The following is a 122,114-nucleotide window of genomic DNA, read 5'->3' on the forward strand; positions in this document are numbered from 1 at the left end:
CACGTAGTGGTTAAGCATGTCTCGAAGAACGTCATTCACCAATGCCTGGAAGACAGCTGGCGCATTGGTAAGGCCAAATGGCATGACAAGGTATTCATAATGCCCTGATGAAGTATTGAAGGCTGTCTTCCACTTATCCCCCTCCCGGATGCGGACAAGGTGGTAGGCGTTGCGGAGGTCCAGTTTGGTGAAGATGACCGAGCCCTGGAGAGAGTCGAACGCAGAAAACATCAAGGGCAATGGGTACCGGTTCTTGACGGTTATGGCATTCAGGCCCCGATAGTCAATGCAGGGATGGAGGTTTTTGTCCTTCTTTTCCACAAAGAAGAACCCAGCACCTGCCGGAGAGGAGGACGGGCGGATAATGCCAGCAGCCAGCGAGTCCTGAATGTATTGGGTCATGGCCGCCTGCTCGGGTGCCTGAAAGATGGTAAAGCCTGCCAGGGGGTGGCATAGTTCCCGGCAGGAGATCAATGGCGCAATCGTAGGGCCGATGCGGGGGCAAGGAAGAGGCTCGAGTCTTGCTAAACACTGCACTGAGGTTATGATAGACAGATGGAACTGAACTGATGTCGGGGGTAGTCTCCGGAGAGCAGGAGACCGGCCTGGGGGAAGACGGAGTGAGGCAGTGAGATTAGCAATAGGTTCCCCAATCGAGAACCCGACCGCTAGACTAGGCGGGGGTTGTGCTTGCGGAGCCAGGGGAAACCGAGCATGACCGGGGCGTGAGGAGAAGAAATGACCAAGAAGGTGAGCCACTCCCGGTGTTGCTCTCCGACGGTGACCAGAAGGGGCTTAGTACGGTAAGTGGCCTTGTCTAGGGGGTGCCCATCCAGGGCCCGGACCTGAAGAGTCTCCGGTAATGGCTCCGTCTCCAGGCTCAGCTGACGGGCAAGGTCTAGATCCATGAATTCTGCGTCCGCCCCAGAGTCCACAAAGGCCACCAGCGAAAAGTCCTGAGCACCGGAACGGATGCAGATCTTAACTAAGGGCTTGAAAGGGACTGGTAGAATGCGGCTCGCCGTGGCCCTCTCCGTCAACGACGAGCCCGCCCTTTTGCTGAACATGAAGCAGCCATATGCCCGGCTTCACCACAATAGAGACAAAGCCCCTGGGAACGGCGTCTTTCCTTTTCTGATAGAGACAGGTGCCAACGGGCGATTTCCATAGGCTGCGGTGGGGATGAGGCCGCCGAGGCAGGAGTAGTCCGAGGGGGGTATGGTGGCGAGTCGGAGGCGTGTGGTAGTTTACCTGAGCTGAGAGACCCCGAAAAAAGGTGTCATATAGAGCGGTGTGATCCCACCCACTGTCAGTGGCATCCGTGCGGAAATCCACAGCATACTCAGCCACTGAACGCTCACCCTGCGATGAAGAAAGCAGTGAGCGTGCGGCATCCTGGCGGTGGCTGAACCAAAACCTTGCGTAGTTCCTCAGAGAAGGCAGTGAAGGTAGAGCAATGCAAGGACTGATTTTCCCATTTGGCGGTAGCCCACCGCAAAGCTCGTCCGGAGAGCAAGGTGATAACATAAGCCACCTTGGCCTGTTCAGTGGAAAAAGAGGATGGTTGGAGACTAAAAATCAGACTACACTACTACACTGTGCCAGGAAGGACCGACAAAGTTCGGGTTCCTCCGAGAAGCGAGCTGGGGGAACGAGGTGTGGTTCCTTAGGAGCAAAAGCGCCAGGTGTGGGCTTGACCTGCGGAGGCAACGGCAGAGCCGACGGCTGAGGAGTGGCGGCTGCCCCTGGAAGGGTGTCGAGGCGCTGAATAAGCTGCTGAAGACCCGAAGTAATATCCTGGAGCCGTTGCTCATGGGTGGCAGAAACCTGGACCAGAGCATTAAGGGTGGCCTGAAGATCGGTAGCATCCACGGGATCCATAGCTGGCCAGATTGTTCTGTCAGGGACTCGGGTGCGGGGCTAGGTGAGTGGATGATAGGACCCAAATGCAGGATGCTCCAGATGATATGAGTCGAGAGAGAAGGGTTGCACAGGCAGAAAATATTTAATGTCCGACACAATAGCACAAAAACACAGTCGCGACACGCACAGGGTTAAAGTGGAAAAAAAAGATGAGGAGGATAGAACAGGCAGGGAAGCAACATGTCCAAAAACTTAAGAGCAAACAACAGAAGCACACACAGGGTTAATAAAGAAAAAAAAAGAAAACCAATAATGTCCGAATACTTTTGATCATGTAGAGGGAGCACACGCTGGGTTTAAACGGAGAAAAGCAGAAACGTCCGAATACTTATGAACACACCGTAGCGGCAATCACTGGGTTAAAGTGAAAGTCCGTGGTACTGGGAGAACGAAGCAGGGGGCGTGTCTGAAAACAGAAGCGAGTCCGAAAACAGACAGAGGGAGAGAGCCGGAGAACAGAGCAAAGGGGAATCCAAAAATCCGGAAACCGAGGGCAGGCAAAAATCCGAAAAAAAAACCGGGATATCCGAAAACGAAAGTAAACAATCCACGGGAAAAAATAAAGGCAGAAAGGTCACAAAAAAGCGCGGAGCCGAACGAGACAATCTGTCAGTGAGCGCAGGCAGCCGGTGGCTATTTATACAAAAACAAGATGGCGGGCATGCCGGTGTTGCCGGCTGAAAGATGACGCTGAACCGGAAGCGAATGTCGTGACCGCGGAAATGTTCAAGCGGCTGGCTAACAACAACAGCATGACTTCATGGTAGAAGAGTCGGAGTGCTGAACTGAGCTGCCTGCATCTCAACCTTTCACTGTTTAAAAACATTTGGCGCATCATGAAACAAAAAACGCAACAAAGGAAACCCAGAACTGTTGTGCAGCTAGAATTCTGTATCAGACACTCTCCTAAACTTCAGCAGCTGCTCTCCTCAGTTCCCAGATGTATACAAACAGAAGACACAATGCTACACATTGGGAAAAAAGAATTATATTTGAAAAGGACATTTTAAAAGGTTTCTATTCTCAGTTTAAGTGTTGTTTTTATTTACATTTTACCCAGTGTCCTAACGTTTTGTAATTAGGGTTGTATCACAATAAATTGCAAGGTTTTTTATGATCCCATTTGAACACCTACAGTATGAGTGATTTTTGAGTGATATATTAAACACTGTCCAAATCAGGGGTGTTAAACTCAATCACATCAGGGGCCAAAATCTAAAAAAAGTTGAGGTCTATATTATTTATTAAAATAAAAACCTTTTTGATCGCAGTCTGTCTTTTAATTCCTGGACAATTTGATGTTTTTTAAAGGGAATATTTAACATATGTAGCTCCATGTTTGCTGTCAAAATGCTGAAGGACAGTATATTGTTCTCCTTCACCGCAAACACTGGTTCATAACACAAAATACACACAGGTTTGTGTGAAGCATTGTCAGGAATCCACCAGCCACACCCTCACCAAACCCTCCAATCACTCCAAGCAGCTCACCAACTTACTAATCATCCACACCTGGTCCACATCAGTCACCACACTATAAGAACCCTGTTTATCCACAAGCTCATCGCTCGTTCTACAGCTTAGGCTTACGAACATTCAGGACTACCCAAACTACGCGTTTGGTTGCGCTTGGCATACAAGAATCTGTGTGTTATCTGTTCTCACTCTGCCACAGTTATTCTCTTGGTTCAGTTTACCCTAGTTGGGTGCTCTTTTTTTTTCGTGCTTTCTACCTTGCCCTTTTGTTTTCTCATTAAAAGGCCGTCGTTGAATTCACTTGGTTTCCAGTACGTTCTTAGTGCCTGACAAGCATAAACATATCTTCACTTAAAATTGTCTTGTTTCTGCATCAACTTTTCTTTTCTACAACATTTTGCGATCGATTGTTGATATTTCTCATTTCCACTCATTGAAAAACCTGGCTGTAAAACACTGAAGTGGAAACACATGAAATGGCGAGGACCTTGAGTTTAACACCTGTGCTCATTAAAACACCATCCAGTAAAAAACCTCATTTGGATGTATGATGTTTATCATTTTTGTGAAAACAACCGAATTAGATTGTCACTGCCTAACAATGCTTAAGATCTGACATTTTCAGATGTCATTCGTCACTAGAGATTCGTTCTCAAATTTGCTGTCAGTCTTTTCTGGGAATCTACATGACTTTGTGTATGTGTTTGGAAATTCTAGTGGCTTAAAACGACCTATTAACCAGAACATTTGCGCTATATTTTTCATTTTGTCGATTTAATGTCAACAGTTAAACCGAAAAGCACTGACTCAGACCTAGTTCCTGTTTTCTTTCTACTTTAAAAAAAAACAACAAAAAACAACACGACCATATTAGGTTATGTCACTGCCAAACAGTGTTAAAGATCTGACGTCTTTTCAGATGTCATTGTCACTAGAGATTCATACTTCGAACTCGCTGTCAGTCTCGTCTGGGAATCTCCAGGACTCTATGTATGTGGTTCTTGTTTTGTTCTCCACCTCAGTGCTACATGTCCTTCGGTGACTTCACTCAGCAGACGCTCTGGGTCTCACATTTACATTTTCTGACTTATTGTGTTGACAGGGCCGGGAGTGTAAAAGGCAAATAAAAAACATCACTTTGAAGAAAATACATTGGAGCATTTGATGGAAATGTTGTTTTTGGGTTATTTTTGTGTTTTGTTTTTTTGTTCATGACCTTTGTTGGAATAGAAACTGGCTTGATTAGACTAGAGTGCACTTCCATCAGTGAATTTTAATTTGGCTTGTATTGGTCGTGTTTTGTATCCTGATAGTTTTCATCTGAACCTTTATGCTGGTCCACTTTTAGAATCCCTTTTTCAGTTGGAAGCTGGTGAAAGGCTGATGGAAAAGGGCAAGAATATGATTACAGAAAGTGGCTTGCAAATAGTGTATTCAGCTCAATAGCATAAATGTCAAAGCCCCCCTGCACCTGCACCTCCCTGTGAGAGCCAAACGCCTCGGACACATTCAGATCCAGAGTTTCTGGCTTTCTGCAGTCAATTGAAGCAGAAGGGATTTATTTAATCCTAGTATTGTATCTGCTGTATCTAGAATGTGACTAGAAAGTATGATCCATCTCAAATAGGGAAATAATTATCATTATAATTAGGTACCTGTAGCAAAGGAGCCCGGAACAGGTTTAACGAATAGGACAGATTGATCCGACTTTCAATCTACATCTAAAAGCACGGTTGTTAAACAGGTAGAGGTCAATAACCAATCACTGCACCACAAACAGGAAAAACAAACACAAGCTTCAGTGCACGGGTAATCAGAGAAACAGTAATCAAATCATGGATCAGGACCTACGAGTGTGAGCAAATGAAATACAGCGAGTCGTTGAGGCTGAGAATTAATATTCAGGTGAGGTTCCTCTTTAATGGGCTGCAGGAGTCAAACCACAGGTGTGGACGAAGAAGCGATTTCCAAAAAAAATCTATAAAAACTTTCAAATTTGTATTACTCTGGTTTCAGAGCAGACCTGAAGTACCTGATGAACATAATTTCAGGCTTATGAATAGAAGAAGAACCTGTATGGAGCTTATTAACTAAACAGCAGTAGGAGCACATCATAATGCATAACCTGCTGATATGGATTCCTCATGGTTACGAGTACAGACTTTTTCATAATGTTTGTACAGAATGTTTGATGTGTGTGTATATAATGTGATTTTGGATGTGTGAAGGAAGCACACTAGGCCGTTAGAGCAGAAATAGCATATTATATACGACAGGCGTTCAAGTCAAACCGGGACTTTTGAGTTTATAAAATAAAAGAGCAAATTTCAAGTCAAGTGGGGCTGCATTTATTTCTTCACATCCTCCCCTGCTACAATCACCCCAACGTTTAACCAGTGCTTGGAAAGAATCGGCATAGAAACATCTGTCAGTAAGCCTGAACCATCCTAGAACAGCCTGCTTCTCTGCGTTATATTTAAACCACCACGAGCAGGATCGGCCATCTTTGAAACGTTTAAACTGTACAAACGTTTTACTGCGGATGAGCGTCTCATCTCCGTAATGTGCTTGAAATGTTCTGAAGATATCTGCAGGTTTTTGTTCATGAGAAACTTCAGCACCACATGCTGTTCCATGTACGCACTCTTGTGCGCCACCTTGATTAACGGTCTCTGGACATGTGCGCCGCAGTAATGGGAATGCTAGTCACTAACTACTGCTTGTAGTACCCCCATGCTAGCATCCATTTTTATACATGTAATATTCAAAGTCCCAGTTTGACTTGAACACACCTCGTGAACATTTAAGTACAAGTCCAATTTTCAGAAAACAGAAGGAACCAAATGACTGAACAGAAGGAACCTAATGACAGAGCAGTACCTTAAATGCCATCTGATGATGATGTATTGACCTGGAAATCACAGGATAAAATGAAGAAGTACATTCAGATCTCACTGAGAGACAAATCTGGCTGTTGTGTTTGTCCAACTCTTATTGACACTCAGCATAATCGCCTTCTCTGCAAAAGGACATGATGCTCCTCTAAAGTAGTGTCCAAAGTAATGAAGACACATGTCCCAACCGCAAAGACTTAAGCACGCAAATACAAAAACACTCCTACACGCCTAGACAACAACAGTTACTGAGGACAGCTGAGGGCTTTTAGCTTCCTACTTGAAATCTTTTCTGTTGATAACGTGATAAATTTAATATATATTTAGTGAATAATTAAACTATACAGGCAAAAGTTTGAGCACCTGTCCATAAGTTTGGTATTTGAACATCCCATTCCACATTTAATCCCCACTGAGATTTTGTGAAGATTCATTCAGCTACCAGGTTGTTAGTAAAGTCAGGTACTGATGGAGGTGAGGTGAGGAGGCCTGGTCAATATGTTTGAAGGCTTTGAGATCTTCCATCCCATGGAAAGCAAATATCTTCATGGAGCTCCTTTGTGCACAGGGTCAATGTCATGCTGGAACAGGTTTGGTTCTCGTAGTTCAAGTGAAGGGAAAATTTCATCTAAAGACGTCTGATACAATTATATGCCTTAAACTTTAAGGAAAAGAACCACATCTGGATGGAAGAATCAGGTTTCCCAATAGCGTTTTTTTCATTTAGTTTATGTATTGTGGGAGTATTAGCAACTAGCAAACACCTCCTTAGAAAAGTATCTTTGTATCTCCACCTACTCAGAATTGTGTACTTTAGCCGCATAAATACCCTCACCTGGCGAAATAGCTGATCCTTCATTGCTACATCATGTTAGCCATGCAGTTAGGTTTTTAGGCGATCAAGACATTCACAGCACACCAGAGCTTCCACTTGCACTGTGGGTAAATCATATGTCAAATCCTGTCTTTGGCAAGATGCATTGGAGCAGTTTAGACAGGCCAGTTTATTTTCTGAAATAGACAAGCAAAGCACTTAGAACTCGATTTATATCAGAGAGAGAAAAAAACAGAGAACTGCATTTATAAACATGGCAGGTCTCTTCAACTTGCAAGTTACGACTTATGACCTGGTCAGTGCTGCTTCTGTATTTTAATGATTTGTTAACAAGGGCCTCTGAGACATGCTGAACAGACAGGTCATGCGGTAGGTTTAGGTTTCCTATTAATGACAGGTACTGGCCAGTCTGGGAAGCTGGTGGAATATAAATTTCTTATGACCACTAGAGTGTTCCTTTCCAATAAAACAGACTCTTTAGGAGTACTAATGAATAAATCCAAAATACCGCCAGTAACGTTACTTGGTTCAGACATTCAGATCATTCATGACCTTTCAGATCTGTAATGCTGATGTGCTTGTGCAGATCGTTATGTGAATTGATGTGACATGCTCTGTATTTTATTTTATAATTCTTTTCTTCTTTCTTTATTTTGTATGAAACTGTTCTTCCATGGTGAGACAGGATACTTTCACTTTTACTGGACTACATCTGAGAGATTATTGCTGCATAAACGTATTATTATGATTATTGTTATTGAGTTATTTAATTATTATAGTTTAACCCAGCCATTAGTGTTGCACAAGCCAGGTCACTCTTAGTGCCGGTCCCAAGCCTGGAGAAATGTGGAGGGTTGCGTTAGGAAGGACATCCAGCGTAAAACACACCAAATCAAATATCCAGATCACAAATAAGAATTTCATACCGGATTGGTTGAGGCCCAGTTTACCAACGACCACCACGGGTATCGTTAACCAACAGGATACCGGTGGAAATTGGGCCACTGTTGGCCGAAGGAGGAGAAAGAGAGGAGGAAGACGTCTACAGAGACAGCAGGAAAAGGAGAAGTGGAGAAGACCAGGGAGACCAAGGTGCTACCTGGTTTAGATACAACAAAGCTTCAAAATAAAAGAAATTGAAGAGAACAGGAAATATGATTTGTGCCCCCAACCCCACTTTACTCCTCACAGTCTCTTGCTGGGGAACTGCCCCTAAAAAACCCCCAGGATCAATAAATACCATCTTCCCACAGTCTTCAGCCATCTTGGAAACTGTTCAGCAGTATCCACACCAGGTTTACCAGATTATAAACACACCTTCTCCTCAACATACAAGTCTATTCCTTTCTTTTTTCTAAACACCTGCCCTTGCCTACCCCATCACCCATCACCCACTACTGCCCACTTAAGACACCAGGAGGACAATCAGACACACTGCACCCTTCATTCTAAAATTTAGATCCTGCTGCTATTTGTTTCTTTGTGCTTTTCAGTTGAATGTAGTACAACTTGATATTTTAATTGTATATTTAATGCAACTTTTTATAATCATTTGTGTTTAGAATTCTATTATTGAGCTGTTCAGGGATTCAGTTTCTATTAGAGTGCAGTGTGTCTGAACACATGGAATATTCTATAATCTGTGATTATATAGAGATCGTCTAGTCTCTCAATAGAAATATGTGTGTATATATATTGAATAAATTTTGCATCGGATGAAAATTAGCATAATTAAACACCGTTTTTAACATCTTTGCATTGGCAAAACATGATTTACATCTATATAATTATTAGTTGATGTGCTAAGATTTTGTGACTAATATTCTCTAAGTAGATCGAATTCTACTCGTTTCTCGAGCACGTTCTCTCAGCACTGCTGCTGCTGCGTGAACGACGTATCGCAGCACTACGGAGGCCGAGGCGTGTCCTGAGGGTCACATAGAATACAGATTAACATGGCAGAGGTAAAGCTGTAACTTCCTGCACACACAACAGGAAAATAACATCTGGATTTTATTTGATCTTTCTTTTTTAAACTACAAAAGCTTCGGTCTGAGCCAAAGAAATAAAACTTGTGAACTTTCTGTACCATATTGAATTGCAGAGCATCAGATTGTTTCCAGTGTATTGTATCGTATCGCACATATATACTGTGTATATATATCGGTCAATGATCAGTTAAGAAGCCCCCAAAACATACACACACACATATATATATATATATATATATATATATATATATATATATATATATATATATATATATATATATATATATATATATATATATATATATATATATATACATATATATATACATATATATATATATATATATATATATATATATATATATATATATATATATATATGTGTGTGTGTATGTTTTGGGGGCTTCTTAACTGATCATTGACCGATCCAGGCTCCATAATCACTGCACTCTCTTTCCATCTGTGTTTAATAGAGTAATTATCTCTCTCTCTCTCTCTCTCTCTCTCTCTTTCCTGTTCCCTCAGTCATTGTTTGATCTTCATCTCAGTGAACAGAACCATCATCATCATCACCAGTGTGTTAGTGAGGCACACAAAGGGCACGGCTATAAAAGGAAACAGTAGTAAATATGCGTCAGGTGTCACAGCAGGTGTGTGTAATGGATCCAAGTGTTTTTTTTCTCACTCAGGAGCAATTACACACCAGAAAACACCAGACCAGATTTAAAGTTTTGCTAAAGTATTTTTTTGTAATTGGGGGACAGTCAAAACATAAAAAAGCAAAAACACAGATGTTATATTTTTAATTAATTAACATTTATTTTGTAAGTTTTGAGAGACAAAATGAGAAAAAAAAAATCCAGAAAATCACATTGTCTGTCTGATTTTTGAAGAATTTTTTCAAATTATGGTGGAAAATAATTATTTGGTCAATAACAAAAGTTTATCTCAATACTTTGTTATATTCTGTTTGTTGTCAATGACAGAGATCAAACGTTATCTGTAAGTCTCCACAAGGTTTTTACACACTGGTGCTGGTAGTTTGGTCCATTTCTCCATGCAGATCTCCTCTAGAGCAGTGATGTTTTGGGGCTGTTGCTGGGCAACACGGATTTTCAACTCCCTCCAAAGATTTTCTATGGGGTTGAGATCTGGAGACTGGCTAGGCCACTCCAAGACCTTGAAATGCTTCTTATGAAGCCACTCCTTGGTTGCCCGGGCGGTGTGTTTGGGATCACCGTCATGCTGAAAGACCCAGCCACGTTTCATCTTTAATGCCCTTGCCCTTTAAAAACTACTTTAAAAAGTAGTACAAAAAAAAAAAAAATTCTCAACGATAGTAACATGAATAAATGTGTTTCGTTACTATTCACTTCTGATTATTATTAAAATCAAAATCATGCATATATAGAAATATTTTTTTATTCAGATGAAGACTATTTTGTAATAGTAGTTATGATGCAAAAACAAAGTAAAATCATTACCATCTTAAAATACTGACATAAAACATTACTGAATTTATTTACTTCAACATGAGACTAGTTAAGGTGTTTTTGCAGTGTTTGTGATCATATATTTGATTATATAACCGTTATTTTCTCTCACTGACACCAACACCAGTCATATCAGGGTGTGGTTTTTGTATTTCAGGGAGAAAAACCTGCACTGCTCCATCACAGTATGAGGCAGCACTACTGCAGTGTCTCATTTTGCTCTCGTCCACAAAATTATTTCTTTTCAGCTCACAAATGCACCATAGAGGCTCTACATTGCAAAATTGTCATTACTGCTACTAATAATGACTGCCTCTAGCATTCGGCTACAACACTACACTTAATTTTCCAGCACCTGCTTTTTTTTGGTTGTTTTTTTTTATATACTTTACTATGGAAATGTTTAGCAGTTCATTCATTCATTTGGTTATTTGTTGTTTATTCATTCAGCTTCAGTAAACTATTTATCCATTAAAATTAATATCTGACTTAAAAGGAAATAATAATAAGAGGAAGATGAGGATGATGAAGAACAAGAAGTAGAAGATATGGATAATGAACAGCACTGTATACTGTGTTAGCTCTGTTCTCCTCTAGAAACTAGAACATGGCAGGAACTGGGTCGAGGCTTTTCTGCTCCATAGGAACTTTATTATGGCAAACCCTGAATTCTGACCCTTGTGTCTGTACGACCTTGAAGAAAATCATTTAACTGTACACACATTTATGTGTATAAATTATAATAAAGACTAAATACTGTATTTTCTTATATATAGCCATTTAAAACATATGACATATGAGATGTCTTTATTTTATATATGGAGAATCGTAGTTGTTTGTTTTAGTTTATTTCGGATTTTGGATCAATATTTGTTATTAAAATATTAATCTTGCTAACCCAAGGCTTCTGCTATCACTGATCCTTACTTCCAGCCAAACAGCATTTAAAGTCAGAAAGCATGAACTGGTGAAATCTTCCTGCTGGTATTAAGTAGGGAACTGCTGCGAGAGCTCCCCAGGCTTCTGCCGCATTTTCTTACAGGGTCTTTGGTGTGATTTTCATTGTGACCATAGACTTTTTTTTCCCCCCTAATTGCACTGTTCATATTCTCCTGATGTCCAGTGGGTTTTTTTCAGTTTAATTGTTGTGTGTTGAAAATGTCCCAGACTTCTTGATTTGTTTATATATCTCAGTTCTAGATGTTAGTAAGTTAGTTAGTTAGTCTAGATGTTGAAATACATTTAAATTGTAACAAAAAACAGTCCCTCTTAATGTAAAGACTTGAAGATCAGAACTTTTGAGTGATGAGGGTTTATTTAATCTGCACTCTTTGGAGAATGGTCAAAAGATATATATATATATATATATATATATATATATATATATATATATATAAAAAGAAATATAATTTGGTTCCCCCGGACTTATTATGTCAGGTTTCTTGCTGTGTGTGTGTGTGTGTGTGTGTGTGTGTGTGTGTGTGTGTGTGTGTTTCATTATATGCTAGCTCAGCGACTCTCTGTCTGGTTATAGAAGTTACAGAAAGCACAAAAATACAGACATACAGTAACTTGCCATAATAAGACATGAGCATGAGTAATGACAAATCATTAGTCATCACCAGCCAGGTTTCTGCCTCCACATCTGATGCCTGACCATGCCCTCACCTCACAACATGCAGTGCTATTAGTTTCCATTTCCTCCTTTCCACTGTGCTCCACTCAGCAAAGACATGCACCTGAGACTGAGCAAGATTCAACTTATCATACACGCTCCCAAGAGGTTTCTCACACATCCATTCCTCCACTGTATTCACTCACAAATGAGCTCTGCTTCGAGAAGAGTCGGAACTGCAAAGTTCATTCGAAATAAAGCTCAGTAGTTAAAATGTTTGGTTTCTGCTCAGAAGGATGTAAAATCAAATCCCAGCATTGAAAAGTTTTGGCCACTAGAGCGAAACCCTTTACATACTTTTACAAATAAGTATAATGGCTTCTACCAAATGCTATAAATTATAATATATTGCAATAATATAAGGACTTAATTTTACCAGGTACCAAACATAAAAAGCAACCGTAAAGTCTTATAGTTTTAGAGATTATTAAACATAACAGTAGGTGTAGAAAAAGAAAAATGTCACACCATCACAGTGATGCTAACAGCAGGCGTGTGTGCTCTGAAAACCATGTGGGTTTTATTGTTAATCCGAGCAAAACTGGACTGTGAGGGCAAGACAGTATCCATCCCGCCTTGTCCCAATATACGTTTGGAGACGAACGGTGTCACTGGTGCTGCGTGTTCCCACTTCTCCGATGAACAAAGATCATACATGGAATTCTGGACAAATCTGCCACAGAGACGTTTACATGAAACACGTCATTTGTTATTGCATTAAACGAAATATTTAAACAAACCTTTTCTGATGACAAGAGGTCCCCTGGTGGTCTAGTGGTTAGGATGCGGCGCTCTCACCGCTGTGACCCGGGTTCGATCCCCAGTCAGGGAACCAACCCCAGCCACTCTTAGTGCCAGTCCCAAGCCCGGATAGATGGGGAGGGTTGCGTTAGGAAGGGCATCCAGAGTAAAAACATGTGCCAAATCAAACCATCTAATAGGAGAAGCCGAAAGAAAGCTTTCCTGTTCACGAGATTTGCTTGATCATTAGTGTAAAATGACTAGTTATCTATAAAGTTACCTCTGATGAGTAAAAGTCTGACTTCACAATTCTGTACCAGTCACATCGCACAATCGCTGAAATGCTCAATCATCCCTGCTCAGCCTTTAAAATGTACCTCCTGTCCTGAGCGAATGACCTTATTGAGTGACCGGGTCAGGCACAATACATTAGCACTCATTCAGCACATCTGATACATTAGCACTCATTAGCATGGTATTTAGCATTCCACAGGACCTCACTTCGTGTCTTTCAGCATTCAGGGAACAATGGTGACCTTTTGGATTCGAACATGTTGTACTTCAGCCCTTTTAAATACGAGTACAAAGCCAGGTATTGTAGAACATGGAGACAAACTAAAACAATAGATATGAAGGCCCAAGAGTTCACACCAGACAGCTGGACCATGTAAACTATGATTAGATGTCTGTTGTCTTGGCTGAATCTGGAACTAGCCTTGGCCATGCACCTAACCTTCAACTTCTAAACAAGGTCAAATAACTGAAATCACAAGTAGATCAAACATTATTCTACAAGTTTATCTACAAGCTGCTGCTGTCATCATAAAGACTCCTGATACTTCTCCTGTAACACACACAGTACTTTTATCTTTTTACTTTTCTATACCTTTATAACAGACTGATTTTGAATCATCCTTTCCAGACGTACACAGAAAGGGATGTGGTCCCTCTCAGTCTGGTTTCTTTCAGGGTTCCTCTGGGGTTTTTCACACCTCTGTTAAATTCCCGAAATGATCGCCCAAAGTTCTCCGTCTCGGCAGTTGGCTTAACATCTTTGTGTTTTATTTGTTTACGTATCTACGTAAAATAGTGTCCTTGCACAGCAATACAGAGCTCCCAGTGTTCTTCTGGAAAGTTTCTTGGAAGTTTTCATTATGAAGCATGTAAAGCACTTTCAGCGATTCACACAACGGCATCAAAACGGCGAGCTGGATCTTCATCCTCTAGAAGAGGGCGAAGTCCGCAAATCTGGTGAGTAGTGTGGGTGTAGAATTGAGCTTGTGTGGATCGCTCTCTGAGGATCGTCATGCACAGCTCGCTGAATGGTTTGTACATTTTCAGGGGTTGAGCTCACTGAAGGTCTTCCTGATCTCTCGTCGTCTTCCAGTGATGTTCTTCCACCTTAAAACACCTTGAAGGACTCGATGCAGCGTTGCCGTAGGTTAAACGTCTCTGTGGCACATATACCCAGAATTTCACGTTTGCTCGTTGACCATGCTGAAATCAGAGACGTGGGAACGCATGTGGGTCAGAACAGCACCAGGTTCACCATTAGTCTCCAAACGTTTTCATTCCATAAAAAAATGACCTTGAAGGAGTTAAACGCCGGTGCGCTCCAGTAAAAATATCGCGACTTTCTTCTCATAATCTTGGGTTGAAACATTTTATTTTCATTGTACACTAACATTTCATCTGTTACAAGAATATAAGGATACAAGAAATAAGACGATATCAACTATGTTTTGAAAAATTCCCTGAAGCATTGAGTTTTCTGGGTTGAAACATTTGTCTTGATGAAGGAACAGCGAGAGGGTGTAAGGAGAAACTCCACTCTCACCAGCTCAGTGTCTGCACTCGGGTCAGCTTCAGGTGTAAGTTCATCTTCAGCATTTCACCTGGCATGCGACTTTCTTGTGAACTCGTCTTCTTCATCTCAGAGCTGACTGGACTTCCTGCTGAGCGAGAGAGTGAGGAGATGATAACCCGGACATGATGGACTCTGCTGTTCTTTTTCTCTCTCTCTCTCTCCGGTTTCCTCTTTTATCCACTCCTGTTCTAATTACACTCCATTTTCTGCCACAGCAGGTAGAAGCAGAAAGATAATTTGGTCACAGCGATGACTAAATGTCCCAATCCGGGGGTGAAGGAACCGCGGCGCTGAAGGTCACTCAGCATTACGCATGCTGCTCATCTAATTAACGCTGGCGGCCGTCAGAAAGGCCGATGTTAATGCAGCCTCAGAAATACCATTTTTAACAAAACGCCTGGTATTTTCTTCTCTCTTCTCCGTAATGAAGCCCTTTGTGATTTTTTTTTCCCTTTTCTAACTGATGAAAGGTAAAGCACATTAGCTGACTTCAGGCCTTTGCATTTACAATAGATGAACCTTTATTCTCACTGATGCGTGGACTATTTTTTGAACCGGAGCACCTTTGGGAAGTTCTTCATTATTTCCTGTGGGACTCAGAGCTCTGTACTACAAACGCCACCCCCCCCCAATAACTGTCTCAGAAGTTCTTCAGTTGTGGTATATGAACTTTTCTCCATTTTAGTACTTTTCAACACTTCCTTATCAACTGCATGATCAGAAGTTCATAACACCTTCTAAAGAACTCACAAACGATAATTTCAACAGAAACAATTGAGCTCCTTCATCCTCCAGTGTGTCGCTGATGTAATATTGATCTATAAAGGTATCGTTAGCTCTGCCGTTAGCCGCTCGCTACTTGATGCTAATAAGACCAGCAGGTGTCTTTTTGAGATCAGACGGGAGACAGATTTATTGATCAGATGCGATTGATCGGAGCAGAGATGATACAGCAGCATTTCATGATTTATTCCTCACCTAATCCAGAGTGTCAGGACACCGTTTCCTCACGGTCTTTCATCAGCGCTAACCACAGAAATGCTAACTCAGCACTTTTCCTGTGTGTGTGTGTGTGTGTGTGTGTGTGTGTGTGTGTGTGTGGATATGAAATAGGAAGTAACTGCTTCGAACCTGCTTCTAACATCTTATATCAGTTTTATTCTGGAATTGTGTTATTGAAAAAATTATAAGCTCTGAGGAAGGTTGGTTCAAGATAACAATATTGGGGCCCCTGTGCAAGGCCCTTAACCCTCTATAACACCACGTTTCTGAAGTGTTTTATTCTTCTTATAGGCATCAATGTGCCAATTGAATGATTCCTGCTGGATGGAGCTTAGTGGTTAAGGCATTGCACTTACCAGAGAGTAATGAGTTCAAATCCCAGCCACACCAAACTACCACTCCTGGGCCCCTAAGCAAGGCCCTTAACCCCATAACTGCTCAGGTGTATAAAGAAGAGCATTGCTGGGGATAAGGGCGTCTGCCACATGCTGTAAATTCGAGTCTAATCTGCTGCATTAACTCTTGCTGGTACTAAACACTTGCACTGGAGACTCCTTCCTTCCCTACACGTTTCTCCACGTCACAAAATACACGTTAGTAATACATTATACAACTATGCAGTTGAGGGTTAAGGGCCTTGCTCAAGGGCCCAGCAGTGCTGGGATTTGAACTCACAACCTTCTGCTCAGAAGTACAACATCAGAATGATGAACTCCCACCTCCCTAATGGAATAATAGCCTGATTGAAGGATTGATCCTCTCAGAGCTGCTGTTCAAGAAGATGAATACAGCAGCACCTCCTCACCAATCAGAAGCTAGAACTCAAATACTGCTCCACTCCATTAGTCACAATACTGCATGGTTAGTGAGATGTGTTCGACCATGCAGTGTGTGTGTGTGTGTGTGTGTGTGTGTGTGTGTGTGTGTGTGTAAAGCAGGAAGTTCACAGCTGTATAAGTGTGATATAGAGCATTTTACCCATACTACAGCTATTCTACACTCTACACTCGTTCCCCACCGGGGCACGTTAAATATTCAATCATCTACTTCCTGTAACGTTTTATTCCTCTGTTCCGGTTTATAACAGAGACACGTTTAGGAGGAGGATTTCTACATGTGGGGATGATGAGAGGTCGGTTCTTCCTCCTGAAACTACTTCTGAATTATTAAACCTGTGAGCTGGGAGAAGAAGAAGGAAAGGAAGAAGAAAAGAAAAAGAAAAGTACAAGATGAAGGATGGGAAGAAGAAAAAAAAAGTAGAAGAGGAAGAAAAGGGAGAAAAAGAAGAAGGACAAAAGAAGAACTGAAGAAGAAATAAAGAAGAAGAAAGGTAAAAGAAACGTGAACAAGAAGGACAGAAAAACAAAAAGAAAGAAAAAGAAAAAGAATAAAAATGATAATAATAACAATAACAATAATAATAATAATAATAATAATAATAATAATAATAATAATAATAATAAAACGTAAAATACTAAAAGAGGAAAACAAGAAGACAAATTGTGTTGTACAGGTAGTGTGTTAGTGTGTTCTTGTACAGGTAGTGTGTTCTTGTACAGGTAGTGTGTTCTTGTACAGGTAGTGTGATATTGTACAGGTAGTGTGTTAGTGTGTTATTGTACAGGTAGTGTGTTATTGTACAGATAGTGTGATTATTGTACAGGTAGTGTGTTGTTGTACAGGTAGTGTGATATTGTGTTGTTGTACAGGTAGTGTGATATTGTACATTTACATTTACATTTGTGGCATTTAGCAGACGCCCTTATCCAGAGCGACGTACAAACGTGCTTTAAATCTCTAGTAATGAATAAATCTACACTGGTACGCAAAATTACACACTCAATATAAATATAACTCGAATTCTACAAACTTGGAAAGTGCTAATTTAGGTATTTCAGGAAGAGGTAGGTCTTCAGTCGTCGCTTAAAGATAATCAGGGACTCTGCTGTACGGACATCTAGGGGAAGTTCATTCCACCACCTCAGTGCCAGAACAGAGAAGAGCCTTGAATTGTACTTACCTCTCATTCTGAGAGAAGGTGGTACCAGTGGAGCAGTGCTGGAGGATCTCAGACAGCGTGGTGCAGTGTGAGATGTGATGAGGTCACTGAGGTAAGATGGTGCTGGTCCATTTTTGGCCTTGTAGGCAAGCATCAGTGTTTTGAATCTGATACGTGCAGCTACTGGAAGCCAGTGAAGGGAGCGCAGCAGTGGGGTGGTGTGGGAAAACTTGGGCTGATTGAACACAAGTCGTGCAGCTGCGTTTTGGATCATTTGCAGTGGACGAATAGCGTTCAGGAGAAGACCTGCCAGCAGAGAGTTGCAGTAGTCAGTCTTAAAACGAGAAGAGACTAAACAAGCACCTGGGCAGCCTGTGTGGACAGAAATGGTCGAATCCTTCGGATGTTATAGAGAAGAAATCGACAAGAACGAGCAACATTAGCGACATGTGGGTAAAAAGACAGTTCATTGTCCAAGGTAGTGTGTTAATGTGTTATTGTACAGGTAGTGTGATATTGTACAGGTAGTGTGTTATTGTATGGGTAGTGTGTTAGTGTGTTATTGTACAGGTAGTGTGTTGTTGTACAGATAGTGTGATATTGTACAGGTAGTGTGTTAGTGTGTTATTGTACAGGTAGTGTGTTGTACAGGTAGTGTGTTGTTGTACAGGTAGTGTGTTGTTGTACAGGTAGTGTGTTAGTGTGTTATTGTACATGTAGTGTGTTGTTGTATAGGTAGTGTGTTGTTGTACAGGTAGTGTGTTGTTGTACAGTTAGTGTGTTAGTGTGTTAGTGTGTTGTTGTACAGATAGTGATATTGTACAGGTAGTGTGTTAGTGTGTTATTGTACAGGTGGTGTGTTAGTGTGTTATTGTACAGGTAGTGTGTTATTGTACAGGTAGTGTGTTCTTGTACAGGTAGTGTGTTATTGTACAGGTAGTGTGTTAGTGTGTTGTGTACAGGTAGTGTGTTGTTGTACAGGTATTGTGTTGTTGTACAGATAGTGTGATTATTGTACAGTTAGTGTGTTAGTGTTTTATTGTACAGGTAGTGTGTTGTTGTACAGATAGTGTGATATTGTACAGGTAGTGTGTTAGTGTGTTATTGTACATGTAGTGTGTTGTTGTACAGGTATTGTGTTGTTGTACAGATAGTGTGATTATTGTACAGGTAGTGTGTTAGTGTGTTATTGTACAGGTAGTGTGTTGTTGTACAGGTAGTGTGATATTGTACAGGTAGTGTGTACAGGTAGTGTGTTAGTGTGTTATTGTACAGGTGTGTGTTGTACAGGTAGTGTGTTATTGTACAGGTAGTGTGTTGTTGTACAGGTGGTGTGTTATTGTACAGGTAGTGTGTTAGTGTGTTATTGTACATGTAGTGTGTTGTTGTACAGGTATTGTGTTGTTGTACAGATAGTGTGATTATTGTACAGTTAGTGTGTTATTGTATGGGTAGTGTGTTAGTGTGTTATTGTACAGGTAGTGTGTTATTATTACAGGTAGTGTGTTATGTACAGGTAGTGTGATATTGTACAGGTGGTGTGTTATTGTATGGGTAGTGTGTTAGTGTGTTATTGTACAGGTAGTGTGTTATTGTACAGGTAGTGTGTTATTGTACAGGTAGTGTGTTCTTGTACAGGTAGTGTGTTATTGTACAGGTAGTGTGTTAGTGTGTTATTGTACATGTAGTGTGTTGTTGTACAGGTATTGTGTTGTACAGATAGTGTGATTATTGTACAGTTAGTGTGTTAGTGTTTTATTGTAAAGGTAGTGTGTTGTTGTACAGATAGTGTGATATTGTACAGGTAGTGTGTTAGTGTGTTATTGTACAGGTAGTGTGTTGTTGTACAGGTAGTGTGTTATGTACAGGTAGTGTTAGTGTGTTATTGTACAGGTAGTGTGTTGTTGTACAGGTAGTGTGTTGTTGTACAGGTAGTGTGTTATTGTACAGGTAGTGTGTTAGTGTGTTATTGTACAGGTGGTGTGTTAGTGTGTTATTGTACAGGAAGTGTGTTATTGTATGGGTAGTGTGTTAGTGTAATATTGTACAGGTAGTGTGTGTTGTACAGATAGTGTGATATTGCACAGGTAGTGTGTTAGTGTGTTTTTGTACAGGTAGTGTGTTGTACAGGTAGTGTGTGTTATTGTATAGGTAGTGTGTTGTACAGGTAGTGTGTGTTATTGTACAGGTAGTGTGTTGTTGTACAGATAGTGTGTTATTGTACAGGTAGTGTGTTAGTGTGTTGTTGTACAGGTAGTGTTTTCTTGTACAGGTAGTGTGATTATTGTACAGGAAGTGTGTTAGTGTGTTATTGTACAGGTAGTGTGTTAGTGTGTATTGTACAGGTAGTGTGTTGTTGTACAGGTAGTGTGATATTGTACAGGTAGTGTGTTATTGTATGGGTAGTGTGTTAGTGTAAAATTGTACAGGTAGTGTGTTGTACAGATAGTGTGATATTGTACAGGTAGTGTGTTAGTGTGTTATGTACAGGTAGTGTGATATTGTACAGGTAGTGTGATTATTATACAGTTAGTGTGTTAGTGTTTTATTGTAAAGGTAGTGTGTTGTACAGATAGTGTGATATTGTACAGGTAGTGTGTTATTGTATGGGTAGTGTGTTAGTGTGTTATGTACAGGTAGTGTGTTATTGTACAGGTAGTGTGTTATTGTACAGGTAGTGTGTTAGTGTGTTATTGTGTACAGGTAGTGTGTTGTTGTACAGGTATTGTGTTGTTGTACAGATAGTGTGATTATTGTACAGTTAGTGTGTTAGTGTTTTATTGTACAGGTAGTGTGTTATTGTACAGGTAGTGTGTTCTTGTACAGGTAGTGTTATTGTACAGGTAGTGTGTTAGTGTGTTATTGTATGGGTAGTGTGTTGTTGTACAGGTATTGTGTTGTTGTACAGATAGTGTGTTATTGTACAGATAGTGATATTGTACAGGTAGTGTGTTAGTGTTTTATTGTACAGGTAGTGTGTTGTTGTACAGATAGTGTGATATTGTACAGGTAGTGTGTTAGTGTGTTATTGTACAGGTGTGTTGTTGTACAGGTAGTGTGTTAGTGTGTTATTGTACAGGTAGTGTGTTGTTGTACAGGTAGTGTGTTGTTGTACAGGTGGTGTGTTATTGTACAGGTAGTGTGTTAGTGTGTTATTGTACAGGTAGTGTGTTGTTGTACAGGTAGTGTGATATTGTACAGGAAGTGTGTTATTGTATGGGTAGTGTGTTAGTGTAATATTGTACAGGTAGTGTGTTGTTGTACAGATAGTGTGATATTGTACAGGTAGTGTGTTATTACAGGTAGTGTGTTGTGTACAGGTAGTGTGTTATTGTACAGGTAGTGTGTTGTTGTACAGGTAGTGTGTTAGTGTGTGTTATTGTACAGGTGTGTGTTAGTGTGTGTTAGTGTGTGTGTGTGTGTGTGTACAGGTAGTGTGTGTTAGTGTGTACAGGTAGTGTGTGTTGTACAGGTGTGTGTTAGTGTGTTAGTGTGTGTTAGTGTGTGTTAGTGTGTTAGTGTGTGTTAGTGTAATATTGTACAGGTAGTGTGTTGTTGTACAGATAGTGTGATATTGCACAGGTAGTGTGTTAGTGTGTTATTGTACAGGTAGTGTGTGTGTACAGGTAGTGTTATTGTACAGGTAGTGTGTTGTTGTACAGGTGGTGTGTTGTTGTACAGATAGTGTGATTATTATACAGTTAGTGTGTTAGTGTTTTATTGTACAGGTAGTGTGTTATTGTACAGGTAGTGTGTTATTGTACAGGTAGTGTGTTGTTGTACAGGTATTGTGTTGTTGTACAGATAGTGTGATTATTGTACAGTTAGTGTGTTAGTGTTTTATTGTACAGGTAGTGTGTTGTTGTACAGATAGTGTGATATTGTACAGGTAGTGTGTTAGTGTGTTATTGTACAGGTAGTGTGTTGTACAGGTAGTGTGTTATTGTACAGGTAGTGTGTTGTTGTACAGGTAGTGTGTTATTGTACAGGTAGTGTGTTAGTGTGTTATTGTACATGTAGTGTGTTGTTGTACAGGTATTGTGTTGTTGTACAGATAGTGATTATTGTACAGTTAGTGTGTTATTGTATGGGTAGTGTGTTAGTGTGTTATTACAGGTAGTGTGTTATTACAGGTAGTGTGTTATTGTACAGGTAGTGTGATATTGTACAGGTAGTGTGTATTGTACAGGTAGTGTGTTGGTGTGTTATTGTACAGGTAGTGTGTGTTATTGTACAGGTAGTGTGTTATTGTACAGGTAGTGTGTGTTATTGTACAGGTAGTGTGTTATTGTGTACAGGTAGTGTGTTAGTGTGTTATTGTACATGTAGTGTGTTGTTGTACAGGTATTGTGTTGTACAGATAGTGTGATTATTGTACAGTTAGTGTGTTAGTGTTTTATTGTAAAGGTAGTGTGTTGTTGTACAGATAGTGTGATATTGTACAGGTAGTGTGTTAGTGTGTTATTGTACAGGTAGTGTGTTGTTGTACAGGTAGTGTGTTGTGTACAGGTAGTGTGTTAGTGTGTTATTGTACAGGTAGTGTGTTGTTGTACAGGTAGTGTGTTGTTGTACAGGTAGTGTGTTATTGTACAGGTAGTGTGTTAGTGTGTTATTGTACAGGTAGTGTTGTTGTACAGGTAGTGTGATATTGTACAGGAAGTGTGTTATTGTATGGGTAGTGTGTTAGTGTAATATTGTACAGGTAGTGTGTTGTTGTACAGATAGTGTGATATTACAGGTAGTGTGTTAGTGTGTTTTGTACAGGTAGTGTGTTGTACAGGTAGTGTGATATTGTACAGGTAGTGTGTTGTGTACAGGTAGTGTGTTGTACAGGTAGTGTGATATTGCACAGGTAGTGTGTTGTTGTACAGATAGTGTGTTATTGTACAGGTAGTGTGTTAGTGTGTTGTGTACAGGTAGTGTTTTCTTGTACAGGTAGTGTGATTATTGTACAGGAAGTGTGTTAGTGTGTTATTGTACAGGTAGTGTGTTAGTGTGTTATTGTACAGGTAGTGTGTTGTTGTACAGGTAGTGTGATATTGTACAGGTAGTGTGTTATTGTATGGGTAGTGTGTTAGTGTAAAATTGTACAGGTAGTGTGTTGTACAGATAGTGTGATTATTATACAGTTAGTGTGTTAGTGTGTTATTGTACAGATAGTGTGATATTGCACAGGTAGTGTGATTATTGTACAGTTAGTGTGTTAGTGTTTTATTGTACAGGTAGTGTGTTGTACAGATAGTGTGATATTGTACAGGTAGTGTGTTGTGTATGGGTAGTGTGTTAGTGTGTTATTGTACAGGTAGTGTGTTATTGTACAGGTAGTGTGTTATTGTACAGGTAGTGTGTAGTGTGTTATTACAGGTAGTGTGTTGTTGTACAGGTATTGTGTTGTTGTACAGATAGTGTGATTATTGTACAGTTAGTGTGTTAGTGTTTTATTGTACAGGTAGTGTGTTGTTGTACAGATAGTGTGATATTGTACAGGTAGTGTGTTATGTACAGGTAGTGTGTTAGTGTAAAATTGTACAGGTAGTGTGTGTACAGGTAGTGTGATATTGTACAGGTAGTGTGTTAGTGTGTTGTGTACAGGTAGTGATATTGTACAGGTAGTGTGATTATTGTACAGTTAGTGTGTTAGTGTTTTATTGTACAGGTAGTGTGTTGTACAGATAGTGTGATATTGTACAGGTAGTGTGTGTTATTGTATGGGTAGTGTGTTAGTGTGTTATTGTACAGGTAGTGTGTTATTGTACAGGTAGTGTGTTATTGTACAGGTAGTGTGTTAGTGTGTTATTACAGGTAGTGTGTTGTTGTACAGGTATTGTGTTGTTGTACAGATAGTGTGATTATTGTACAGTTAGTGTGTTAGTGTTTTATTGTACAGGTAGTGTGTTGTTGTACAGATAGTGTGATATTGTACAGGTAGTGTGTAGTGTGTTAGTGTGTTATTGTACAGGTAGTGTTATTGTACAGGTAGTGTGTTCTTGTACAGGTAGTGTGTTATTGTACAGGTAGTGTGTTAGTGTGTTGTGTACAGGTAGTGTGTTGTTGTACAGGTATTGTGTTGTTGTACAGATAGTGTGATTATTGTACAGTTAGTGTGTTAGTGTTTTATTGTACAGGTAGTGTGTTGTTGTACAGATAGTGTGTTATTGTACAGGTGTGTTATTGTACAGGTAGTGTGTTGTACAGGTAGTGTGTTAGTGTGTTATTGTACAGGTAGTGTGTTGTTGTACAGGTAGTGTGTTGTTGTACAGGTAGTGTGTTATTGTACAGGTAGTGTGTTAGTGTGTTGTGTACAGGTGGTGTGTTGTTGTACAGGTAGTGTGATATTGTACAGGAAGTGTGTTATTGTATGGGTAGTGTGTTAGTGTAATATTGTACAGGTAGTGTGTTGTTGTACAGATAGTGTGATATTACAGGTAGTGTGTTAGTGTGTTATTGTACAGGTAGTGTGTTGTACAGGTAGTGTGATATTATTACAGGTAGTGTGTTATTGTATAGGTAGTGTGTTGTACAGGTAGTGTGATATTGTACAGGTAGTGTGTGTTGTTGTACAGATAGTGTTATTGTACAGGTAGTGTGTTAGTGTGTTATGTACAGGTAGTGTTTTCTTGTACAGGTAGTGTGATTATTGTACAGGAAGTGTGTTAGTGTGTTATTGTACAGGTGGTGTGTTAGTGTGTTGTGTACAGGTAGTGTGTTGTTGTACAGGTAGTGCGATATTGTACAGGTAGTGTGTTATTGTATGGGTAGTGTGTTAGTGTAATATTGTACAGGTAGTGTGTTGTTGTACAGATAGTGTGATATTGTACAGGTAGTGTGTTATTGTACAGATAGTGTGATATTGTACAGGTAGTGTGTTATTGTACAGATAGTGTGATATTGTACAGGTAGTGTGTTGTACAGATAGTGTGATATTGTACAGGTAGTGTGTTATTGTATGGGTAGTGTGTTAGTGTGTTATTGTACAGGTAGTGTGTTATTGTACAGGTAGTGTTATTGTACAGGTAGTGTGTTAGTGTGTTATTGTACATGTAGTGTGTTGTTGTACAGATAGTGTGATTATTGTACAGTTAGTGTGTTAGTGTTTTATTGTACAGGTAGTGTGTGTTGTTGTACAGATAGTGTGATATTGTACAGGTAGTGTGTTATTGTATGGGTAGTGTGTTAGTGTGTTATTGTACAGGTAGTGTGTTCTTGTACAGGTAGTGTGTTATTGTACAGGTAGTGTGTTAGTGTGTTATTGTACATGTAGTGTGTTGTTGTACAGGTATTGTGTTGTTGTACAGATAGTGTAATTATTGTACAGTTAGTGTGTTAGTGTTTTATTGTACAGGTAGTGTGTTGTTGTACAGATAGTGTGATATTGTACAGGTAGTGTGTTAGTGTGTTATTGTACAGGTAGTGTGTTGTTGTACAGGTAGTGTGTTAGTGTGTTATTGTACAGGTAGTGTGTTGTTGTACAGGTAGTGTGATATTGTACAGGAAGTGTGTTATTGTATGGGTAGTGTGTTAGTGTAATATTGTACAGGTAGTGTGTTGTTGTACAGATAGTGTGATATTGCACAGGTAGTGTGTTATTGTACAGGTAGTGTGTTGTACAGGTAGTGTGATATTGTACAGGTAGTGTGTTATTGTATAGGTAGTGTGTTGTACAGGTAGTGTTATTGTACAGGTAGTGTTGTTGTACAGATAGTGTTATTGTACAGGTAGTGTGTTAGTGTGTTATTGTACAGGTAGTGTTTTCTTGTACAGGTAGTGTGATTATTGTACAGGAAGTGTGTTAGTGTGTTATTGTACAGGTAGTGTGTTAGTGTGTTATTGTACAGGTAGTGTGATATTGTACAGGTAGTGTGTTATTGTATGGGTAGTGTTAGTGTAATATTGTACAGGTAGTGTGTTGTTGTACAGATAGTGTGATATTGTACAGGTAGTGTGTTAGTGTGTTATTGTACAGATAGTGTGATATTGTACAGGTAGTGTGATTATTGTACAGTTAGTGTGTTAGTGTTTTATTGTACAGGTAGTGTGTTGTTGTACAGGTATTGTGTTGTTGTACAGATAGTGTGATTATTGTACAGTTAGTGTGTTAGTGTTTTATTGTACAGGTAGTGTGTTGTTGTACAGATAGTGTGATATTGTACAGGTAGTGTGTTAGTGTGTTATTGTACAGGTAGTGTGTTGTTGTACAGGTAGTGTGTTAGTGTGTTATTGTACAGGTAGTGTGTTGTTGTACAGGTAGTGTGTTGTTGTACAGGTAGTGTGTTATTGTACAGGTAGTGTGTTAGTGTGTTATTGTACAGGTAGTGTGTTGTTGTACAGGTAGTGTGATATTGTACAGGAAGTGTGTTATTGTATGGGTAGTGTGTTAGTGTAATATTGTACAGGTAGTGTGTTGTTGTACAGATAGTGTGATATTGCACAGGTAGTGTGTTAGTGTGTTATTGTACAGGTAGTGTGTTGTACAGGTAGTGTGATATTGTACAGGTAGTGTGTTATTGTATAGGTAGTGTGTTATTGTATAGGTAGTGTGTTGTACAGGTAGTGTGATATTGTACAGGTAGTGTGTTGTTGTACAGATAGTGTGTTATTGTACAGGTAGTGTGTTAGTGTGTTATTGTACAGGTAGTGTTTTCTTGTACAGGTAGTGTGATTATTGTACAGGAAGTGTGTTAGTGTGTTATTGTACAGGTAGTGTGTTGTTGTACAGGTAGTGTGATATTGTACAGGTAGTGTGTTATTGTATGGGTAGTGTGTTAGTGTAATATTGTACAGGTAGTGTGTTGTTGTACAGATAGTGTGATATTGTACAGGTAGTGTGTTAGTGTTATTGTACAGATAGTGTGTTATTGTACAGGTAGTGTGATTATTGTACAGGTAGTGTGTTCTTGTACAGGTAGTGTGATATTGCACAGGTAGTGTGTTATTGTACAGGTAGTGTGTTGTACAGGTAGTGTTGTTGTACAGGTAGTGTGTTGTTGTACAGGTAGTGTGATATTGTACAGGAAGTGTGTTATTGTATGGGTAGTGTGTTAGTGTAATATTGTACAGGTAGTGTGTTGTTGTACAGATAGTGTGATATTGCACAGGTAGTGTGTTAGTGTGTTATTGTACAGGTAGTGTGTTGTACAGGTAGTGTGATATTGTACAGGTAGTGTGTTATTGTATAGGTAGTGTGTTGTACAGGTAGTGTGATATTGTACAGGTAGTGTGTTGTTGTACAGATAGTGTGTTATTGTACAGGTAGTGTGTTAGTGTTATTGTACAGGTAGTGTTTTCTTGTACAGGTAGTGTGATTATTGTACAGGAAGTGTGTTAGTGTGTTATTGTACAGGTAGTGTGTTAGTGTGTTATTGTACAGGTAGTGTGTTGTTGTACAGGTAGTGTGATATTGTACAGGTAGTGTGTTGTACAGGTAGTGTGTTAGTACAGGTAGTGTACTGGTAGTGATATTGTACAGGTAGTCTGTTATTGTACAGGTAGTGTGTTATTGTACAGGTAGTGTGTTAGTGTGAACCAGTTGAATTGCTATTGATTCTTATTTTCTGTGGTTCTGTAAAGGAATCAGACTTTGACCTTTCACTTGTCTGCCAATCGCATATGAAGGCAAAGTCATTTTCTTTTCTTTTTCTGTGTTTTTTTTTTAAGTGAACTAAAAGGAGAAAAAAACAAACTGCAGATGTTTTGAGTTTCTGTTGTCAGTGTGAAAAACAGCACCTTCAGAAAGTAAAAAGGCGTTGGATAAAAGCAGTACTCATATTATTTCCCATTTATTTTTATTAACAAATACAATTTAAGCATTTTTTGAAGGTTTGATTAAATGTTTAGCTCCTGCATCTTCTCAGGCACCACATCCAGCTTCTGAGTCTTTCCATGAGTTTTCTCCAGAATTACACCCATCTGTACACTCAGCACCTAAATCTTCTCCTAGACACTACAGACACTACACCCAGACTGTCTTCTCCAGGGCCACACAAAGCTTCTGAGCACCACACCATGCTCTAGATTCTTCTCCAACACCACACCATGCTCTAGATTGTTCTCCAACACCACAACGTGCCCCATATTCTTCTTCAACACCACACCCTGCCCCAGATTCTTATCCAACACCACAACCCGCCCCATATTCTTCTCCAACACCACACCAGTTTCCAAGTCTTCTCCAACACCACACCCTGTCCCAGATTTTCTTTAATGCTATGCCTACCTCCTAAATCATTAGCATCACACCAGTTTCCAAGTCTTCTCCTGCACAACACTCAGCTCTTAAATCCTCTTCACCACGACTACCAAATCTCATGAGCTGCCATCAGCACCATTGCCAGGATCTGGGTCTTCTCTAAGACCACATTTTGCCCCTGGGGCTTTAACAGAACCACACCCAGCTCAGAAACTTTATTAGCACCTCACCAGTCTCTCTAACAATCCTCCAGAACTACACCCAGCTCCTGAGTCTTTTTCAGCACCACATCCAGCTCCTTTATCTTCTCCAGTATTACACCCAGCTACTAAGCCTTTTCCAGCTAATCACTGGGGCTTTTACAAAACCACACCCAATCCCTGAGGCTTCTCCAGAACCACATCCAATACTCGAGGTTTCAACAGAACCGCATCCAATCTCTGACACTTCTCCAGAACCATGTCAAATCCCTGAGGATTCTCCAGAACCACACCAAATCCTAATAACTTATCCAGAACCACACCCAATAACTGGGGCTTCTCCAGAACCACAACAAATCCTTTAAACTCCTCCAGAAACACATCTAATCTCTGGTGCTTTTTGTTAGCACCACATCATGACTGGAATTCTCCCCCAAAATTTAAGATCCCCTTAGTCTCATAAGCAGCTACTGATCTTTCTAGCTTCTTGCAGCAAGCAGTGGAAACTTTCCCTAATTTCAAACGCAGTATTCAGATGCTTATTAATATTATTTCCTGAATTTCAGAACCAGACCATGACTTTCCTGGAAGCTTGTGCAGTACCTTTCCAGTCTCTTTGACACTTGGATGCAGCCCTTGAACCTTCTAGAGTGTGAAAACCAGATTGTTTTATCCTGAATTTTAACCTTCCCATCCTGAGGCATCCTGAGGTTGCTCCAGCTTCAGTCACGTCCCACCTCTTGACGATTGTGGACCTTTAAAGACGTAGATGCTGACCCCGCAAACATCCTCAACCAGTACCAGTGCCAATTGGATCCCACCACATATGGAATTTGGACATTGGACCTCTTAAAGTGTTTAAAGGCTCTGGCATGGAGAAGCTGGTGTTGAATCTGTGATTATCTCAAATATTGAGCTATTTTATGAGTTGCTCAGTAGCTCCTAGTTTTATAACCATAAAGACTGTAGAAAGAACATCAGTCATAATCACACACTCCAGTGCTCATGTTAGTTCTCACTCTCCAGTGTTCTGTAGTGTTTAAAGACTATAATCACACTCTTGATGTCACCCAAATGAAGATGGTTACCCTTTTGAGTCTCAAGGGCCCAGCAGTGCTGGGATTTGAACTTCTGGTCAGAATTCCAACATCTTATCCTCAGAGCTCCCACTTCCATTACACGATACTGTATGTAACCAAAAATGGGTAATAAGCATTAATAAGCTTCTATTCATTTTAAATAATACGCATTCTTTAAGTAAAAAACCACGGCTGACTTTGTAGTAATGAACAGCTTTTAGGACTCGAGCTTCTATCAGTGTACAGGTACTGCTAACTTCAACAATGATGGAACTGTAATGAATGGACAAGATGGGGATGGGTTTTCTCTGGAGTCAGCATTTTTACACCATATCATCTCATGGACTTAAATATCCTTAGAATTATTCTATAAAGACTTGATTACAAATATTATATTCTATTTATTTCTGTTCATTTACAGCATTTGGCACTTATCCAGAGTGACTTACAGCTGAGCAGGTATGGGTCAAGGGCCTTGTTCGGGGGCCCAGAACTGGCAGCTTGGTGTGACTGGGATTTGAACTCATTATCTTCACAGCAAAAGTCCAATGTCTTAACCACTGAGCTCAAACCTACTGTATGTTCTGTAAAGCTATTTTTAACACAGTGTCCCTATTTAAAAGCACCATACAAGTTACAATAGAATAGAATAGAATAGTATTAAATTGCCTGGCTGTTTGTGAGAATAGAGGAGAATGAGAACATTTCCTTGTGTTTGGGTTTTTGCTCAGTAATAATTGTGTTCTGATGAATGTTGGCCTTCAGAGCCGTTTAATTCACCTGTAAATGCTGCTTTACTCTGAATGTCTTTTTAAACACTGCTCGTACTGAAAGATCTCTGACCTGCAGGAAAATGAGTGTCCAAACAGGAAAATGAGAGAGAATTCAAGAGTAGCTTCAGTGCAGATTCACTTCAGCCTTATTGATGTTGTTATGAGCGTTAAATGGGCTGAGAATGAAGGCGATTCCTGGTAATTACTGACCCAATCTCATGACCTTCACTTCACTACAGTGCATCTGAAACGTGCAGTCAGTCTCTTTAACTCAGATCTATTTCATTTCTTTGTGTAATTGTGTTTGTAAATGTGTAAGATGTGTAAACAATCTGATAGAGTGGATGCATGAACGCTGTATGATGGGGTTAGATTTGATTATAAAACTGGTCCAGGGTCAAAAACGCTGGTGGAAACATTGCCTGAGGGTGAAACGAAATGAGGCAGTGAACTTCATTGTGTTTGACTCCTGTACTTGGGTCTATCAAGCAGAGATGCTCAAACTAGGGCCTGCGGGAAAAAGTTGGCCTGTAGTGACTTTTGATTTGGTCAGGCATGTTATATATAAGAGAAAAAAAAAATTTAAAAAATGCCTTTTGGAAAAACATTTGAGAAATAAGGCCCGGGTTCATGTCTCACGTTAGAGGTGCGTGATAGCAGTGTCGGGCCGTCAGGGTCAGCAAGACCTTCTCTGCTCAGATTTACTGACTTACGTTGTAATATATTATTATAATATTCTCTTCATTTCATAGTGCTTCTCTCAAGTAGTGTCTGCTTACAATAGAGTTTCTATCCAATCAGATTTCATTCATCACATCACATGTTGCCAGGGTTAAAGGAGTCTCTTAGCTGTCAGACCTTCAGAAATCAGCACTGCATAAAATACATGACAATGGAGCTGCCGGTGTAACCGATCAGATTTGTGTTGATGATACCATGAGGGCATTTACAGGTGTACAATAGTGTCAGCATTTTCACGCCTTTTGATTGGACGGTCAGAAAGCATCACTAGTCAAAGCTCCTAAACAGCATCTGTAGCAAACTGCACAATCTACAACATACTCATGTGGATTTAACAGCTGTTTTTTCATTTCATAACGACAAAAGAAAAGAAACTGATTTGGTCACAGAAACACTTACAAGGACATTGAAAAGTCTCCAAAACACTTCAAACTGTTATACTTTTGCATGAACCGTTAATAAGAAAGTCCTGTAGAATTCCCACAAAAACACAATTTGCTAAATTTCAAATCCCAAGGAAAACCGTAATGTACAGAAACGCAGGAACCCCGGGGTGATGTGATGAGATGAATCTCTGTGCTTCTGCTGGAGATGATGTATGTGGAGGTGTGTGTGTGTGTGTGTGTGTGCTTCTGCTGGAGATGATGTATGTGGAGGTGCAGTTGTGGCTCCAGTGAAAGGAGACGTGTTGAATTGTGATCATTGTGTTTGTTGCTTTAGTGATGATGTTGATTGTGACTGTATGAGATCCTGTGTGAGATGCAGCTCTGATCTACTGCACTTCTCTGTAATACTGATGATTTTTACAGACGTGTCGTCATAATGATGGAATTAAGAGGTGGACTGGTTCAGGTAGAACAATCACTGAAGGTCTGGGAGTGAGATGCCTGGCCTGCCACTGCTGAATAACTGTAGATGTAGATGAACTCGGTTGTACAGTAAATTGGTTTGTTTCTTATTGTACTATAAGTTTGAAAATAAAACTATTTATTTTTAAATAATAAATTATGGCAACTATATATATATTTAACAATAAGTGATTTACTAATAAAAATCTTCTTTTTAAGGTTGCATTAATATCTACCTTCAGCCCTTCATCACCTGAGCTCAGCTGCATGACCGCTTACTGGTGGACCTGCCTGGGATGAAGTGCAAATTATTCAACATTAAGATGCTCACACACTGAGATCTCGGCTAGCACTTCCCCTCAGCTCCACCTGCTGCCTGACTCACCTGGGGTTTAAACACTCCTACCCACAGCACAACACACCGAGCTGGTGTACACACAACCAGCCCCGATCACGCAGGACAAACAATTGCATCACATCTTTTGCCAAAATCTGAAACATGTTCCAAAGATGACTCAGCAAGAAGAACAGAAAATAGAAAGGACTGGCAAGAAGGGGAGAGAAAAAAACAACGGGAACTAGTAATACAGGAACAAGAAACAACAGGAACAATAAAGGAACAAAAAAGAAAAACAACAGGAAGTAATGACAAGGGTGTAACAACCGGACTGGAATCACAAGAACAGGAAGATGCAATTTCTCTACCTGCTTCTTTCCCTTTTTTTTTTTATTTATTTATTTTTATTTTTTTTTGGGGGGGGGGGGGGGGGGGTTTGATTGCACTGTGGATTTCATGTTCTTATGATAGAACACCACTACGCCTTGCTTCTTCTACCTGCTTCAATTGTATAATACAAATAATTGATTTTCAGAGGGTATAATGGAACATTGCAAAATGAAGGTTGAAATGAATGATCAGTGCTGCTAATGAACAGTGAACAGATTCCTGGTCTGATGGCAGCAGAGGGAAACTAAAGGTGGAAATCCAGGCACCTGTTCTAAGCAGATCAACAGAGATGCCCAAAAGTATGCCTGTGGTGACCTCGGAGTTGGACCGCCATGTCATATATGGGAAAAGGAAAATCGATGCCATTTGGACGAACTTTTGAATATAAAGGAGCTTCTTTATGAACTGCTGCTATAATTATAATATAATGTTTGGTTAGAATGGAAAAGCTTCAGGCTCCTCTGCTGTAGAACTTCCTGTAATAATGTACACATTCTCCAGCATTTCATTTAGACTCGTTTCACAATCTGGTCAGATTAGATTTATACTCTGGAAGTAAAAAACTCTCCAGATTAGATTCAAATTAAAGATGGTTCAGGACAATGATATTGTTTAAGTACTATACAAATAACATTGAACTGAATTCACTCTCCAGATTAGTTTATATCTCTGGATTATAGTTAGTCTTCAGATTAGATTTACTTTGCTGGGATTAGATACAGTCTCCATATCAGATCACTCTTGAAAACAGATCCAATCTCCAAATTAGAGTGACTTTTCAGGTTAGATTCACACTCGAGATTAGATTCACTGTCCAGATTAGATTTACATTTACACTTTAGCAGACGTTCTTATCAAGAGCGATTTACAAAAGTATTTTGAGTCTTTATCATTAAAGAAATCGACACTAGTTTGCTAAATTACAAGCTCAAAACTTACTTTCCAGATTAGATTCACTCTCCAGATTAGATTCACTCTCCAGATTAGATTTAATTTTCAGATTGGATTTACTCTCCAAATTAGATTCACTCTCCAGATTAGATTGAATTTTCAGATTAGATTCACTCTTCAGATTAGATTTACTCTACAAATTAGATTCACTCTCCAGATTAGACTCAATCTCCAGATTAGATTGAATTTTCAGATTGGATTTACTCTCCAGATTACGTTTATTCTCCAGATTCAGATTAAATTCACTTTCCATATTAGATTCATGCTCCAGATTAGACTCTCTAGATTAGACTCTCTAGATGAGATCTGGATCAGCAGTGCAGTGAAATAATGATTGGTGTCACTCTGGTGATCAGGAGCTTTTGAAGTTTGACAATTAAAATGTGAAGATTGGCAGTAAATATTGTTCTGATCTCCTGAAGACTAATGAATTTCCTGCACTCCTCCCTGCATATCTGTTTTTCTCACGTTAACTGAGACCTGATTGGTGAGGAGATGAAAAGAAATAAATAAAATCTTGACATCACTTTGCAGGTTTCTGAAAAGTCAATGGTTACATTTTTTTCCTGACGTGTCTGAAAGAGTCTGCATTCAGCAGCAGCGACTTCCTGCAGGACTGCATGTTAAAATGTGCACTGACAGACGACAACAGAACAACAGAAGAATAGAAACACTGATTAGAGGGTTCACAGCAGACATTTTGTATTTTTAGTAGAACAGAAAAGTGTTTGAATCGCAGAAAAGCACCATTTCATACTCACCTTTTACTGTGTCCCACAGTCTGGAGGAGGACATTCACAGAGCTTCTAACACCTCATATGAATCTTTATAAACATCTTATTCCACATTTAGTCTCCATGTGCAGTTATAATGAGCTCCACTCTTCTGGGAAGATGGTCCACTAGATTTTGTGGAGATTCCTTCATCTACATGGGGTGAGGAGGTTCTGGGGTGCAGTCAGCATTCACATTCATTCATGTTCAATATGAGCTCTACTGTAGAGCTGGAGATCTTCCACTCTAACCCATGGAAAGCAGATCTTCATGGAGCTGCTTTGTGCACAGGAGCAGTTTCATGCTGGAACAGGTTTTGGTCTCCAAGTTCAAGTGGACAGAAAATATCATGCACCTGCTTCCAGAGACGTCTGATACAATTGTGAATCTCTGAGTTTGACTGACACACACACACACACACACACACACACACACACACACACACACACACACATGCACACACACACACACACACACACACATGCACACACACAGAGACTAAGGGGGAAAAGGCAGAAAGAAAGATGGAGAGAAATGGTGAAAGATGAAAAAAATAGCTGGAGAGAGAAAGAGGGGAAGAGGGGGAATGGGACTGGAAAAGGATTGAAAAGAGTGAAAAATGGAAAGAGTGAGATGGAGAGAGATGGAGAAAATGAGAAAAAGGATGGAGATATAGAGATGTAAAATAGAGAGAAACAGATATATAGAGAGATGGAGAAAGACAGAATTGTGGGGGGAGAAAGAGAGAGAGAGAGAGAGAGAGAGAGAGAGAGAGCGCAACAGTGCCCCCTCTCTCTTCTTCCTCTTTAGGAGTTGTTGAGGTCTTGTTGTTTTCTCAGTCTGAGGATCAAGGAGATGAAGGGAGGAGCGCGCGGGGGGAAACCCAACATCCCGGGGCTTTAACACACCGACACACTATACCACCGACCATCTCTTTATCCATCCATCCATCCATCCATCCATCTCTCTCTCTCTCTCTCTCTCTCTCTCTCTCTCTTATTCTCTCTTTCCACTATTTCTCTTTCTGGAGTTGAAGTATTGTGCGCACGCGGAAAAGGAAACACACACACACACACACACACACGCGCGCGCAGCACCGGAGCCTCGGTCGGATCTCATGATGCCGGTCGAGTTCGTGTGTAAGATCAAGTTCTCCGAGGAGGAGGAGAAGCGGAGGTCCCGATCAGCCGGAGGAGAGCGCGCGAGCCTGCTGGAGGAGAGCTGCAGGGCGCCGGTAAAGGACCTGGCAGGGTTCGCCAGCTCGTGCTCCCTGCACGGGATGAAGCACGTGTTCGGGGCGGCGGGTGGCGGAGGCGGCGGCGGGTGCGCGAGGCGCGCGCTATGGGCCGCGGCGCTGCTGGCGTCGCTCGCGCTCTTCCTGCACCAGGCGTCCCAGTGCGCCGTGGCGTACCTGCAGCGCGCGCACGTGACGGCGCTGCGCGAGGAGGCCGCGCGCGAGCTGCTCTTCCCCGCCGTGACCATCTGCAACACCAACCGCTTCCGCTTCTCCGCGCTCACCGACGCAGACATCTACCACCTGGCCAACCTCACCGGCCTCCCGCCCAAGAACCCCGAGGGCCACCGCGCCGCCGACCTGCAGTACCCCGAACCGGACATGCAGGACATCTTTAACCGAACCGGACACCAGCTCGAGGACATGCTGAAGAGCTGCAACTTCAGCGGACACAACTGCTCAGCGCGAGACTTCTCCGTGGTGAGTCCCGGAACTTTACGCTGCACGCGTGGAAAGTGGAGAGTGTGTGTGGAACATGGAGTGTGTGTGGAACATAAAGTGTGTGTGGAACGTGGAGTGTGTGTGGAACCTGGAGTGTATATTTTATATGCATTGTGTCTAATGTGCTAGAGAGAGAGAGAGTGTGTGTGTGTTTAATGTGCAACATGTGTAATGTGCAGTTGGTTAATGTGAAATTAGGTGTCTGTATTGCGTGCAAGTGTGTTGCAGTGTGTGTGTTTATTATGGAGTCATGTGCAGTGTGTGTGTGTGTGTGTGTGTGTGTGTGTGTGTGTGTAATGTGCAGTTTGTTTAACTTGTAACGCTAAGTTTGTGTAATGTGAAGTTTGTATGAGACATTTACAGTGTGTTTATAATGCGTGTGTTTGTGTAGCGTGAAGTGCATGTAACATGCAGTGGGTTTGTGAAACCTGCAGTGTGTGTGTGTGTGTGTGTGTGTGTGTGTGTGTGTAAAAATTCAATGTGTGCAACGTGCAGTGTATGTGTAACATTCAATGTATGTGTGTGATGTGCAGTGTTTGAAATATGCAGTGTGTGTGTGTGTGTGTGTGTGTGTGTGTGTGTGTAAAACCTTTGTCTTGCTAGTTTCTTTATCTTTTAAACCTATAGAGGGGTGAATCCCAATCTGGCAACCCGTGTCAGTAGCCCTGAATAAACCTGTACTGTGTTGAGTTTTTCCTCTGGCTGTGTGGAATAGTGTTTCTCAGTCAGACAGATGTTCAGGCAGATGTTTAGTCAGCTGTATTTCCATGTGTGAAATACACAATGAACATTTGTAGATAATAAAGTAAATAACAGGAGCAGGAGTTTTGTCCTCCTCAGTGAACTGTACTTTACCGCACCGTTATCTTCACACAGAGAAACCCCTCAGTAGCTGTGTGTGTTTTAATGTGGAACATTTGAGCAGATGTGCAAGTGTCTCTCTGATTTAACCTGATCTTCTAGAATCCTGTAAAAAATATTGAACTGTCCTACAGTGAAGATCATTTTGGTAGGACCCAAGATTTCATGAAGCTTTAAAGAAGCAGGACTTTCATGCTTTTTGTGGAGGAACATCTGCATATGCAGTCTTGTCTACAAGCAGTACTTAGGTGTTCTAATCCAGTTGTTCTTTAGCTCGTTCCTGGCTGCAATTTTTGATTTATTTGTATTTCCTCTCAGATCAGTTCTTTAGACTCATGAGGAGATGGTCTTTGGAGAAGGTTTTAAAAGCAAAAATTGCTACCAGGGATGTGGATTTTGTGCTGATAATTTGATATTGATGGCCTCAGAAATTTCTGGAAGCTTCTGTTGTCATTTGAGACATCATGTTGGTGGTAATTTTATTTTAAGACAAGTTTAACATTTGTTGATACGTTAATTATATATTTAAATCCAGGAAATATATAAATAAGGTATCAGCATTTTTATCTGTTGATGAACATAATTAAATTTTTTTCAAAATTCCTCGACCTGCTTACAGTTGCAACAGAAATGGTGGAGTGCAGTTTGCCTTACAGCCAGTAGGGGGAGATTTATTATATACAGTGTGTGTATATATATATATATATATATATAGGACTAAACTTTATTCACTAATTAGCAAGAAATATACACTCAGAATTTTTTCTTTAAGTGTGTGAAGGAGCTTTTGCTGTAGAAATTATCTTCTTCTTCTTCTTCTTCTTCTTCTTTCGGCTGCTCCCATTAGGGGTCGCCACAGCGGATCATCCGTCTCCACACCACCCTGTCCTCTACATCTGCCTCTTTTACACCAACTACCTGCATGTCTTCCCTCACCACATCCATGAACCTCCTTTTGGCCTTCCTCTTTTCCTCCTACCTGGTGGCTCCATCCTCAGCATTCTTCTACCAATATAATTTATGTCCCTCCTCTGCACATGACCAAACCATCTCAATCTCGCCTCCCTCACCTTGTCACCAAAACATCCTACATGCGCTGTCCCTCTAATAAACTCATTTCTAATCTTATCCATCCTCGTCACTCCCAACGAAAACCTCAACATCTTTAGCTCTGCTACCTCCAGCTCCACCTCCTGTCTTTTACTCAATGCCACTGTCTCTAAACCATACAACATCGCAGGTCTCACCACAGTCCTATAAACTTTCCTTTCAATTTTGCAGATACCCTACTATCACAAATCACTCCTGTCACTCTTCTCCACCCACCCCACCCTGTCTGCACTCTTTTCTTCACTTCTCTAACACACTCTCCATTACTTTGCACTGTTGACCCCAGGTACCTGAATTCCTCCACCTTCTGAAGCTCTTCTCCCTGCAACCGCACCACTCCACTGCCCTCCCTCTCATTCACACACATGTACTCTGTCTTACTCCTACTGAGTTTCATTCCCCTTCTCTCCAGTGCATATCTCCACCTCTCCAGGCTCTTCTCAACCTGCTCCCTACTCTCACAACAAATCACAATATCTTGCTGTAGAAATTATAAGATCTCAAAACGAGTGCATTATCCAACAACAATGCATCAACACCTTCTGAGCAATTAACACAAAATAGTGTAAATAGTGACCATGTCCATCACACCTGCCAACTCTTTGCTAATATCCATCAGTCACCAGTAAACTGTACACTATCATATTTGATTAACTTTCTTCTCCAAACCCGTGTCCTCGCTCATCATCTCATCACTTCATCTTTTCCTCCATGTTTCCTCTACAACTCTATGAGTTATGGACAATCTAAAGAGAGAAGAGAACCTCTTTTGGTCTTCAGGGTGTTTGCTTTTATGAAATATAAATATATGTATTTACTATCTTAGGATATAAAGTGATATTTTCTCAGTGGTTTGGAGATCTTGGCCTCTGGGAAGTCCCTCAGGGTTACTTCCTGTAGACACGAGTCCTGCATCAGCAACGCTCACCTCCAGAGATCAGTTTATGTAAGCTGCCTCACTCGACAAGCTCCTAGGAGTGTGTGTGTGTGTGTGTGTGTGTGTGTGTGTGTGTGTGTGTTACCGTAGAGAGAGATGAATGTTTGTTCAGGAGGGATCTGTGTGTTAGTGATGATAAAGTGCTGGTGTCGACTTTTTAATGTGGTGTGGTGAGGCATCAGTGCACTGGCTTCACTGAGACCTGTGATCAGCACTAACACACACACACACACACACACACACACACATTATCATCATCATCATCATCATCATCATCACTAGCATCACTTGAGATAAAATATACACCTCTATATACAAGAACATAAAAAACACCTGCCTAATATTGCATAGTTCCTCCTTATGCTTCTAGAACATCTCTGAGCCATCAAACCTCTAAATGTTTCTTTCATATCTGGCATCAAGACTTTATCAGCAGATTTCGGTGGTTTACAGAAGTCAGCCTTTACATTCCAAGTGCATCACTGAGCCTCGAGCAGCGATGGTCTGGTCAGCGTTCACCAGACGTTCATTCGTGGAGTAGTTTTGGTAGGTTATAACCCTTGTATCCTTTGGAAAACCCCTGAAACCTTGTTTTGGAGACTTTCTTAAACCAAACCATTGTTAAAGTGGTTCTTACACTCACCCATTCTTCCTGCTTTAAACATATCAACTTTGAGAATCCACTGTTCAAATGCTGTCTAATAATCCCATCAATCCCACCACTGAACTGAACTGAATTTCTATTTCACTTTTCTTCACCTAAATCAAGTTTAAATTCTAAGTTAAAGCGAATCTGGGATGCTGCAGTTGCAGGAAAACAAACATCTTCGATTCCAGTCAATCCGTCTCGAAATGTTATTATCTACTAATGTAGAAAAGGATTTTTAGTATTTCCAGGAGTGAGAGAACTCTATGAGCTCTACAGCATCATGAACTCTGAGGAATCCCACACTGCCAGTCAGATTGAAGCCAACATTCACCTAATGAGCTCCAGGTGGAGCAATGACTAATCCCATCACATTCAGAGCCTGAGGAGATGCAGGAAAGGCCACACTTTAATCACATCAGTTTAAAAAAAAAAAATAAAACGAAGGTGCAGTCCAAGAGGTTCATGCTAGCATTCATGATCTTCACAGAAATCTCAGAAGTCTTGAAAAAGTAGGAGTCCTTCAGTCCAGGGTTTATAAATAGAACCCTGCATGGAAAGTAAATACAAGAAATAAACTCTCCACAAATATAATTGACAACCGGTCGTGATGCAGTTCAGGGGGAGAACAAAAACCAGGTTTAATTGTAGCTAGCATTAAATGTCTTTGCTGACTTTGGAAAGATCACATTGTGACATTATTCCTGAACAAAATTATATTCAGGAACCTTCTTCACTTTATCTGTAGGTTTAGGGTTTAGTTTCTCATTTTGCTGTTCAATCGGAACTGATACAATCCATACCGATAGTTTTTCCGGGTTGCTGGAGCGTCCAAGAATCTCTGCTGTTATTACGAGCGGCCTCTAGAAACCATTCACTGATGCCATGTGCTGCTTGTTTTTACACACGAGACTGCATGCTGAACGGAGAGCGCTATATAATATATTTATTGTTCATATTTTATAATCTATCTTCTTCTTCTTCTTTTTCTTCTTCTTCTTCTTCTTGTCTTTCGGCTTTTCCCATTAGGAGTCTCCACAGCAGATCTCCAAACCCCCCCTGTCCTCTACATCTGCGTCTTTCAACCCACCTGCATGTCTTCACTCACCACATCCATTAACCTCTTCTCATATTTTATAATCTATGACATATCATTTTTTTTATTCATTAATTTATTCATATTTATTTTATTATATTTTCATGATTCAGTATTTTTTTTTTTTGTAATAAAGTCCAGTATTATTTTACATGCAGCGTTTGTTTGTTAGTTTGTTTGTTTGTTGTGCTTTAATCATTATTTATTAAAAAAATATCGGTTGATTAATCCGTTTGTACGATCGGTATCAGGCGACCTCTAATTCTCACCATGTAGAAAACATTCATTATAAACATTAATATTCATGATGTGAATTTCCGGCTAGACGGTTTGCTATGCAGGCTAGTTTACTGCTATATAAATGATAGCAGACAGAAGCCAGTGCTATGATCATGACTGTGTTTTCTTCAGCACAAAAAAGTGCAAGTCATTTCTTCGTCCACACAAACTTCATGTGTTGTGTTTATTAATAAAGACATCACGTAACCATTGTAAGTGTACTGAGTGTAGAAGGTCTGCAGTCAGCTGCGGAGTTTAATGGAGCGTCTGCTCAGTCGATGTTGTCTTGTAGTTGTTTGTTTGTTTGTTTGCTTTCATCCGAGTTTTTGCACATCCCCCCCTCCCCACACATACACGTTCGCCGTTAGCATCGTGAGATCGCGCTCTCGTGCTCGGTGAAGCGTTTCCTCGCTCTCGGGCTCCGGTTCCTTCTCACGACGCCGCTGCGCTAATGACGGCTGCCTTCAGCTCCGAGACCATCGTTCATCTCGAAGCGCTCGACCTTCAGACGCGTTTAATTCATCATCGGCTGTTTGATTTGTTCTTTGGCGTCGGCGCGTGAGAGCTCGAGCGTCTCGGTTAGGAAGTGTCCCGAAGTACACATTAGACTCTAATGAAGCCGCGAGAACGAGCCGAATTACCTCCCATCACTTTCCCTGATGAAGTGTCACACAGCGTCTATTTACTCACAGCCATGAATATGTATTTCCATTTATTTATTTCTTCCTAAAAAGTGCTGTGGGGATGAAACGTGTGTGAGTGTTTGTGCAGTTGTGTGTGTGTGTGTGTGTGTGTGTGTGTGTGTGTGTGTGTGTGTGTGTGTGTGAGTGTGTGTTTTGCGAAATCTTTAGTGCAAAAACAACACAAAAGGAAACATGTATAAGTGGTATATCTGCTCTTACGTCCATCAGGAAGTTTTTCTGTGTGTAAGAACTTTACATGATTCTCTTTTTGAGCATCACATCACATTCCACTAGGTTTTGGGGGGTGAAGGAAAGAATTCATGTTCCTTCTACAAGAGCATAAATGAGCTACTGGTTTTAGTGGAGGTTGAGGCGGTTGAGGAGATTGAGAAGGTTCAGGTGGTTTAGAAGGTTCAGGTAGTTTAGGAGGTTCAGGTGGTTCAGGAGGTCAAGGAGGTCAAGGTGCAGGGTTTTGTGCAGGACACTTAAGTTCTTCTCTGACCTTGATACTGGCTACCATGTCTTCATAGAGCATGCTTTGTGTACAAAAGCACTGTAATGATGGAACACTGCAGTGTGTGTTAATGTGTGATGTGAGATTGAGATTGTGTACATCTGGGTTTGTGTGAACTTTGAACTCAGGACGAGTGGAGTTTCTCCTGCATTGGTGTTTGATAGTGTGTGTTGGTTTTAGATGGTATGAGATAGAATAAGATGGTGTTAGATGGTATGGGACGGTGTGAGATGGTGTGAGATGGTGTGAGATGGTCTGAGATGGTATGAGATGGGATGGGACAGTGTGAAATGTGTGATATGCTGTGAGATGGTGTGAGATGATGTTAGATGGTGTGAGATTGTATGGGACAGTGTGAGATGGTATGGGATGTATACGAAGGTGTGAGATGGTATGGGACAGTGTGAGATTTGTGAGATGCTGTAAGATGGTATGGGACAGTATGGGATAGTGTGAGATGGTGTGAAATGGTATGGGATGTATGGGACAGTGTAAAATGTGTGAGATAGTGTAAGATGGTGTGAGATGGTATGGGACAGTGTAAGATTGTGTGGGATGGTGTAAGATAATGTGAGATGGTATGGGACAGTGTAAGATAGTGTGAGATGATGTAAGATGGTATGGGACAGTGTGAGAAGGTTTGAGATGGTATGGGACAGTGTGAGATGGGATGGTATAAGAAGGTGTGAGATGGTATGGGACAGTGTGAGATGGTGTGAGATGATGTAAGATGGTATGGGACAGTGTGAGATGGTATGGGACAGTGTAAAATGTGTGAGATAGTGTAAGATGGTGTGAGATGGTATGGGACAGTGTAAGATTGTGTGGGATGGTGTAAGATAATGTGAGATGGTATGGGACAGTGTAAGATAGTGTGAGATGATGTAAGATGGTATGGGACAGTGTGAGAAGGTTTGAGATGGTATGGGACAGTGTGAGATGGTGTGAGATGGGATGGTATAAGAAGGTGTGAGATGGTATGGGACAGTGTGAGATGGTGTGAGATGATGTAAGATGGTATGGGACAGTGTGAGATGGTATGGGACAGTGTGAGATGGTGTGAGATGGTGTAAGATGGTCTGAGATGGTATGAGATGGGATGGTATAAAAGGTGTAAGATGGTGTGAGATGATGTGAGATGGTATGGGACAGTGTGAGATGGTGTAAGATGGTCTGAGATGGTATGAGATGGAATGGTATAAAAGGTGTAAGATGGTGTGAGATGATGTGAGATGTTATGGGACAGTGTAAGATGGTGTGAGATGATGTGAGATGGTATGGGACAGTGTGAGATGGTGTAAGATGGTCTGAGATGGTGTGAGATGGGATGTTTTAAGAAGGTGTGAGATGGTGTGAGATTATGGGACAGTATGAGATGTGTGAGATGTGTGAGATTGTGTGAGATGGTATTGGACAGTGTGAGATGGTGTGGGATGGGATGGTATAAGAAGGTGTGAGATGGTGTGGGATGATGTGAGATGGTATGGGACAGTGTGAGATGGTATGGGACAGTGTGAGATGGTGTGAGATGATGTGAGATGGTATGGGACATTGTGAGATGGTGTGAGATGGTGTGAGATGGGATGGTATAAAAAGGTGTAAGATGGTGTGAGATGATGTTGGATGGTGTAAGATGTGAACTCTCTCCATCAGTGCTGTGGAAGATGAAGGTTCTTTGTCCTGCTCTATGTTAATGAGAAGGTTGTGTGGATGTGATTTGTCGATATCCTGAAATACGGCCCCCTCGCTCCCTAAACGCCCCACACCGCTCAATATCCTATTAAAGCCCAATCACAGATAGAACGCAAAGCAATCTGGAAATTTGTGCTGACATTGATCCAACACCGAGAGGAGCTGATGGTGGCGATTAACACTCACATCCCGAGAGATACACAGTGTACACACACACACACACACACACACACACACACACACACACACACACACACTGGCTCTAGTGACAAAGAAAATATTATTCTAAAGTAAATACACACTTCTGTTGAAGAGCTTTAGAAGTGTGGAAGAAAAAAAAAAATACAAATCCTCATGTGCCTGTATTCACTCCCACCACCTTCTGGGCATGGTCTCCTGGTGGATCTTCTCCCAGACCTGGATCAGGGCATAAGTGGTGCTACTTGGCAGCTTTAGGTGGCAACACAACATCCCAGAGATTCTCATTTGGATTGAGGTCTGGGGAAGGTGAGGGCCAGTCAATAGCAACATCATCCAAAACACATACACCTACACCAATCTGCCCGCATGAGACGGAGCATCGTCATGTCCCAGGAGAAACCCAGGTCGCATGGCACCAGCATCCATAAAGAGAACCAATGTCCAGTGTTGGACCTGCAAATTCTGGTGTCTCTGGTAAACAGTAAACAAGCTTTACGTGTGTGTGTTTAGATTAATATGGTGTGTAATGATAGTGGACATGAAGCTCCGTTTATCACCTTGCTAAAGGAGGAATGAAGAAATTTACAGTTTGTCATATTTTCAGATTTTCATGAGCTCATCCTCTCTGACCTTCACAGCCTTGTTCTCTCTGACCTTCACAGCCTTGTTCTCTCTGATCTTCACAGCCTTGTTTTCTGACCTTCACAGTCTCATTCTCTGTGACCCTCACAGCTTTCTTCAATCTGAACTTCATGATCTCATCCTCTTTGACCTTCACAGCCTTGTTCTCTCTGACCTTCACCTCCTTGTTCTCTCTGACCTTCACAGCCTTGTTATACGACCTTCACAGCCTATTCTTTCTCACCTTTACAGCCTTGTTATATGACCTTCACAGCCTTGTTATACGACCTTCACAGCCTCGTTCTCTCTGACCGCAGCCTTGTTATACGACCTTCACAGCCTTGTTATACGACCTTCACAGCCTTGTTCTCTCTGACCTTCACAGACTTCTTCTCTGACCTTAATAGCCTTGTTCTCTCTGACCTTCATGATCTCATCCTTCTGACCTGCATGAACTTGCTCTCAACAATTAGACATAAATTTGGTTTTTGGAATTAACAGCCAGGTAGTGGCCACAGCTCTGCTGAATCCTGGCTCCTGATTGGTCAGAAGGTGTTGATTGATGTTCTTGAACTTCAGCTCAGACAGTAGTGCAGGTTTGTATTAACAGTGCTCGCTTTGATACGTTATCGTTTCCATAGCAACATCGTGTCCACTGGGATTTGAACAGAGGACAAGTAGTAGATTTTGAGAAGAAGAAACATTACAGAAGTCTTCAGTATGAGAAGAAAAACTGTAAAACCTCCGACATCTTCAGCCCCGAGGAACGTTTTCATAGTTTCATAGTAACTCAGAAGCATTTCCGTCCTGATGTCAGTGTGTGTGTGTGTGTGTGTGTGTGTGTGAGCATATGTGCTGCTTTTAGCTCAGTGTGAACTGGATGCTCTATCAGAGTTCCTCCTGCCCTTTCTCTCTGGCCTCATGTCGGACCATCTGTTCAATCAGACGACCCTCTGACCTCCCCTCAATCTCCTCCCATGCTCATCCAGATGTGTGTGTGTGTGTGTGTGTGTGTGTGTGTGTGCACATTTGGATGTGATTACAGTTTTATCCTGTTCTCACACTTATACCTTTTATTGCTGATGGATGTTTTTCATCAGGAACATAGAGGAACCTGGTCTCCACAAAGTGCTTACCTGTCTTCACAGCTAGGATGGAGAATTTCAATGGCTTTACAAGATTACTTCCTGTTACTCTGCAGACTTCTATAGGATGTGTGTTGGAGAAGAACTTCTCTTCCTCATTTTAGATACAAGAAGAGATGATAGAAGATCTCACAAAGCAGCAGAATAAAACATTCACCATCAAACCTCATCATACTGGAGACCTTCCAGCTCGCTTCTACACCGTACACTGCATGGCAAAAGTATTTGGACACCCAATACCAATACTATAGAATACCCACATTCTCAGCCATGTGTGGTTCTTCTCCAAACTGTTACACACACACACACACACACACACACACACACACACACACACACACACACACACACACTATTTTTGGATGCACAATGAAATTCTTTTTTCACTTGATCTAGGAGACATTAAAACCTGTTCCAGCATGACACAAAGTGCACAAAGCCATCTTCATGAAGATCTGCTTTCCATTGGCTTTCAGGTGTGTGGAAGATCTCCTGCTATAGAGCTGCAACACTTCAGAACATGAGGAATGTGAACACTGACTGCACCCGAGGAACCTCCTTACATACATCCATACGGAGTTGAACAACACCCTTGTGGACGAATGAATCTCCACAAATTTCCACAGAAACATCTTCCCAGAAGAGTGGAGCTTATTCTAACAGCACATGGGGAAACATTTCAATCTTATGCTGCTCTTTTTTTTTTGGATTGCAGGTGGGTTTAATCTGCCGTTCAGGAAAAACATTGTGGTCTAGTAGCAGCAGGTCCCACAGAGAAAACCCAAACACACTCTTTCAACCCTGTCGATAGAGCAGCAGCTGTAAGATCTAGCAGTCTAATGCACTGAGCTCGAGCTGATAAAGTGAAGGAAGGAGCAGAAGTTCAGCAGGAGGAAGTGGACGAGGTTGCGTTAAACCGTGACGCTGCTGGTGATGTTTTATATTAATAAAGAACCAGAGCTGATGCCGGGGTTTGGCTTTAATTAAAGGAAGTGCTGGAGCTCTGCGTGTAAAACTATAGAGCATTCAGGGGTATTTCTCTTCTTTAGGAAAAATAAAGAGACAAAGGAAGTGAAGAGATCATCTTTAACCTTCATCCTCTCTCCCTCTATCTGCTGGTCTGGTCTCAGTAGAGTGAGACACACTCTCTCTCTCTCTCTCTCTCTCTCTCTGCACACTAAAAAAGCTCCACTCATGTTGCAGAAAGAAGTGTTTGGGACCCAGACAGTGGAAAAAGTCAGGAGAGATTTGCGTATCATTACAGCGCAACCTGCAGAAGCTGAACAAGGTGTGAACTGCAGAGGAGAACAGAGAATCCGCCACTCTGCTGCCCGGAATATCCAACAGCTTCTGTGATTTTTAGGGTAATAAATGAAACATTCCGCTGCTGCGATGGAGAAATAAAAACATTTCAGCGTTTTGTCGAGCGCTAAAGTTTTTCCCTCTGAACAGAAAGTTGATCTGAAAACTCTATTATGAGGCGACTTCATCACTAACGCTCAAGCCATTTTAATACCACACACAATAATGTCTACAGAGAAACACACTCTTATCTCAGCCTGTGTGTGTGTGTGTGTGTGTGTGTGTGTGTGTGTGTGTGTGTGTGTGTGTGTGTATGGTCTTGTCTAGAGGAGTGAATTGTGAGTCAGAGAGAAATTGGCAGGAACTCGTCTCTCCGTCTCCCGCTGTTCAGCAGTCTGCGTTATCTGTTGCATAAACATGCAATTACCCTTCATTTTCTTTTCTCAGATAAGTCTGTGTGTGTGTGTGTGTGTGTGTGTGTGTGTGTGTGTGTGTGTTTTCTTTAGACTGCAGCAGTAGAAGGCCGTGTTGGCAAGGCGTATAAAACTAAGAGAAATTTAATGAATTGTCTTTAATTCCTGCTCCATAGTCAGAGTTTATTACACACCTCATTCTGCCAATCAGAGATCTTCAACCAATCCCATCCAATCCCAGAGAACTTCACCCAATCCCATCCAATCCCAGAGAACTTCACCCAATCCCAGAAGTCTGTGCTGCACCGTTGTCCTGGAGAAACGTTCAGTTTAAATGTGTTCCATCTGAATCGAGGAATGGCAATAAAAACCTTCTTGACTTGAATTGATTTCCATGTTAAGGCCTGAAACTGAGTCAGAGACAGGAGCTGTTGTTTCATCAGTCTCTACAGCTGGAACAGGGAGTAGAGAAGGTAGAGCTTTATCAGGGTAGAGCTATATGAGAAGGTATATCCAGGGGTAGAACTATATCACAGAGCACTGGTATATCAAGAAGGAGAAGTATAACAGAGCCTGGGACTAAATCAGAGACTTCAGATGGATTATGAAGTTGAACTGTATGAGAACTTTACCTGGATTTGGATCAGATACTGGGACTGAAGATCAGGAAGTGCACCTGAATGAGGGCTTGGATTCGGATTAGGAGTTGAATATTAAGGGTTTTATCTACGGAATGAAATTGAACATCGAACAAAATGAATTTGGATCCAGCACTGAAGCAAGGTTTGAAAATTAATAATAGAGATTGAGACTGCAGTGTGCTGCATCAAGGTCTAGGGAGGATCAGGGACTAAAACTTTTGTTTACAGAGTTAATGCAGTTGGATTAGACTAAGGAGTGCCATGAGGCTAGATCAGACACGAGCTGCAGTGAAGAATGTGGCTGGAGTAAGAAGGGAGGGAGAGTAAGAACAGGAGATAAAGCTGGATCTCACTGGAGCTGGGTCACAGACTAGATATACAACTAGGTGCTGATCTTGACCAGGATCTGGAGCTGGGTCAGAGGTGGAACAGAATTCTGCACCTGGATCAGTGACAGATACAGAAACAGCTTCATATGTAAACTGTGTTCTGAACAGACAAAGAAAAGAAAGTCCAGGTGAGTTCTTTCCTTCTTGATGTCATGGTCGTAGGCTCAGATCTCTGAACCCGTTGCAGCTTCTGCTCTATGAAACATTGCCCTGATGTGCTCAGAGTGATGCTTATCATCCTGCGATTCAATTTCCTTTTCTCAGCGTGCTGTTGGTTCGGACTTGAGTTCTGCCATGACCTGAAGGTAGGGATCCTTCACGAAATCTATGTTCTACTCCTTTATCTGCTGAGAGCTGATAGGGTCCGGATTCCCTGTGTGTTTAATCTCTGTGATGTAGCCGAGCTGAGGGAGCTGTCAAACTCTGAATCAGTCAGCTGTGAGCTTTCAGACGGGGGTTTGGAGATTTCATCTGTCAGCACCGAGCGGTGCGTAGCATACTGAGGTATTAGACATGATTTCTGGGTGTTGTATGATGCTCGCCGGTTTAGTCTTCTATCTTCACGTAGATTTTCGGCCCATTCGGATCTGACTGTGAGCAAGAAGACTAATCTGTGGTTGAGCTGAGTTGAGGGAGCTGTCAGGAGAGAGCATTAATCTCCAGGTGAGATGTGAGGCTTTGTGTTCAGGGCAGATGCTTTGATCAAACTCTCATGTGATTAAAGATCTCAGCATTTAAAACTGAAACTTTGAGTGTAGAAGAAAGACTTACTCAGGCATCTGATTCATTTCAAGGCCTGCTGGGGTCTGATGGGAAATAAAGATTTCATGTATTCATTTTCTCAGGCCAAAACAGTAATCCATAATGACCTGACATTTCTTCTGCTTTTTTTTTTAAAACTCTCATGATTTGAAGGTTAAGCGCAGTCCCTTCTGACCTGAACACACTTTACATTCTGCACTGTGAGTCAACATGCTCTGTTTCCTGAACAGCACCAGGAAAAAACTCAGATTTCCACTTTCATCAGTGCTTCATTTACAGAAGGGCAACAACCGTTCAGCATCTAATGCGTGGAAGTAGTGAGAAAAAGAAAGAGTGAGATGGAGACAGGACACAAGCCCAAGCTTTCTTTAAGTTGATGCAATATAATCCACAGCTGGGGATCAGGGATTAGAAAGAAAAAGCAAACTTCAGAACTCATCGATGCAGATGTACAAGACGTGACAAAGAAACGTAGAAAGTGAGGTCCTACGATAATCGCTTTTTGAAAACGTTCTTCAAAGCGGAAAAATTTGTTAACGGCGTTTTCACGTCGCAATGCGGATCGCAGGTGTGAACGGAGGCTTTCGAAAAAACGCATTTGAAGTCGTTGCTGTGAAGTTTTAAAGAGGCGGAAAGTAAATAAAAGCAGGTGGAAATTACGCTGGTCAAAGCGCTTTACGTTTTGCTCACACGCAGTAAAGTGACGTGAGCGTTTTCAGACGTTTCAGCGCGGATGAGCAACTTTTGGGAAACGATTGAAAATGAAATTGTGGACACGGAGCGTTTTTAGACACGTTTTTAAATTGATCCGGATTTGTGAGGCGTAACCTGAGACAAACAGTAACATAGAACAGCTAAAGACATCACTCATAACAATCCAATGATTGGACTGATCTCCTGGAAGAAATACTGAAATAGAATGTGTATTTCTTTATAGTTATTCTGGGAATTGTAATGATTTTTTAATGGACTTTTCCAGCCAAATGTGGTTCTTCTACAAAATGTGAAAGTTGTATCACACAATTGTCTTTGGATGCTGTAGGATGAAATTGTTGCTTTCACGTGAACTAGGAGACACAAACCTGTTCCAGCACGACACTGCCCCTGAGCACAAATCCAGCTCAATGAAGATCTGCTTTCAATAGGTTGTAAGTGTGTGGAAGATCTCCTGCTATAGAGCTTCAACCCTACTGGGGTGAATGTAAACGCTGACTGCACCCCAGGAACCTCCTCACCTTCTCACCTACATCAGTTCCTGACTTTACTAACACTCTTGTAGCTGAATGAATCTCCACCAAATCTCCACAAAATCTAGTGGAACATCTTCCCTACTATGTACATAGAAACCATTTGGCAATGATGTTATGATGTGAAAAGCTAATGGTGTGTGATGGTATTTGTAATGGAACCCAGTAGACTCATGTCTTTAATTGATGATTTGTTTTTTATAAAGTAATGGATGAACTCTTCTTACTTTCTTACTAAATATCCACAACTCAAAACATCATGTTTTTGCAGCAACGAGTAAAAATATCTTCTATAAATCCATCTTTAAATGGCTTGGAGTCAGATCCAGCTGTTCTAACATGTGTGATGTGCGGTACATCTGGGAAAGGAGATATCTCCATATGGGTTTAAAATAGATTTTTTGACACAGAGTGGAAATGTTGAACATGAAAGAAGTTCCTGGTAAAGTGTTGGAGAATATTGATGTGTTCTGAACTGGAAGACTCCTTCAAAAACACTTAAGAGCACTTTGAAGGAGAAAAACCCTGAGCTCTCTTTATCAGTGTGTGTGTGTGTGTGTGTGTGTGTGTGTGTGTGTAACAGAAATTATGGCTTGAAATAATGTTTGACGAGGTGCCGTGATGAAGCTGAACAGCACAAACCACAGCAATTTACCAACGAATGCATTTATTTCTTGATTTTTTTAAGACCAACGGATCCTTCATCCATTCATCTATTTAATGTCTCGTTCCGTTACCGGCCAACTTGTCGTGTTCATGAGAAAATGCAAAGCAGCTACTCCTGGTTTAATCCTGAAGCTTCTTCACCCACATTTACATGTTTAGATGGAATTATCAAGTCCCCTTTAACGAGCTGTTACTATGGAAACGATAGCATGTAAGAAGGTGCATATTTATGTGAACCTACACTGCCGTTAGTGCAGCTGTTCAACTTCTGACCAATCGCAGTCCAGGTCAGGGGATGTTGGTGGGTGCTGGAACTAAAAGTGAGTGGTGTTTGCAGTGTGTGATGGAGCATCATCCTGCATGAAAATCACTCGATTTCATAAGTGATTCTTTTTATACCATGGCTGATGTATACCCATGAAAACGATCTGTTGGAAACTTCACATATCTCACGGAGGTCATTTTGACACTGTCAGGGATCCTAAAGGGACCTACTAGAAGTTGGGGGTACAACTGAAATCCTAAATCCCTAAAATGGTAGTTATTCTGGAAAATTGACCAAAGAGTCTTTATATAATAAATAAACGTAAATGCGTTTAAAGGACTTCACCATATTTCATAGCTTTTTTCTTTCACTTCGCTGCAGTGCTTGTGGCTCTGTGTCAAGTGCATCAGGTCAAAGTTCTCAAAACCCCTTTTTTTCCACAGTGTAAACTGGTGCCATGTTGTTGCAGATATACATCGTAATGGTCTGCGTTATTTACATTTACATTTACATTTGCGGCATTTAGCAGACGCCCTTATCCAGAGCGATGCACAAAAGTGCTTTGAGTCTCTATTAATGCATAAATCTACACTGTACGCAAGATTACAAACTTAATATAAATATAAATCTTGAATTCTACAAACGTGAGTACTAATTTAAGTGTTTCAGGAAGATGAAGGTCTTCAGTCGTCGCTGGAATATAGTCAGGGACTCTGATGTACGAACATCTAGGGGAAGTTCATTCACCACCTCGGTGCCAGAACAGAGAAGAGCCTTGAAGTGTACTTACCTCTCATTCTGAGAGAAGGTGGTACCAGTCGAGCAGTGCTGGAGGATCTCAGACAGCGTGGTGCAGTGCGAGATGTGATGAGGTCACTGAGGTAAGATGGCACTGGTCCATTTTTGGCCTTGTAGGCATCATCAGTTCTTTGAATCTGATATGTGCAGCTACTGGAAGCCAGTGGAGGAGCAGCAGTGGGGTGGTGTGGGAGAACTTGGGCTGATTGAACACAAGTTACGCAGCTGTGTTTTGGATCATTTGCAGTGGACGAATATAGAGGTGGACGGGTATAGAGGGAGAAAATGAGGGGACCAAGTACTGAGCCTTGTGGGACACCAGTGGTGAGTCTGCACGGGGCAGATGTGGATCCCCTCCATGTTATCTGGTATGTGCGACCTTCCAGGTAGGAGGTTTATTTCTTTCCATTTCTTTGAGCTTTTCTCATATGCCGTGTTTTAGTTATTGATTTGGCCAGACTGGTCTGAATGTAAGCTGAGTGCATTGTTTTTTTTTTTTGCTTTTAGCACCAGAGGTTGACGGATTGATTAATAAAAATCTTTTGGCTTTCCAAATATTCTTTAGCGTGTTTTATTTCGAGGCAATGAAACAGATTGCATGTGTTAGCGAGTACATTAGCATGACACCGTCTGCAAATCACATTTTTCTGCCAGATTTAGCACACTATTTATTTGCATGTCGCCATATACAAAGAATAAAAACATCTGTTACGGGTGACACCACCACCTCCGTGCTGAGGTCGCAGTCTTGTTGGAACAGGGTGAGCATTCACCAGCCCTCCAGAACTCCATCAATCTAAACCATCCAGTGTAGCACAGCATTCATCCATGAACAGTTTGAAAATTATTCTTTATGGATTTCTCTCTTTTTGGGCTTCGGTCAGTGGTGGCTGAAATACAGCTTTGTGCACAACTCACCAGATTCTGTAGGGTCTGAAGAATCGAGAGGTTCTTGGGACACCAGCAGCTTCAAATATCTGTTTGCTGCTCAACAGTGGCTTTCTAATAGCTTCCCTTTTAATCCTATTAATTTACCTGACAGAATTTATCTCAATAAGCCTTTAATCTGATCAAACTATTCTCACACAACATTTGATAGTTTGATGATCTTTGTCCAGATTCTGCAATATTTCCATTGTCTTCCTGCCTTTTTCAAGACTTTGCACTATTTCTTATTTGCAAACATCTTTCTTCCTTCTTAAATATCTCCTTGCATGAGGAATGTGACTTGCTTAATGATGTGGAACAACCTCTTTGAGCTGCTGAACAACTTGCACTAGCTTCAGTTGGATCCCACCTCATGAAGGTTTCAGGCATTCATAGAAAAGATCCCGTGAGGAACCAGAGCAATCTAGAGATGTACCAGAAAAAAAAGTCTTCTTCAAAAACTGCAGTAAACTTGAATGATATTTTTTACTGAAATCCTAATAAATTATTTATATAATAATCTGGAACGCAGTGTCTGCTACCTACAGGAAGAACGTCAGAAATGAGATGTGGAGTCCAACGTGTGGGCAAATAAACGAGTCGAGGCGAGTGTTTGTGTGTCCGGTGTGATAAAGACTCGCATTTATATCCTGCCACTGCTCTATCACTCACTCAGCACCAGGTCAGGAAGCCAAACACACCCTCGGAGAAACACTGACTCCATGCTAATGCTGGAACCGTGCTGCAAATTCCACAGGACTTCGACTTGAATCTTAAATAAATTGTGACGATTTGAAATGCAGAGCTACGCATACAAAGTTCTCTGAAGATGTGAGATCAAAGAAAGTTGTATAAAAGCAAGTGTGGTTTGTTAAAGAAGGGAGGATTTCCCCTCAGCGTTAGCATGGCGGTATTAGATCGATGATCCTAATTAGCACATCGCGAGCGGCTGCGGTCAGAGCTGGATTATTCGACGCGCTGCTTTTCTCGTCTTATTAACACTGCAGCGGTTCTCACTCAGCAACCTGCTAATCATGGAGCTTCAGCAAGGTTAAAGAGGTTCACCTCGACTCTTAACACTCGTCAGTTTGTTTGTCTTGTTCTTTTCAAGATGCCACGGAAGCGTTGGAGTCTGTGATGTAACTTTTCCTGAGACTGTTCACTTTTTAGTTTCAAAAGTTTAGAACTTCTTATAACATCTAATAATGTTTCTTTAAAATATAATTTTTCCTGAACAAAAGAGAGCCAACACTAATCATTAGCGGAGTTCCTCAGGGGTCCATATGTGGTCATCTCTTGTTCTTCCTTTGTCCTCAACCTTAGGCATCAGTGGGTTAAAAATCTTAAGAACTTTCTGATCATGTCAGACTGTATTGATGTACCAGAGACTTTCACCTTATTAAAATATGGAATTGTCCATCAGCCATGTCCATTCAGGAAAATCTAGAAGTAATTAGAAGAAAACCAGGAGGGAATCTTGAACCTGGGGCCAGAATGCAGAAACTGTCTGCTTTGATCTAGTTCCAAACAGTATTCCTTAACGACAGATTTATACAGTAATTGGCTGAGATCACATTTACCAGAGAGCCACCAGATCATGCAGGTATCTTCTCCATGACCTCAGAAGATCCTTGGTGACTACAAGTATTAGTATTCTTTAGACTTATTACAACACCCTTCCTGGTGGTCTTCCTTCAAATGGCATATCTTTCGTAAAGACCATTCAAAATGCTCCTGTCTGGTTTAGAGGTTTTTTAAGGTTCTACTGAGAAACTACACTGGTTTACAAAGCTTCTCAGTTTGCCCTCTCATTATTTCAATGGGTTTGTAAGGTACGACTTGGCCCAAAGACGGAATCCACTGGTGTGGGTGAAGATGTGCTGTTAGTCTTTTCTCACACTGCTTTTAAAGATTACTCCAATTTATAGTAAAAATCATACCTTGAATTGATTTCATCAAAGCCGATCAGTTGTGTTATTAACAATTAACAAATGTCAAATTTTGAACAAATAACAGAAGTAAGAAATAAGAAAGTTACACAACATGATCATCATAAAAATAATGTAGTTAATAAAAGAATTGTTAAAGAGTCACTGTACCTGGTGATGGAGACACCCAAAGACTGTGTGGGAAGTTCTGACTACAGAATGCTTCCCTGAGCGTTTCACCAAATCGTTAAATTTCATCAAATTACAGTGAGGAAAATAAGTATTTGAACACGCTGCTATTTTGCAAGTTCTCCCACTTAGAAATCATGGAGGGGTCTGAAATTGTCATCGTAGGTGCATGTCCACTGTGAGACATAATCTAAAAAAAAAAAAAATCCAGAAATCACAATGTATGATTTTTAAACTATTTATTTGTATGATACAGCTGCAAATAAGTATTTGAACACCTGTCTATCAGCTAGAATTCTGACCCTCAAAGACCTGTTAGTCTGCCTTTAAAATGTCCACCTCCACTACATTTATTATCCTAAATTAGATGCACCTGTTTGAGGTCGTTAGCTGCATAAAGACACCTGTCCACCCCATACAATCAGTAAGAATCCAACTACTAACATGGCCAAGACCAAAGAGCTGTCCAAAGACACTAGAGACAAAATTGTACACCTCCACAAGGCTGGAAAGGGCTACAGGGAAATTGCCAAGCAGCTTGGTGAAAAAAGGTCCACTGTTGGAGCAATCATTAGAAAATGGAAGAAGCTAAACATGACTGTCAATCTCCCTCGGACTGGGGCTCCATGCAAGATCTCACCTCGTGGGGTCTCAATGATCCTAAGGAAAGTGAGAAATCAGCCCAGAACTACATGGGAGGAGCTGGTCAATGACCTGAAAAGAGCTGGGACAACCGTTTCCAAGGTTACTGTTGGTAATACACTAATATGTCATGGTTTGAAATCATGCATGGCATGGAAGGTTCCCCTGCTTAAACCAGCACATGTCCAGGCACGTCTTAAGTTTGCCAATAACCATTTGGATGATCCAGAGGAGTCATGGGAGAAAGTCATGTGGTCAGATGAGACCAAAATAGAACTTTTGGGTCATAATTCCACTAAACGTGTTTGGAGGAAGAAGAATGATGAGTACCACACATTTTCTGCACATGGGACAGGGCGACTGCACTGTATTAAGGAGAGGATGACCGGGGCCATGTATTGCGAGATTTTGGGGAACAACCTCCTTCCCTCAGTTAGAGCATTGAAGATGGGTCGAGGCTGGGTCTTCCAACATGACAATGACCCGAAGGACACAGCCAGGATAACCAAGGAGTGGCTCTGTAAGAAGCATATCAAGGTTCTTGCGTGGCCTAGCCAGTCTCCAGACCTAAACCCAATAGAGAATCTTTGGAGGGAGCTCAAACTCCGTGTTTCTCAGCGACAGGCCAGAAACCTGACTGAGAAGATCTGTGTGGAGGAGTGGGCCAAAATCCCTCCTGCAGTGTGCAAACCTGGTGAAAAACTACAGGAAACGTTTGACCTCTGTAATTGCAAACAAAGGCTACTGTACCAAATATTAACATTGACTTTCTCAGGTGTTTAAATACTTATTTGCAGCTGTATCATACAAATAAATAGTTTAAAAATCATACATTTTGATTTCTGGATTTTTTTTTTTAGATTATGTCTCTCACAGTGGACATGCACCTACGATGACAATTTCAGACCCCTCCATGATTTCTAAGTGGAAGAACTTGCAAAATAGCAGGGTGTTCAAATACTTATTTTCCTCACTGTATATCTGGTCTGTTCTTCTGATATGGGACTAAGATCATATTTCCAGTTGTACTGAGATCTTTAAAATGATGGCAAACATAAAGAGTTAAAATGAATACATTCTTAAGATATAATAACTACAGTATGCAGGTATATTGGTTTGAATTCCTGGAACTTCCATAGAAGTCACTGTTTCCTGACCCAGGAGGAAAGAGGGGGCTTCAGGATGGGTGAGAGGGCAGCTGAACAAATGGTTTTCTCTCTTCAGATTAGAACATTTATTGTTTTGTTGCATGGAAGATCTCGAGGTCTGACCACATGGGAGATCTCACCATCCTTTAGGATTATATGCTGAAAAAATCTCGTGACATGGGTTTAGAGGTCAGTACTATCTTGTTGTCTGGATTGTTCTCAAGTCTCGAGGCGTTTCTAATCCTATCTCAGCGGATGACACACACTGCACTCTTTTGCTGCATCTTTTGCTCTATATACCTCAGCGAGTTCCTCAGAAGATTGTGGAAGATCATTTAATTAGTCTGGTGTTAGGGGTGGTGTCTGAGGACCCAAATGCAGGACGCAACAGGTGTAAAGTAAAAATGGTCTTTAATAAATAAGTAAATAAATAAAATCGTGAATGTCTTTGTTGTTCTTAAATAACCGTTGATGTGAGATGGCCGCCGACCCGAAGCCCTGAGCCCGGAAGCCTGCACCCTGAGCCCGGAAGCCTGCACCCTGAGCCCGGAAGCGCGTGCCCTGAGCCCGGAAGTGAACAGCGTAAGCCCGGAAGATCTTGACATCTGGTTTGTTTGTAAAGTGTGATTAAGGGTGTGTTTGTGACGGAGCCCGTTAGAAACCTACTGTCCAGGTGAATGATGAGGGACAGAACCTGTATGAAGCTGCTGAAGGCTTTCTGTAGTTTTGTGTTCAATTATAAGTTACAGTTATGTTTACAGAAGTGGAAGTTTGATTGACGGTTCGTCGGTGTGTGAATGAAAGCAGCAGCAGGACGTCTAATTATGTAATGAAGTGCAATGCAAACCTGTGAATTATGATGTGTTGGGTACAGAGTGACTCTTTTTTTCAGTCTGCCTACATGCCAGAACATTTACATTTTGAAAAAACATGCTTCAAAGGAAAATGATCAGTTTAATGGCACAAAATATGGATTATAATAATTATGGAATAAAGGAATATATAATTAGTTTTATTATAATTATCATAGCACAAGAGTGATTGTGTGCTGCGGATTAGTCATTGTGGAGAATCCGGAGTCAATCACACTGATAAATATCAACCCCAGTGTGTGTTCACGAGCTTGATTATCCAGGCGTGGTGTTGATCCTCAGGAAGGTGGAGCTGATTGAGGAGCAGGCAGGAGGTTTCTGACCAAGCGTTCTAGCTTTAGCTTCATAATGAATGCCTGTTCCTGGTGAGATGATGAGTGGGTTTTGTTCAGGCTTACAGGAGTCAGACCTCAGTGTGTGTGTGTGTGTGTATGTGTTTGTGTGTGTGTGTGTGAGAGAGAGAGAGAGAGAGAGAGAGAGAGAAAGAGACCTTCACTTTCTGTGTCTAATTACCGAGCTTAAAAATAACTTGTAAGAAGTTGTTGTTGATCACGAGAACGTTTGTAGTTGAGTATATTTACTTGTTTATTTTTAGGAAACGAAAGGCAAATATGTCGCAAGTTTCAGAAGATTTTCACACACGAGTGTCAGTGCAAAAGTTTGCACAATCTTTAGAAGCGTGTTTTATATGCAGTGGACTGTAGAAATATTTTTGTTGGTGTGTGTGTGTGCAACTGCACACTGCAGAACATTACATTTCCAAGCCTGAGAAGGTCGTGGTCTTCTCTCTTGACTGCTCTCCTACACTCATTACTCCTCACACTGGTGACTTCCAGGGTTCAGGGACGCAAGCACATGATTCACATGTATTATGTATGAAGTCTTGCCGACTTCTGATTTGCTATTAATTCTATTTAATTTATTGTTATTTGTCTTGCGATGTTAATAAAGATCATTGTCCCAAAGCAGCTTTCCATAAAGGTAAATTATTTCTTTCCATATCCCAGTGATGTTGGGAAGCTGGGCTCAGCCATGATACAGCATCCCTGGAACACAGAGGGTAAAGGCCTCACTCAAGGGCCCCAAAAGTGGCAGCTTGGCTGTACTTAAACCTTCAAACCTGCTGATCAGTAATCCAGAGCCTTAACCATAATAGACAATTTGATTACAATATATAGTTTTAAACCCAATAGACATTCGGTGTTGAGGACGAGGATGAGGTTGTCTCTAGAGTCTGGTTTCTTTCAAGGTTTCTTCCTCATGAAGTCTCAGGGAGTTTTTTCTTCCCACAGTCACCACTGAATCACTCATTAGGAATAAACTTATAGTCTTCATCTCTGCAAAGCTGCTTTGAGACAGTGGTTTGAAAAACTCTACAAATAAAACCGAATTCAATTAATTATTTATGTTTATAAATGTTTATTGGGGCAAATCACTGAGACTTTGTGAGGAAGAAGCCTTGAGAGGATCCACATCCTCAATTTGTCACCTGTTCACTGATAAAGACTCGAGTTTCACCTCCAGAGGAACCTCATGGAGCTTTAGGCTGTGACGTAGAGAACATCCACAGCAGTGGTGAATGGTCTCCATCCAGATGTGAACATCCAGATGAACATGGCAGGTTCGTGCTTGTGTAACTCCTCGTCTGTATTCTTGCTGGATCGTAAGAGCGTTTCTTAAGATTGTGTAATGTTTGCACTATTGTAAGTGTGTGAATGTGTGCACTGGGTTTAAATATTCCAATAAATTCTGTTTCTGTAAGAACTTCATAATCCAGATATTAATTGAAAATATGTCCTTAACTGAGGTGATGGTGGTGAGGAAGAAACCTAAACGGGACTCCATTCTTATTGAGAAGACACCACATACCACACATACAGTAAATATATATAACTCATTTCTCTTCTATAACTGTCTACACAGTAGGAGCTATCGAGTCATTTCTGTTTAAATCCACATTTCATTTCGAGCCTGAAGCATCAGAGAGAAGGTCTTGAGTGCACTGTGATTAAGACTCGAGTGTAGATCATGGCTAGATCTTCCACAGCAGTCTGTAGGGGGTCTGTATGATCATCTGAGTGTGTAAGGACAAAGACTATACACTATTTTATAACTGGATAAAAAATAGTGGAAAATAGAAGCTGACTTTGTATTTTTGGTGCCTTACATCAGAAGTCTTCAAAGTTTTTCAGGTCAAGGACAACTTAGGTGATAGAGACATGGGGCAGGGACCCCTGATACAATCACTGTGTCAAACCAATCATATGCAAAGTGGCAGAAGTTCACACATCCTTCACTCAGTAGAAGTTCTGACTGCACTTTTTTACTCAAGTTAAAGTAAAGAACTTTGGGCTCTGACATGTTCTTCAGTAAAAAGTAGTGATTATTACCACCTGTTTTAGTGTCACGCTGGAACTGAACCTCATAGAGCATGAAGAATAAATATTCTTGTAAATGTTTTAAAGTAATTATAGTGTTTTAAATCATCAGGACACCAAAAGGAGCATTTGCTGTTTCCACACGGACGGTTAATGAGGTGATACCGGAGAGACTGTCCCACATCTAACTTTCATACGGATTACAGGATCAGAGAATATTTATTTTAGATGTGAATTGGTTTATTTAAAAGTAGAAAATGTCTGAGTTTTATATTCATATATTTATTAAGGCTGTGAGGTAATATTGAGGAAATATTCACTGAGATTCAGGTTGTTTTATTTATGTGTCTGTGAAGAGAGATGACAGAGACAGCACAGAGCGCCCCCTGTCTGTTTTCTTTATTTTACAAAAGCATGGCGTTTTGTTATTATTATGGGTATAAAAGTAAACCCTTTACAGATTCGAATGATGTATTTCTTTTGTCTGTACGATCAAAAAAGTCATTTATGTTCATTTCGGTGTTATGATTAAAAAATAACCACAAAACGCATCAGCGCGTCTGTCGACCCCAGAGGGTAAATTGTGTGAATCATGGCAGATTTTGGTGCTAATTTTAAGCTTGGCACATTAATAAAACAAATGTTTACCAATTGAAAATCATTTTTTAGTGGAGTTTATTTATTTATTTTTGATATCTGAGGAAAGAAAAGACGTGTCTGTGGTGTGTGAGAGAGACAGGAAATTATACGCCAGTGGATTGAAAAAGCTGCTCAATGACAGGAAACAGGTTAATGTGCTGAAAACGGCATGAGAAGAAAAAAACATTGATGATGCCACCAAACAGATTAAAACTAAAGTAATGAGTCTGGTGTGAAAATGGAAGAAGTAGAAAGTACAGAAATTTGTGTAAAAATGTAATGAGTTAAGTAAAAAGTAAAAAACTGATACCATAAAAATCTACTTAATACAGTAGCAAAATATTTGTACTTCATTACTTCCTTCTCTGATCATATGAGCCTATAGTAGTTTTATGATAAGACATGAGAACTATGTTGTTGTTGTTGTTGTTGTTGTTGTTGTTGTACCTGCATCACTGTAATTATATTTTCATATATTTCAAAATCTTTCAAAAAGGTTAATGCATCGTAACAAACATATTTTGCAATGAAAATCACAATTTATTAAGTTTTATATTAATAGATTTGCAGTTTCATACATTTTTTTTAACTTTTGCTTGTAATAATTAGAATTTTTTTTATGAAATATTTTACCTGTATGATGTTTTTACTAGTGCCTATAAGTTCATTCCCTATATTTATTTATTCCTGATTTGTGAGCCAGTGGTGACTGTGGTGAAGGAAAACTCCATGAGATGGTATGAGGAAGAAACCTTGAGAGGAACCAGAATCAAAAGGGGAACCTCATCCTCAACATCGACACCGAATGTCCATTTATTACAGTCTCGTTGTTCAGGTGCGCATTAACAAGTGCGTGAATCAGTCCTCAAAGTTCTTAAGCAGCTTCATTGATCTTCAGGCTGTAGATGTGGAACCTTCCCTAGCTGCACAAAGTGGTCTCTAATTAAGAAGAACTCCATCCGGAGGTAGGACGTAGGAGTGAAGACATCCTCACTCTCTGATCAGACTCCCTCACCTCCACAGTCACACATGGAGGTGGAAGTTTAAATATTCAGAGTTGTTTTTGAGACTTATTTCGGAAAGTAAAAGGAATCTCCTGAACCAACGTGGCTCCCATTCTATGCCTCACTACCATGCAGTTCCTCATTGGAAGCGACTTCACCAAACAACAAGATGATAAGCCGAAGTGCTAACTACGTCTGAGTTCTGTACGTGTTATTTAGAGAGCAAACAGTCATCTGGAACGACCTGCCCAGTCAACGCACCTCAATCCTACTGAACTGCTCTGAGATGAAGAAGAAGCCTCAACAAGAGGCATGGCAAAGTATTCCAGATAAATGTTTGGAGAAATAAACTGTCTGGATGCTGAGAGTGTGTGAAGCTGTTAATCTATTTATAGATTTGTTACACATTAGTGAGTTTGTTGCAAGAAGGAATGCATGTGTCTCTCAAAAACCTGAACAGACTCCACACTTTGCACCGACTCTGTAGACCGAATGAATAAATATATCAATTCTACCGATCGAATTTCTCCGTCTATTTACACACATCTATAATTATTTATGTACGGCTTTAATAGTTGATGGAACGAATCACCAGTTTTTGGGAGGCATGAGGAAAATGTCTTCTTTCTTCATTGTTGAGGACAGAATTTCCCAGAACCTTTGCTGATGCAGTGTTACAGCAGGACTCAGGGTTTCATTTCAGCACCTCCGTATCAGCTGCGTAAACTGTTCGACTGTGAGTTATACCTCCGATTTATGGCCCATTTCCTGGACCGGAGGCGACTGTAGATCACAGTTTGTGATGTGGAGGAGTAGATTACAGACACAATTTTCGCCCACCGGTAAGGATTTATAGATATACAATATATAATAGTAAGTAAGAGCTACAAATCTGTAGGAAATTCCTGATTATCTTTTTCACCCTGAAACACCTGATCACTCCGAGGAACCAGTGTGCACCATGAAGACCACAGTGGCAGTTTACAATCTGAAAACTTCTCAATGATAGGATGTCTGGACCCAGTTCAACACAAAGTATGGCAAATGTTTGTGGACACCTGAGCAGAAGATCGGGATGTTGCTGGGGGGTATTGATAGAGGTGTGGAATTTTTGGAAGTGAAGTAATCACAAACCTAGATGGAGATAATTCTCCTCTCATTGTGTTGCTTTTCATTTACATTCATAGCATTTAAGGGCCTCACCCAAGGGCTCAGCAGTGGCAGCCTGGTAATGGTGAAATTTGATCTTGTGACCTTCTGATCAATCCAAATGCCTTAATCACAAAGCTACTGCCTCCATTTTAGTTCTAATTTACATAATTTATTTTTCAATTTAATCTAATTTAAGTGTGTGTGTGTGTGTGTGTGTGTGTGTGTGTGTGTGTGTCAAGTCAAGTCAAGTCAAGTTTATTTGTATAGCGCTTTTCACAACAGACATTGTCTCAAAGCAGCTTTACAGAAATCAACAGTCAAGGTGAATGGTGTGCATTTATCCCTGATGAGCACCATGGAGACTGTGGCAAGGAAAAACTCCCTTGTGTGTGTGTGTGTGTGTGTGTGTGTGTGTGTGTGTAATCATGTGAAATTTGACTACTGACTGATGTAACATTGAACTCATGATGGACAGTAGTTGGAAGTAGTTTGAAGGCCCTGTGAGTGTGATGATCATTTTACCGCTAAAAAGACGCTCAGATGTAATCTTTTCTTGGAGATTAGCCTGAGATTTTATATTTTTTAGTTAAATTCAATCCAGTATTTGATGTAAATGCATGCGTTCTCAAATAACGAGGAAAAATGCAGAGGATTCAAAGAAGAATAAAGCAAGAAAAATGGAACAAGTTTAATACATGACCTTTTCTTTGGTCCCTTTTAACGGGGGTCTCTGCTGACAAGTGCTAATTAGCATTAGCCTTGAGCAGATGTGTAACTTTCACGCTGCGAGGGAGAGAGAGAAAGACGCAATTATCCAGAACGAATTACGCTTATCTCATTTATATGACTGAGCATTTGAGGATTGAGGGCCTTGCTTAAGTGCCCAGCGGTGGTATTTTGGCGGTGCTGGAATTTGAACTCACAACCTTCTGACCTTCTTAAGAATTTTGGTCTCAGCAAGCTGATGAAAGAGTTCAGTCTAAGCTCAGCAATCTCAGCTCCTATCAACAAGTCTCGCTAATGTGACCGAGCGTTGGTGCAGGGTTCGAGCTAAATACGTATAAGAAAGAGAACAATAAACGAGGGCATCCAAACTCTTTTCCAACTTTATTACACACTTCTTACACATGACATGGAAAACTCCAGAAAACCTGCCAACACTCTAGTGCACCCAGTGCACATGCCCCTTGCCAATCTATGGCGAGCCCCCGAGGGAAAAAATGCATACACAGACAAACAACGAGCGGCAGTTGATCCAGAATTAGTGCAACATAACAGAATGAAATAAAGTCTGTTAGCCTAATATTAGAGATAAACACTCCTTTTCCTTAATGAGAGCATGATAAAGATCTTAATAAGATTCATGACCTCTGCTTGCTGCGACCTCTGGGTGGAGCCGCCATTCCCCGGGTCTCAGCCCCTGTCTCGACAGGGTGTCTGCTGCCTCATTCAACCAGCCCCGGATGTAAACTGCTCTCAAAGAGAGCAATTTCTCCTGGTCCCAAAGGAGGATCTGGTGCACCAGCCTGCACAGGGGGCGCGGCGAACTTAGACCTCCTTGATGTTTGATGTAGGAGACCACCGCAGTATTGTCTGTACGGTCCAACACGTGGTGACCTCTGAGGTCTGAGAGGAAATGCTTTAGCCCTGGAAGCACGGCCAGCATCCCTAGGCAGTTGATGTGCCAGCATAGATGGGGCCCTTCCCACAGACCTCGGGTGGAGCGACCGCTCATGATCGGTCCCCACCCCGTGAGGAGGCATCCATCGTTAGCATAAAGCGACTACCAGAGACTTCCAGCATGGATCTAGAGATAGGAACCGGGAAACTCTACAAACATCTAAGGCACGTAGGCATCGCCACCTGACCTTATTCGTGCCGAGGGGGTTGCCTCTTCGTGCCACCACTGAAAGGGTTTCATGTAGAGCAGGTCAAGTGGATTCAAACTGGACGCAGCTGCCATAAGCCCTAGCAGTTTCTGGAACTGCTTGACAGTGAAAGGCTGCCCTTCTCTTACCTTCCTGACGGCCATAAGGATGGCCACAATGCGGACAGAGGAAAGCTGGGAGTGCAAAGTAGTTGAATCCCATATGACACCAAGATAGGTGGTACTCTGTAGTGGAGAAAGCACACTCTTTCTGGCATTTAGCTGAAACCCCAATGCCTTCATGTGGGAGAGAACGACATCTCGTTGCTGGACCGCCAACTGCTCTGATTGAGCTAGGATCAACCATTTATTGATGTAGTTGGGGATGCAGATGCCCTGACACACATTTTGTGAAGGTACGGGGTGAAAGGCCAAACGGAAGAACCCAATATTGGTAAGCTTCGGCCCCGAAAGCGAACCTCAGGAACCTTCCTGTTAGAAGCCATTGGATCTAATTTGAAGCACGACCTGCTTGAGGGTCAGCATCTTGAACCCTTGAGTCTCATGAGAGAGCGGATCAGCTGACGAAGATCTAAGATAGGACGCAACCCTCCGTCTTTTTTGGGAACTTTGAAGTACCGGCTGTAGAACCCACCAGCGTGGGAAGAACCCCATGAAAACGTAGACCCACGAAGGTCTGCTGGACCAGACAATATTCCTGGCAGAGTGCTCAGGGAATGTGCAGAACAGCTAATAGATGTATTTACCGACATCTTCAACATCTCCCTTAGCAGGGCCATTGTTCATACATGCCTCACTAATGTCTATCATCCCATCGCACTCACACCCATCGTAATAAAGTGCTTCATTATATATTATACAGCAGGTCGGCGCTATTGTGTGTTTTGTGTATTTGTTCCACACTGTCTTATGTTGTCCGTCTGCACTGCTTGCACTTGGTTGCACACGTTGCACTTTGTGTGTCGAGGACACTTACTTTAGTCTTTAAATCTGTGTTCTGTGTGTAGCTTTGTGCTGTGTGATGTTTTATGTAGCACCAGGGTTCTGGAGGAACGTTGTCTCATTTCACTGTGTACTGCATGAGATATACAGATAGTCTCTGAGTTACGATGGTTGATTTTTGCTGTACAAATATTAAAGATTCCATGCCACAGGCAGCAGCTGTAGGATACGTTGGACGCAGCTGGGATGAGCAAATCTCTCACCCTGTGAGACGTTCCACTCTCGCTAGCAGTCGACGGAGTAAAGTGTCTCAGTGTGTATTTTTTTCTGTTTTAAACAGCAATTTTTGTGATAAAAGCATGTCTTCCATACGCCCAGATATGCTCTCCTGCTGGTAGTGAAAATCATCTCTTTAGAGCAGAAAATGAAAATTATAAATCAGCATGAAGCAGGAAAGACTGTCACAGTCATAGCACCATCTTCAACTTACGATATTTTTGAGGTTCGTCATAACGTATCTCCATCATAAGTATGTACCTGTACATATGGTAGAAATGGCAATAAAAGCTTCTTGATTGACTCAATTTAAATGAAATTTAATTTCAAATGCATTTTGTTTTGTTGTCTACAGGAGTAAAACATGTGCATCAGTGTGCATCAATATATCTAATTATTTTGTGTCTCGAACTTTCCTGCACAGGGTTTTGCACTCGTTATTTGAATATTACCATATCAACTTCATTGGATTATTTAATAGAACATGACTGCTCAAAACGGTAAAACTCAACTGCTCAAACCTGCACATTCAAAACATCATTATTACTCTGACATTTTTAATGTAAGTGTTAAATTTAAGGGAAATGTTAAGTACAGTAAAAAGGCTTTATATGTTGAGGTGCTTGATGTTAAATAAATGTTGCTTTAAAAAGTCCTTGAAAGTTCTAGAATCTGGTGTTTCTAAAAGAGTGGGAGCCCTGATTGTTAAGCTGCGAGAAACGGAGGCGGAAGCTGAAGTGCAATTCTCTTTAGTTTAATGCAAAAAAGTCACACGGGACACCGTAGCGTTTGAAGAGAAGCTGGGTCAGAAGGAGTGGGGGCCGAGATCCCGGTAAAATGGAAGCGTGAGAGAGTCCGTGGTACGTCCAGAAGGGACGAGGCCCACACAGTCCTAGCACGGGACTGCCGAACGGGACATGAATATCCGTGGTAAGCCCTGGAGGGGCGAGGTCCACACAGTCCTATTACGAGACTGAAGCTTGACGAAGTATCCGAGGTGCGCTTGGGTGAAAGCGCGGCTGTAGTGCAGTGGAAGAGTCCAACTTATCTGACGCATAGTGTTCAATAACGGATGATGTTCAGAGAGAGTGAGGTCTTTAAGTAGGCGCAGGTAACGTGTCAGGTGTAGGTGGTTAATAGGATGGCGACACGCTCCGTCTGGGTGGGGCGCGCATTAGAGGATAATCAACAAATATTCAATTATAAATAAACTATTCTCAAAAATATTTAGAATGATCCAGTATGCTTTGGATTTTTAGCATTGCTTTAGTTTGGTCTGTCATCATGTAAATACTATTCAAATTCGAAGTCCAAATAGTAAAATTGTTGAAACATAGTAGTAAATGTGTAATGTGTTATGTAACCAAAAACTGAAATTCTCTGCCACTTGATATAAAAATGTAACTTTACAAAAATGCTTTCAGTTGTGGGTGAGAAAGGAGCGAAAACAGCTTCAAAGCAGTCAGTCAGCAGTCCTACAAGCTCTTAGGAGGCACATCCCAAACAGCAATGCCACAAGTCGGCTGATGCTAGCAAGTGCAAATTCCAATCTAAAAACCTATTTCTCTAAGATCCTCCTCCACCTTTAAAATCTAATTTACCTCATTCACATATCCCATCAGTTGCTCTTTCTTTATTGGAAGTGTTTGAATCAGGGGTTATGGGGGCTGAAAGGGGTCCCGGACCTCCCAGGAGCATTAATGGACCCCCTCATAAAGCGCAAAAAAAGAAATTTGGGGGCTTTCCCTGGTTTTTATCAAAACTGGGATACTAAATGCTTTTAAATGACCATGCTGGTGTTGCCGCAAAGCCGTACTGTCCTTTATTGGCCCCAATTTCATAATAAACTAATCCAAATAAGATTTGATGGACAGGATTAGAAATGAGTTTATTAGAGTGACAGCGCATATAGGACGTTTTGGAGACAAGGTGAGGGAGGTGATATTGAGATGGTTTGGACATGTGCAGAGGAGGGACATGGGGTATATCAGTAGGAGAATGCTGAGGATGGAGACACCAGGAAGGAGGAAAAGAGGAAGACCAAGGAGGAGGTTTATGGATGTGGTGAGGGAAGACATGCAGGTAGTTGGTGTGAAAGAGGCAGATGTAGAGGACAGGGGGGGATGGAGACGGATGATCCGCTGTGGAGACTCCTATTGGGAGAAGCTGAATGAAGAAGAAGAAGAAGAAGAAGAAGAAGAAATTTGATTTTTGTCTACAAAAAGTCTAAATGCTCAAGTGCGCCACTGCAGGCCTTTTTTTTTTAGAAAATGTCCACATCATTGGTTTTGTTCTGTTTACACGCTTACAGTGGCAGAAAGACTAAAAGAGTTGATAGTATGTTTCTTTCCAATATTAGTTTTAAATGTGAAGTGTTAAAGGATTGGTTTTTTTTGTAAATTTACATGAATATAAACATTTTATAATTCATTAAACTATCATCAGTGTTTAATGTCTTTTTTTTTTTAATGCTTCTAAGAAGTGTTGTGGAATATAATAAATTTGACACATTTCACACACAGACTGAAATCTTGTTGCATATTTATGTGCTTTTCTTTTTTCCGATAACCAGTTTAAAAATATCTATTGAATCTGCTGGATCTTCTTGTTCACTATGTTCAACACTGAGGTGTCTGATTTCTTTCTTTTCTTGCTTCTCTTTCTCTGCCTGTGCATGATGCAGAAGTTCTGTTCTCAGTCAGTGAGGAACGAGGAGATCCATCTATCAGAGTCGCTTCAGCCTGGAGCTCACGGACTCGACCCCTGGGCTCTGTTTAGCTCTGATGTTAGAGAGATTTGTGGTTATGAGCTGAGATTGCTGAGCTTGGGGAAATTTCTCGTCAGGTTCCTGAGACTGAAACTCTTAAAGCTCTTATCCAAGTCTCACGCTGCAGGCAGGAACCGTCTTAATCAGTTTCCATCTTTTATCTTACCCTCATCTTCAGTTCATACAGTAATGCAGCAGACGAAGCAGTGTGTGAAGGCAAGTCACAGAGCTCCAGGTTCCACTTGAGATATTTGTATCTTGCTGATGAAGACATGCAGGAGACAGACACAACAGTCGCAGCATTCATCAGAGTTCTGTAACAGAGCCAACACCAACCACCAGGCCAAGCATGTGACTGATCCCCGTCTCCATATCGCTCATTTAGAACCTCACATCTATCATCATCTATCATGTTATAGCGGTAGGAACGTGACTACCAGTGTTATGTTGCGGCATGATTTTGTGTATAACATTGACACCGTGACATATTCATGAATTTAGCATTTTTATTGTTTCGTTTAATACTTTTTACAGCCTTACTAATGACAAGTCAGAGTCACAGCTGAACATTTGTCCTCTACTGTGTCCAATTCCTTACTACACAATTGAGCAAAAAATGGAAAGACGTAACATAAGTGTAATAACACATTGCATAACGAAGGACATCATACCCATTCAATCTGTGGAGAAATAAAAGTCGGTTCAAACTGTAGCGCCAAAATACGACATAAGCAGCCGCAAATATTTCAGAAAGAGTTTGAAACAAAATCAGTAACGCTGCATTTTTCTAGTTAAATAGGTTTTAATTACATTTTTTGCCTGTAATTTAAATAAATTCTACTATAATGTAAAAGGAACTATTGCTACTAACCAGGGCTGTAATGATTCCTCAAGTAACTCAATTACAAACATTCATCAAGACAAATTATTTGACTCAATGCATTGTTTAGTCCATTTAAATAACACTGAGCACAGTGTTTCCCCACGGACTAATATTACTGATGCACCTCCTGCTAAACTCTGGAGGGCTCTGGCCAGGTAACAATAAAAATGCTGCAGAAAGGAAAATGGAGGAAGGGGAGAAAACAGTGAGGGGCGAGGAGAAGACTCAGACCAAAGAAAACTGCAGAAAGTAACCAAAGTTTGGGATCATTTCTAATTAAAACAAAGTAAACACTTCAGTTCTGTTACCGTTTTTAAAGTCATTTCAAATTAATTTTAATATTTAGTGGAGTCAAAAAGTCCCTCTGCTGTGGCGTGTAGAGCAGGTAGTGGAGCATGTTGGCGATAAAAACACAATTTAGTGCGAGGAACAATTTTAACAGCTTTTCCTGAGACAATAATTATGAGTTTCATTAAACAAATCTTTTCCCATAACTTACTCTACACTGCCACTGCGGAGGGACTTTTTAAACGTAACTGTATTTGTATTTTGATGTATTATTGCTATTAAATGCACTAAATGGGTTTTTATAATTTTTTATAATTTCAGCAATAAAATGTCGTTTTTTTCTAAAACGAAAACCATATGACATTCATTTTAAGAGACCCGTCTTATTTTCTCTCTCTTATTTAGTGTTGCTCTTTAATAAGAAAAAGTTCCTTTTATCAGATAATGCAATTAATTGACGGAATAACCATTAGAATAATTGATTACTAAAATAATCGTTAGCAGCAGCTCTAATACTTACCTAACTTCAGTGCTCATGTTAGTTCTCACTCTCCAGTGTTCTGTAGTGTGTAAAGACTATAATCACACTCTTGATGTCACCCAAATGAGGATGAGGTTCTGCTTTTGAGTCTGGTTCCTCTCAAGGTTTCTTCCTCATAACATCTAAGGAGTTTTTCCTTCACCACAGTCACCCCAGTCTCCATCATCAGTGATAAACACACAAACTATTTGTTTTGTCTGTTTGTCTGTCTAGATACCATCTGCTGATGGTTAGTGATGTTTAATGTTGGTATTGGATTGTTCCTGATACTGTAGCAAATATTGATGTTGTTATCCAGCAGGAAATCTGCCTCCATGTAACTCGTGTTGTTAATAATAATAATAACAGAATGAGTTTTATGTGTAAAATTAAATACAAAGTTTTGGGAAAAAGACAAACACACGTGAATTCATAACGAGTCAAAGAATTCATTCTGAAGAAGAAAAACAAGAGAAAGAGTGAGAGTGAGCAGTTCACCCGGGAGGATGCGACTCAACGCTGTGAATGTGAACTTTCAACTCTGTGAAGGAAATTAAAAGAGAGAAAACAGCACATCCCTCGTTCCAGCACAGATAAAGAGCAGCCAGGCCACAGGGAGTGTTTCTGATCCTGCTGTTTAATGATTGCTGTGTTTATCATAAAGTTTTCCTTCCAAATATCCCCAAAGTCTGAAAAGCGAACGCGAATGAACGTGTTTTTAAAATACAGAATTGTAGATAAAATGCAGGTCTGATTTATCACCTGTTCATATGAACTGATCCAATCCGAGCAGGAGCATCAGACGACTCGGCAGCTGCTTTCAGGCTGATAAACGGTGTGTGTTTGTGATGTCTGATGTGTGTTGTGTTACTCTGTTTTTGGGGTTGTGTGAGGACACACACTGGTCTTCAGGACCGTGGGGTTCAGTAGCAGATAATCAGATTAGCCGATAAGCTGGTGGAGTCGCTGTGGTGATGGTGGAGATTAAAGCATCACGCTTATTAAACTGATCTGATTCGGATCTTCAGCAGCTGCTGTCTCCAAGTAAAAGCTCTGCAGCTGAGTTCGGGTTCTGCTCCGAGAGCCTCGGGGTCGTGGTTTAACTTTGATCGAGTCAATCTGTTCATCTAGGAATGCTGTGGGGTTTTACTATTTAGGATAAATATTTAATTATTAGATGTTTGATTGAGATAACATCTAATCTGTTTTTTTAACAGGAGTTCATGATTTGGAGACATTTTAAGACAGGTGCACTTCCAATCTTATCATTCCATAAAGTTAGGAAGAAGTGTAGATTCAATCATGGCATGTGATGTGGAGCTCTCCACAATAGTGGTGCTGAATCATCGCTGTCCGTTCAGCACCCGGCTGGCAGTTGCGTTCGATAATATAGAAATAATAACCCAAGTGAGGTGTTATAGGACATCAGTGCGTGATGTGGAGGTGAAGAAGGTCCCGAGGTGAAGCGGAGAGCATTATAATGTTGTAAGGTCTCACACCTAGTCGTGGATTACCACCTTATGCTGTAGTCACTTTCCAGCATTGAGGGAGTTTAAGATGACCTTTATTTTCATTACTCATTTTAAATAGGCTTCACTACATCTGCAATTCTGCTGCTCTGAACAATGAAGCTGTTGAAGTAACTCCTGCTGCTGTTTTTTTTCTTTCGTTGTTTTTTCCCCCATTCTCCATTTCTCCAGCTTGTTTTCAAATTCATCTTGTGCCTCGAGATGTTTCGTAAAATCCCCGTATTCACCATATAAGATCCATCACATTTATAAATCCTCAGTGTATCTTAGTAAGGTCAGTAGGAAATGTCTTCAATAGTTGGATGGAACCGGAGTTATGACTCACTGTTACAGAGTTCATTCATTTGAAATAAAATCTAGCAATGTGTGTTAGCATTGGTATAGGCAGAATTAATGAGTATATAACTAACATTAATGAACATATAGGTAGCATTAATTAGCTACATGGATTAGAACTTATAATAGATGAAAAGATTCATTAGGTTTACTGTGACGTGTCAAATGAGACCCTTAATGGGTCAAATACATGGTGTGTTATATGCGTTTTTTCAGCTTGTGTTGGCCATGTGGACATTAGACCAGTGATGTGTAAAAGTAACATAGCACAACTCTAGATGGAGTTCTTTTTAATTGCAGTCTACTCTGGGCAGCTGGGGGTGGTTCCAGATCAATGTCCTATAAAGTTCCTGAGCAACTCAAGAACTTTGAGGATGGATTTGGACTGGAATTTATATCAACAGTCTGCTATAGAGTGCTGAGGATCACAGTTTGCATGAACAGTTCTTCATGTCATCTATCACTGAACAGTTCATAACCTCAACACTGATGGAACTGTAATGATGGACATTCGGTGTTGAGGATGCAGATGGGTTTACTTTAGAGTCTGGTTCCTCTCAAGGTTTCTTCCTCAAGTCTCAGGGAGATTTTTTTCTTCACCACAGTCACCACTGTATCACTCATTTTATACAACTTTTATAATCTTTCTCTCTCTAATGTCCACTGTCCAACTTGCTCCAAAAGTAAGAAGGTTCTTACTTTCTCTTCTAATTTCCTCCACCCTGAATCCATGGGAATGTTCATCTTGCTGTCTTCTACTTCCTATAAATCTTTATATTATTTAAAATAAAACATGTAAAAATGTTAACAATTCAGACTTGGGAGGCTTGAAGAGGAAAAAAAAAATAAAATTTTTACCCAGCAGGCGATGACCTGTTGAATCTGAAGAACCCTGACCTCGAGCACTCATCCCGGAATGAGCAACATACACCACATTCATGTTTGTCTGTTGCCGTGGATACGGCACGACCAGATAGACTTCCTCCAGCTTCATCAGCAGCTCTGGTGCAGTTATTAGCGACACGTCTGATCACGGAGCAGATCTCTGTCTCACGCTTCCTCACACTCGCTGCTCCTCCTGCCTGAGACTGCCTGAGACTGCCTGACTCTCAGCACACTGATCTATTCATAGAATGATGTTAATTATCAAACAATGATTCATTTCTATTATTATTATTATTATTATTATTATTATTATTATTATTATTATCCCAAAATGAAAAGAAATCTCTAAATGTTCTGCTTGATGTTGAACTGATGCTGAACTGTAAGTTGGTGATCAGTAGATACACCGAGCATCGATCAGAACACGTGTAAAACAGAGCGTGCGCTCGACTCTGATTGGTGACTCGCTACGTGTTTCACCAGTTACATTTTATCCTCATCAATAAAAAGAAACGACTGATTTCACTAAATGTAGTCGAGTAAAAAGTTTTGAAATGTAGTGAAGTTACAGTAAAAATTTCCCCAAATGGAAACACTTCAGTAAAATACAAATCCATGAAAAAGCTTAAATACAGTAACACATTACATTTACTTCATCGCTGGTACATAATTCAGAGCAATTTACAGTACTATAATCTATAAACATACAGTAAATATATATATATATATATATAATCTCCCAACATCCTGCATAGACGCTGCTTCATTTGCCTGCTGCACAAAACGTTAAATATTTACAATATTACAATTTCATTGTGTCGCTATCGTGAGATTGAAAAAACGCAAGTCAGACTATCATAACTCAGGGAGCGCCTGTATGGGGAAATTCCTCTAAAATTTCAGAAATTCTTCCGACATGAGATTCCAGACATTTTCATAGCAGGTTATGGCTAGTGTTAAACTAAATGTTGAGGATAAACCAGTTTTGTGTTTTTTTTGTGTAAAAATATTTTTTCATCTCGTTCATAATCATTATCTTGTTAAACGCTTCTCTGACAGTTTAAAGTGAAGGTTAGTCAGAAATGTTTCTCTGATGGTTTCATGATCGTTATGATATACCTAGCATGACCGTTAACAACCCCCCCGCAGTAGGAAGGTGTGATAAGTGCACTAGTGTCCAAGTCGCCCACAGCATCCCACTGATCCAGAAAATTGAAGCGGACTCAGGCTTGAAATGAGTTGAGACGGCTGAGAGAGGAAGAGTTATCCACGAGGTGCTGAAAACCTTTCCTCAAATCCCCGGCTGATGGAGAGGTATAGAAAGATCTTGTCGTCTGTAACCAGACTGATGGAGGGAATTTGGATCTGGGATGACAGAAGCCTCCACACGGATTCCACCGAGGGTAACTCGTGACTCACTTCTGAATCCAGGTTATTTTTTTCGGATCTCGTCGAGGTTTTGAGTTTTAAAAATCAAATTACACGCTGTATCTCCTTCGTCTTTTCATCCGCAGATCTCCTCTTTCCTCTCATTGCCAGAATACGCTGCTACATCCTTCATCTTTAACTTCTTCCTTTCACTGTTTCGCAACATTCCTGCCTTCTGTCCTCATGAATTCATTTTCAAATTCAATCTAAATGCTAAACTATTTATGTTTTTATTTATAATTTACCTTACATATAATAAATATATTATATAACATAATAATACATAACATAATTATATATGTATGTGTATATATTACATTTAGGGCTGCAACTAACGATTATTTTGGTAATCAAGTAATTAGACAATTATTTTTCGATTAATTGATTAATCAGATAAAAATATCTTTTCAAAATTAGATGTTTTTGCTTATAATTACTATATAAACTCTTAATTCAGGGTATTTATGAATACATGTGTACTTAAATAATGCAAAAGTCACATTGAGTTTAATTACCTTTAGTTTTGACATTTTAATGCTAATAGCGGCTGCTGGTTAACGAGTGCAATATTTGTATTGTATTTTGTAGATGGCAAGTTGACAATTATGCTTAAAAAAAAAAACAATATGATATTTAACATTGTTTTGTCAATTTTTGGTTAAAAATATACATAGATATTTGGTTCAGTTGTGAAGATATAAACATCTAGAATATATAAAGAATTACATTTTGTGCAATAATTAAAAGATATATACATAAATTATATATGCAAGCATTTAAACGTAGTAAAGTCGCAGTAAATCACATTTGAAAACAGATACGTTCGTTGTTATAGTAGACACATGCTATAAAAAGAGAATGAAACGGGAAAACAGCAAACTTAAAGGGAAAAAATCTGCATTAGTGTACAAAAGCATAAACGTTCACTGAAAAGCACAACAGTGAGTAAAAATGTGATCGTTTACTGCTGCTGTTATTTGCTGTGTTTAGATTTAGTGTTTATCACTTCATTAAACTACACATGATGAGGATTATAGAGTTTTTACTCACCGTGCTGATGTTCCACCTGCATCCATGACTCCAGTGTGTTTCCTTTTCCTTTCCATTCCACACAAACTCCGCTTTGCATAACTTCCAGTTTTCTTTGTTGTGTTTAATATAAAATGCTGCCATGCCTTGTGTGATTTGGGACGCACACTTTTTCCTGCTGCCGGTTGACCCTGTACTCTATTTCGCAGCACCTGTGTTATCTCACCATCACAAACCTGTAACTTGTGCAGTCCCACTAATCCACAACCGCATTCGTTTCACAACTAATTTCATTATCGATTATTTTCGATTTTATCTATAAGTTGTTGCAACTTTAATTATATTTTACAATTAGCACATTAGTATTATTGTTATATTTGTTTTGTGTTTATAACAAAGTCTAATAAATAAAATATAATAATATAATAATTAAAAAGGGCTGAACAAATGAATAAATCCCCCCTTAGTATGAAGAACAGCGTTACGCAGTCTCTGCATCCGGACAATTCATTTCTCCAAATGTTCAGCTGAAATACGTCCCTTAAAGATGTTCTTTACTAATTGGAGATTCCTTCTTCATCTCAGGGCAGTTCAGTAGGATTGAGGTGCAGTGACTGGGCAGGTGGTTCCATGATAGATATCACTCCAGACGTCTGTCTGCTCTCTAAATAACACGTCAGGAACTCAGACGTGTGCTTCGGCTCATCGTCTTGTTGTACGGTGAAGTCGATTCCAAAGAGTCCAGGTGGAACTGCATGGTGGTGAACTTTCACTTTCCAGAATCTTCTCTGCTCTAAAACAACCCCAAACCATGAAACTTTGACCTCCATGTGTGAGTGTGGGGGTGAGGGAGTCTGATCACATCTTCTCTTCTGTTCTCCTTCTTATACACGTTCTTCTGATAAAGACAAAAATAACACAAATTCCAGAACTTTCTTTCAGTCATTCAGTTTTTGTCTTTTGCTGAGTTTCTTGGAACATCAAAGGAACATGTGTGTCTTAAAAACCCTCTTTCTGTAATCAAACAGTAAAAATAGACTTTAACTGGAATAAATTCATTAATGAAATAGTAAATAAGATAAAATGAGATCTTGTTTGGTTGCTGCTCTGCCTCAGGTCTCAGGAACACTTGTGTGGTTATGAAACTGTGAGATGAAACACACAGGGTTTAACACTCAGTAAATATGACTAATTTGTCTTCCTCAGCACGCTATACCTCTGGGCTGGATTTCTGGCTCTTCTCTTTTTTCCTTCATGTCGTGTTTCAGTGCTGGAGGAACTGCAGGCTAATTGGAGGGTAAAGAATGAGCGCTTGGCAGGACTGAACACACAGATGCTTTTTCTCTCCTTCTCTCTTTCCTGTTTCGGGGCCTGGCGTTGGAGTCAGTGCTCCTCTTTTCCAGGCCAGGATGATGTGGTGAATTCAGATGAACAGGAGCAGAGTTGCAGTGTCAGTGATGAAGCAGAGCAGATGGAAGCTTCAGCTGTTTGTTCCCTCCATATCGATTTTATTGTTTTTTGTTTTTTTTTAATGTTAAAGTTTGAAGAGGTTTAAAACTTTAGCCATATAAATCTTCAGAGCTGCCACTTACAGGACCCAGATCTGCTCCTCATCCACACAACCCACCACAGCTCAGTGTAGGGAACAAATTGAGAAGGTAATCAGAAATCAGTAGGGATGAGGATTAGTGTCTCCCAACATCACACAGGGCTTCGTGGACAGATTAAAAACGAGTCTTTGGTCTGCAGGAGAAATAGAAAACTGCGACCATTCAGAAAAAAATAATAAATCATCATCTCATAAATCCAGAAAATGATGTCAGTACACACCTGAAATCCGGATCAGAACATGTTAAATGGAAAGTAGGAAAACCAATTGATCCAGTTTGAAGCTTTATTTGAAAGTTTCAGTTCATTCGTCTTTCCATCCATAAACCAGTTCCTTCTTCTGATTAAGATGCTCCGTCCCTTTGCCATGTCCTCAGTAGAGAAAAAAGCTTGAATGGGTCGATGCTATTAATAAATAGTGCCATGTTAATGTATTGGCCTGAAAAGTATTGAATACTGATTTGTGTAATTTCAGTATTAAATCCCCCTGCTCTCGCTTCACTCAGCTCCGTGTTATGACTCCGGGGGACCATGTAGGTCTTCAGGCTTGTTTAAAGACCCGAGTGGTAGGTAGGTGCTGGACAGTGTCAGTGTTTTACATTTGAGAAGGCAGCTACAGGAAATCAGATGGAAGGCAGTGATGTGGAAGAACTCTGAGAGATTAGAATGAAGCTGTGAGATGAAAGTGCTGTGGAAGTGCTAAAGTGTGTTAAGTAATATTACATCCACCTCACATTACAGGCTACAGAAGCTACAGGAGCTACAGGGGCTGATATTGTGAGGGAATGAACAGAGAGTGTGTCACCCCATTACTCACTCACATTACTCACATTACTCACTCACATTACTCACTCACATTACTCACTCACAGTACTCACATTACTCACTCACATTACTCACATTACTCACTCACATTACTCATTACTCACTCATTACTCACTCACAGTACTCACATTACTCACTCACATTACTCACATTACTCACTCATTACTCACTCACATTACTCACATTACTCACTCACATTACTCACATTACTCACTCACATTACTCACTCACATTACTCACATTACTCACTCACATTACTCACTCACAGTACTCACATTACTCACTCACATTACTCACATTACTCACTCACATTACTCACTCACAGTACTCACATTACTCACTCACATTACTCACTCACAGTACTCACATTACTCACTTACATTACTCATATTACTCACTCACAGTACTCACATTACTCACTCACATTACTCACTTACATTACTCATATTACGCACTCACATTACTTATATTACTCACTCACATTACTCACTCACAGTACTCACATTACTCACATTACTCACTCACAGTACTCACATTACTCACTCACAGTACTCACTCACAGTACTCACATTACTCACATTACTCATATTACTCACTCACATTACTCACATTACTCACTCACATTACTCACTCACAGTACTCACATTACTCACATTACTCATATTACTCACTCACATTACTCACATTACTCACTCACATTACTCACTCACATTACTCACATTACTCATATTACTCACTCACATTACTCACATTACTCACTCACATTACTCATATTACTCACATTACTCACTCACATTACTCACTCACAGTACTCACATTACTCACATTACTCACTCACATTACTCACATTACTCACTCACATTACTCACTCACAGTACTCACATTACTCACTCACAGTGCTCACATTACTCACATTACTCACTCACAGTACTCACATTACTCACTTACATTACTCATATTACTCACTCACAGTACTCACATTACTCACTCACATTACTCACTTACATTACTCATATTACGCACTCACATTACTTATATTACTCACTCACATTACTCACTCACAGTACTCACATTACTCACATTACTCACTCACAGTACTCACATTACTCACTCACATTACTCACTCACAGTACTCACATTACTCACATTACTCATATTACTCACATTACTCACTCACATTACTCATATTACTCACATTACTCACTCACATTACTCACCACAGTACTCACATTACTCACTCACATTACCACTCACATTACTCACAGTACTCACATTACTCACTCACATTACTCACATTACTCACATTACTCACTCACATTGCTCACATTACTCACTCACATTACTCACATTACTCACTCACAGTACTCACTCACATTACTCACATTACTCACTCACATTACTCACATTACTCACTCACATTACTCATATTACTCACTCACATTACTCATATTACTCACTCATTACTTATATTACTCACTCACATTACTCACTCACAGTACTCACATTACTCACTCACTCACATTACTCACTCACATTACTCATTACTCACTCACATTACTCACTCACAGTACTCACATTACTCACATTACTCACTCACATTACTCACATTACTCACATTACTCATATTACTCACTCACATTACTTATATTACTCACTCACATTACTCACATTACTTACTCACATTACTCACTCACATTACTCACTCACATTACTCATATTACTCATATTTCTCACTCATATAGCTCACTCACATTACACACTCATATTACACACTTACATTACTCACATTACTCTTATTACTTACATTACTCACCTATATTACTCACTCACATTACTCAGCATTTCTCACTTTACTCACTAACATTTCTCATATTACTCACTCATATTACTCATTCACATTACTCAGCATTTCTCACATTACTCATTCACATTACTCACCTATATTACTCACATTACTCATATTTCTCACTCATATTACTTACTCACATTACTCACTTACATTACTCAGCATTTCTCACATTACTCACATTACTTTGAGATATTTAGATAAGTAAATATCTGTAAGAATTAGATTTATTTGGCAGTAATGGCGTGTAATGATTGCTGCTTTGGACGGAGGGTTTGAGCACTGAGACGATGCAATCACAGTAAAAGGCTGTTTTATTAAGAGAGAGGGCAGACAGATCCAACACGGGATCCAAACCCATAAACATGAGGCAGACAGAGGTCAGGTGATGAACAGACACCCCAGACAGGGCAGAACAAGAGGGAAAGATTAACAGGATGTAAATCTGTTTATTAGGAAACTTTGTTCTGTGTGGTTTTTTTATAACTTTTGTAGCCATTTCCATGATGTGGAATATATGACCACCTTATTTTAGACCTCTGGCAAGATGGCAGATAACTTATCCCAGACACCAGAAGGGAGAGGAGAACAAACAGAGATGGGTGATCTTACAAAAGTGTCTCCCAATCTGAATTTGCCATTATAAACATTTATCTGAATAATCTCGCAGAGGAGAATGGCCTCATGGCAGGAGCCGACATGACATTTGAGGTAAAATTTATGACTGGGAAATTTAAATAGGCAAACTCATCTTGTTCATAGCAAACTCTTATTTAGATCGCATTCCAGATTTCTCAGATGCTGGAGTCCAGGTGGACGGCAAGAAAAGCAAAAATAAGTTCAATAACCAGGATATCAAACATGAGAAACTAACGGCTCGCTACAGACAGGCAGCAAATTGCAAAACTTCACGAGGAAACACCGGGGAATTAATACACAATAATCATACAGCAAACTCAAGACAGCTGTGGACAGTGAAGATACATGAGGGACACAACTGATGACAGGACACGGTTGGGGACATGACAAGAAAACAAAACCAAAACACACTCCATTAGAAGATTCCTGAGAGTATTCATTTTTACACTAATGCATATGTAATCATTTCCTGCACATCTCTGGGATTTAAATCCAAATCGGTCAGGCCAGTAGTTTGTTACAAACTCATCTGGATCCCCAATCCTGCACTTTCAGTGCTATTAAATACATCATAGAAATACTCCTAGGTAATAAAGATCACTTCAGAATTCAAATGCTTTCTTTTACTCCATACTGAAACCAAAAGAGATCGAAACACATCATTCAGCCGTGCATGTGTTAATTAAAACACAGCCACGCCCCCTACAACAAGGTCAAAGTAAGTGGTATATATATATATATTCCTATGAGCCATGTGTAGTGTGAGTTTTTTATAAAGAAACGTCTATTACAATTAACATTCAGTGACATTATTGAACACACACACACACACACACACACATACACACACACACACACACAAACACACAGTAATGGAAAACACTGTGTGGTTCTTCACCTGATGTGTGTGTTCATGTCCACTCAGGGGGACGTTCTGTGGTGCTGCAGATGTTTGTGTGAAGGTTAGAGCCAATTCTCACATTGAGCCAGTGATAAAACACAAACATGCAGGAGGAATGTGTGAGGTGTGTGTCAGGTGTGTGTCAGCTCATCATTATCACACATCAGGTTTCAGCATGCACTATACAATCTCGCTGTATCGTATGCGGGCTTTGTTTTGACATCAACGTAATTTTTTTTCTAGAGCCAGTATTTATCTCTAATGCAGAGAGGACACACTGCATAGTGAGGACATGTTTAATGACATTGAGGACAACCTACATAGTGAGGACATGTTTAATGACAGAGAGGACAAACTGCATAGTGAGGACATGTTTAATGACAGAGAGGACACACTGCATAGTGAGGACTTGTTTAATGACAGAAAGGACACACTGCATAGTGAGGACATGTTTAATGACAGAGAGGACACACTGCATAGTGAGGACCTGTTTAATGACAGAGAGGACACACTGCATAGTAAGAACATGATTAATGACAGAGAGGACACACTGCATAGTGAGGAGCTGTTTAATGACAGAGAGGACACACTGCATAGTGAGGACTTGTTTAATGACAGAGAGGACACACTGCATAGTGAGGACCTGTTTAATGACAGAGAGGACAACCTGCATAGTGAGGACATGTTTAATGACAGAGAGGACACACTGCATAGTGAGGACCTGTTTAATGACAGAGAGGACACACTGCATAGTGAGGACCTGTTTAATGACAGAGAGGACACACTGCATAGTGAGGACATGATTAATGGCAGAGAGGACACACTGCATAGTGAGGACATGTTTAATGACAGAGAGGACACACTGCATAGTGAGGACATGATTAATGACAGAGAGGACACACTGCACAGTGAGGACCTGTTTAATGACAGGAGGACACACTGCATAGTGAGGACCTGTTTAATGACAGAGAGGACACACTGCATAGTGAGGACATGTTTAATTAATAAAAAATAAGGCAGACTGGGGACTTGTTTAATGACAGAGAGGAGATACTGCATAGTAAGGACATGTTTAATGACAGAGAGGACACACTGCATACTGAGGAGATGTATAATGACTAAAAGGACATAAGGCATAGTGAGGACCTGTTTAATGAATGAAAAAATAAGGCAGACTGAGGACTTGTTTAATGACAGAGAGGACATACTGCATAGTAAGGACATGTTTAATGAAAGAGAAGACACTCTGCATAGTAAGGACCTGTTTAATGGCTAAAAGAAAATAAATCAGAGTGAGGACGTGTTTAATGTCCATACAGATATTTGCAGCAGTAGAAGGTCGTCTCCTTTGGCGTGTGTTGTGTTGACCTGCTGCTGCAGCGGGGTCTTGTGGGAAATTAAATGTTGGTGTTGTGCGCGTGTGAGTTTGTGAAGATGGGACACGAGGCGTTTGTGGGAACAAAATGTTTTTTGTATAAATATAGAAGAGTTGGAAGTGCAGCATGCAGAATGTCCTCCAACTGGGACTTCATCAGAGAGGACACGATTACACTCACTGTTATTTATTTGTTTGTGTGGACACAGAGTCCAAGACACCAGAGATCACTGTGTGTGTGTGTGTGTGTGTGTGTGTGTGTGTGTGTGTGTGAAAGGAGAATTTGATTATTTCAGAGATTAATTGTTCAATAACACACACTGTTTCATTTAGCACTAATGACGGCAATCATCGTCCTGAAATGCTTTAATTACGTCCTGATAACGAGCCGAAGTCACACAATCATAATTGTTTCAGCACCAGAGACTCACGATTTATTGTTGTCTGAACAAAAACATTAACCGTCCAGTGAAACATGAGAAATCCAGAAGTGTGGTGGAATCTTTTCGACTTTTATCTGGTGGAAACCGTATTTTATCCGTATTGAAAACATAATTTTTTGTGTAAAATTTATTTTTTTTGTCACTGTTTAATAAAATAAAATAAAAATGCTTTTAATGTCAGGAATGTCCAAAGAAACTCAAAAGACAGAAAAAGCCACTGGCTATCGTCTACATAAAACTGCACAGAACGTACCTGAAGTGACTGATGCACTTTTCTGTGCCGTCACATGAAATATTGATGTAAATGCCCTTATGTACCATAGTGTTCATTTAGGACACACCCACAAAACTCTACACTCATACACACTAACTCCTCCTCCTGCCATTTCATTTTTACTAATTGAATAACTTTGTTTATTTCTGTTAATTTTTTTTGTTTTTGCAAACTAAATTTCAAGCATGAAAATTGTAGTAACTGATAAAAACGTACACGATCTGAAGACGATCAGTCGAGGTTTATTTGAGTGATTCTCCTCATGCATACAGTTAGATGAAGTTGCAGGACAACATCTATGGGGAAATGTGTGAGGATGCTCCCAAACACGTTTTCTTTTAGAAGAACTCTAAGAAGTAACCTGAAGAAACCCTGGGATGAATCTTAAGCACATTCATCTTCTGTATTTATGTGTCCATCAATCAGCAGTTCACCTCAACAATGATGGAACTGTAATGAATAGAAATTCTGTGTTGAGAATTAGGATGAGGTTCTCTGTTTGAGTCTGGATCTTCTCGAGGTTTCTTCCACATGAAGTCTCAGGGACTTTATCCTTCACCACAGACACCACTGGATCACTCATTAGGAATAAACTATGAATGAACAAACTTATAGGCACTAAACGTATACAATCTTTTGTACAACTTTATAACACAAACTGGAACATGTTTGGATCTTCTTCAAGTGAAGGAACCACACAGGGTCTGGAGAAGTCAATACTGCCAATAGTGTATGTAGTGTATGTATTATATGGCAATAATAAATTGCTGTTATAAGAGGAATAAAGCTGGTATAAGGATATTTATGTAAATAGTTTTTGTAAATGTGCTCATGAATTTTAGCCACACCCACAAAACTCCAAATAAGGTAACACTTACAGTGAGCTCTTAATGTTCTCAGGAAATATTTGATTGTATTTTTCTTCTGTGTTAAATGGAAATCTCTGCGGTGTGCATGCTAATGATGTTTACGATGTGTGTTTGTGTGTGTGTGTGTGTAAAATATAATATGTGCACTGATGAACGCAACAGAGCAGATGAACTCTTTAACCAGTTCATTAGAGTTTTCCATTCCATGATTACACTTTTTTTTACGATTTGATTGTCATGTCCCCGTGAGAGCGCAGGATCTGTTGCATGGCGGCTTTGAGTGACGTGTGGAGACGTTGAACAGGGAATGTTTAATTAAAACACCTCATTTTCCTCTAAAATTCATTTACATAATGAGTTAAAATGCCACGTTGCTGAATAATTCAGCGAGATTCAGCTCGATTTCCTCAAGGTTCCTCTCGGATTCCTCGCATCTGAAATCATCATTACTGACACTGATGTGAAAATGAAGCGAACAGGTTGTCGGTTCATCTCAGGACGAAACCCTGCTGCTTCATGTCCTGAATGTCGAGGTGATATAAGGAGACACTGAACGTTCTGCAGGTTAAATGTGGACAGTCTTTTTGTCCTCCTTGTCATGGGACGTCTTTTCAGAAAATAATCACCGGGCCTGAGCTTTGGCGAGACTCGTTCCTGCACGAAATGAATGAGGAACGAGGAAGATTTTTACACGGTGAGAAACCAAAATGATGTTCAGAATGCTAATGGCTTCGCTAACGCAGACGCTGTTTATTTGCTCGGCTGTGCGAGTAGCAGGTCGACTCCGTAACGCGGCGCGAAGAGAGAAATGTGTGTGTTCAGAGGAAAGTTCAGAGTGTTTTGCGGCGTTTGATTTGATTTTAGATGAGGCGTCGGTTCCAAACACAAGCAGAAATGAAACGGAATGAAGAGACGTTTCTGAAAACCCAAAACACAAATTGTTCCTTCTCTCTGGTGACGGGATGCTGCACAAGCGTCAGTGTTTTGGCCTGGAGTGGACACGGACACACACACACACACACACACACACACACACACACACACCCATTGCACAAAATAGAGCATGAAATTTTAAATCAGAGCATCTATAGGTCAGGGCCTTGAAGCTGTCACGCCGTGTGTGTGTGTGTGTGTGTGTGTGTGTGTGTGTGTGTGTGTGTGTGAGACCTCGAGCTATTATTGCGCTTGTAAAAGGATTAAGCTGCCTGTATAAACACCTCCTGCCTACATTCTGCAGGGTGAAACTGTTATTCGTGCACTGCAGTCTTTGAGCATCGACCAATCAAATGCGATCCTGCATGCTTTGATTGGTGGAGAAGTGAGGTGATAAATTAAGGGGGCATGTTCAACTATAACAAGCCCGACTCGTTATATATTTAATGTTATGTATTTAATGTTTCTGAACGTTTCATTCTGTAGGAATCATCACAGATACAGGTGTTCCTAATAAAGTGTCCGACGAAGGACATTTCCCTAAAATGTTGTGTTATAAATGTTCTGGTGCTTGGAGCAGGAAGATCATGTCCTGTTGTGTCTGTGTTTTATTTCCACTCCTGGAGTGCAGTGCGAGATGTTTCTGCTCCATTTCCCTCAGCATTGTTTTTATTGATCACTGAGACGAGAAGATGGATCAGGGTTTTAACGCAGATGTTGGAGTTTAGTGTAGAGCTGTAAATTTTAAAGACCAGAGAGACACAGAGGTTAAGCAGTGAGCCGTGGCATTATTCTCGCGTTCCTCCTTCTCGAGCTTTATCTTCAAATCTTTTTCTAATTTATTTATTTTTATGTCCTTTTTTTCCACATTCAGTATTTTTCAGAAGATAAACATAAACCCACTTTATATCTGATGCACAAGGATCAATGAATGTTGTGTTGTTCCACCATTTGTTCCCCAATTCCACCCTTCCACCATCATTCTACCAATGTCATCATCTCTCTATCATTCCACCATCTCCACCACCATCTCTCTATAATTCCACCATCTCCACCACCATTTTACCATCTCCACCTCAATTCCACCATTTAACCATCTCTCTAACATTCCACCATCTTCACCACTAATCCATTATCTTTCTATAATTCCACCATCTCCACCACCATTTCACAATCTCGCAATCATTCAATTTTTTATCCCCATTTCATAACTGTTCCATTATCTACATTCCATTCTGACCCTTTTAAAAGACCTAACTACACTTTCCACCAGTTCCTCTTCAGTTCCTTGCTATGAAATGCTATTGTAGAAATAAAGTAAAGAAATGATGATTATTACAGAAACAGAAGCCTCGGAGTCACAGTGTTCTCTTCTCAGCAGAGCAGGATGTATGGAGAGCAGTAAAAAGGAAAGAGAAAGATGGCCATCATTAACCAGGTGCTCCATCATTTGCCACATAAAGTTGGAGAAATGAAACCCTGAAGATCTCAGAGCGAGGAGCAGCAGGTTGAGGGAAAACTGTGGCTATGGAATGCTAATGTTAGGCAATTAAGGCCAATTAAAGCTGCTGGGAAGATTTATGCTAATGAGATGCTAATGTGTTTAGTAAGGGCTCCTGGAAGGAGGCGTGTGGTCTCTCTGTGTGCTGTTTCTTTGAGATGTGTTGCATAGAAATGGCTGAGAAATTGGCTTCTGATGATGTTTGGTGAGACGTCTGCGTTTAACGCGGTGGAGCCCCAGCGTGCAGCTCTCTGCCCCAGGGCATTATGGGTAAAGTCGCGGTGTTTAATGACAGACAGCCGAGTGATAGCGGAGGAGTTTAGAGCAGAACTGGAGCATGAAAGAAGCTCTGTGTCTGAGAGTTTACTTCTTCCTGTGGTCTGGTTTCATGTTCATCTTCTATTCCTTCTCTCTCTTTTAGCAATGTGTCACAGTTTTTTGGGATTTCTACTAATATGACAGACATGAATGTTCTTGTTAAACATTTTGGGTGACTTGGCAATTAGACTGGAGAAGAATTGAAACTTCAGGAGACTCCTTCTGATCCTGATCAATTTAGCTGCTTTACGTCTTTATCCAAGGGTTTCTCCACCTGTGAAGACCATTCAATGTTCTCTGTAGGATCCTAGAGCAGGGGTCGTCAACCTTTTGCACCTTTTGTTTTTGAAAATATTGTAATGTAACAGTCTCAGGATTTCCTAAATAAACTATAAACACGGTTTCATTCACGTGTCATATTGACAGTGTTGTTCCTTAGAAACAAATGAGGAAAATGTAAATCTGGCTTCTAAAAAAAGTCTCCTCAGCTTTAAAGCGACGGTTGTTCTTCAGTGTTTTTCTCTAAATGTGTGTATTAGTCTGGCAACCGATATTTTTATTCCAGTTTTTGAGCTGTTCATGTCAGTTTTTGAGAAGTTTTCTCCAATCCCTGCTGAAACCCGAGCGCTCCGAGTGCTTATATGTGGATTTATAGGAATAACCCCTGAAGCCGTTTGTCTCGGATCTTAATTGCAGCTGTTGATATTTTTTTTCAGTCCAGCTGTGACAGTGAGTCAGTAAAGACTCATCTTTTACCCAGAATGCTTTGCTTTGAATCCACCACAGCCCCCTGAGATCATCACATGAAGGCTGTTTGTCGTCTCTCCGTCTCTCGCTTTATTACTCTCTCATCTTCCTTCTTTGTCATTCACGTGTCAGTGTCACTGTCTTTCACACGTGGACTTTGTATCAGAGCTTCAAGATGCTGCACCTCAATAACTTTCTTTATATCAGCGTTAATGTAACACAAGGAGAAAGTGATGAACGGAGGAACGCCAGCTTCTACTTTCATCTTAATACTGAATTATAGCAACAAAAATCCGCTTCAGAATCACACATTCATGCTGTCCTGTGGTTAAACCACACCCCTTTACAATTAAACCACACCCATTTACTGTTAATCCACACCCCTTTACCGCTAACCACACCCCTTTGCTGTTAAACCACACCCCTTTGCTGTTACAGTTTTTCTCAGTCGCTTTGCAGCGTTTCTCAGATCAGAAATGAAATTCTTAGAAGTACTTATTCAACCTCCACATCATTTAGTCATTTGTGCTCATCATAAGAACATTTCTTGTTGATTTGATCAAATTGCGAATGCTTAGTGCATCATTTAATCGATTGTGTACGAGTGTCTGCTTTTTCCTACATTATCAGTTGTTTATGTTCATGTTGTTCAAAATATATTATACTGGTTTTATCTAAATGGTTTTAACCCCCAAAACATTTAGGCATCAGTTCATTGCATAAGTCATTAAGTGCAAAATGGTTAAACCAGTTGTCATAATTTGTCGAGCTCTTCTTCTTCACAGTTCTATTAAACTTTTTTAGTAAATGTGTTTTGAATTGATGAATTGTGCAGATGAACCTTGAATGTCACTAATAAAGGGGCGTGTTCAGTTTCAGATCAACCAATAATCAACTAGATCTCTAAAATAGGTCAAGGCTGAATCTCGTGAACCTTTACTGTAATTGGCGAGTGTTTATAAAAAGCAAAACACAGATTAACAATTGTTGAAAATGGATGAACAGCTAGAAAACGAACATGGTCAAGAGCCAGGAATAAGGATGCATGCTGGAAGGGTCAGGAGGCAAAATAGAGGAAGAGGAAGAAGAGGCCGGAGACATCGACACATTTCAGATAAAATTAGAGCCTCTATTGTGGACCAATCGTGGCCTCACAATGGTATTGTAAGTGATGATATCTGTTGTGATGTGGATGAAAATCTGAGGCCCGACAGACTGGGACGTCAGGGGGTAGAGACAGATTACACTGTGTAGTGCAGCATGTACAGTTCTGCCTAAGACGTGTTTCCTATGTTTACCGTCTGGAATTTTAATTTGTGTCTTTTTATTTTCTATTACAATGACATTATATTGTCATTTTTTAGTCAGTCCACTAGAATAGAAAAATAAAAAAAGTGTGAATCCTGTCCAGTCTCTTACAATCAACATCCCACATACAGTAATGTGTACATTTGTGCTGTTTAATTCATAGTTGCCACTTAGAGGAAATTCAGCATCGTGCATTTCAATACTTATAATCAAAACATAGTTTACATACAACAGGAAATACTAAAATAAATCAGTGTCGTAGTGAAAACATGACTAAACATTTTGACTCTCTTCTTCATAGAGAATGATTAAAGGACTTGTTATTTTGATGGTAATGAAATGTTTATTGACACAAATACTTACTTTTGAGAGAAGTATTGAGGATTTGAAGCAGAAAACAGGCTTTTGCAAGAAATCCACTGTATTGTGCTGTTTGTACACATTGTTTTGAGAATGCACTTAGTGATTTGCAAATCCAAAGGATGATTCGAGAAATGCTCCAAAGTGACTGAGAAAAACTGTAAACCACACCCATTTACCGTTAAACCACACCCCCTTTAGTGTTAAGCCACACCCACCACATCCGTTAACTGTTGAACCACACCAACTTATTGTTAAACCACAGAGTGTGGTTAACAGTAAAGGGATGTGGTGGGTGTGGCTTAACACTAAATGGGTGTGGTTTAACGGTAAATGGGTGTGGTTAAACAGCAAAGGGGTGTGGTCTACCGTGGGTTAAACCACACAACTTTACTGTTTCAAAGCCACTTTATTTCTTTATAATATAATAAATGACTTTTAATGGTTTTTAACTCTTACTGGTTGTAGTTTCTGTCTGAATGAATCCTTTTGGACAGATCATTTTACTTACTGTAACTTTTTACCGTATACTGTGTGGACAAAAGTATTTGGACACCTGACATTTCCATCCATATGTGGTTCTTCTCCAAACTGTTACTCAAAGTTGGAGACACACAATTGTGTGGGACGTCTTTGGTTACAGGAGCATGAGATTTTCTCTTCTCTTATTTTATGAGAGCCAAACCTGTTCCAGCATCTTCATGCTCCTGTGCACAAAGCAGCTCCTTTAAGATCTTCTTCACACGGGTTGGAGTAGAAGAATGTAATGTGGAAGTGTGTCTCTGTTCAGAATTGATTCAGTCCCAGTTACAGCGTGAAATGAAACTGATCTCTGACTTTAATGGAGAGAAGCATCAGGTTCCAGGAGGAATCTGGAGCTCAGATTAGTTGTGGAATTTCACCCTTCAGGAGAGTCCTTAGTCTGGAAGCACTGATCAGATGATCTCAGAGATGTGTCTGTATTTATATCTAAGATCTGCCATTCGAGATGATCTTTCCCATCTGCTCGATTGGGTTCTTTTCTAACACTATATTCTTTCACATTTTCCCCCTGAAGGTCTACACGAGATACGGGAAATGCTACACATTCAATGGAAACAAAACAACATCCAAAAAGACAAAGCAGGGAGGCATGGGGAACGGCCTGGAGATCATGCTGGACATCCAGCAGGATGAATATCTGCCCATCTGGAGAGAAACGAGTGAGAATATTTACTAAAAGTTCTTAGTATATTACCAACCTATCAAAAATGTTCTTAATGTCTAGAGTGAGGTGGGCTTTAGCATCTAATGATGGATCAGAGGTTTGGCGGATGATGATGGAGCAGGGGTTTGGAGGATAATGATAAAGCAGGGGTTTGGAGGATGATGATGGAGCAGGGTTTTAAAGGATGATGGAGCTGGGGTTTGGAGGATGATGATAATGGAGCAGGGGTTTGGAGAATGATGGAGCAGGGGTATGGAGGATGATGGTGGAGCAGGGTATGGAGGATGATGATAGAGCAGGGGTTTGAAGGATGATGGTGGAGCAAGGGTTTGGAGGATGATGGAGCAGGGGTTTGAAGGATGATGGAACAGGGGTTTGAGGATGATGGAGCAGGGTTTGGAGGATGATGGTGGAGCAGGGGTTTGAGGATGATGGAGCAGGGTTTGGAGGATGATGGTGGAGCAGGGTTTGGAGGATGATGGAGCAGGGTTTGGAGGATGATGGAGCAGGGTTTGGAGGATAATGATGGAGCAGGGGTTTGAAGGATGATGGAGCAGGGTTTGGAGGATGATGATGGAGCAGGGGTTTGGAGGATGATGATGGAGCAGGGGTTTGGAGGATGATGGAGCAGGGGTTTGGAGGATGATGATGGAGCAGGGGTTTGGAGGATGATGGTGGAGCAGGGGTTTGGGGGATGTTGATGGAGCAGGGGTTTAGAGGTTGTAAGAGTTGTGATCTGACAACGTGATGTTTGATGGTCATTAGACCAGACATTTTAACATTTGTAATGTAACATTTGTCACTTTAGTTTTTGTATATGGAAACAGAAACAGATTCCTTTGATGTTTTCTCTGTATTTTGTGTCTTTTTCTCTCCTAGACGAGACGTCTTTAGAGGCAGGGATCCGTGTGCAGATCCACAGTCAGGATGAGCCGCCCTACATCCATCAGCTGGGATTCGGCGTCTCACCCGGTTTCCAGACTTTCGTGTCTTGTCAGGAGCAGAGGGTACAAACCACACATGCAGTATTAGGAACAATATATTGTGTGTTTTTGTAATAATGAACTGAATTTTGATGTGTATTGTTTTGCTGTTGCAGTTCGTATTTAATGTGAACTGGATTTGCTCTCAACACATTTGTTTCCAGTTGCAACTGTGGCTTGTGATGAAATTGCTTTGGGAAGAGAAACGACGTAGAACATACCAAAAACTATTGATTTAAAGACCTGATCAAATGTAAAACCTTAAACACATTTTGCATTGGAGCTTACAGTAGTGCAGTGGAATGAGTAGCTCAGTGCTTAGGATGTTGGACTTCTAATCAGATGATCATGAGTTCAAATCCCAACACCACCAAGTTGTCAAACTGGGTCCTTGAGCTCGGCTCTTAACCCTCAACTGTATAAATTAGATCATTGTAAGTCGCTCTGGATAAGAACATCTGCTAAATGCAATACGTGCAATTTTAATATGGGGGAGAACATTAGTCTAACGTTGAGGTACGTCTGGTAGATATTCCAAAATGTATTATTAAAAATGACGTGAAATCATCATTCATGCAGGTCTTTGGAATTCTCTAATATTAACTAATATGTTTTAGAAGTTCTGCCATATCCAATCATTTCACAATAACTAAAGGTGCACTGGAGTGGTCTGGGTAATGTTCATGATCATGATCAAGGACTTCTGGGAACAACAACTTCTGGAAAGTATTAGAAGATACAAGGTAGTATAAAAAAGTTTGCAGATTAACGGTGTAGCTGGTGCTGTTCTGACCCAATTCATTACCACATCTGCGATTTCATCATGGACGCATGTTAGAGCAAAGAACTAACGTGAACTTCTGTCTGCAACTGAGCAAATCTGCTACAGAGACTTCTAACATACGGCGATGATACAATGTGGCGTTTGAGGTGTTTTTCCTGAGCGGAAGAACATCACTGGAAGACAAAAGATCAGGAAGACCTTCAATGAGCTCAACCCCTGTAAATGTAGAAACCTTTCGGCAAATCGTGCATGATGATTGTCGGAAAACACTCCACCCTGGATCGTTTCTGGGAGCTCTGTATTACTGTACAAGGAGACTATTTTGAAGGTGATCGTGTAAAAATGTAGATAAATGAAGTAAACAGAGCTTGTCTTGATTTTTTTTTATATCACCTCGTATGTCCTACAAGCTGAGTTTCCTAAAGTTCCTGCTGACAGAAACCTTTATTTCCCCTCAGACCATAGAATAGATTAGTTTAAACACAAATTACAACATTATGTGGCATTTGACTGGATACAATTTTATTCCTGAACTTTACACTGTTTATTTGTTTTCTTGATTTAATTTTGAGTTACTGAGCTCTGATTTAAAGGACTTTATGAACCCCTGGGAGAGAGTCAAAGCTTTAAAGAACACTATTGTAAAGAGTGCATTTATAATGGTTTTCTCTCTCTCTCCCTCTCCCTCCCTCTCCCTCTCTCTCTCCCTCCTTCTCCCTCTACCCCTCTCTCCCTCCCTCTCTCTCTCTCTCTCTCTCTCTCTCTTACACTCTCTCTCTCTCTCTCTCTCTCTCTCTCTCTCTCTCTCTCTCTCTCTCTCTCTCTCTCTCCCTGTCTGTAGTTGACCTATCTGCCCCAGCCGTGGGGAAACTGTCGCTCCTCGACTGATCCCTCAATCCCAGGTTATGACTCCTACAGTATCAGCGCTTGTCATTTACACTGTGAGACTCAGCTGGTCCTGCAGGAGTGTCAGTGCCGCATGGTGCACATGCCTGGTAATGGACTTCTTTATATTCCTTACATTATTTAGTAAACATTCATTTTCTTGTCATTCAAATTTTCTTTAGGTTTTAGCTCAGCAGAACGGCTTACAACATTTTCATTTACAAAAGTTCATATGCAGTTGCACTCACAGGATCACACACACACACACACACACACACACACACACACACACATCAGACCACTACACATGTATTATTATTATTGGATCGAATCATCTCTGGTCTTATTGTGGCTGTTTATATGTTGGTCAGGTCTGATGGCTTCACAGGGCTGTGGAAACAAACGTCTTTAGATTTCTAGCCTGAAGCTGTAAAAATTTCTAAAGCTTAAGGTACATAAAGTAATGAATATAAGAATAAAAAAGGGTAAATAGTGACTAAAGTAATGAAGGACCATATAAAGTGTAAAAATATTTAGTTTTATACTGGAATAGACTCTGAACAGATGATACACTATATAGCCAAAAGTTCCAATTCCACTGTTATAATAATCTCTACTCTTCTGGGAAGATGTTCCACTAGATTTTGTGGAGATTTTGGTGGAGATTCATTCAGCTGCAAGGGTGTTAGTAAAATCAGGTAGTGATGTAGGTGAGAAGGTGAGGAGGTTCCTGGGGTGCAGTCAGTGTTCACATTCATCCCAAATGAGTTTAATAAAGTTGGAGCTCTGTAGAAGAAGATCTTCCACTCCAACCCATGTGAAGCAGATCTTCATGGAGCTGCTTTGTGTACTTCGAGTCATGCTGGAACAGGTTTGGGTCTCAAAGCTTTGAGAAGAATAAAAAAGTTCTATACAGTTGTGTGCCATTTTATACAATGCCTTTAAAAGTCAAACATAATGCGCAATATAATAATAATAATAATAATAATAATAATAATAATAATAACAAATAAGTAAATAAAATAAACACAGAAGTGTCACAAAAAAACAAGAAAAAACACCTTTTTAGCAAGTTTAGAAGTAAAAAAAAAAAACAGTTTTAAGAGGTCAATAGAAATGTTTAGGTCACTTGGTCTTGGAGTGAGAGCACCATGGGAGCAAAGGTCTGGTTAGAGGAAAGTTAGTAGAAAAAGAAAAGTGAGCGGGAAAGGCACAACTGCAGAAATGTCAGCGTCTGTTAAAGAGTTAGACCTTCAGTGTTGCTGCAGGATTGCAGTTTGCCAGTTGATGACCCCTGCTGTAAGCTCTGAGAATCCTGAGGAACAGCTCTGAAACTCTGTACGCTCGCCCAAACGAGACTCAGGTGGAGGAAACGAACAATGATGAGAATAATCATTAGCTCAAGCAAACAAGAGGATTATTACGATTACAATCATTAATCTTTGAGCCCCTTTCATGGCTGGATGAGGTGAACTCGAATGGCTTTGAATGCTCATTCAGGGTGAAAACGAATACGGCCGTCTGCTCTCAGATCAAAGTTCTACAAAAGGCTCGTTCTCAATCCGAGCGTTCTGCTAATGAACTTTCAGTGCATGAGTTATGAGCGACGTATCTACACTTCAGAGCCACCATGGGCTCTAATGGGCTCTGGGTTCCTTTTGTTTTGTCTCCAAATCAATCTTAGTCCTAATGGGAGGAGAAAAAGGAGCTCTTGGCCAAACATTAGCTCCGAGAGCCATGCATGCACACCACATGCCACAATTAGGTTCTGCTCTAATTAATCAGTGCACTGTTGCATTCTGGCCGAGGAACCTGGCAAGGAGAAGAAATCAATTGATTTTTTTAAAGACTTTTTAAATATGAGCACCAGGGGGTTTGGGTGGCTGGGGGTCAGGGGCTGAATGAATCAGCATGTAACTGCAAGAAGAAAAAAAAAAGCGAAAAGAATAATGACTAATGAGAGCCAGACACTAGAGTAAGCAATTGCACAGTCAAACACACACACACACACACACACACACACACACACACACAATCTACGAAGCAGACATTGTCTAGTCGTGAATCTAATCTACTGACAGCTACATGTTCCTGGACGTTCTCCAGACTGGATGTGATGAAGTTTGATTGATGTGTATTTGATATATTTATGGCTGAAAATGAAAGAAGCTCTGATTTACATGTTAGTTGTACTGACCTAGCACCGAGCAGGGCTGCTGTCCAACACTCCATCCTGGTTTAGTTGTCTAGTGTTAGGATGGAGGGTGGATTGGGATTAGGATGGAGGGATTACGCAGCAGGTAGAGCCTTGAAATGAGGGAATTAATTGAATTTACATTACAAAACGTTTGTTTTCAAGGAGGTGGTACAGTAGCTTAGTGGTTGTCATTAGACTTTAAATTTAAACGTCATGAATTCAAATCCCAGCCGCACCAAGCTGCTCCTGGGCCCCTGAGCAAGGCCCTGAACCCCATAACTGCTCAGTTGTATGAATGAGATAAAGTGTAAGTAACTCTGGATAAGGGCATCTGCCAAATGACATCAATTGTAAACGTAGTTTCCCGGAGTGAAATGCTAATCATAATCATTCGATTTCTTACACACTAAAGCAGCTGTTCAATCAAATTCATGATCGATTGTCAAAGTAGCTGAACATTTCAATAGTAACACTATTGCTATTACTATTAAAGCTCAATGAAGCAGTACTGGCTCCAGAATCAACTCTACTCTCTTTGGGAGGTGGTAACTCAGGTCTTAAGTCTCTGGGTTACTGATCGGAAGGTCGGGGGTTCAAGCCACATTATCACCCAACTGCCAGGTTTGCTGCCACATTATCACCAGCCTGCTGGGGGTGCTATAACACGTCTGATCCAGCTTCCTAACATCGCTCGGATATGTAAAGAAAGAATGTGACTGTGCTGTAAATGTGCATGTGACGAATGTAACACTGTTGTGGAGTGATTTTCCCCCGTTTCATAACATGAGACACATCAGAATTCTTCTCCCAAGGTGTGTCCAGACCTGCAGCCATAGCAAGAACTGAGGAACGTTCCTCATCATAACGTGACTGGATCGTCTGGACCTTTTTTTTTTATTTCTCCCTCTAGCAGGCTCCCACATCCTCTTTATTATTACCATTTTCCTTTTTTGCTTGATTGCATGGTTAATTGTACATTTCTGGTTGATTGTATTTATTTTGTGTTTTTTTTCTTTTAGGAAACACAGAAATCTGCGCCCCTGACAAACTCAAGTGTGTGGACAGAGCACTGGGTGAGCACATATTTACTCATTCTGCTGAATAAAACCTCAGAAGCTCTATTCGAATAAAGAAAAATATAGATTTGCATTTGCATTTATTCAATTTGGCAAGTGAAAAGCTCAAATAGCTGAGACGAGGCGAGTGTACTCGCAGTTGAGAGCTCGCTTTAATGAGAGAGCTTTGATGCAAGAGCTACATGATTGTTTTTCCATTTAAGGATTAGTGCAGGATGTTTGCAGGAAGTCTGTAATGCAATGCAATGGCAAGAACTGAGATAAGTGCAATAATACAGTTCAAGAACAAGTGCAAATATTTTTATTAGCAGATCTGTTTGGCAGCTGCTCATCACATGCCATAAAGTTCTTGGTAGACCTAGAGGTCGACCGATTTATCGGTTTTCTATCAGCCGATTAATCTGCATTGATAGTTGATTGCTGGAACTATGGGCAAAAATCCATACCGGTAGTTTTTCCGGGTGGCTGTATACAGTACAAGAGCAGCCTCGAGATGCAAGTCACTGACACCATGTGCTGTTTATTTATTTATTATCATTATTGATTTCTTTTCATTTATTCAACTGTTTTTGTTTAAGATAAAATAAAACTTTATTCATCCCACAGTGGGGAAATTTCTGTTGCAGCAGCAAAAAAAAAAAAAAAATGCAAATTTAAAACAGAGATAGAGTTTTTTTATAGCCAGTATCCATCTATTATTTGATTAATTGATTATTGGCAGGTACGATCCAATCTAGATATCCTCATGGGTAAAATCAGTCGACCGCTAATGCAGATGTCAATGAGGAGCGAATCCCAGAGTTAAAACATGACTGCAGAAAAGGAATTGGTAAAAATAACAGGGAAATTGGGAAACAGGGAAGTTTTTCACCGTTGCATCCAGAAAAAATGTTTTTGCTTCCAAACTCCGGTAGGAAAATCTGTTTAAATCAATGGTTGACCTACAGAGGTCCATACTATTATTCTCACATATCCAGGATATCTCAGGATTGATGGTTCTTGCAGACTTGTAGGAGCAGGGTTCTTAGACCAGGGTTGGAATCTAGTTAGAAAAAACCGTGGAAGTTCAGAAGTTAAGACTTTGAACCACATATTGAAAGGAATGTAAGCTGTCACTGATGGACCCTTGATCAAGGCCCTCAATGGCCTGGTTGTGTAGATAGAATGTATTTTTTTTTATTCTGGATTAGATGATTCTGACAAATAAAATGAGAAGCAGGACTTAAATAATATGTATATTTAGTGGTTTGAGACTGCTTTGTAACTCGAGTGGGTTTTGAGATAAGTGCGAGTTTGGAGAAGATGTGAAGCAGTGGTGTTCAGGGAGCAGGTGAGTTAGAAGTTTAGAATAAAAAAATGTGGAGAGAGTTGTTCAGGATGTGGGAGGAGAATGTGAAATCAGTTGCTGATGTTTAGCACACGTTCCTGAAGTAGTGGTGAACGTCTGATTGGAATAACTTCAAAGCTGCTTATTTCTTGTCCATGCAAAAACCCTGGTCCACAAGAACTTATATTACATCAAATAATGACTCTATGTATAAATTTTGGACATAATGATATGGTCTGAAGTTCTAAAGTTCATCTAGCATTTCTGGGCTAATGTTCTCAAAGTTCTTGGGATGAAGTTCCATTGCTGGAAGATGATGATGCAAGATTATGCAAGATGATGATGATGATACATCTCTGCATGTTCAGTGAACTCCTCAGGGATCTTGATGTCCTTGTTCTAATACAGATAGATTCCTTTCTGTCTCTGCATTTTTTTACATCCTGCTGGTGGCTGCAAATAAAAACTACAAAACCATTATTTCCATCTCATCCGTTTCTGATGGAACATCGAAGCAGCCCAAGCATTGATGCTCTGGAACTATTATAATAACACATAATTGGGGCACTTTAACTCCATCAGACATGGTTTTCAGCGAGGTCAGTGCAGGACCATTAACAATGTCCTCACACTCACACATAAACACACACTACAGTGTATACTGCTAAACATCTGAGCCATATTCTGCTCTCCAGGTCTTCAGAGGGGCTGTGCTCGGCTCTTTGTGTTTTATGATGCTCGTAAATGCGCTTTATTAGTAGACAATGATAAGAGATGTGAGCAATTACAATCCTCCTCATGAAACTGTCCACAAATCCAACTCTGCCGTTTGTCAGGTGGATTTCGAGCTGCGTTTATCGAATGAGACGTTCTGCTCATGATCTCACTCAAGCAGGCCAATGTTTCTGCTTATACAGTACATTCTCCTCTGTGTGTGTGTGTGTGTGTGTGTTACAGAGCTGCTGCAGAAGAGTTCGGGTGAGTTCTCCTGTTCATGTGAGACACCATGTAATCTGACACGGTACGGGAAAGAGCTTTCCATGGTGAAGATCCCCAGCAAAGGATCTGCTCGATACCTGTCCAGAAAATACCACAAATCTGAGGATTATATAAGGCATGACGATTTTTAGTTGTAATCTTATTATTATGAATAAAATTATGAAGTCTATCTTAAATTGTTGATGTTTCTTCATTTCCAGAGAAAACTTCCTGATCCTGGACATTTTCTTTGAAGCTCTGAACTATGAGACGATCGAGCAGAAGAAAGCCTACGATGTCGCTGGGTTGTTAGGTAAAAGTTTCATCTGTGACCTCCTTTTCCACTGTGGTCCAACCCTGGTGATGATCTCAGATTAGATTTTCTGCTACCAGACTGGAATCAGCTCGATTGAGCCTCAGAGCAAATCTTGTGTCTTGTTTATTGCAGCTGTATTTTGTTGGATTTAATTATAAGGTTATGACTTGTGAAAAAAGTGAATCTGTGTCAGGAATGAAAGCTTGTGTTCTAAACTTCCTGGGTTTTAGTTTATTATCTAAACATCTGAGCATCATAAGCAAAGGTTTATAATTTTGAGTTCTTGGGTTTGTGTAAATGGTGTGGAAAGTTCATTCCTGATATTATGTTTCTGCATATAAGGTGATGGTCTAACGTTCCTGGGTTTTTATGTCCATTGTAAACGAGGTGGTTTCAAAAAGTTTGGAGATTCACTCTGTTTACAAGAAAGTACTTTATTTATCTACGTTTTCACATTTTCACCTTCAAAATAGTCTCCTTGCACAGCAATACAGCGCTCCTAGCGTTCTTCTGGAACGTGTCCTGGAAGCTTCTTTTCAAAGCATCTCATGCACCTTCTGTGATTTGCTCTGAATCTCCGCAACGGTGTCAAAACGGTGAAGTCAGCAGAAGCTAAATCTGGCGAGTGCAGTGGGTACGGAAGTGAGATCGTGTTTCCTGGTAAGAAACTTGGGCATGAGAAGAGCTCGGTGACACGGCGAACGTGGTCAGAACAGCACCAGTTGCACAGCTCCAAAAGTGCTCATCATGAGGTCTTTTGCCACACTGACTGATGTATGCTGGTGCTCCCTGTGAATACATTACATGTTAGGCTGATGTTAAACTGGTGTTAAACGAGGATGGGTTCACTTTTCACTGTGAGTACATTACTGCACGGTGGAATTCTCATTTCCACGTATCTCAGCTTGTTGGGGAGTTAGGGTTAGCCATGGTACAGCATCTCTGGGATAGAGAGAACTCCAGCAGTGGCAGTTTCATTGTTCGGGGCCTTGAGCCACTGAACTTATTATCAGCAACCCAAAGCATTAACCATTGAGCCTCAACTGCCTGCTATTATATTCTGCCTGCTATCTATATCCACAGCTCAAGTTTTCAGTCCAAAGTTCTAAGGATTTATTTCCTGCAGGTAAATCCATCACTTAGGCTGGTCTTAAACTGGTGTTAAATTTGTATTAGGCCAGTGTTAGGCTGGTCTTAAACTGATGTTAGGCTGGTGTTAGACAGGTGTTAAACTGGTGTTAAATGAGGATGGGTTTACTTTTGAGTCTGGTTCCTCTCATGGTTTCTTCCTCATAACATCTAAGGGAGTTTTTCACTGCCACAGTTGCCCCAGACTCCATCATCAGGGATAAACACACACCATTCACATTGACTGTTAAATTCTGTAAAGCTGCTTTGAGACAATGTGTTGTGAAAAGCGCAATAGAAATAAACTTGACGTGACCTTAACTGGTGTTAGGTGTTTGTAAAACTGGTGTTACGCTGGTGTTAGGCAGGTGTTAAACCGATGTTATACTGGTGTTAGGCTGGTGTTAAACTAGTGTTAATCTGGTGTTAGGCTGGTATTGAACTGGTGTTAGTCTGGTGTTAGTCTGGTATTGAACTGGTGTTAGGCTGGTGTTAAACTGGTGTTAGTCTGGTGTTAAACTGGTGTTTGGCAGGTGGTTCCTAAGATAACGCTCCCAGAAGAAACGTTTAGGGGTCTGTTGTATGTATTTGGTTAAGGCTCTAAGGAGAAAGTATTTGTGGAAAGTTCTTGGTTCCTGGATGAATGGGATGAAGATTTGATTGTTGACTTTCTATAATGACCTGCTGTTTGTTTTCTGGAGATAAAATGTCCCTGTGCTTGCTGTAGCTCAGGAGTGTGAGCGTCTACTCCTGTGTGCTTCATGCTGGAACAGCTTGGTGGCAGTGATGAGTTAATGAGCTGAATCTGGTGTGTTAAATGAGGCGGAGATGAACAACTCAGTGCTGTGGACCTCAGGACCCGAGTCTCACTCACACCTGATGGACACCATGTCACCCAGTCCCCGTCCTAATCCTCCTCCATCTCTGTTCCTGTTCTGCTCTCAGGTGATATCGGAGGACAGATGGGACTCTTCATCGGCGCGAGCATCCTCACCATCCTCGAGATCCTCGACTACATTTATGAGGTACATTTGAATTGCTAGTGTTGTATAATGATGTGTGTGCTGTGGATCATTAGTGTCTAGTGTCATCTGTCTCTTTTTCTTATCTCTCCATCTATTAATTCTTCCTATGTTTGTCTAGTTTTTTTCCTTTTAACTGTCCATCATTCTGTCTCAATTCTGTATTTAATCTTCCCTGTCTTTCTTCTTCTTCTTTTTTTTTCTCTGCAGGTGATTAAGTTCAGGTTACAGCGTTTGTTGAGGCCACAGAAGGAAGAAAAACGACCACAACAGCAATCCAGCACTGTAGCTACAGTCAGCCTGCAGGACACAAAGACAAAGGTCAGATGATTGTCTCTGAGACTTGCACTTAGTGACTTTACAAAGATCTCACAGAATCTTAGGAAGTCTCTCTTGAGTCTCAGAAAGTTCCTCACAGACTCCTATTTGCATTTATCTTATCATTTTAAGCAGAGGAACTTACCAAGGGCCCAGCAGATGCCTCCTCTACCCCTTGACCTTCTGATCTGATTTCCAGTGTCTTACGCCCTGAGCGACACTATATGGACAAAGGTTTTTGTGGACACCTGACCATAAGATTGCTTTATGAATCATTCCACACTTTCTCTCTATTTGCTGTTACAATAAGCTCCAGTCTTCTGGGGTTTTGGTGGGGATTTTTTCAGCTACAAGGGTGTTAGTAAAGTCAGGTACTGATGTAGGTGAGAAGGTGAGGAGCCTGGTGTGCAGTCAGTTTTACATTCAAAAGGGTTGGAGCTCTATAGCAGGAGATCTTCCACATCTTCCAACCAATGGAAAAATATTGAAATCGAGCTGGCTTTGTGCACAGAGGAACAGGTTTGGGTCTCCTAGTTCAAGTAAAGGAAAATTTCATGTTACCACATCCAAAGACGTCCTATACATCTGTGTGTCTCCAGCTTTGTGAGACCAGATTAGGGAAGAAGAACACATGGCTGGAAAAGTCCAATCATTTTGTCCATGTAGAGTAGCACTGCCGAGTCTCTGTGTCTCAGAATTGAGAAGCTTTTAGATTCTCGCTTTCACATTCTATAAGTATTTGAGATTCTGGAGCTCCATGTTCATGTTGCTATACGTCTCAACAAGTCTTACTGAGTCTCAGCAGGCTTTCTACACATTTCGGAAAAGTATGAAAAAAATATATAATTTTATTTAAGTCATTTCCAGGTTTGGAGTCGTATAAAAAATAAGAACATTAAGAATCGAAAAATAATTGTGTTTCCATACTGTTTTCTGAAATATAAAATTCTCAATTTGTTGAAAGTATTTTTTTATAAAATAAAGTCTACATCTACACTAATCTGGGTACAATTAAAAACGCAGACTTTGTTCACTCATACACACTTTCGTTTTCAATCGTTTTCTAAAAGTCGCTCATCCACACAGAAAAGACTGAAAAAACGATCACAGCCCAGTAGTGCACGTGAACAAAACGTCGAAACATTGTTTCCACCTGGCCTTTATTCTCTTTCGGGGTCTTTGACACGCTGCAGTAATGATAAAAAATGTGTTTTCGGAAGCCTCCGTTTTCCACACGCAGTGACGGGAAAACAGCGTTTTTAAATGTATCCGTTTTGGAGTGTCTTTTAAAAAGCTGCATTTTCTTTGATGGAAAAAGTTGTTTGAGTGTGAACGGAAGCCCAAAACAGAGAGAAGGATATGCACTTTCAAACAAATGTGATTGGTTGTTACATTGTTAGGCAGCAGTTGCCGTGACAGAACAGCGCCCCCTACCGTGCGACTGAACACATGGAAAACATCACAGATTCTGTCTCTGACATACATTAGAAATTGTAACATATTGTAGGTGTTGAATATGCTTTAAAAATCTTTAGGGAATCTGCATATTTGAGTCTGGAAAAGTGAGTTTACAGACTAAGACTTACAGACGTACTTTCTGTGTGATCGACAGGATATCAGTGAACACATGGAAAGAAATACAGAGGGTGCGACATTCACCAAAACCTTCCTCCCGAACAACCACCATCATCTTCATCACCACCACCTTCGTCATCAAAACGAGGACTTCGCCTGCTGACCAACATCAAGGACTGTCTCCGTCTCCGTCTCGTTGTCTGTCTTTCTCTCTTGGATCTTATTTTCACCAGTAAAAGCTCCAGCCAAAGCTGAACTCCTAAACCTGTGCTTGGATAGACTGTGTGTGTGTGTGTGTGTGTGTGTGTGTGTGTGTTAATGACCTGAGTGGATGTGTGGATGAGATGGAGTGCCAGAGCAGTTTGGGTGGAGGATCAGGACTTTAATCAGAACCTTCTCCAGCTGCGCTCCTTCTCCTCAGTTTCTTCTCATCCTGTAAAATTCCCCCTCAGTCACTGGGACACCTCACGTGGTCAGTGCTGGACGCGAGCGTCTCTCGCTGTATAACCGGGCGAGTGTGTATCAGAGCAGTAGCAGTATATTTGTCTCTCTAGGAGACACTTTAAACACAGTGTTTATATTCCACTGTTTATGATTATTCACTTCAACTGTATTAAAGATAATAATTTTTTTAACATCGATTGTGTTGAGAATTTTGTGTGTCCTTTTTATCTGAGTGAGTTTGTGAAGTAAAACACTAATTGGAAGGACAGAACAATGAAACGATCTTGTATGTATATTTGTGTGTTCATGGTGTGTAGGATAAGCTGATCTACAGTAGCTCTCGTCTGATGATCTCGCCGTAGGTTCACTGATAAAATGCGTTTGACAAATGACAAAAATGACAGGCTCGTATTTATACATTTAATCTGATCATTGTATAAGATAACATCATTTGTTGTAATGTAGGGAAGTGCCAGCCCAGTGTTTAAGGCTCTGAGTAACTGATCAGAAGATCGGAGGTTCAAGCCCCAATAACGCCAAGCTGCCAGTCTTGGGCCCTTAAGCAAGAACCTGTGTTTAAGGGTCCCTTTACTTTTTTTTACCTTTTACATCAAACTGTTAGATGGTTAAACTGAACTGAATGCTTCTCCTTTCTCCAGCCACTGTCGCGTAATAAACAAGGGATCATACATAACCCAATCACGGTACCCAATACTTCTTAGACTTTGAGTTAAAGGGGACACAACACACACACACACACACACACAGGTCAATTTTATGTTAATCCTGAAAGAAATTAAAAGAATGACGCTTTAGGCTTTAAGCTTCTCTCCGAATGCTTCTGGATGCGTGTCTTGGGCGGAGCTAAAGATTCACGAGCACGGAATTGGATCCTGAGTAAGAAATTGAACGTCAAGAATAACAGCAGCAACAGCGACTACAGAGGTTTCTCCTCTTACATCCAAAAACACACTGCTTTGGAGAATCCTGTGCAGGATCGCCAACGATCTCCATAACCAAATAAAGCATGGTGATGGGTGTGCTATTGCTCTGAGAGATGCAGAAATTAGTGCTAATAACAAGCCAGATGGTCCCTCTCTTCTTTAGTCCAGAGGACTATGGCTTTGGAAAATATATAGAAGATATTCAACTGTTTTTGCACTTTGATGTTGATGAACATGATTTTGAAATTGGTCCACAGTTTGTAGAGTCTTTCACAGACTAGGAAGCTCTGCCCAACTTTACTTCTGAGAGACTCCGGCTTTCTAAAATACACCACAACTTTTGAGGCCCCGTCACAACTTTGAGACGTGTTGCGCCATCAAATTTGTTCATGATTTATGGCATTTGCAAACAATTGCATTCTGGTTTGATTTACATTTCACACAGCATCCCAAATCTTTTCAGGAATTGGGGTTGTTTGTCTTTATACATTCCGTTTCAATGTCACAGTAAACACATGCAAGAAGAAATAATGTTTAATGAACGTGATTAAACGTGTTACTATGAAACTTATGTAAGAAAAGTACATTTATTTGACAGACATTTAATAAATCTGTGTGTTTCCTCTTTAATGATGTCCCCAGTCTGCTTCCTGCTTAGCCCCGCCCCCTTCTCGTCTCTTCCTGATTTGGATCAGCAGGTGAATACGTTTTTGTAATAAATCTCATTTCATCTTTTTTGCTTTGAAATAAATTGCATCTTAAACCCAAAACATTTTCAGTATACAGTGAAAACAATAGAACTGGACTTTCTGTTCCATTAATTTTGGAATAGAATGTCAATAATATATGGACGCTGAACATTTGAAAGCTCTATTAGCATGAGAAACTACATCATTTGTACATATTATTGTCTCTGTACACTGTATGAACAAAAGATTGTGGACACCTTACACCACTACTCCACTGATCTCTCCTTCCTCTACCACTGCACCACTGATCAGGTTGAAGTGAAAGATGTTCCACTAGATTTTGTGGAGATTTTATGGAGATTCAATCAGCTACAGGGTTGTCAGTAAAGTCAGGTACTAATGTGGGTGAGAAGGTTCCTGGGGTGCAGTCAGCATTTACATTCATTTCAAATGTATAGCAGGAGATCTTTCACACACTTCCAATCCATGGAAAGCAGATCTTCATTGAGCTGCTTTGTGCATAGGAGCATTGTGATGCTAGAACAGATTTGGGTCTCCTAGTTCAAACGAAGGCAAAATTGAATGCTCCTGCATCCAAAGACGTCTGATGCAATTTTCTCCGACTTTCGGGAAAAGTTTGACACGGGTGTCCCAGTACTTCTGGCCACAAAGTGCATGCATTTCTAGTAGTCTTCTTGAGTTTTATCATTACCTTTAAAGTTGTTTTTACACGTTGAAACTAGTAGAAAATGTACAATAATTATTCAAATAAAATTCATAAATACATTTCCTGTCATTCTGCTCCCCAAATGTGGTGTTTTTGTACGTACTTAAACACTTCACCTCTCCAATCCAGCGTCCTTTCCCACAGGTCATTACACTTCCACTGGACATGGTGTAGAACCTTCGGCAAAAATACTCCACTCTTTCATTCAGCTGATATTCAGAATTCGGTGGAACCATTAAATCTGCAAATTCAATTACTGGGGGTGGGTCACATTTACTTTTGTCTGTAAACACACACACACACACACACACACACACACACACACAATTACAACAGTTTTATTTTTTTTCCATTTTTTCCAAGTTAATGCTTCGATGATGTGCATTTGATGAATATGATATAAAGTGGAGTGGGATTTGACCTGAACATGTCGGGAATGGACTGCTCCATTCTCCATCATCTCCACATGTGATTGTAGAAGGTCCCGTCATAATCAGCTCAGAACTGGAACACTGGAAGCTTAAAGAATGTTTCACTTTAAATGGTGGAAATGTGCTCGGAGTTCCAGCAACTATTCTGACATGTTTGGGTTCTTGTTGTTTGCAAGTAATCTCTGTGAAAGGAACAGGAGAAATCATTGAAGAGGTTCTCATACAGTTCATTAGTGTTCCTCCTTCTTCTTTTTCCACATTCTGACTTTTCACTCTTTTATTCTTTACAGTTATTTTGGGTTTTATTGCATTAAAACTGGACCAGTGTCAAACTCAGGACTCCGAGGTTTGAGGTTCAATGTGCAGAGGTTCATCCAAAACACACAATCAATAATCCAGACACAGGCGTCAAAACACGTGAACCAGCAAAACATTCCAAAGTGAAAAGTCAGAAAGAAACCATAAGTCAAGGCTTCATGTCGACTTTGTGAATCAGCTCATTTTACTCCAGAAACAGCTGATGTATTTCACCCGAGACCTTCAGTGATGTTCTACACGAATCAATCCACCTCTTAATCCCATCATCATGTCACCAAGTCTACAAAAATCATCAGTATTACAGAGAAGTGCAGTAGATCAGAGCTGCATCACACACAGGATCTCATACAGTCACAATCAACATCATCACTAAAGCAACAAACACAATGATCACAATTCAACATGTCTCCTTTCACTGGAGCCACAACTGCACCTCCACATACATCATCTCCAGCAGAAACACCATGTCTTCTCATTTGGAAGAACACTGATTGGTTTCTCTTACATTAGATCAGAAGGCATGCTGTTTCAGGTTTGTCGTCCTACAATACCTCCACCTTTAATGGCTAAAAGATATCCAGATGACCTTCTAATTTACTCCCACAAACGATCATCTAAATGTAGACCGTTGGTTCCTAAATCAGAGTCCATCACTGCTGAGGGTTTGTGATCTTTCATTCGGTGATGTTTTTGTTTTGTTCCAGTCCAAAGTTGTGTTTAATATGTAAATGTGGTCAATCTGTTGGGCCGTCATTTACTCCTTCACTCTTCTCCATAGATCTTTAACACTGTCCAGTTTGTCCAGAGTTGCTTTCAGACCCTCATAGTCCTGCACCTGAACCCTTTCCTTCAGTTCCTTCTCCTTTTTGAGGCAGTACGGTTTCATTATAACACTATAATGTGGATAACACCACATATTCCATGCTACCTTCACACGCTGGCAAGGGCGTGTCCCACCGTCCACCCGAACACGTCCTGGTGTCCACCAGACTCTCCATTCGGTAACTAAAAAAATGTTCTGATGAGCAGCTCGTAGGAATGAATGAGTCAGAAGAATTGAAATTGGTGGTGTGTTCCTACCCTGGTCCACAAATGTATTTGATGGTAGTTCCATGAGCAAATTCAGTGACATTCACGATGACAAAATGACCGTAAGACATTTGTTCAGGACGCTCACATCGTTTATCTGCAAATAAACAACCACAAAATCACAAACAACATTTTACAGTTTATAAAGAAAATAACTAAAAGCTTCAGTAGTAAAAAGGGGTCATGTACATTATTACAAATTAATTTATTTCTCTAATCATTTCAGCTGCTTTCACAGTAATATTTTAAAACATTTTATCAAACTCTGTGGAGATGTTTGGATGGATTTGATTGAACAGACTGTCAGGTTTAACACACATGAGCCCAGAGTACAAGCTCGAGTTTGTGTTCTGTCATTAAATCTGAAACAGTTCTCCTGATGATGGAAATAATAATAAACATCTTACCCTCATCTGCTGAAGTATAAACACCAACCAAGAAAAACAGATAGAAGACAATCAGGCTTGAGTCCATTGTTCCAGTGCAGTCAGTGTAGATGTGATACTTTAAAAAGCTCAGAAGCAGTTTTGTGAGGCTCCTCACGTGAGCTGTCTTCAAATATTGATGTAAGAGACAAAGGTTAATATCAGGCACAGAGTTAACAAAACTCGGTTATATTAAACCACTCAGTATTTGTACAATTCACAGCTACTGATATGAACTAGTTGGTGAACTTTGACTGTTGGTGCCACACCAGCTAGATTGAAGATTTCAGAAACTGCTGATCTCCTGGGATTTTCTCAAAACTTTGTATGCAAACCGAAATCCAGTGAGCAGCAGGTCTGGTGATGAGGGAAGTCAGAGGAACATGACCAGACCTGCAAGTCCACAGTGATCCAAATAAGCACTGTGCAGCAATGATGAGCTGAAAAGTATCTCACACCAAGCTTAAAGTTGATGATCTACAACAGCAGAAGAGAGCAGTAGTGTAGAGTAGTGGAGAATACTGACATGTGGAAACAAATAATGAAAAACTCACCATTTGGAGAAATAAAGCAGTAGTTTCTGACTGTGAGAGTTTAAACAAACAGGCAGGTCTGGAGACTGGACTATATCTTCATCTATTAAACACACACACACACACACACACACACACACACACACACACACACATACACACAAGAGAGAAAAAATCAATACTACAAGGTAGTACTCATGCAGTCAGTGTTAGTAAGTCAAGCCTGTGAGACAGAGGTGTTAACAGAGGCAGGACTGAGCTCGCTGGGATTCAGATTGATGTTATCACTTGCTGAACCTGCCACTCCTCCAGCTCACTACCACTGAGATAACCTTCAGGGGTGTTTATGGTCTGTATTCTCTGCTCCTAGTCCTTCCTCCAGATCCAGATTTTCTCCAAATATCCATATCACCTTACATTCAGTTAGCAGTTTGGGAAAAATATCGAAAATACAATTTAAGGTCAATGTCAAGGAAACTTTATACTAAATATAGACGTGATACATAATTAATTAATAGCATCATGTTAAAACTGCTAATTATTCAAGCTTTGGTCACTCAGTCATGAACATAAGATATAATTATTATTATTATTATTATTATTATTATTATTATTATTATTATTATTATTATAACTATTATCATTATTATTAATATTGTTATTATTGCTATTAATTATTATGATTATAATTATAATTATAATATCATTATTATTAATATTATTATTATTATTATTGTTATAATATTATGACTATTGTTATAATCAATTCTATTTTTGCTAAAAGGATGGAAATGACAGTGGTTTCTTTTCTAAATGTTGATGGCAGCATGAGGCTGGACGCACAGTCACAGGAAGCACCGACCTTCATGTCAGTGTGCAAAAAGACATGTTCCTGTGTTTCAACAAAGTCAACCCCCAAAAATGTTGAAACCGTTCGGCAACTCGTGCATGATGATCGTCGGAGAACAAGCCACAACATTGCTCCTGTTGATGATGTACCATAAAGAACAGAAAGGGACCAGACGATCCTCATGTGTGATTAGAACTTTTTCGTAGCACTGAGAATCCGTCCCCAGGGGCCACACAGTCAGTAGAGAGTGCTACTGCCAGGTTTTAAGGCATCTGAGGGAGGACAATCAGCAAATTTTAAAACGTTTTGATACCACCTCATATCTGTGAGTAGCATAATCATGTGAACTTTTGCTTTAAGTATCTGGTGTAACCCCTTTATGCAGCAATAACCACAAGTCATCATCAGTAACAGTTGATCAGTTCCGCACAATTGCCTGGAGGAAGTTTAGCCTATTTCTCAGTACACAACAGCTTCATCTCAGGCATGTCTGTAGGTTTCCTCACATGCACTGCTTGTTCAGGTTCATCCACACCATTTCTACTGGATGAAGGTCAATACTTTGAGTTAGTTAATACAAAATATTAACTTTTTCTTTAACTTTTCTTTGATATGAATTGTTCTAAATTCATTGTTTTACCTATAATGGTAAGACCACATTCGACTATGGAGCAATAGCAGTGGTAGAGGATGGAGGGATGAGTGGAGCAGTGGTAGAGGATGGAGGGATGAGTGGAGCAGTGGTAGAGGATGGAGGGATAAGTGGAGCAGTGGTAGAGGATGGAGGGATGAGTGGAGCAGTGGTAGAGGATGGAGGGATAAGTGGAGCAGTGGTAGAGGATGGAGGGATAAGTGGAGCAGTGGTAGAAGATGGAGGGATGAGTGGAGCAGTGGTAGAGGATGGAGGGATGTGTGGAGCAGTGGTAGAGGATGAAGGGGTGAGTGGAGCAGTGGTAGAGGATGGAGGGATAAATGGATCAGTGGTAGAGGATGGAGGGATGAGTGGAGCAGTGGTAGAGGATGGAAAGATGACTAGAGCAGTGGTAGAGGATGGAGGGATGAGTGGAGCAGTAGTAGAGGATTGGGGGATGAGTGGAGCAGTGGTAGAGGATGGAGAGATGGAAACATATCTGGTGTTCCACACATATAGAACATCTCTAGGTTAAACACAGTGTACATGCAGATGGCTTAAAAACAGGATGATAATCGATGCTATACAATGAACACAAAGTTACAGTGAGGAAAATAAGTATTTGAACACGCTGCTATTTTGCAAGTTCTCCCACTTAGAAATCATGGAGGGGTCTGAAATTGTCATCGTAGGTGCATGTCCACTGTGAGAGACATAATCTAAAAAAAAAATCCAGAAATCACAATATATGATTTTTAAACTATTTATTTGTATGATACAGCTGCAAATAAGTATTTGAACACCTGTCTATCAGCTAGAATTCTGACCCTCAAAGACCTGTTAGTCTGCCTTTAAAATGTCCACCTCCACTACATTTATTATCCTAAATTAGATGCACCTGTTTGAGGTCATTAGCTGCATAAAGACACCTGTCCACCCCATACAATCAGTAAGAATCCAACTACTAACATGGCCAAGACCAAAGAGCTGTCCAAAGACACTAGAGACAAAATTGTACACCTCCACAAGGCTGGAAAGGGCTACGGGGAAATTGCCAAGCAGCTTGGAGAAAAAAGGTCCACTGTTGGAGCAATCATTAGAAAATGGACGAAGCTAAACATGACTGTCAATCTCCCTCGGACTGGGGCTCCATGCAAGATCTCTGAAAAGAGCTGGGACCACCGTTTCCAAGGTTGTTAATACACTAAGACGTCATGGTTTGAAATCATGCATGGCACGGAAGGTTCCCCTGCTTAAACCAGCACATGTCCAGGCACGTCTTAAGTTTGCCAATGACCATTTGGATGAGTCATGGGAGAAAGTCATGTGTTCAGATGAGACCAAAATAGAACTTTTGGGTCATAATTCCACTAAACGTGTTTGGAGGAAGAAGAATGATGAGTACCATCCCAAGAACACCATCCCTACTGTAAAGCATGGGGGTGGTAGCATCATGCTTTGGGGGTGTTTTTCTGCACATGGGACAGGGCGACTGCACTGTATTAAGGAGAGGATGACTGGGGCCATGTATTGCGAGATTTTGGGGAACAACCTCCTTCCCTCAGTTAGAGCATTGAAGATGGGTCGAGGCTGGGTCTTCCAACATGACAATGACCCGAAGCACACAGCCAGGATAACCAAGGAGTGGCTCTGTAAGAAGCATATCAAGGTTCTGGCGTAACCTGGCCAGTCTCCAGACCTAAACCCAATAGAGAATCTTTGGAGGGAGTTTAAACTCCGTGTTTCTCAGTGACAGGCCAGAAACCTGACTGATCTAGAGAAGATCTGTGTGGAGGTGGGCCAAAATCCCTCCTGCAGTGTGTGCAAACCTGGTGAAAAACTACAGGAAACATTTGACCTCTGTAATTGCAAACAAAGGCTACTGTACCAAATATTAACATTGACTTTCTCAGGTGTTTAAATACTTATTTGCAGCTGTATCATACAAATAAATAGTTAAAAAATCATATATTGTGATTTCTGGATTTTTTTTTTTAGATTATGTCTCTCACAGTGGACATGCACCTACGATGACAATTTCAGACCCTCCATGATTTCTAAGTGGGAGAACTTGCAAAATAGCAGTGTGTATAAATACTTATTTTCCTCACTGTATAAACAGTTATAATTATTCAGAAAGGATATTAAGTGTATGGAGTGGAGCAGAAATTGAGTGGAGCAGAACTCTGGAGTGGAGCAGAACTCTATGATGATTACTGCAGTAGAATCAGTAAAGCATCAATGAGTGAGAACCAGTGAAGGTTAGAAGAAGAAGATGAGTTTACTGAGACGCTCAGTCACTGATACACTGATTCCTTATAGAAGACTCACAGTTACATGTATTTAAAATGGGGACGGAAAGAAAACTTATGCCTATGAAGAGTCCTATCTGTCCATAGATTAGGACATAGTGTCCACCAGGTGAGAGTGAGACTCCTGAGGTCCACAGCGCTGCAGTGTTCAGCTCTGCCTCATTAAACACACCTGATTCAGATCATTAACTCATCACTGATGTCTTCATGAGCAGAGTCTCAGACTCAGAGATTTTGTTTTTACATGAATGTGTTAAGACTCTAATGAAACATGGCAGCGTTTTCCACTGAGAAATTCAGGAACTCATCCTGGGAGAGCAAACTTCAACCTAAAACTTCTGGACTTTAAAATATATCTTCACAAAATGAGCCACATTAAAGACTGGTTTAGAATGAACTAATTCGTCACTATTGTGGAATTTACATTCTATAAAGTGAATCTCAGGCTTCGTTGATGAAACCCTGGTGGTGATGTTTGTTAGATGTTCCATCGTAGCGCTCGTTCAGGGTTTGTAAAGGACCTGTGATGGACAGTTCGTGGAAATATGCAGCAAAACGCGGCCAGAAACCCGGAACTGCGTTCAGTAACCCGGCGAGGAACCTTCCTGGCTGTACCTCATCATTCCCTCACTCATACAAGTGGATAAAAGTTCCTCCCTTCTGTTTTTTTGTTTTTTATTCTAATAGCATCTTTCGGTCAGTTCAGCGAGCTTCAGGGTGGGTTTGTTTTGTGTGTTTGTTTGTTTATTTGTTTACCCAATAGTTTGTACCCTGAACTACATTTTGTCACGAGGACAGACAGGTTTCTGTTTTTCCCCAAAGGGAAGAGAAACACAAAATGAATCCAATCAATCAGAAAAGTAGAAAAAGGGAATGATAGCAGAGAAAGAGCAGCGAGATTGGATCTAGCGCTCGTGCTGATCAGTCACGTTAAGATTAACGAGAAGATTCCTCTGTTTTTACGCAGTTTGTATAAACGCCTTGTCGTCTGCTTCAGGAAGTTCTGGAGGAGCGAATCAGGTGGAAGAATAAATAGTTAACGTAACAAATAAATATGTGTGGACAGAAAACTGATGGACACAGACGCCGGCACTCCTGCGTTTACATTCACGGCTTTTATCCAGAGAGACTTACAACTGAGAGTTAAGGGCCTTGCTCAAGGGCCCAGCAATAGCAGCTTTTTAGTTCAGGACACAGAACTCCCACCTCCCCTACTGAACACGTCTGCATGGTTACTGTACTACTGAAAAGCGGTGATCTTCAGGTGGGGAAAATCATCATGTTTGACCCTGTGGATTGCACATTTTCATGATGTTGTCCACTATTCATCCAGAGGGCCTTTAACCCTCGACCCCTCAGGTGTAAGACACACTGAATATTTTACTTCTTTTTTATTCGGCTCTTTAAAGTTACTTTTTCAGGATAGTTTTTACGTGATGTTTTTCTTCTTGTTTATTTGTTCTTGTGATTTTTATTTTCTTTGTTTTATTGTATTATTATTTTTAATATTACTTATTATTTTAAATTTTTCTTTTTATCTTTAAAAAGCACTTTGAGATGTACATTTTAAAGGCGTTATATAAAATAAAGATTATTATTATTATTATTATTATTATTATTTATATACAATTTTTTCAAGCTTCTGTCCAGACCCTTGTCTTTTGTGTTTGTCTCAAAGTGGTGGTTCAGTGGTTAAGGTTAAGACTAAGAGGTTATTTATTAGAAGGTTGGGGGTTCAAGCCCTATTATTGCCGAGCTGCCACTCTTGGGGCCCTTGAGCAAGGCCCCTAACTCTCTGTGCTCCAGGGGGTGCAGTATCATGGTTGACTGCTTCATAACATCGCTAAAATAAAAAAATATTTTACCCTCCAAAAGCACCTGGAAGACCTTTATTCATTCCAGTCCACAATTCAGAATATTCTTCTGTAGATGAAATGCTCATCTATTTCTCAGTCCAGATCTCCAACCCCAGGCTCATCTCTGATCCAGAATAAGCACTTCAGTGGTTATGAACAGATTATTTTCTCTGTATTCTCTCTGTTGTGTTCAACCTGAATTTTGTCCCTAGTACATTTCTTTCTCCTCACTTCACTTCCTATCACATCACAGATCATCTGATCAGTGTTTCCAGAATAATTCCCCTCCTCAAGGGTTAAATTCCTGCTGCTGCTCCGAACTCCACTGCAGACACCACGACTAATCTGAGCTCCAGATTCCTCCTGGAACCTGATGCTTCTCTCCATTAAAGTCAGAGATCGGTTTTATTTCACGTTGTAACTGAGACTGAATCGATTCTGAACAGAGACACACTTCCACATTACACCTTAAACACACACACACACACAGCCTTTAAATCCCTTTAGGTTTCTGTAAAAACGTTTTAAACGTTTTAATGTACGTTTAAAATGTTGTATTGCCTGAAGATCCTGTGAAGCTCCTCTGTACTTTCTCTTTTCTACACCATTGTAAATGTTTATTTTTAATTTTCAAAAATCTTCAAATCCAGAACAATTTCTGTTAAAAGAAAAATGTCCTGCATCTGAAGACTAGTCTAGTTCAGTTTGGAGAAAAAAAATCACATATTGGTGGAAATGTCAGGTGTCCCAATACTTTTGGACTTAACAGTAAAGAGGTGTGGTTTAACAACAGGCAGGTGTGGTTTAACAGTAAAGGGGTGTTGTTAAACAGTAAAAAGGTGTGATGGTATGGTTTAACAGTAAAGGGGTGTGGTTTAACAGTAAATGGGGTGTGGTTAAACAGTAAAAAGGTGTGATGGTATGGTTTAACAGTAAAGGGGTGTGGTTTAACAGTAAATGGGGTGTGGTTAAACAGTAAAAAGGTGTGATGGTATGGTTTAACAGTAAAGGGGTGTGGTTTAACAGTAAATGGGGTGTGGTTAAACAGTAAAAAGGTGTGATGGGTATGGTTTAACAGTAAACGGGTGTGGTTTAAAAGCAAAAGGGTGGTTTATCAGTAAATGGGGTGTGGTGGGTGTGGTTTAACAGTTAAGGGGTGTTGTGGGTGTGGTTTAACAGCAAAGGGGTGTGGTTTAACATTAAATGGGGTGTGGGTTAACAGTAAAAAAGTGTGGTGGGTGTGATTTAACACTAAAGGGGTGTGGTTTAACAGTTATGGGGTGTGGTTAACCGGTAAAGGGGTGTGATTTAACACTAAAGGGGTGTGGTTTAACGGTAAAAGGGTGTGGTAGGTGTGATTTAACAGTTAATGGATGTGATGGGTGTGGTTTAACAGTAAAGTGGTGTGGTTTAATGACAAATGGGTGTGGGTAACAGTAAATGGGTGTGGTTTAACAGTAAAGGGGTGTGTTTTAACCTGCACTGAAGCTGCACAGCATGAATGTGTGATTCTAAAGCGGATTTTTGTTGCTATAATTCAGTATTAAGATGAAAGTAGAAGCTGGCGTTCCTCCGTTTATCACTTTCTCCTTGTGTTACATTAACGCTGATATAAAGAAAGTTATTGAGGTGCAGTGTCTCAAAGCTCTGATACAAAGTCCACGTGTGAAAGACAGTGACACTGACACGTGAATGACAAAGAAGGAAGATGAGAGAGTAATAAAGCGAGAGACGGAGAGACGACAAACAGCCTTCATTTGATGATCTCAGGGGGCTGTGGTGGATTCAAAGCAAAGCATTCTGGGTAAAAGATGAGTCTTTACTGACTCACTGTCACAGCTGGACTGAAAAAAAACATCAACAGCTGCAATCAAGATCCGAGACAAACGGCTTCAGGGGTTATTCCTATAAATCCACATATAAGCACTCGGTGCGCTCGGGTTTCAGCAGGGATTGGAGAAAAACTCCAGTAGAAGAAAGAATAAAAAACGTGAAAGAAATAAACATGAAACTATCACTTGGTGGTCTGTCATTAAACACCAAAACTTTACCCATAATGCCCTGGGGCAGAAAACTGCAAGCTGGGACTCCACCGCATTCATCGAAGGGGAAATGTTCTCCTGCTACGTCTCACCAAACATCTTCAGAAGCCTGAACATCAGTTTGCGGCCTTGTGTAACTGTGGCTTTGTCACTTCCGCTTTTTGGAGCGATGCCCAAATACATTAGCATCTCATTAGCATAAATCTTCCCAGCAGCTTTAATTAGCTTTAATTGCCTGCAAATTTGCTTCATAGGCACTGTTTTCCCTCAACCTGCTGCTCCTCACACTGAGATCTTCAGGGTTTCTTTTCTACATCTCACAGCACCTGGTTAATGATAGCCATTTTTTCACTGACCAATCGGAATGCAGCTTTCTGACTGTAAATTATTCCAAAATAAACACTAGGAGAAGAACAAACTTCAGAAATGATTCCACTTTAAATGCTACTAAATGCTGATTTGTTTTCTTCTGAAATGGAGAAAGTGGAAAAGACACACAGCGTGCTCAAGTTCACCTCGTTTAAAACCCCAAACAGATGAGCTTCAGAAATGTAGGGTGACCAGGTGGACCTGATCAGCAGATGTTTAATGGAGGTTTTTAACGCTACTGGAGGTTTTACAAAAGTGTGCAGATGTTTTTCCAGCAAGAACTGAAATGTACTCTGGTGTCTAGTTGTGATCTACTACCTGATAGAATTCTAGTTCCTGTTTTAAAGGTGGGAGATGAGGATGTGAAGCTGAATGTTCTGACCCTCTGGGTGATAGTCCAGAAGCAGGTTCTGTAGTTTGAATGGAATGAAGGAGTTAGATTCTGAACTTGTTAATTATCTGCATTGTTTTTTATAGTCCAGGTGGCTCTCCTCTTGTAGAACATCTGAATGGGATTTTGGAGCTGTATATCACCTAGCTGCTGAGAATAACCTTCATTTTGAAGGTGTCCATCAGCACTGGTGTCTATCAACACATTCTACAGTTTCCACCCTGACAGGCAACAACCCCCTTCCTGCTCCAGCCTCTTCCAGCATGCTCCTTACAGAACCCACACTGAACCTCGGAGAAATGTTTTTATTTTTTTAGATGTGCTGCCAGATGTTCCTGCCAGATGTTCATGAGAACCAGAGATGGCTCTCTTGCGTCCCAGACCAGACACTGTACAGTCTACATGAACACACTGATGGAGTGTGAGTGCATCCAGAGCATCAGACCTCATGGTGTGTTTTCATACATTGATTTGATGGCTTCCTTTAAGGGGACACACACACACACACACACACACACACACACACACACACACACACACTCCAAACCAAAACCAGGCCAGATGGAGACCTGTGTGTGTGTGTGTGTGTGTGTGTGTGTGTGTGTGTGTGTTTTATCTCCTGGAATGGCTCTCAGAGGGTTTTAGGTGATAAAACATCGGTCTGGTCTTTGCCCTCTCTCTCTCTCTCTCTCTCTCTCTCTCTCGCTCTCTCTCTCTCTCTCTCTCTTTTCACTCTCTCTCTCTTTCTCTCTCTCTTTTCACTCTCTCTCTCTTTCTCTCTCTCTTTTCACTCTCTCTCTCACTCTATCTCTCTCTGTTGTCTGTTTTTTTCCACTCCATCACTTTTTTCTAGTATCTCTTCATCACTCTTTTCTTTTCACCCGGTCTCTCTTCTTTTTCAGTAAAGTGTAAATTATTGCAAATACGTTTGACATTTTGTTGTAAAATTTCATCTCTGAATGTCTGCGGATGATGTCATAAATATGCCATTACGGCAGCTGTCCAATCAGCAGCCTCGATTTCAATCGCATTCGCATGCTGTATAATTACACACTCGGAATAATAACACACAAACGTACAATCTCTATAATCACACACTCCTGATAATGTTCTATTTGGGTGTACTTTTCCTTTACACTCTACTCCTCTATACCAGTGTGTGTGTGTGTGTGTGTGTGTGTGTGTGTGTGTGTGTGTGTGTGTGTGTGTCCACTCCAGGCCAAAACACTGACGCTTGTGCAGCTTCCATTCACATCACCAGAGAGAAGAACAATTTGTGTTTTGGGTTTTCAGAAACGTCTTCATTCCATTTCATTTCTGCTTGTGTTTGGAACCGACGCCTCGTCTGAAATCAAATCAAACGCCACGAAACACTCTGAACTTTCCTCTGAACACACACACAGTCACAGAGTCATCACAGAGTCCTCTGCGTTAGCGAAGCCATTAGCATTCTGAACATCATTCGGTTCCTCATCGTGTAAAAAGCTTCCTCGTTCCTCATTCATTTCCTGCAGGAACGAGTCTCGCTACTCACAGAGATGAAGCCCAGGCACGGTGATTATTTTCTGAAAAGACGTCCCACGGCGAAGGAGACAAAGAGACTGTCCACATTTAACCTGCAGGACGTTCAGCCTCTCCTCATATCATATCCACATTCAGGAAACGACGCAGCAGCGTCCTCCTGAGATAACCGACAACCTGCTCGCTTCATATTCACATCAATCTCACATTGCAGTTTTTCTCAGTGGCTTTGGAGCGTTTCTCAGATCAGAAATAACATTTCTCAAAACTACTTGTTCAACCTCTACATCATGTCGTCACTCGTGTTCATATTAACAACATTTTCTCGTTGCTTTGATCAAATCATGAACACTTTAGTACATTAATTTAACTGATTGTATTCGAGTGTCTGCTGTTTCCTACAGTATCAGATGTTTATGTTCATGTTGAGCAAAATATATTCTACTGGTTTCACCTGAATAGTTTTAACCCCCAAAACATCTCAGCATCAGTTCATTACATCAGTCATTATATGTAAAATCATTAAACCAGTCGTTAGAATCTGTCATCTAAAATTTTTATTTATTATTTTAGTAAATGTGTTGAAGTGATGAAATGTGCAGATGAATGTTGAAGGTCACTAATGAAGGCGAGTGAAGACATCAGATCAACCAATCATCAACCAGTTCTCTAAAACAGGTGGAAGGTGAATGTGGTGAAGCTTCAGTTGGAGACTGAATACAGACGGAGTAAAACACAGAATTCTACATTCTGAAAATGGATGAAGTAAGAAACAAACGAACACTAATACAGTACAGTAAAAGTCTGAATCCTGTTCATCTCCTACAATCAGTATAAATCACATATCCAATCAAATCAATACATTTGTGCTGCTGAAACTCATAAATAACAAACAGAAGGAAGTCAAATGTTGTGCATTTTCAGTCTCTGTGATCCAAAAACACTGTTTCTATCAGGAAACACTGAACCTGTGCATCATACTGAGAAGATGAATGAACATTATGACCATCGTGTTTGTGAACGATGATGAAGAGACTTTTCATTCTGATGGGAATGAGATGTTCACAAATACTCACTTTTGAGGATTTTGAGAAAAGTTCAGATTTCTGCAGGAAATCCAGTGTGTTGTGCTGTTTGTACATGTTGTTTTGAGAAATGCAATTGATGATTTGAGAAATGCTTCAAAGCAACTGAGAAAAACTGTAATCTCTCAATCACAAGAAAGAGAATGAGAGCGACAGAGAGAGAGGCATTTTGTTGCACTTTCACTGCAATGTCCACCAGCGTGACAGTTTACCGGTGTGACAGTGTGTTCATCAAAAACCAAGTTCTGTCCAGTCCCAGTCCTTCCACCATGTGCAAAAGTCCCCTGGCTGCTGTTCTCCACACCAGGTTTCTGGGCCCAGTTAGGAGTCTCTGAATGAACTGGAGGTGGGTGAAAGGCTGCAGTTCTGCTAATCAGATGAACCAGCTTCTGCCCCATTCCTCCTTGGGCAGATGGAGGACGAGCTGGGCCTGGATGTTCACCAGCAGGTTTGGTGGCAGATCCACGCATGCCAGCTTGTGCCACATGGACAATACTGCCAGGTTGTTGCTCACCAGTGTTCGCCCCCTGTTGGACAGCTTTGGAACTAGCCACTTCCACCTGCTCAGTCTGCCCTTGATGTGCTCTACAGTGCCTTCCGACTTTTTAATTTAAAACTCAAGTATTTAAAACCACCTTTATCCCACACCAGGCCTCCTGGGAGTGTCTGCTCCCCACCTCCACACTCCCCAACTAAAACTGCTTCACTCTTTCCCCAGTTTACTTTCGCTGATAATAAAAACTCAAAGTATCTTAAAACATCATTTAAAACATTCACATCAGACTGGGGTCCCACCATTACAGTCAGGTTGTCTGCATACGCTGACAGGTAGAGAAAAGCATTAGTGTGTGGAATATTAAAACAAGTAAGATGATTTTTTCAGATTTATTAAAAGAGGTTCAGTAGTAGGAGTGTTCAGCATTCCTGACAGTGAACAGCCTTGTCTAATCTCTCTATACACTCTAGAAGGGGCACATAAACCACGGTTAACCTTCAGTACACTCTCAATTTCACTCTACAGCACTTTGATCATGGCTATGAAACCAGGGTTAAACCCAAAACTTTCCAACACACCACCCACTCTCACGCACTATACACACTACGCTAACTATTCCACCGTGCATGAGTGCAGAGAGAGAGAGAGAGAGAGAGAGAGAGAGAGAGAGAGAGAGAGAGAGACAGACAGACAGACAGACAGACAGAGAAAGAAAGAAAGAAAGACGAACAGACAGACAGGATGAGAGAAAGAGAGGGGTAGAAAGACAGACAGACAGACATACATACAGACAAAGGAAGAGAGAAAGAGACAGACAGACAGACAGACAGACAAAGAGAGAGAAAGACAGAGGGACAGAGAAAGAGACAGACAGACAGACAGACAGACAGACAGACAGACAAGAGAGAGAAAGACAGAGGGACAGAGAAAGACAGACAGACAGACAGACAGACAGACAGAGGAAGAGATAAAGAGAGAAAGAGGCAGACAGACAGAGAGAGGCAGACAGACAGAGAGAGGCAGACAGACAGAGAGGCAGACAGACAGAGAGGCAGACAGACAGACAGACAGACAGACAGACAGAAAGACAGACAGACAGACAGAGGAAGAAAGAAAGAGGGAGACAGAAAGAGGCAGACAGACAGACAGGCAGGCAGGCAGGCAGACAAAGGAAGAGACAAAGAGACAGACAGACAGACAGACAGACAGACAGACAGACAGACAGAGGAAGAGAGGAAGAGACGGACAGACAGACAGACACACAGACAAAGGAAGATAGAAAGAGACAGACAGACAGACAGACAGACAGACGGAGTAGATGTTCCATATTTGAGTATTCCATGTACAGGATCCAATTGCTTCATTAAAATGAATGCTATTTGAGTTTTGCT

At 40.6% G+C, this 122,114-nt stretch overlaps 2 protein-coding genes across 3 annotated transcripts; one reads left to right on the forward strand and one right to left on the reverse strand.

Annotated features, from left to right (window-relative positions):
- Positions 1 to 34,992: 34,992 nt before the first annotated feature.
- On the forward strand, positions 34,993 to 104,205 carry asic4a (acid-sensing (proton-gated) ion channel family member 4a). The gene is made up of 10 exons (XM_046845762.1): positions 34,993 to 35,888; positions 90,832 to 90,976; positions 91,861 to 91,988; positions 93,590 to 93,743; positions 96,850 to 96,903; positions 99,191 to 99,347; positions 99,433 to 99,524; positions 101,601 to 101,680; positions 101,888 to 101,998; positions 103,608 to 104,205. Exons 1-10 carry the CDS (start codon positions 35,292 to 35,294, stop codon positions 103,731 to 103,733), a joined length of 1,644 nt encoding a protein of 547 aa, XP_046701718.1. The 5' UTR covers positions 34,993 to 35,291; the 3' UTR covers positions 103,734 to 104,205.
- A 1,907-nt stretch (positions 104,206 to 106,112) lies between these two features.
- Positions 106,113 to 109,272, reverse strand: LOC124383182 (P-selectin-like). 2 transcript variants are annotated; one of them, XM_046845616.1, is made up of 7 exons: positions 109,192 to 109,272; positions 108,620 to 109,114; positions 108,204 to 108,309; positions 108,052 to 108,128; positions 106,796 to 106,987; positions 106,478 to 106,657; positions 106,113 to 106,386 (listed from the first exon to the last, which is right to left on the reverse strand). In XM_046845616.1, exons 2-7 carry the CDS (start codon positions 108,684 to 108,686, stop codon positions 106,331 to 106,333), a joined length of 678 nt encoding a protein of 225 aa, XP_046701572.1. In that variant the 5' UTR covers positions 108,687 to 109,114; positions 109,192 to 109,272; the 3' UTR covers positions 106,113 to 106,330. The 2 variants fall into 2 exon arrangements, with proteins under 2 accessions (XP_046701572.1, XP_046701571.1); XM_046845615.1 differs by having other exon boundaries at positions 106,113 to 106,657.
- Between the last annotated feature and the right edge of the window lie 12,842 nt (positions 109,273 to 122,114).

This window comes from Silurus meridionalis, chromosome 3 (assembly GCF_014805685.1).
Source record: "Silurus meridionalis isolate SWU-2019-XX chromosome 3, ASM1480568v1, whole genome shotgun sequence".
NCBI classification, from domain to species: Eukaryota; Metazoa; Chordata; class Actinopteri; order Siluriformes; family Siluridae; genus Silurus; species Silurus meridionalis.

What these genes read in the sequence shown, in the direction of transcription:
- asic4a (XM_046845762.1), top strand. Translation starts at nt 35,292, where the DNA reads ATGATGCCGGTCGAGTTCGTGTGTAAGATCAAGTTCTCCGAGGAGGAG. An exon ending in CAGCGCGAGACTTCTCCGTG is followed by an intron (nt 35,889 to 90,831) that starts GTGAGTCCCGGA and finishes TTCCCCCTGAAG; the next exon opens with GTCTACACGAGATACGGGAA. An exon ending in TGTCTTGTCAGGAGCAGAGG is followed by an intron (nt 91,989 to 93,589) that starts GTACAAACCACA and finishes CCCTGTCTGTAG; the next exon opens with TTGACCTATCTGCCCCAGCC.
- LOC124383182 (XM_046845615.1), bottom strand. Translation starts at nt 108,686, where the DNA reads ATGGACTCAAGCCTGATTGTCTTCTATCTGTTTTTCTTGGTTGGTGTT. An exon ending in TTATACTTCAGCAGATGAGG is followed by an intron (nt 108,310 to 108,619) that starts GTAAGATGTTTA and finishes GTTTATTTGCAG; the next exon opens with ATAAACGATGTGAGCGTCCT. An exon ending in TCCATTCCCGACATGTTCAG is followed by an intron (nt 106,658 to 106,795) that starts GTCAAATCCCAC and finishes GTGTGTTTACAG; the next exon opens with ACAAAAGTAAATGTGACCCA.